This window comes from Canis lupus, chromosome 38 (assembly GCF_003254725.2).
Source record: "Canis lupus dingo isolate Sandy chromosome 38, ASM325472v2, whole genome shotgun sequence".
In the NCBI taxonomy this organism is placed as follows: Eukaryota; Metazoa; Chordata; class Mammalia; order Carnivora; family Canidae; genus Canis; species Canis lupus.
The window spans coordinates 22,051,207-22,181,702 of NC_064280.1; the positions used below are offsets into that span (position 1 = coordinate 22,051,207).

At 46.5% G+C, this 130,496-nt stretch overlaps 3 protein-coding genes and 1 long non-coding RNA gene across 11 annotated transcripts in view; 3 read left to right on the top strand and 1 right to left on the bottom strand.

The window, feature by feature from the left end:
• Nucleotides 1–8,549, top strand: part of F11R (F11 receptor) — a 23,988-nt gene extending 15,439 nt beyond the window's left edge. The window contains exons 2-10 of one of the 2 annotated variants that reach the window (XM_025420789.3): nucleotides 3,804–3,872; nucleotides 4,031–4,138; nucleotides 4,318–4,464; nucleotides 4,747–4,949; nucleotides 5,365–5,467; nucleotides 5,607–5,714; nucleotides 5,936–5,948; nucleotides 6,251–6,299; nucleotides 6,394–8,549. In XM_025420789.3, the coding sequence (XP_025276574.1) occupies nucleotides 3,804–3,872; nucleotides 4,031–4,138; nucleotides 4,318–4,464; nucleotides 4,747–4,949; nucleotides 5,365–5,467; nucleotides 5,607–5,714; nucleotides 5,936–5,948; nucleotides 6,251–6,299; nucleotides 6,394–6,429 (836 nt within the window). In that variant the 3' untranslated portion in view covers nucleotides 6,430–8,549. Of the gene's footprint in view, nucleotides 1–3,803; nucleotides 3,873–4,030; nucleotides 4,139–4,317; nucleotides 4,465–4,746; nucleotides 4,950–5,364; nucleotides 5,468–5,606; nucleotides 5,715–5,762; nucleotides 5,834–5,935; nucleotides 5,949–6,250; nucleotides 6,300–6,393 lie in introns of those variants that run through there. The other variant, XM_049106907.1, reaches the window with a different exon arrangement.
• A 38,975-nt stretch (nucleotides 8,550–47,524) lies between these two features.
• CD244 (CD244 molecule) lies at nucleotides 47,525–74,219 on the top strand. Its single transcript, XM_025420788.3, has 9 exons — nucleotides 47,525–47,959; nucleotides 63,542–63,871; nucleotides 63,959–64,231; nucleotides 65,582–65,689; nucleotides 66,131–66,198; nucleotides 68,318–68,377; nucleotides 70,075–70,137; nucleotides 71,503–71,556; nucleotides 72,913–74,219. The coding sequence occupies exons 1-9, from the start codon at nucleotides 47,899–47,901 to the stop codon at nucleotides 72,991–72,993; spliced, it is 1,098 nt and encodes a 365-aa protein (XP_025276573.1). The 5' UTR covers nucleotides 47,525–47,898; the 3' UTR covers nucleotides 72,994–74,219.
• A 241-nt stretch (nucleotides 74,220–74,460) lies between these two features.
• Nucleotides 74,461–106,224, bottom strand: LY9 (lymphocyte antigen 9). 6 transcript variants are annotated; one of them, XM_025420784.3, is made up of 11 exons: nucleotides 106,012–106,168; nucleotides 103,045–103,226; nucleotides 101,908–102,237; nucleotides 88,912–89,232; nucleotides 88,031–88,360; nucleotides 86,341–86,610; nucleotides 84,569–84,673; nucleotides 83,586–83,648; nucleotides 79,525–79,799; nucleotides 79,080–79,151; nucleotides 74,461–75,400 (listed from the first exon to the last, which is right to left on the bottom strand). In XM_025420784.3, exons 3-11 carry the CDS (start codon nucleotides 102,203–102,205, stop codon nucleotides 75,332–75,334), a joined length of 1,803 nt encoding a protein of 600 aa, XP_025276569.1. In that variant the 5' UTR covers nucleotides 102,206–102,237; nucleotides 103,045–103,226; nucleotides 106,012–106,168; the 3' UTR covers nucleotides 74,461–75,331. The 6 variants fall into 6 exon arrangements, with proteins under 6 accessions (XP_025276569.1, XP_025276567.1, XP_025276568.1 ...); XM_025420782.3 differs by lacking the exon at nucleotides 103,045–103,226 and having other exon boundaries at nucleotides 74,686–75,400; nucleotides 106,012–106,224; XM_025420783.3 differs by lacking the exon at nucleotides 103,045–103,226 and having other exon boundaries at nucleotides 74,686–75,400; nucleotides 88,912–89,187; nucleotides 106,012–106,222.
• A 6,349-nt stretch (nucleotides 106,225–112,573) lies between these two features.
• LOC112643004 (uncharacterized) lies at nucleotides 112,574–116,809 on the top strand. 2 transcript variants are annotated; one of them, XR_004812834.2, is made up of 4 exons: nucleotides 112,574–112,893; nucleotides 113,857–113,958; nucleotides 114,327–114,626; nucleotides 115,090–116,809. It is a non-coding gene; the product is annotated as an uncharacterized LOC112643004 (long non-coding RNA). The 2 variants fall into 2 exon arrangements; XR_007409167.1 differs by having other exon boundaries at nucleotides 114,541–114,626.
• Nucleotides 116,810–130,496: the final 13,687 nt, after the last annotated feature.

Genomic DNA, 130,496 nt, shown 5'->3' on the forward strand with positions numbered 1-130,496 from the left:
TTTAAGTTAAAAAAAAAAAAAAATATATATATATATATATATCTCTTTCTTCCTTTCTTTTCTTTCCTTTTCTTTTTTCTTTTCTTTCTTTCTTTCTTTCTTTCTTTCTTTCTTTCTTTCTTTCTTTCTTTCTTTCTTTCTTTCTTTCTTTCTTCCTTTCCTTTCCTTTCCTTTCCTTTCCTTTCCTTTCCTTTCCTTTCCTTTCCTTTCCTTTCCTTTCCTTTCCTTTCTTTTCTTTTCTTTCTTTTCTTTTCTTTCTTTCTTTTCATTCTCTATTCATTTATTCATGAGAGGCACACACATACACAGAGGCAGAGACACAGAGGGAGAAGCAGGCTCCCTGCAGGGAACCTAGTGTGGGACTCCATCCCAGGACCACGAGATCACGACCTGAGCCAAAGGCAGATGCTCAACCACTGAGCCACCCAGGCACCCCTATATTTTTTCTAAGTAATCTCTACACCCAATGTGGGGCTGGAACTTGAAACCTGAGATCAAGAATCGTGAGCTCTACTGACTGAGCCACCTGGGTGCCCCACTCCTTGAATGTTCTAGATTTGAACATTGAGAAGTCAAAAGAACTTGAGCTAAAGTCAGAAGTGATGCAGAAACAATCCCCAAATGCATATGCTGTGATTTCTTTTTTGGTGGCCTTATATTTCAGACACTAGTTGTTAGTTTAATTAGAAGCTCCTCTTTATTTGGGTCGTGTCACAGGTTGGGTCCTAAGGAAGCTGACTCTCAGAGGTCAGTTATTGTACCAAGACGTTTATTAGGGAGTGTTCTTGGGATCCACGCCTCAGGAAGGGCAGGGAAGGGGAAAGAAATAGGATTGGGCAGAGGGAGAAGCTGAGTTGCACTGTAGCCTCAGCTGTTCCCCAGGAAGCTTTGGGGCAGAATTAGCCTTTCTGTGTTGCCCCAGAATGGGGGGTTGGGGCCCCGGGGCTCCCTGGAGCTGCCCGGGTCCTCAGTGGATGCCAGCTGCCACTGTCCCTGCCCTGGTGGAGGGCGTACCCCGGGCCGGGCCATGTGCGGGCCCTCTGCAGAAGGCCTGTAGCTGAGGGCCTTCACCTGGCACAGGTCCCAGCAGATGGGTAACAGGACCTTCATTCCTAAGGGACATCTGGTTTGAGCATCACGCTGCACACCACAGGGAGCAAGTTGTAGAATTTGACGGCCCTAAAAATAATAGTTCCCAACATCATAGCAGAGAAAGGTGACCGGGGCCCAAATTGAAGCATTTCTTTATCAGCATTCCCATGTAAGAGTAACAGCTGAGTAAGAGACACCCATGTGCTCAGTTTTCGATGAAGTAAGAGCTGTTTGATTTCTTATCTGTTACTACGTTTGGTTATAAACTTGGCGTTAAAATATAATGCCAAATATATAGATACACCGTAATACTATTAGGAATGATTCACAGATAAATGGACCTGACCTTTAAAAGAATGACATTTATTACATAGTCTGCCCCCATTAAGTCATGGCTTTTCTGAGAAACAGTGTGACTTATTAAAAAGCCCTGGGTGGCTCAGTCAGTTAAGGGTCAGACTCTTTTGGTTTCTTGGTTTCAGCTCAGGTCATGATCTCAGGGTTGTGGGATTGAGCCCTGCATCAGGCTTCCAGCTGCTTGTCGGATTCTGCTTGTTCTTCTTCTTCTGCTGCTTCCCTCTGCCTCTCTCTTTCTCATACATAAATTTAGAAAATTAATACGTAAAATCTTAAAAAAAAAAAATAGGGATACCTGGGTGGCTCAGTGGCTGACCATCTGCCTTTGGTCCAGGGCGTGATCCTGGAGTCCTGGGATCGAGTCCCATATCAGGCTCCCTGCATGGAGCCTGCTTCTGCCTGTGTCTGCCTCTCTCTCTGTGTCTATCATGAATAAATAAATAAAATCTTTAAAAAATAATAATAATAAATAAAAATAATAAAATAAAATAAAGATAAAAAAGGAAAAAAGAGAGTGTGAGGGAACCTGTGTGCTAATCTGAGCTCTGCCATTTTGTAGCTATGAAAACACGGGCCAGCCCTGTAACTTTTTAGACATTTAATTTTCTCATATGTAAAGTGGGAGAAAGAATACGTATCTACATTAATTTACCACGTTGTGTCAAGTTGATACAAATAACTTTTTTTTTTTTTTTTTAAAGATTCATTTATTGGAGAGAAAGAGCACAGATGGGGAGGGGAGGGGTGAGAGAGAGAGAGAATCTGAAGCAGAGTCCCCACTGAGCGAGGAGCCTGGCTCGGGGTTCCATCTGTCAACCCACAAGGTCACAACCTGTCAGGTGCTTAACTGACCGAGCCATCCGGGCGCCCCTGTATCTTTAAACATTGAGGCCAAAACAAAAACAACAAAAACCGTCAAGGACTTTACAGAACATCTAGTTCAAACCTTGCGTGTTTCAAGTGAGAAAAGGGAGGCCTACAGGCCCCTGGGTGGCTCAGCGTCTGCCTTGGGCTCAGGGAGTCACCCCGGGGTCCAGGGATCGAGTCCCACATCAGGTTCCCTGCAGGGAGCCTGCTTCTCCCTGTGTCTCTGCCTCTCTGTGTCTCTCATGAATAAATAAATAAAATCTTAAAAAAAAAAAAAATAGAAAGAAAAGAAAAGAAAAGAAAAGGGAGGCCTAGCGGTCACATGACCGAGCCCAGCTCCGCGAGTTCTTACCTAAAGACGTGCTTGCGCTTAGCAGACGTGCTGGCGTTTGCCCAAGGAAGACGGGCCTCCTGGAAGCAGCGAGAAAGCTCGCTTGGTGGACTTGAGCTGGGAAAACATGAACGGGGGTGATGATGGTGCGAGTGCAGGTGGGGGCAGAGCCTGGCTCCCCGGGTCCCGGTCATCCTGGAGCGTGGGCCCCTCCTGCCAGCTCCCTTGCAGCTCCCCGGCGCCTCTGCACCCCAGCACCCACCGCCTCCCCGGCTCCTTCTCCGCAGGGGGAGGGGGGGCGTCCTCGGGAGGGGACCCAGCCCCATTGGGTCCTGACCCCATCTCGGACGGCTCTGATCTTAGGCATGAGCCTTTACTCCTCATGCGCTTGGTTCCTCGTGTAAAACTGGGATAATGACACTCGTCCTGCTGATCTGTCGCGCTTGTTTCAGGGATCAAACGACATAATGGACGTGAAAACACTTTAGAAAGCACAAAACGCCCTACAAATGTCAAGTGTTATTATTATCCTCGTTACTGCTCTTCCCCTGCCTCCCCTCCTGCCTCGTGGCCTCCAGCCTCCCTCTCTGGCCTCCAGCCTTGCTGGCTTCCTGCCAGGAGTGCTTGACAAGTGGTTGCAATTAATTACTTGTTGAGAAGCTTTCTCTGAACCATGAAATGTCATTTGGGGAGCTGTTCTTGGACTCGGAATCGGATTAGATTATTGGGAGTTGAAGAGGGAAACACTGAAAAGATGAAAGAACTACATTGGAAAGAAATGTTTTGTTGTCATTGATAATGGAAGTATTGGCCTGCAATGGTGACAAAAAGCATTTAAAGAAACTTTTTTTAAAAGATTTTATGTATTTATTCATGAGAGACAGAGAGAGGCAGAGACTCAGGCAGAGGGAGAAGCAGGCTCCTCGCAGGGAGCCCGATGCGGGACTCGATCCCAGGACCCCAGGGTCACGTCCTGAGCCAAAGGCGGGTGCTCAACCGCTGAGCCGCCTGGGCGTCCCCAGAAACTCTTCAGGACATCGGTGAGGGGGTGTGAGACCAGAGGAGCTCGGGTGTCCCGGGTCCCTTCACCGGGGAGAAGCCTTGGGCGCGGCCCAGCTCACGGGCAGCCCCCTTCTGATGGGCTCCTCCTCCTCAGGCTCCCTGGCGTTGGGCAGGGGTGCTGTGTACACTTCGGAACCTGAAGTCAGAGTCGCTGAGAACAAACGTGAGTCCGGGCGGCTGTGGAAGGGGGAGGCCGGGGCGGGTGGGAGCAGGTGCAGGCCCCCGGGGACTGCATCCAGCGCAGACTGAAGTTGGGGACCGATTTCCCCTTTCCCGTTTGCTGCTGCTCCTTCCTCCCGTTGACATTTGTGTCCTCTGCAGCCGCCAAGTTGTCCTGCTCCTACTCTGGCTTCTCCTCTCCCCGCGTGGAGTGGAAGTTTGCTCAGGGGGACATCACCAGCCTCGTTTGCTATAACAACAAGATCACGGGTGAGTTCCCCCCACTTCCTTCCTGACGGCCTCGGTGGTGGAGGGTTGATGGGCCTGGATTCCTGGGGAGAGGTGCCCCCTGGGGCCCAGGTCCCGGCGCCTCTCCTGCCACCACCGCCAGCTTCTCTGCACTCTCCAGCTCATCCAGCTCATCCAGCCCCTCCTTCCTTTCCTGCCAGCTTCCTATGAGGACCGAGTTACCTTCTCGCACAGTGGCATCACTTTCCACTCCGTGACCCGTAAGGACACGGGGATGTATACTTGTATGGTCTCTGATGAAGGTGGCAACACCTATGGGGAGGTCACCGTCAAGCTCATTGTGCTTGGTATGTGCCACCCTTTTTCTGTATGGTCTTGGAGTTCGTGGCGTCCCTAACCCCTTCCTGGCTCTGCAAAGCTTTGGAGCTCGTCGATGGCGAGAATGCCCCCGGGTGGGGGGAATTCAGAGTCACGGTGCCAGGAGGGAGGGGATGAATGAGCCCCTGGGGTGGGGGAAGCTGAGGGCATGGTAAGGAACGGAGGCCAGAGCTGATGGATGGGGGTGTCGGCAGTGTAGCCTCTAGGCAGCGCTCCTGACCTTGTGCTCGGCCCCTCCTGTCCCTTCACAGTACCTCCATCCAAGCCCACGGTCAACATCCCCTCCTCTGCCACCATCGGGAATCGGGCAGTGCTGACCTGCTCGGAGAAAGATGGCTCTCCCCCTTCTGAGTTCTACTGGTTCAAGGACGGGGTCCTGATGCCCACAGAGCCCAAGAGCAGCCGGGCCTTCAGCAACTCTTCCTATAGTCTGGATCACAAGACAGGGGAGCTGGTAGGGATGGGTAGCAGGGAAAGCTGCGGGGAGCACGGGTCTGTAGAGCCCTTGAAGGTCGGGGAAGGAGAACAGCAACAAGGTGAATTTGGCATTAGGGTCAGGAGACAAAAGATGGGTGCTTGGACCCTCACTAGGAGGAGCACGGCGCAATGTATAGAACTGTGGAATCAAGGAATGTTGTACATCTGGAAGCAGTGTGATCTTCTGTGTCAGCTACACTGCAATTAAAAACAAAAATGGGGGGGGGGCACCTGGCTGACTCAGTCAGTGGAGCGTGCGACCTGTGGTCTTGGGGTCATGAGTTCAAGCCCCACTGTCGGGGGTAGAGCTTACTTAAAAAAATGAAAATAGGTGCTTGGCTTCTTCTGGCACGAAGCCCATTTTCTTCCCTTCCGGGCTTTCTTCCCTCCAGGTCTTCGATCCTGTGTCAGCTTTTGATACTGGAGAATACATTTGTCAGGCACAGAATGGGTATGGGACACCCATGAGGTCAGAGGCGGTGCGCATGGAAGCTGGTGAGCAGGGGAGGATGTAGCAGGGGCTTGAGCTCAGCTGGGGTGAGGATCGGGGTCCGCTTGTCATCCTGGCTTTGGTGGTGGTGTCGGCAATGTGAGTGAGCATTCAGAGGACTGACCTCTTGTTTGTGTCTCATAGCGGAGTTGAATGTGGGGGGCATCGTGGCAGCTGTCCTTGTCACACTCATTCTCCTTGGATTCTTGATTTTGGGCATCTGGTTCGCCTATAGACGAGGCTACTTTGACAGTGAGTACTTGCCCTCAAAGGCTCTCCTTTTTATCGTCCCCGTTTCAGGGCACGGTTCTTGGGTGCCATCTGAGTACTGACCTGATAGTGAGCCCACATGTGCAGGGGTTACCTCCCGGGTGAGCACCCCTTACCTACTGCGTGCTACTCCCCCCCCATCCCTCTGCGCCCGGCCCTCTTCCCTCCTGCTCACACTCATGGTCCCGTTTCTTCTCTTTCAGGAGCAAAGAAAGGGTGAGTGAGGTGCTGTCCTGGGGATCTCCAAGGTGGAGGCCATGGATGCGTGTGGTTTGAAGCTGAGATGGGCCTGGGGGAAGGGGTCGGAGGCAGAGGCAACCCTGGCTGGGTGGGCATCTGGATTTCTACCTCTCCCTCTGCCCGGGGCCTTGCATTGGTCCTGCCTCCCTCGGCCCACACGTCCCTACTGAGGACTCTGTGCTTCTGTGAGGTTCCCCGTGTGGCCTCTTGAGCTGGCAGGCAGGGGTTAGGGACAGCACTGGGGCCCTGAGCATCCCCGTCTTCTCGCTTATCTGCAGGACCTCCAGTAAGAAGGTGATTTACAGCCAGCCCGCCGCTCGCAGCGAGGTAAGCAAGCCGCCTGGGCGCTGGGCCCTCCCTGGGGGGCTTATCAGCTGAAGGAGCGTGCAGAGGGTTGACCTGCGTGTTTTTATCTCCCCAGGGGGAGTTCAGGCAGACCTCGTCGTTCCTGGTGTGACCCTGGTCCGGCTCCTGTCCTGTCCCCTACGCTTGCCTTACTCTGGTGCTACCAGACTGTGGCCCGTGATGTCTGTACTTCCGCAGGATGCCTTATGCGTCATCTAGCCCCCACCTGGGTCCCCACTTTTATCTTAGTTAGGATGTGTTTTTTAAGATACTGTCAGCTGTGTGCCCCTTCCTCCTGCGTCCCTCCCCTCCTTTCGCCACTTATGTAAAGCTTTCAGTCCCCGTCCCTGTGAGGGATCCAGCAGGGGTCCCGAGTGGCACCCGCTGACTTCCTTCCAAGTAGGTGGGTGAGGACTGGGCCATGAGGCAGCAGGCCCTCTCCACCCCCTGTGTGTAGTGATCTCGAGCTCAGGCCCTCAGTCCTTTTCTCCTGTGCTGAGGCGGTACCAGCCATTCTAGAACGGAGCCAGGAGACCTGGAGACTGAGCAGGTGGTTCGGTGACAACCTCCAGTCCCTCCCACCTCTGCAGCCCACTTTCTTCTGTCTTCCCACGGGAAGTGCCACTGGGATCCTCCTGCACCGTCCTGAGCACAACCAGACTGATACCAACTGTGTCTGTAGGAAACAAAACAGAACAAAACACAAAGAAGACAAACAACAAACCCCAAACAGGAGCTTTCGCTACGGAGAGCACGTGAGCTTCCAAGGGCCACGGAGTAGAAGAGTTTTCAGGGAAGCTGGAGCGGATACTCAGGCCATCGGCCTTCCCTTGGCTGCAACACCTGGATGGACCCCTTGGAGATGCCTCTGCAGGACTGTGGGAACATGGGTAATAGGTCTTAGCTCTTTGCTCTTTGCTGAGCGTGTGTGTGCGTGTGTGCATGTGTGTGTGTGTGTCCAGGAAGACAAAATTACAGCCTGTCATGTGGTGTCTTAGCTCTGCCGAATTTGATCCAGTGTGTGGTGTTGGAGCTTCCGAGCTCCTTGGTGAGATTTCGTTGGCGTGTGTCTGTCTGTAGCTTGATGTTGCTGGAAACAAGAACTCGGTTTGTGAAAGCTTCTAGGTGGGGGAGGTGGGGGGAGCAAGGTGGAGAGGGGGATGAGGTGCCTTTGTACAAACAGAAGATGCCTGAAGCCCAGTTTCCCTGCAGCCTGGGCTTGGTCCTGGCTGCCCGGGCCACCCCAGCCTGGTTCCAGGCTTCAGGTGGTGCCTGAACCGCGGTCCCTCAGTCTAGAGCCCTCTGGTGGCAGGAGGATCCCACCCAGCGAGAGGAGGAAGTGGGTGCCCACCCTCCCGCCGCCGCCAACCGCCTGCATTAAGACTTCTCCAAGGCTGTGGGGAAACTGCTCCAGAGCCCGAGGCAGGAGGATGCCTCTAAGCCTTTGGAAAACTCCTTCTTCTCGTAGTACAGTGGTCACCGCTAGTTTAAGCGGGTGCGAGCAGGGTGAGGTGCTGTCGAAGGAGAAGATGCTCAGAGACCAGGTGGTGAGGCTGCCGGCACAGGAGGAAGCAAGGTGCACCTGCCTTTCATTGCCTTCCTCGCTCCACCTGGACCCTTTCTGCCTTTAAATTTCTGTCTCCCCATCTGCCACAGACCCCCGGTCTATTTATTAACCAGCAAGACGGCAAATAAGGCGTTTTCTAGGGTTGATTTTTGCTTCTTTCTGTGGAGGATGCTAAGCCCCACTTTGCCATGTTTTATTCCCTTTTCTGGAAAGCCCTAACAGGATTGAGTGGTCTATTAAGAATCCGGAAGAAAAACCCAAACCGACCAAACCATCAGTTAAGGGTCATGCTCCAATAAGAAAATAAATATTCCAGATGGAAATAAAATTTAATGAAACAATAAAAGTAGAAATTATGAAACGGTTCAGTAAGAATGAGATTTTTAAAAGTATGTTTCAGCTTTGGATCCTGCTTGGGAGATGGGGTGGGAGGGACGGAGAGAAAACCCCACAGGGAAGCAGAAGTGATTCAGCATTCCTTTGGCCAAGGTGAATGGTTCCTCACTCCCTCAGTCACTTGGGGCGAGGAGGAGTCCTTTATTACCAGCCTTGGAATTCACCTCTGCAGCTTCCCACAGCCCCTTGGAGTTGGAAAACACCTTGTCTGTTTTCATCTTGAAATGTCAAAACTCATTTTTGTAATAAATGTTTATTTTTCACATTGAGTTTGTTTAAATCCTGAGGGTCTATGTCAAAAGAATAGGGACTTCCAGAGTGTTGTGGATGTTCAAGATCTTCCTGATAGTCTTATTAAGAGATTTGAGGTATCCTTGGACAGAGCCTGGTGTTTCTTAGGCCTACTGTTGGCCTGTGCTTCGATGGGAATGACTCAAAAAGAAAAAAAAAGAAGAATGGGAATGACTCAAGTGGACGTTTTATACATCGAAGTGACAATTGGGTGAAGCAGTTCTAGGGAGATGGGGGTTGTGAGATACGAACCTGGTGTGATTGGGGATAAAATGATTGTCAAGGATGTGTTCTGTCTTGAAAGTTCTACAGATTGGGGTACCCGGCTGGCTCAGTTGGAGGAGCAAGCAGCTCTTAGTCGCAGGGTTGTGGGTTTGAGCCCCACATCGGGTGTAAAGATTACTTAAAATCATTTTTTAAAAGATTTTTTTAAAAAAGATTTTATTATTTATTCCTGAGAATACACAGAGAGGGAGAAGCAGGCTCCATGCAGGGAGCCCGACCTGGGACTCCATCCAGGGTCTCCAGGGTCACACCCTGGGATGAAGGCAGGTGCTAAACCGCTGAGCCACCTGGGCTGCCCGAAGTTTTTTTTTTTTAATTTATTCATGAGAGACAGAGGCAGAGGGAGAAGCAGGCTCCATGCAGGGACCCTGACGTGAGACTCGATCCCATGACTCCAAGATCACGCCCTGGGCTGAAGGCAGGCACCAAACTGCTGAGCCACCCAGGAATCCCCAGATTACTTAAAATCTTAAAAAACAAAACAAAACAAAACAGAAAACCACAGGTGCCTGGGGGGCTAAGTTGGTTAAGCCTCCGAACTCTTGATCTCGGCTCAGGTCTTGATCTCAGGGTTGTGAGTTCAAGCCCTGCGTTGGGCTCCATGCTGGGTGTGGAGCCTACCTAAAAAAATAAAAAAAGGCAGCCTCGGTGGCTCAGTGGTTTGGCGCGGCCTTCAGCCTGGGGTGTGGTCCTGGAGACCCAGGGTCGCGTCCCGCACTGGGCTCCTTGCAGGGAGCCTGCTTCTCCGTCTGCCTGTGTGTGTGTCTGCCTCTCTGTCTTTCATGAGTAAATAAATAAAATCTTTAAAACAAAACCAAAAACCCACAACAGAATGTACAGATGAAGGACAGGGGAGGGAAATAGGCTTGGTCCATTCCTTTTTTTTTATATATAAGATTTTATTTATTTATTGAAGGGACAAGTATATTTTATGGGGTAAAGGGACAATAAGGAGAATAAATGGAGAAAATACAATTTTAAGGAAAGAAGTTCTGATTCTGTAGCTCCTCTGATTTATTACCCTTTTTTTATTGGCCGTAAATTTTTTTTTTACGATTTTAATTATTCATGAGAGAGAGGCAGGGACACAGGCAGAGGGAGCAGCAGGCTCCATGCAGGGAGCCCCATTCAGACTCCATCCCAGGACCCCGGGGTCATGCCCTGGGCTGAAGGCAGACGCTCAACCACTGGGCCACCCAGGCGTCCCTGGCTGTAAAAATCTAATATGAAAGGAAAATTCTTTTTCGAGGGGTAACTTGTCGAATGATTATTATCATCCATTAATTTACTGAGTGCTATTAATTTCTCCAGTCCACGGATGGGGAAAAGAGGCACAAATGCTAAGTAACTTGTCGAAATTCACAACCAGTATTAGGCAAGTGGACGGTCTGGGATTCAAGAGAGCTGGGGAGAGAAGGTTCCTGAATGCAAGAGCAGCCAAAAAGAGGAGGAGCTGCAAACAAGTTCACTTTCTCTTTAAAGGTGTCTGTGTGGGTGTTTGGAGGGAGGACTTTGAAAGTAATGATGTCCACCTGGGTTTCCCCACCTTCTTAACTGAGACTGTCACTTGAGTGGGCCTGCCATCCCAACAGGATCTACAGGACAGAGTGGCCTATGAGTGCCACCTTCTGGAATGAAGGATAAAGCCACTGCATTTTTTGCCAGTGACAGGTGAAAACCAGAAGACATACGTATCATATTTGTGGATGGCAATGAGGAGGACAGTGCCCTCAGCTGGCAGACTGAGAATTCAAATACCTCAATAGAACAAACATGGTTACCAGAGGGGAGAGGCGTGGGCAGTATGGGTGAGGTAAGTGAAAGGGATCAAGAGTTCACTTACCCCCCACCCCCCAAAAAAAGTTCACTTACCCTGGGACACGGTGGTGGGGGGGGGGGTTTGCTCAGCAGCTGAGCGCCTGCCTTTGGCCCAGGGCGGGATCCTGGGATCCTGGGATCGAGTCCCACATCAGGCTCCGCGCAGAGAGCCTGCTTCTCCCTCTGCCTGGGTCTCATGAATAAATAAGTTAAAAAAAAAAAAAAGGGAATTGCTGAATCACTGTATTGTGCACCTGAAACTAATATAACACTGCATGTTAACTACACTGGAATTAAAACAAATCTCAGTAGGAATGATACACTCCATCTCATAGACCAAAATTCAATAGTTAGTAACACTGCCTTTAGGTCCAAAAAGTCAACGGATCATTATAAAGATGAGAAAGATGTAGAACATCTAAAACTCAAGAGGCGGTCTGCTGGTGGCATTAGACCCCCCGTATCAGGTTGTTTAGGTGCCACACTGTAAGGTCTTGGACTACAGACCAACTGGAACCTGTTCATAGAAGCCGTATGGATGGTAAAGAGACTTAACTAAAAGGGTCAATGCCAAGTTCAGAGTCAAAGTCTCCAGGAAGACAAAATTATAGCCTGCAGATATTTATGGGTTTCTGTATGAATGGCCTCAAGGAAGAAAATTAGGACCAATGGATGGATGTCCAAAGAGGACACAATTCAGAAAATGCCCTTCAGAGCTCTCGGGAGGGTGTTGTGTACTAGAAAGACGGCCGGCTTTGGAGGCACAGACCTTGTTTGACTCCAGCCTTTGACGTTGGCAAAGTTTTCTGTCAGTGTCTTGTCACCTAACAAATGGTGATAATACCTGCCCTATGAAGTGTTTAAAAGCAATGAGGCAAAAAACAACCCCAAAACCAAAAAAAACAAATGAGGCAAGATCTGGAAAGTGCTTTATGTCACCTCACATAAGACCTGTCCATGAGAAAAAAAAAAAGAGCAAGCTGTCCACGATTGCTTTCAAACTGGACATCTTAGGCCAGGGGTTGGCAAACTTACAGTAAATAACCAGGGAATAAATTTTTTATTTCTATTACAAAAGTTTATTTAATAAAAAGAAAATAGGGATCCCTGGGTGGCGCAGCGGTTTAGCGCCTGCCTTTGGCCCAGGGCGCAATCCTGGAGACCCGGGATCGAATCCCACGTCAGGCTCCCGGTGCATGGAGCCTGCTTCTCCTTCTGCCTGTGTCTCTGCGCCTCTCTCTCTCTCTCTGTGTGTGTAACTATCATAAATAAATAAAAATTTAAAAAAAAAATAAAAAGAAAAAGAAAATAGAAAATTATTTCTAAAATTATTTTAAATATTTAAATTATTTTAAAATAATTAAATTATTTCTATTTTTTCTAAAAATAGAAATTATTTCTATTACAAAAGTTTTTTTTTAATAAAAAGGTTCAATAAGATGTACGTGACCTAATTTTTATATTATTTTTTATTTATAAGATGCACTGTGGAGAGAAGACATGGAACCAGGGATTTCTCTGCTTTAAATTTTTTTTAAGATTTTTTTTTTATTTATGATAGTCACACAGAGAGAGAGAGAGAGAGAGAGGCAGAGACACAGGCAGAGGGAGAAGCAGGCTCCGTGCACGGGGAGCCCGACGTGGGATTCGATCCCGGGTCTTCAGGATCGCGCCCTGGGCCAAAGGCAGGCGCCAAACCGCTGCGCCACCCAGGGATCCCGATTTCTCTGCTTTATATTCTGGTTTTGTTGTTCATACTCTCTCAAAGGCTTCCACCAGGATGATACCTTTTCCTACTATTATCGCCAGGCCAGTGTTACTCTGTCGCCCGCTGGCCACCACTTGCGCTTGTCCATCACAAGATTCATAAAGAGGTCAAATCACAATATTCCTTAGACATAGCTGCTATCATTTAATTTCAAAAATAACTTCTTGGCCATGAATTTTTCCAACTCGGGGTGAGTGTCTACCCGGCAAGTTCAAAAATGCCTTCGAAGTGATTTTTTTATACTTTTAGACATACAGTCTCTAAACAACTTTACAGGCATAGCAAGAAAACATCCGTAGACCGTGAATGAACATGGCCATGTTCCATTAAAACTTCATTTATGGACACTGAAATGTGAATTTCACAATTTCCATATTCATGAAATAATGACCTTTTGATTTTTTTTCAATCATTTAGATATGTAAAACTATTCTTAGACCCGAGGCTGCACAAAAACGTGTGAAAGGCCAACAGTTGGTACTCATAGGTGAAGTTAAAAGAAAGCAGCTAACCTAATTGTTTTCTAATTAAGTTATTTTATTTTATTATTTTTTTGAAATGATTTTTGATTACTTAGGCATTTATATATTTGTGAGAGAGCAAGAGAGAGCATGAGCATGCACAAAGGAGCAGAGGGAAAGAGAATCCCAAGCTCCATCTCAGGACCCAGAGATCATGAGTTGAAGTCAAGAGGATCACACCCTGGGCCGAAGGCAGATGCTCAACCGCTGAGCCACCCAGGCATCCCCGATTTTTAAAAAATTAATTTAATTTCACCTTATTTTTCGTTGCTTGCTGTCTTAAATTGAATGCTGGCTCCCTGCCAATACTACCAAAATCACCTGTCAGCAAGGCGAAGCCTAGTGGATTGTCTGCTGTAGTTAGGGGGAGACTAACATTGAGAAAGTAGAGCCTGAGTGGGGGCGGGCAAAGGAGTCTACGGCTTAAACTAAGTGATTTTGTGGAGGCCTTTGTAGGATGATGATTTAGGAAAAGCAGGTAACAGGGTTTCCTAACTACTCCTTGTCTGATGAGCCATTTTACTCTAACGAGGCTTAGTTGGATGTCTAGGTACTTGCAACTTCATCTTCTGGGCAGAGTTTTCTGCAATAGTAAAGTCGGATAATGCAGACCTTCCTTGTAGACAAGCCACCTAATGTAGATGGTAAACGGTGTGGCTGTGATACAGTTCTTGAATCTAAGTGAGGTGTGGTGAGGTGAGGTCTGGAGCCAACAACCAAGAAAGAATTCTTTTTATTTCTTCATGAGAGACACAGACAGAGAGGCAGTGATATGGGAGAGCTGGGCTCTTGTCTCACGGAGTTAAAGAATGAATCTCAAAAAAAAAAAAAAAAAAAGAATGAATCTCACGGACACAGGAGAGTGAGCAAAGGTAAAGGAGTCTCTAGGTAAAGATACAGAGAGACCTCTCAGAAGTGAGAGGGGTCCCAGCAGGGTTGCCCCTGAGGGCATGTAGGGTTGGTCTTTTATTGGAAGCCTAATCAGGGAACCTAAATCCTTTTAACGTTATTTACTGACATCACCATTGAGTAAGTACTAGTGATAACAGCTTTAATGCCTTACTTCTTCTTTGGGGTCTGGTTATCCTTTGTTGGTCCCAGATGAGTTAAAAAGACACCCTCCCCACCCACACCCAGGGCAGGGTGGTCTGACCTGATCCTTTATCTCTCATTTCCTTACATCTCAGTATTTTTTTGGATTTTAGTGAGCCTGCTTCCATGGCCCCCTACCTAGCCCTGCCTAGCCCCATTTGTCCCTAACTCAGCAGAGACACAGGCAGAGGGAGATGCAGGTGAGAGCCTGATGTGGGATTGCATCCCAGGACCCTGGGATCACGCCCTGAACCAAAGGTAGACGCTCAACCACTGAGCCACCCAGGTGTCCCAAGAAAGAATTCTTTTTTTTTTTTTTTTAAGATTTTATTTATTTATTCATGAGAGACACACACAGAAGAGAGGCAGAGACACAGGCAGAGGGAGAAGCAGGCTCCATGCAGGGACCCCGACGTGGGACTCGATCCCGGGTCTTCAGGAGCACACCCCGGGCCGAGGGCGGTGCTAAACCGCTGAGCCACTGGGCTGCCGCCAAAAAAGAATTTTTTTTTAAAGAAAGATTTTATTTTATTTATGTATTCATGAGAGACACACAGAGAGAGAGGCAGAGACACAGGCAGAGGGAGAAGCAGGCTCCACGCAGGGAGCCTGATGTGAGACTTGATCCTGGGACTCCAGGACCACGCCCTGGGCCGAAGGCAGGCACTAAACCGCTGAGCCACCCAGGGATCCCCCAGGAAGAATTCTTGATGCAAACATGGTTCTGGTTTTATGAAAGCCCAGGGACAGGACCCGTAGGTAGAAAGAGCTGCTGCCCTGGGGTTGTCAGGGGTGACTGAGGACATACTTGGGAGTTGGGGGTAAGGAAAAAGGGAGGTTTTCAAAAGAACTGTTGTATGCTAAAGAGGGCCTACAAGATACTGGAGTCCTTGCCATTGTCACATTAAAGTTGTTTTTCCTGCTAGGAAAGCATTAAGACAGTTGAGAGTTTCCTTCTGGAAGTCAGGTTATTGATAAGAATGCTTTTTTCTTGTAAATCACTAAGACATTTTGTAAACTGAGGGAGCCTCCCAACTTGCTGGACTGTAATCTTTTTAAATTATCCGTTTGTTTTTTTCCTTCCTTTGTCTTTAGGGAAGTCAGGAGTGCCGAGGAAGGCCACACGTATCCCACCTGGGGATTGGTGGGGTAAGTTGCAGGGTGTTGTCCTGTGCTTTGTCCTCTGTTGGCCTTCTGCTCCTTCATCAGGTGTGGATGGGTTTAGTACTCAACTCAAAAAGTTTGTGGAGCGTGAGACGTGCTGCAGCCCGAAGGGAAGAGTTTAAGATGCAGGCTCATTAAGGAGGAAAGGGCTGGAAATTTAATAGGTAAGGAAAAGTAAGTGCCAGGGCAGATACCTGTGGCGAAAGGGTGCTTTTCCTGCAACTAGAGGCTAACAGCAGGTGGAGCTAGACCCTTCCAGCAAGGCGCTTCCAAAGGTGAAGCTAGATTACAGGTGGGCTTTGCCGGAGATAGCTAAGCAGGAGGGATTAAACCTAGTTCATCTCACCCATCAGAGTGACAAAAGTTCAAAATGTTTGTGTAGGGGAGGAAAAAGAATTTTCCTTTACCCTTCTCGGTTCTTGGCAGAGACCCTCCCCCCTCTTACTAGAAGACAGATTATTATTATTATTTTTAGAAGACAGATTAACAGGAGAAAAGTCTGATAACACGTCTACCTCCTGTATGCACGAGAACCCCAGGAGAACCGAGTAATTTCCCCAAAAGGTCTGAGCCATCATCTTAAATACAGCCGCTAGCTAAGGAGAAAGATGTTGGGGGTGGAGGAAAGTCAGTTCAGGGAGGTTTTCCGGTAAAGCACCGTTAACCAGGGTGAGGAGGTTATGCGGATTTAAGCTTTCCCTTCTCCATCATAAAGGTTGCTAGAGATTAGGTCACCTCCTCTTCCGAGTACAGTGAGGGTGACACCCTTACAAAAGGACATTTCCCTTACAAATGCTAATTTCTCTTACAAAGGGTCACTTGTACCCGGCGTTCAGAGCTTTTCCTGCAGACACTGTTTCCCTAAAACATCCAGCTCAAGATAATCCTCTTGCCAAAGAGGCATATTTTGGGTGACTTTCTGCTTCCCTTCACTTGATAATATGCTTGATCGGCAAGGCTGTGGGGGAACAAGTACTCCGATATTGTGGGTGGGAATACAAAACGGTATAACGCTGGTGGAGAGCAATTTTACAATATCTTAACAAAATGACAAGCATTTAACAGTTGACCTGGCAACCCCACGTCTAGGTATTGATCCTGAAGCGTGAGCTCTAACAACACAAAAATGCATGTACACAACGTTATTTGATTGCAGCATTATCTGTAATTGCAACATATTGGAAACTACCTCCAAAAGTTCAACTATATAAGCATTTGGTTTAATAAACTATGATATAGTCGCACAATGAAATACTATGCAGTTGTAAAAAAATAATGAAGATTTTTAGAAGGGAGCAACCTACACCACCCTAAAACAGGCCTCTGGCGTACTGATTATTTGAAAGTGGTTATTATTAAGAAATTGCAGGGGGCCGGGGGGGGGGGGGGGGAAGAAATTGCAGGCGGAGGAGAAGCTGTGAAAACTGAAAAGTGACCCTTTTGTAAGAGATATTTGCATTTTTAAGGGAAATCTCCATTTGTAAGGGTGTCTTCCTCACTGTACCCGGAAGAGGGGGGTGAGCTTCTCAATGGAGAAGGTGTTGGGGTAAATCTGCATAACAACCTTGCTCTGAATTATTCTGCTCCCACAGGCGACCTCCCATCTCTGAGTCCTCACTCCCAACACCTTTTGTCTTTAAGGCCCTGGCTTCAGCCATTTCAGGGAAATGGTTGTTCCTTTGTGTACAAGAGGTATACATGTCATTAAATTTCTGTTTGATTTTTTTCCTGTTAATTGGTCTTATGTCAATTTAATTTTAATTTAATTAATTTTTAAGATTAAAAAAACATTTTATTTATTTATTCATGAGAGACACACAGAGAGGCAGAGATAGGCAGAGGGAGAAGCAGGCTCCCTGCAGGGAGCCGGATGCGGGACTTGATCCAGGACCTCTGGATCACGACCCAAGCCAAAGGCAGACGCTCAACCACTGAGGCATCAGGTGCCCCTCAATTTAATTTTTAGAGCAGCCAAAGAACCTAGAAGAGAAAAAGTAAAAAATTTTCCTCCCCTACAATTTGTATTAACTGATTTGAAGTATTTTTCAGGATATATTTGCTACATGAAAAAAAGCAAGGCTACCTTGTTGGGAAGAAAAGGAGATTCAATAAGAACGCCTATTATATTATTTTTGCAGAAACATACAGGAAGGAAGATCAAATTTATGAGAATGGTTATCTCGGGATCCCTGGGTGGCGCACCGGTTTGGCGCCTGCCTTTGGCCCAGGGCGCGATCCTGGAGACCCGGGATCGAATCCCACGTCGGGCTCCCGGTGCACGGAGCCTGCTTCTCCCTCTGCCTGTGTCTCTGCCTCTCTCTCTCTCTCTCTCTCTCTCTCTCTGTGACTATCATAAATAAATAAAAATTAAAAAAAAAAGAATGGTTATCTCAAAATGAGATGTTAAGATTAGAGTGAAAGAGAGAAGATATGGAGTGGCACTTCTCTTGAGTGTCCTGTTTTGTCTAGTTTTGACTTTTGGAACTGTTAAATAACAAAAATATAACAGTAAATTTAAAAAATTAATTTTTTTGCCCAGCATGGAGCCTCTGACCTGGAGATCAAGACCTGAGCTCAAATCAAGAGTTGGATGATCAACTGAGTGAGCCACCTAAGTGACCCTCAACTGAGTAAATTTTAAAGAACTAATGGGCTTTATTAATCAATTCATGGGGGGTCCCTGGGTGGCTCAGCGGTTTGGTGCCTGCCTTTGGCCCAGGGCGTGATCCTGAAGTCTCGGGATCAAGTCCCACGTCAGGCTCCCTGCGTGGAGCCTGCTTCTCCCTCTCCCTGTGTCTCTGCCTCTCTTTCTCTCTGTGTCTCTCATGAATAAATAAATAAAATCTTTTTTTTTTTTTAAAGATTTATTTATTTATGATAGAGAGAGAGAGAGGGCAGAGACACAGACAGAGGGAGAAGCAGGCTCCATGCCAGGAGCCCGACGTGGGACTCGATCCCGGGACTCCAGGATTGTGCCCTGGGCCAAAGGCAGGCGCCAAACTGCTGAGCCACCCAGGGATCCCCAATAAATAAAATCTTAAAAAAAAAATCAATTCATGAATCAGGAAGCCTCCCATCTAGTAAGTAGAGGAGAGCTCCAAAAGGCTACAGAAAGGGAAAGGTTTTTAAAAGTTGGGGAAGGAATGGGGAAAAGGAAATTATTAACAAAGAATCTATTTTAGACAAGGTCGTCCTCCTAAGAGGAATGGTGAGGTCTATCACTAAAATTTCTAACGCTGACCAGGAAATTCCTTGTTAACTGGTTAAAGGTTAGATTTCTGGGGGGTTGAAATTACAGTCAGGGTAGGCAGTAAGTCTTGGTCTACTGACTTGGGACCTTAAGGTAAATGACACCATATGGGGCCTCTGGTTTTCTTTTTAACAGAACCATGTTAATGTTTTGCTCATAAAAAAATAAATCCGTGAGAAATAAATGGGAATTACATGGGAGTGCTTGCCAAGAGACTCCCATAATGGCGCAAAGGAGCTGGGCGTTGACCAAGCTTGATCTAGGATAGTTCTTGAAACAGTACTAAAGAGACAAATCGAACATAGATAGCATGACAAAGGGCTCAAGTCAAGGCTGCACATTTTGGAAGGAGGTATTTCTAGGGACTGTTGAATGTGCTGGGTGAAGAGTCAAACCTAAAAATCGCTCAGTGATTGATTAAAAGGAGAAGTCTCTAGAAGCAGAAAACTAGAAAGTAAGGAGTGTCAAATGGCAAAAATAAACACAATTTAGTAATGAATTCGATGCCCCTTGTGATGAAGTTTTGGAATATAGGTGAGGTCTGGAGCCGACGACCAAGAAAGAATTCATGAAACGTCTTATTAGAGACAGGACCTGTGGGCAGGAAGAGTGGTTGCCCCGGGCCTGTGAGGAGTGGCTCATTATATACCCAGCAAGCAAAAAGGGAGATTGCAAAAGCATTTTCATATGCTACAAGATACTGGAGGCCTTGCCATTGTCAAGTTAAAGATTGTTTTTCTTTTTAGCAAAGCCTTAACATTGAGACAGCTGGAAGCTTCCTGTAGTGTCACACATATCTCACCCTGGGTGGGGTGGTTTGTGGGATATCAGCTGTGCTCTGTCCTCAGCTAGTCCTGCTCCTTCATCATTTATTTCACTAGAAAGTAATCCATGGGTTGGTTGTGTCTCACAGTAGAGTCTGGTCAAGGAGAGAGTCTTTGTCACCTGGCACTGTGGGTAGTGCTGTGTCGAGGCCCCAGAACAAGCACGTGGTGGGTGGACAGTGACAGGACTCATGGCCCCCTTCATAACTTGCATTAGCCACCAGCCAAAAGCAAGCACTGCTTTGGGGGCCTTGGGAAGGAGTTCCACAAGTTGCCAGCCACCGGTGCGAAGAACAGCGCTTGGAGGGAGGCTCGGTAGGAAGCAATACACTTAGGACATAACAACAAACAGCTTGTGAGTTTTGCTACCCAAATTCTTGCTGTCAGTTAAGGAAAAAATTGTGAAGGGTTTTGAAATGGTGAATACTGAGCATCCCTCCCAGTGGAATACCAGGATTTGTCTAGACTAGAGGACCTCCCTTGGAGTTTATGGATTCTTTTTTTTTTTTTTTAAGATTTTATTTATTTATTCATGAGAGAGAGAGAGAGAGACAGACACATACACACACACACACACACACACACAGAGACAGAGACATAGAGGGAGAAGCAGGCTCCCGTAGCCTAATGTGGGACTTGATCCCACATCCCAGGATCACACCCTGGGCCAAAGGTGGATGCTCAACCGCTGAGCCACCTAGGTGTCCCGGAGTTTTTGGATTCTGTAGAGGGTTGTATTCTTCATTGTCTTTCAGTGTTTTGCGACTCTGTAGAGAAAGTAGTTAACCCAGAAGTCTGATGATGAAGCAGATGATCCATGTTCATAGAAATGCAAGTGATTCCTGTCTGGTACCCATCTGATTGGTTTCTCTGTAGAAAAGGGGTGACTGAAAAAAAAAGAAAAGAAAAGGGGTGACTTCCATAAATTACATTTTTGCTCTATAAGACTAATTAATGACTAGTTGTTAACATGTCCATTTTATATTTCTATGGGAGTCATGATTTTACCTTAAAAAATCTTTTCAGGGTGCCTGGGTGACTCAGTCGATTAAACCGCCGGCTCTTGATTTTTAGCTCAGGTCATGATCTCAGAGTCCTGGGGTTGAGCCCTGTGACCAGCTCCGGACTCATCGGGGAGTCTGTTTGAGATTCTTTCTCTCTCTGCCTGCCCTCTGTCCCTCTCTCAAATAAATAAATAAATAAATAAATAAATAAATAAATAAATAAATCTTAGAAAAGTAAAAAGCCTCTTTCAGGGCACTTGGCTGGCTCAGTCTAGGGAGCGTGCAACTCTTGGTTTGAGCCCCACGTTGAGTGTGTAGAGATTAGTTTAAAAAATGATAATTAAAAAATATAAAAATCTTTCAACTACCTAATATGTTCTGAGGGAGCTGGCTGTCAGCAGTAGGGGTGGATATAGGTTTGGTGGGCCTGAAGTTTACACAAGTTGGGGGGGGGGCGTTCTTTAAGAAAAATACAGCAGTAGGTAGAGGGCCTTGGAGCTTAAACTTTAAACATTACAGTGAACCTGCCTTTTACCATTGTTGAAAGATACTTTTTGGAGAAAAGGTAAAATCATGAATCTCCTTCAAATATAAAGGTCAAAGACTTTATTTTGCTCATAGGGGAGAATCAAGCAGGCATTATAACCGGCTCAAATGAGAATAGAGAAGGTATGGGGCAGCCCCGGGGGGGGGGGGGGGGGGGGGGCTCAGCCGTCTAGCGCCGCTTGGCCCAGGGTGTGACCCTGGGAGCGGCCCAGGGTGTGACCCCGGGGTCCCAGGATCGAGTCCCACGTCGGGCTCCCTGCGTTGAGCCTGCTTCTCCCTCTGCCTCTCTCTCTCTCTCTCTCTCTCTGTGTCTCTCATGCATAAATAAATAAAAATATTTTAAAAAGAATAGGGAAAGTAAATTTAATTATTTGTAAAACATTTTTAAAGTTTTTTTTTTTTTTTGAAATTTAAGTAACTTCCACACCTACCCTGGGGCTCGAACTCACCACCCGGGGGTCAGGAGTCCCACCGGGGCACGTAGTTCAGGAATGAAAGGCCAGAATCAGGGCAACCTAGGGGGCTGCAGACCCTGCCGCCTTGCCCCTCGGCTGGACCCGGGGTGCGCATCTTTGGGCCCTGGGGGGACGCAAGCCTGAGCCCCCCCAGTGCAGCTCCGACGGCGAGAGCCACACGGCGGGGTGCGCGGGGGTCCCCAACTCCCGCGCTGGACGCCTCGCCCCAAACCTGTTCCCGGGAACCCGCGCGTCCCGGAGGCCCCGGGGACGGATGAAACTGGGGGGCGGGTGCTGGCCGCGCCCCGCCCCGCGCACCTGTGATGAGGCAAAGGTGACATCTAGCGGCGCTCGGGGTCTCCCGTCCTCGGTGGTGGGGGGGGGGCTCCGGAGGGAGGGCGTGGGGAGCGCCCGGGCCGTTCGGCTGCCTGGCGCTGGGCCCCGGGGCGCATCGGGTCCCGCGCTCGCGGCACCTGCGCCGGGAGGGGCACCTGGGCGCTGGGCGCTGCGGAAAGGGCGCTCGGGGAGCCCAGCAGCTCCCTGGATCCTCCGGCGGCGCCGGGAAGCAGCCGGGAGCTCGGGGCGCAGGGCCTTCTGCAGGCGGGAGGGCGGTGCGGGCAGGTGCGGGCAGGTGCGGGCAGGTGCGGGGAAGAGTTGCTGAGATTAAGGCTTCATCCTCTTTGCATGTTCCTTGCAGCACAATTGTAAAGAGGGATTTTTCTTTCTAATGATTGTGATTTTTCTAAACATGATCCCTCCAGGAGCCTTAACCTTACCAACTTTTAAGCTTTCTTTCTTTATTTTTTTTTTTAATATTTTATTTATTTATTCGTGAGAGAGACACAGAGAGAGAGAGGCAGAGACGCAGGCAGAGGGAGAAGCAGGCTCCACGCAGGGAGCCCGATGCGGGACTCAATCCCGGAACTCCAGGATCACACCCTGGGCTGAAAGCAGATGCTCAACTGCTGAGCCACCCAGGCGTCCCCTACTTTTAAGCTTTTTATGTCTACAGACTTGCAGCAAATATTATTGCTGAATATTGTGGGATTACATTGTGGGTGTGTCGCCCCCTCCCCCTGCCCCCCCAGGCTCATCCAATCCATAAATTGAAGTTCTAACCCCCAGACCTGTGGAACATGACTATATTTGGAGATGGGTCCTGTAAAGAGGTAAACTAAGATAAATAAGTCATTAGGGTGGACCCTAACCCAGTGTGACTCGGGTTCTTAAAAGGAGGGGAGATCAGGACCTAGATGCAGAGCCAAGGCCGACCCAAGGGCTAGATGGGGCCCTTTGCAAGCCCTGGAGGGAGGCGTGGGTAGAAATCAAACTTGCCCACACCTTATGATCTTGGACTTCCGCCCCTGGCACTGTGAGAAAATAAGGTTCTGCTCAAGCTCCAGCGTCTGTGGTATTTTGTTAGGGCAGCTCTAGCAAACTAGTGCGCCTGTGTTTAAGGATGGTGCCCGTGGAACACCTTCTTCACTTCTACAGGAAAAATCCTCTGGCTGTATGCCATGTTTCCATTCATCCCTGACTCATAACTCAGTCTGATCTCACCCACACGCCGGTGTCTCGCTCCACTCCTGTGTTTTGGAGTCAGACCCTGCTCGGGCTCAGCCGTTTCTCTACAGCAAAGGCTGTTTGTGGTGGAAGTCTGCAGCTTGCGTTTCCACTAGGTCGGTCCCGCAGTTCCAGCGTGGGAGCTCCCCTTGAGGGATCATGCTTGTGTTAGGTGCCCCGAAACACCTGTTTTTCTTCAAATAGAAAACAGGAAATGATAAGCAGCCTGTAAACTGAGAGTCTATCTTGCATCTATTAGTTTATAGCAAAACACAAACAAAATTACACTCTTACAGCAGGGCACGGACACTTTGGGCAACGGGCATGTTAATGAACTGGTGGTGGTCATGTCCATGGTCACAACCTTTTTGAATGCATTCCTACAGCAGCACCTTTCAATGGCCATAAATTTGTTCACACCTTGAAGTTCAGTAATCCCTCTCATGGGAATCTGCCCTAAGGAAATAATTAAACAGAAGCAAAAGCTCATATACCTGTATATGTGAAAGATGTTCATTGTAGCATGCTTTGTAAGAATAAAAAATTGGAAAGCAACCAAATTCTCAACAATCAGTAAGTTGTTAAGTTAGAACACAAAAGCCAATGAAATATTATGCAGCTATTAAAAATGATAATTATGAAGAACATGTAAAAACACGAATAATGTTTATGATTTTTACACATATACCTTTTGAGAATGCAAAATAGGATCCCCTTTATAATTATATCTGTGTGAAAAAGGTTATAGTCAAAAATTGAGAGATGCTAAGAATGAATACAAAACTTTCTTAGGGTAGCAAAGTTGTGAATTGCTTTTTCTTTTAGACATTTTATTTGAAGTATTATAATTTTATTTTATGTTTTTATTTTTATTTTTTTTAATTTTTATTTATTTATGATAGTCACAGAGAGAGAGAGAGAGAGGCAGAGACATAGGCAGAGGGAGAAGCAGGCTCCATGCACCGGGAGCCCGACGTGGGATTCGATCCCGGGTCTCCAGGATTGCGCCCTGGGCCAAAGGCAGGCGCTAAACCGCTGCGCCACCCAGGGATGCCTATTTTATGTTTTTAAAAGATTTTATTTATTTATTCATGAGAGACACAGAGAGGCAGACACAGGCAGAAGTAGGCTCCCCGCAAGGAGCCCAATGTGGGAATGGATCCTGGATCCTGGATCCTGGATCCTGGGATTACACCCTAAGCCAAAGGCAGAATCTCAACTGCTGAGCCACCCAGGCGTCCCTGTTATAATTTTTAAAGAAGTGTTCTGATAATGTCGGACTGTGCTAGTGGGCTCGGTCAAAATATAATTTTGAAAACTTAAGACATGACTCATACAACTGTAAAGTAAACATGCGTCAGAGGTTTATTCAACTCAGTGAGGAAACTGGCCTGTAGTAGTAGGGCTGGTTCAAAAAGCATTTGCAGGGATCCCTGGGTGGCGCAGCGGTTTGGCGCACCTGCCTTTGGCCCAGGGCGTGATCCTGGAGACCCGGGATCAAGTCCCACGTCAGGCTCCCGGTGCATGGAGCCTGCTTCTCCCTCTGCCTATGTCTCTGCCTCTCTCTCTCTCTCTCTCTCTCTGTATGACTATCATAGATAAATAATAATAATAATAAATTAAAAAAAAAAGCATTTGCAGAGGGGCGCCCCGGGGGGCTCAGTCAGTGAGGTGTCCAACTCTTGATTTGGGCTCAGGTCATGATCTCAGGGTCGGGCATCAAGCCCTGACGTGGGCTCTGTGCTTAGAGTCTGCTTGAGATTCTCTTTCCCTCTGTGTCTCCTCCTTCCCCCCACATGCTCTTGCTCTTTCTAAATAAATATATAAATACATAGGATGTTTAAAAAAACAAAACCGAAGAGCATTTGCAGAAGAGAGATCGATAGAGTCAAGAAGGGCATGATGGAGTAAGTCAACTAAGTTATAGACAAACTGAACAATACACATTTGGGGTAGTCTTTAGTCATTTGTGTTTTTACTGGGTGAAAATTCAAAAGTTAACATGTGACTTAGAGTTTAGGCCCTAATTAATGGTGAAGAGCAAATCAAACAATGTGTGGACGTTACAGGGGCACTGTCCAACTGAAGCATAATGCAAACCACTTATATATTTAATATCTTATATTAACTCTATTAAAGGAAATAAAAAAGAAACATGTGAAATTAATACATTTGTGTGTGTAGCCAAAATATTGTCATTTCAACACATAGTCAATATAAAAAATTTATTTTCTTGCTAATGCTTCAAAATACAGTGTGTATTTAACACTCACAGCTCAGCTCAATTTGTGTGCTAAATATTTACCAGAAAATGTTGATCCGCATTAAGATTTCATAAAATTTATAGTTGAAGAAGTTGTTTCAAACATAGTTAAAAACATACTTAAGACTTCCCTAGTAAAAAAAAAAAAAAAAAAGACTTCCCTAGTAACTGAAAACTATTCAGTTTTAACTTTGTTTTTATTTTATTTATTTATTTTTATATATATTTAAAATATTTTATTTATTTATTCATGAGAGACTCACACACACACACACACACACACACACACACACACACACACACAGACATGGGCAGAGGGAGAAGCAGGCTCCACGCAGGGAACCCAATGTGGGACTCGATCCAGGGACTCCAGGATCATGTCCTGGGCCAAAGGCAGGCGCTAAACCACTGAGCCACCCAGATGTCCCTAATTTTGTTTGTTTTTATTTTTATTTTTATTTTTTTGTTTTTATTTTTAAGAAAATATTTAATTATTCTTAACCTCCACACCCAACGTGGGGCTCGAACTCATAACCCTAAGATCAAGAGTCATATGCTCTACCAACTAAGCCAGCCAGGCACCTCAAAAAGTAACCAGTTTTTAAATTTAAATTAATTAAAATTGCATAAAATTAAACATTTGCTTATGCTCAGTAGACATACTGTGGCTCATGGTTGCAGCAGTGGTCAGCCTAGAACTAGAGAATTAGATAATCCTTGGGTGAGCCCTCCTGGGCTGTGCTTTTGTGTGACATTGAGAGGACACCCAGTCCTCTTTTACCTTATTTCCAAATTTTGGATGATTTTTGTTAAGAGTTCTGAGGGTCTATCAATTATGTTGATTTTTTTTTTTAAGTGAACACTACCCCCAACATGGGGCTCGAACTCATGACCCCAAGATTAAGAGCTACAGGCTCCAGTGACTGCCAACCAGGTGTCCCATTACCTTGACTTTTAAATTTATTTTTATATTTTTAAGTAATCTCTACACCCAATGTGGGGCTCCAACCTACAGCCCTGAAATCAAGAGTCACACACTCTACTGAGCCAGCCAGCCAGCCCAATCTTGATTTTTAAAAAACAGCTTTATTGGGTTTAACAACCCACCCATTTAAAAGGTACAATTTAATGGTTTTTGGTATATTCACAGAGTCGTGTAACCATTGCCATAGTCAGTTTTAGAGCATTTTTATCACCCCCCAAACCATCACTATACCCACATACACCCCCACCCCGTCTCCCTCAGGCTGAGGCCACTGATCTTTTTTTTTTTTTTAATTTTATTTATTCATGAGAGACAGAGACAGAGAGAGAGAGAGAGAGAGAGAGAGAGAGGCAGAGACACAGGCAGAGGGAAGAGCAGGCTCCACGCAGGGAGCCCGACGTGGGATCGAGTCCCGGGTCTCCAGGATCACGCCCTGGGCCGAAGGCAGCAATAAAGCACTGAGCCACCAGGGCTGCCCCCTCCCTCCCTCCCTCCCTCTCTTCCTTCCTTCCTTCCTTCCTTCCTTCCTTCCTTCCTTCCTTCCTTCCTTCCTTCCTTCCTTCCTTCTTTTTCTTTTCTGCACACAGTATTTGTTAATTGTTTATTAACCAAGACAAACTATTCCATAACCCAATATTCAGGTTTCATTGTTCAGGAGCACAGGTCAGTGACAAACTTCCATGGAACTCAACCAAAGAAATTCTTCACATTCCAACATCACTTTGCACTCCGAGGGACACCAGCCTCTTCATCTCCTCACAATCTTTCATGGAGTCATAATTTCTGTAGAAACCTGCATTTGCCTTCTTTCTTGGCTCGGCCGCAGCAAACTCACAGCCAGTGCAGCCCGCAGAGATGCAGCCAGTGCTCCCGGCACCTGAACTCACAGGCCCTCGGCCGGATGGCCTCGCACCTGAGGTGTCCTCAAAGCGCCGGAAGTCCTAGTGGTTCTTCTCCTCAGCGCCACCTCGAACCCAACGTCCTTCCTAAATGACACTGGAAGGGACGGTGCCCCCAGCTAAGTTCTCAAGAGGACGCTGTGCTGGGTGCTCCCACCCTGAGGTCATGACCTGAGCCCAAATCGAGAGTCAACCGACGGGCTCCCCAGGCCTGTTGTCAGTCACTTCCTATTGCTTCGCCAGCTGAAGGGCCACTCTGGTAACAGACGGACATTTGGGTTGTTTCTCTGGATTCTGCGTGCTGACGGAGCAATGCCCATCACCAGCCGTCAGACAGGTGACTTATGTCCCGGCCTTCAGCTGGGAACTCCGGGGGATCTCCTTAGTCCTCCACACGCCCCCTCCACGTCGGAGGCTGGGTTCCAGGAGAACAAAAACAGAAGGTGCTGGCTTAAGGGCTGCACCTTTGTCATTTCTGCTCCATTCTCTTGGTCAAAGGGGGTCACAATGCCAGTCCAGATTTAGGGACAGGGGAAGTGAGCTGTGCTATTGATGGAAGGGGTGACCTCCATGTAGAGGGAGGGGAGGGTTCTGGGTGACTTTTTTTTTCTCAAAATTTTTATTTAAATTCTAGTTAGCATATAGTGTAATGCTGGTGTCAGGAGTAGAATTTAGGGATTCATCACTTACGTACCACACCCAGTGCTCATCGTAACAAGTGCCCTCCTGAATGCCCATCACCCATCTAGCCCAGCTCCCAGGGGGTGACATTTGTGGATTCTATCCACCAGAGCCACATTGGCCAGTCCTCTTGAAACAATGTGGGCCGCTGTGTTCTGTGAGATCTGAGCAAAAGTGACAGGTTTGCATCCAGCCTGAAGCAAAGAAAGGCCCGCATGCACCATCCTCCAGATGTATCCTCCCTTCCGCAACCAAGACCGCCCCATGGAAGACAATCACCTTGAGTCACTCACACCAGACCTGCAGCTGACTTTGCATTAGCAAATAATTAACCTCTGTTGTGTGAAGCCACGGGGCTTAGATGTTGTTTGTTAGGACAGTGTAACTGAGCCCATCCTTCTAAGATACATGGCTTATGTCCTTCCCTTGCCCCTAAATCCAATTCTTTTTTTTAAATTAGGCTTCATACCCATTGTGGGGGCCAAAGTGGGGCATGAACTAATGACCCTGAGATCAAAAGTCAGCCATGTAACCAACCGCCTGAGCCCCCCAGGTGCCCTGCCTACATCCAACTCTGATGCTGTTTCTACTTCTTGGACTTGGGCCTGCCTGCCCCTTTGTGCTATTGCTTCTGGCATCTCTGGTTAAACTTTTACCTAATATAGCCTGACCCCAGGACCTTACACCCCTTAGTGACTGTGTATCTGACAGATTGCACTTGGACAACACCACCTCCTCTCCTCCATTCCATTGGGTCATAGAAAACAGGGAGTGATAGCCTGGTGACCCAGATCCCTGTAGCGTGACTTTAGACTTGACTGAGTAGGTGAAGGGGAGCTGCTGACATTTGTAATGTGGAGAGTGATTTGGGGCTGGGGGAGCAGCATGTGAAGAATACTTTGTTGAAGAGACCAGGGTAAATGGCAGAAAGGTGAGGCTGAAGAGTGGTCAGTTAGGGAAACAATAGTGTAACTGTTCACGTTGAAGGTGGTAATAATTAAATTTGTATAATGTTTTATAGCTTTTATTTATGTAATTCCTTGTTAATTCTCATAATCCTGTAAAATGAACCCTGTTCTCTCTCTCTTTTAAAAGATTTTATTTATTTATTCATGAGAGACACAAAGGGAGAGAGAGGCAGAGACACAGGCAGAGGGAGAAGCAGGCTCTATGCAGGAGCCCGACGCGGGACTAGATCCCGGGACTCCAGGATCAGCCCTGGGCTGAAGGCGGTGCTAAACCACTGAGCCACCCAGGGATCCCCCTGTTCTCTTTTTACAGTTGGAATATCAAGGCTTGGAAAGGCTGATAATTTGCAGTTACTAAGAGGCAAAGCAAGTACTTTGATTTCATTAATTACTTCATTCATGGTTTAATTTAAAACCCTTTTTTTTTGGGACACCCGGGTGGCTCAGTGGTTGAGTGTCTGCCTTTGGCCCAGGGCATGATCCCAGAGCCCCAGGATCGAGTCCCATATCGGGGTCCCTGTGTGGAGCCTGCTTCTCTCTCTGCCTGTGTCTCTGCCTCTCTCTCTCTCTGTCTCTTGTGAATAAATAAATAAAATCTTTAAAAAAAACAAAAACCTTTTTTGAATCTTGCTGGGTCAGTGCTTCCAAACCTTTGCATCCTGGCCCACACAGAAAAGGATGATATTCCCCTGGCATCCCTGGAAGAGGTGCTCCTGGGTGTAGCCCATAGACAACACTCTCTGGTGGTGGGTGTTACGACTAAAGTCTTCTGCCAAGAAAATAATAAGTGAATTTAGGGAGTATACAGAGACAGCCATACAGATAATGATCCAATACAACTTTGTTTTTTATATTTATTTATTTATTAATTTAATTAATTTATTTAAAAAGATTTTATTTATTTATTCATGAGAGACACACACAGAGAGGCAGAGACACAGGCAGGGGGAGACCAGGCTCCATGTAGGGAGCCCCACGGGGGTCTCGATCTCAGGACCCCGGGGTCAGGCCCTGAGCTGAAGGGAGGTGCTCAACCGCTGGGGCCACCCGGGTGTCCCTGATCCAATATAATTTTGATTGAAGTAAAAATTTAAATGGTTGTAGAAACATGGCTTTGGCTTTTGCATCACTGTAAAAAATGTACAACCATCGCCAAAAGGATGAGAGGAAGAGAAAAGAGAGTCCTGCCAGCGACCTTGCGCAGCTCCTTTTCCCTTTGAGGACAAGGGCCAGATTCGGCTTCCTGCTGTTCCTCCCTGGGGTCACCAGAGGGTGCAGTGCAGACGGGTCGCTGCGCGGTTCTCTCGGCTAAGGGCGCAGGGGAGAGCCCGGGCGGCGGGTGCTGGGTGCCGTCCTCCAGCTGAGGGTGCAGGGGAGAGCACGGGCGGGGAGTGGCTGGCTGGGCGCTGTCCTCCAGCTGAGGGTACAAGGGAGAGCAGGGGCGGGGAGAGCTGGGTGCCGTCCTCCAGCTGAGGGTGCAGGGGGGAACAGGGGCGGGGAGTGGCTGGCTGGGCGCTATCCTCCAGCTGAGGGTGCAGGGGAGAGCAGGGGCGGGGAGAGCTGGGTGCCGTCCTCCAGCTGAGGGTGCAGGGAGAGCAGGGGCGGCGGGGGCTGGGTGCTGCAGCCCTGGGCCCGAGGGGCAGGCGCGGAGGGCACCGAAGCTGTGCCCCGCAGCCCAATGGATCAGCCGGCTCCCGTGGGGAGCGTCACGGGGAAGCCTCGGGGTGTGGGTGGCTCAGGCATGTGGGTGCCCGCGGCCTCGCTCTGCGCCGCTGCGTGGCTGTGCCGGGCCGGGTGAGGCGGCGGAACGGGTGCCCCCACCCCTGCACTCCTGCTCCCGCGGCCTCGGCCCCACGATTCCCAGAGGGGCTGGGTGCTCGGGCTCCCCAGTTCTCCCCACAGGCCTGCTGACCCGTTGGCAGGTTTGGCCGGCGGAGCAGAAGGGTCGCAGGGAGGGCGCTGACCTGGGGCTGGGGCGCCCGTCGTCGCCCCAAGTGTCCTCACGTCCAGCAGCCGGCTGGGCTGGTAGAGAAACAACAAGCTTTTAAAAAAATTAAAATTATTTTTTTAGATGCAAAATCTGCTTTTCTTCCTTTTTTTTTTTTAAAAGATTTTATTTATTTATTTATTTATTCATTTATTCATTCATTTATTTATTTATTTATTTATTTTAGAAAGAGAGTATGAACAGGGGAAGGGGCAGAGGGAGAAAGAGAGAATCTCAAGTAGGCCCCATGCGGAGCGAGGAGCCTGGGATCAGGACCTGAGCGGAAATCAAGAGTCGGTTGCTCTACCAGCTGAGCCCCCCAGGTGCTCCAGCTAGCTTTTTGTTGTATTTTATTTTATTTTATTTTATTTTATTTTAAAGATTTTATTTATTTATTCATGAGAGACACACACACACACAGAGAGAGAGAGAGGCAGAGACACAGGCAGAGGACGAAGCAGGCTCCATGCAGGGAGCCCGATGCGGGACTCCATCCTGGGACCCCAGGGTCAGGCCCTGGACTGAAGGCAGCGCTAAACCGCTGAGCCCCCCGGGCTGCCCTTTTTTTTTTTTTTAATTTTTATTTATTTATTTATGATAGTCACACAGTGAGAGAGAGAGAGGCAGAGACACAGGCAGAGGGAGAAGCAGGCTCCATGCACTGGGAGCCCGATGTGGGATTCAATCCTGGGTCTCCAGGATCGCGCCCTGGGCCAAAGGCAGGAGCTAAACCGCTGCGCCACCCAGGGATCCCCCCCTTTTTTTTTCTTTAAAGATTTTATTTATTTATTCATGAGAGACACAGAGAGAGAGAGAGACAGAGGCAGGGACCCAGGCAGAGGGAGAAGCAGGCTCCATGTGGGGAGCCCCAGTTTGGTTTAGGTTGGATAGTTGATTACTCACATGGACAGCAGAAGGGTCCGCAAAGGTGTCAGCATCTCCTCTGCCAAGTTCCCCAAGACAGCACAGGCAGGGGGGCTGGACGACAAGGTGGCACATTAGCCTCTGTGGCAGAGGAGCCGAGCTGTGTTCCAGCTACTCAGTTTTGTCACTTGTGGCAGAACCCTAAGAGGTAGGGGTGGGCAGCAAGGCAAAAAGGGTCCGACCTCCCTGGAACCTGGGAGGCCAACACAAATTTGGGATACCTGTTGTGACAGCCTCCCCAAAAAGGTGGGAGGTGGCTGCCCCATAGCAGCCCCCACAAGCTTTCCCAGCAGCACCCCCACAGGCTGACCCCACATACCTGAGCTCCTGCCCAGAGATAACCACTGCTGTACCTTTGTTATCATACAATTTGGAACTACAAGAGGTCTTCAGCACATTCAGAGGCATAGATTAAGTAGCAAAGATCCTCTGAGAGAATGTGCTGGTGACGAGCTGGAAAAAAATGTCATTTTCTGACCTGAATCCCTGTCCTCATTCGGGGTGCAAACTGTTATTTGTAATCAAGAAAAGAAATGTCTCCATTTGTCTTATGAAATTAAGTTCATATCCAGAAGTTTCTGTCTCCCTGAAACATCTTGGGAATTTGTCATTGTTCAAAACATCACAGTCAACTGGTTCAACTACTTGTTTATTTTTGTCTTTGAGTCAATTTTAGTATTGATCTTAAGCAAGTTCAGTTTTTGATCTTTTTTTTTTTTTTTTTTTTTTTTTTTTTTTTTTTTTTTTAAACTTTTATTTATTTATGATAGGCACACAGTGAGAGAGAGAGAGAGGCAGAGACACAGGCAGAGGGAGAAGCAGGCTCCATGCACCGGGAGCCCGACGTGGGATTCGATCCCGGGTCTCCAGGACCGCGCCCTGGGCCAAAGGCAGGCGCCAAACCGCTGCGCCACCCAGGGATCCCCTCAGTTTTTGATCTTAAGCAAGGAGAGAGCTGGAGCTGTTTTGAATGATCTGATCCTATTTCAAGTGTTGAGGTCAAGGTGTCTTTTGATGGATACCAGCTAATGAGGAGCCCGACTACACAGAGACTTACGGAGGCGAATGCCCTCTCTTCCAGAATCATAGCTGTGGCGACAGCACGCGGGCAGGGAGGCTGTCCCATAGGTCTTGGCTTGTCTCCATGGCCCAGCGTTATCCCACCTAAGGCAGTTCTATTTTCTCCTGATAAAAGAGGGAAGACCTGGCTAAGCCCTGTTTGAGGAGGGAGAATTCTTTTCTTCCACTGCCAGCAGCCAGGCTCCATTCACTTGTATTACAAAGTCAGCAATGAAGACTAGCCAGTGCCATTGTTAGTAACAGGCAGCCAGGTCTCAAAGGTGCATCACCGTGAGGCTGCACTTGTCCCCAGGACCTTGAGAATGGCTCCTCCTGGGAGGTGTGCGGTGTCTTGTGAAAAGACGTGGCACAAGTAATAGACTCATGTCAAACAAAATTGTTATTTTTCCTTAGAAACCTGATGGCCCCTTTATATGAGAGGTGAGTAAAATGACTGAGTCCTGCTGGTAGGCCTGTGTTGAGTTAGAGGCTGAGGCCATCTACATAGGACATAAGCGTAGAGTATCCAGGAAACGTAATGCCACCCAAGTGTTTTTTAAGGATTGGCAAAGATAAACATGGACAGTATCCAAAGATTCAGGAGACCTTGATGTTTAATGGCAAGTAAAAATGTTGGGCAGCCCGGGTGGCTCAATGGTTTAGCACCTGCCTTCAGCCCAGGGTGTGATTCTGGAGACCCGAGATCGAGTCCCACATTCCCTGCATGGAGCCTGCTTCAGCCTCTGCCTGTGTCTCTGCCTCTCTCAATCTGTGTCTCTCATAAATAAATAAAATCTTAAAAAAAATGTTGTCAGGGTGAATAGGATAGAAACAAAGGAGGAAGAACACCTAATACCTCCGGGGAAAGGTGCAGGATGGAATGGCCATTACACGGTGGTTAGATTGAGGAAAACTAGGAAAAAAGTCAGCGCCATTGCACTGACGGCTCAGAGATCTTGACCATAATGACAAGCACATTTGTTTTGCTATTTAACTAAAAGAATTGAGGATTGTCAAGAGCTTTTATTTTATTTTATTTTTTATTTTTAAAGATTTTATTTATTTGAGAGAGAGGGAAAGAGAGAGCATGAGCAGGAGAAGGAGCAGATGGAAAGGGAGAAGCAGAGTCCCGGATGAGCAGGGAAGCCCATCGTGGGGCTCCATTCCAGGACCCTGAGGTCATGACCTGAGCTGAAGATAGACATCTAACTGACCCAAGCCACCCAGGCATCCCTGTCAAGAGCTTGTAAATGGAATTCTAATTTCTTTCTTTTTTTTTTTTTTTTTTTTAGATTTTATTTATTTATTCATGAGAGACACACACAGAGGCAGAGACACAGGCAGAGGGAGAAGCAGGCTCCATGCAGGGAGCCTGACGTGGGACTCGATCCCAGGTCTTCAGGATCACGCCCCAGGCTGCAGGCGGTGCCAAACCGCTGTACCACCGGGGCTGCCCGGAATTCTAATTTCTTATAGCAGTTGTAGCAATGACATCACAACGTGGACACCTACCTCTGATTCTGGATGCAAGGGAAACTGAGGCATCTCAGGTATTAAAGCAATCCTACCGACCAGCAGCAATGGAATCACTCTTCCTCTTGGACATGTGAGCAGTTCAACTCCAAAACTCCACCCTGACAGCCTGTTTCCAGAACCATCTCTGATATTATCTGTCTTAGCCTGGGTCCTTTGCAAAGAAAAGTCTGTGGCAAAGATTAAGGTGCTAAAATAACTTGAGAGGAGCAAATTCTGGGAGGTGGGGATGAGGAAAGAAGGGAAGAGATGCGAGAAGTGATTAGAAACCACGTGATGTGTGATCACTCTGCCCACCTCTTTGCACCGATTGATTCTCTGAGAGGTGTGGAGGCTGAGAACTGAGAAGTAACTGTCCCATGTCCCATGGTGCACTCTCCAGCCTGGGAGAGAGTGGCTGCATATGAGGAACTGTGGGCAGAGAGAGGAAGGGGTGTGACAGAGGGAAGGGTCAGCAGATAAAGAAAGTGAAAAGCAAAAGAGGAAGGGAAGGGAGGCAAAGTTGAGGTGCTAAGGGGAAGGCTCATGGAGGGAGGAGAGAAAGATGGAGAAGTGACTGAAGAAAAGGGAATTATTCATATGTCCCTGAAACAAGCCATCCCACTGAGCTCAGCTCACATTGCAGATTCACCATCTCTCTTCCCCACTTTGGGCCTTTTATGCATTTTAGATCAAGTCCTCTGATCACCGAACTTCTATATGCACCAGAAAATGGGAATCAGGGAGAGAAGTTAGGGGGGTAACAGGAGAACCAGCAAGGAATGTCATAGCACTGGCAGTGAAGAGCTGAGGGAGTGAGGGAAAGGTTAAGTGGTATCAATGGTAGCCAACTTGCCTTTCCACTACACAATGGTGGCACGGCTGGACTGTGTGTGGTGACAAGTTGGAAATAGTTGGGATGTGGGGGAGGGTTGGTAAGAATGTAAAAGATGGAATAAAGTATTGCTTTTGATAGAGTATTGCTTTTTGTGGGCTTAGATTTATCACCAATGGCCTGTTCATGTCAAAATAATTCAAAATGTACTTGAGGCAAAAAACTTGATGGTATGTGTGTGCAGTAACAGAGAAATCATGAACAAAAAGAAATGATTGCTGTTTTGGGGCATCTGGTGGCTCAGTAGTGATCTCAGAGTCCTGGGATCCAGCCTGCACTCAGTAGGGAGTCTCTTGTCCCTCTTCCTTCTCCCCCTTTTCCTCCCCCCATTGTGCTCTCTCTCTTTCAAATACATAAAAATCTTAAAAAAAAAGAAAGAAAGAAAGAAATGAATGCTGTTTTAAGCCATTAAGTCTTAGAGTGGTTTGTTATGCAGCAATAGATGATGTAAATGTTTTCGGAGGTGGTTTGTGTTTAATAAGGATCTTTGTTGACAGCTATACGGATAAGGGATGGGAGTGGGCCAGTACTGGACACAGAAGAGGATTAGAAATGGAGGCCACCAGAGGGCCTTGTTCTAGGGCTCACCAACATCAATCCCATGTGCAGATGATTAATTTGAGGCGATCAGGGTAGTTCCACCATCCTGGCTAGTGGGTGGTTCAAGAGTGGGCATTTTTTAAGTGAGCTTTATATCTAGTTTGGTGCTTGTAACTCAGGACCCTGAGATCAAGTCACGTGCTCCACTGACTGAGGCAGCCAGGTGCCCCAAGAGTGGGCATTTGACCCATCTCTCGCCAATGAGACAGGTGGAAAAGTATACAGGGCTTTTGAAAAATGCTTCCCCTCTTCTAAAAAGGAGTGACAGAAAGAGAGGATCCCTCATCCCTCTGGAAATTGATTTGACATATAGATTGTTATGGGTTGAACTGTGTTCCCCCAAATTCATATGTCAGATCCCAAACCCTTGTATGTCAGAATGTGACTATATCTGGGGACAGGGTCTGCAAAGAAGAGATTGAGTTAGCGTGAGGCCATTTGAGTGGGTGCTAATCCAGTGTGACTGGTGTCCTTCTAAGAAGAGGGAATGTGGGCACACAGAGACATTAAGGATGTGTGCACAGAGGAAAGTCCATACGGGGCCATGGCGAGGAGGATGCCATCCGCAGGCCAAGGAGAGAGGCCCCGGGTGAAACCAGACCTGCTGATACTTTGATCTTGGACTCCCGGCTAGTAGGACTGCGACAAAATACATTTCTATTGTTTAAGCTCCCAATCTGGGCATTTTGTTAGGGTAGCTCTTGCGAAATGATCGGTAGGTGATGTTTGGAACTTGGCAGACGTCTTGCTCAGCCAGATGGTGAAGCCAGGGCAGAGAGAATGAAAGGGTCCTTGAAGATACCATGATGCTGGTGAGAGGATCATGTCTCTAGATTCCCGTGCCTCTAGATTGCCCATCTCATGAGGCCATTTGTTTACTTTTTGTTTAAGCCACTTTGAGATGGGATTTCTAAATTTTTTTTAAGTATAATTTTTTTATTTATTTATGATAGTCACAGAGAGAGAGAGAGAGAGAGAGAGAGAGAGAGAGAGAGGCAGAGACACAGGCAGAGGGAGAAGCAGGCTCCATGCACCAAGAGCCCGATGTGGGATTCAATCCTGGGTCTCCAGGATCGTGCCCTAGGCCAAAGGCAGGCGCCAAACCGCTGCGCCACCTAGGGATCCCTGAGATGGGATTTCTATTAGTCACAGCTGAAAGCATCCTAACTGATCCAGACCTGAGCCAAACAAGGGTGGGGAGCTGCTTTAAGAGGAAATAGGAGGGAAGATCAATGGGACACAGTGACAGTGACAGGTTGTGGCTGGATGATAGTGATCAGAGGGGTCATATCCCTAAGGTTAGATCTAACATTTTCCCGGACTGTTAGACACCATCAGCTGTCCATGTGGATTGTTCCAAAGCTGTACCACTAAGGAGGAAATGCAGAATGATATTAAAGATGTCAAAATATGAAAGAAATGTGTCTTAGAATCACACAAAAAAAGAAAGTACCAAAAAAGGCATAAATTTTCTTTGGAGCTTTTCTTCTTGAGTGCTCTTCTATTTTCATTTATCAATGTATCTTGAGTATTTTGTGTAAATCAGTACTTTGAGCCTACAAAGGTAAAAAATAATACATTAGGAAAAAAGAGACATTTTCCTAAGAATTGCTGTATTATTAGTGCTATAATAACATCGTATATTAGGTATGTGGTATCACTGGGAAGGGAGCACTCAATCCCCTTGCAGCTGAGGGAGGATGGTGGGGGGAGCCTAGAGGCGTTGGGGGTGGTTTGTACTAACTTATTCTTGAATGCAATCTCCTGCATGGTGCTCATCTGTAGTGGATTTTCACTAGCTTGTGGCAAAATGAGGAAATTAAGGACAAAGTAGGATCTTTTTATGAAGCTAAATTTAATTCAGCTGAAGGTTTATATTTATTCTGAGATGATCACGTTCCTATTTTGCTGTTAAAATTTCCTTTTTTATTTTATTTTATTTTAAAGATTTATTTATTTATTTATTCATGATAGACGCAGAGAGAGAGAGGCAGAGACACAGGAAGAGGGAGAAGCAGGCTCCATGCCGGGAGCCCAACGTGGGACTCGATCCTGGGACTCCAGGATCACACCCTGGGCCAAAGGCAGGCGCTAAACCACTGAGCCACCCAGGGATCCCAAAATTTCCTTTTTTAATAAGATGATAATGATGGTAGATATTTAATTTGACAAAATGTTTTTACTTTGTTGTTTTTAAAAAAGATTTGTATTTATTTATTTGAGTGAGTGAGAGAGAGAGAGAGAGAGAGCATAAGCACGGGGAGGGGCGGAGGGTGAGGGAGAGAGAATCCCAAGCCAACTCTGTGCTGAGCGTGGAGCCCGACATGGGCCTCTATCCCAGGATCCTGAGATCATGACCTGAGCTGAAATTAAGAGTCAGATGCTCCTCATAAGTTCATTTTCAATACTATTTATATATATCACTGTATTTTCTGCTCTCCTGTTTTTGAGCAATTGTTTTGTTCCCAGTTTTTTTTTTTTTTTTTTCCCTCAATGAAGAACAATGCTGCTAGGACCATGGCTGGGTGTGTCTCTAGGTACACATGTACTCAAGTTTCTTTTGAGTATGTGACTGGAAGTCAAATTGCTGGCTCATTAACATTTATGAATATTCAACTTTATAAGATAATATCACATTTTTTCCAAAAACTGTACCAATTTACACTTTCATCAGCAATATATAACTATTCCATCGATCCATATGCTCTTGAATATTTGGTATCATCAAGCTTCTTTATTTTTGCCAATTAAATGCTCTAAATTTGCATTTTCCATTCCTAGGGAGATTGAATATCTTTCCGTGTATTTATTGGCTATATGCGTCTCTTTCTCTGTGGAGTGCTTTTTTTTTTTTTCCTGTGGAATACTTATTCAAACATTTTGCAAAATTTTCTATTGGATCATCTTTTTCTTATCTTATTGATTAATAGAAATGCTTTATATATTAGTATTAATTGACACTAATACTTTGTTAGTTATATGTGTTGCAAATATATTCTCTCAATGTACATCTTTTATTTTTACTTGTTGATGGTATTTTTTGAGGAACAAGAACTCTAATGTTTTTTTTAAGATTTTATTTATTAAAAAAAAAGATTTTATGTATTACAAAAAAAAAAAAAAGATTTTATTTATTGGGCAGCCCCAGTGGCTCAGCGGTTTAACATCACCTTCAGCCCAGGGTGTGATCCTGGAGACCTGGGATCAAGTCCCATGTCGGGCTCCCTGCATGGAGCCTGCTTCTCCCTCTGCCTGTGTCCTGCCCCCCGCTCTCTCTGATGAATAAATAAATAAAATCTATGAGTAATGAAAACAAGTGTTGCTGTGTCTGACCTAGCATACACACAGCATATATGCTGACCAGTACACACTATGTATGTACAAAGAAGCATTTAAGATACATGGCAAGTGTGACTGTGCTAAAAAAATGCGTATGTGAAATTGACAACTGAACTGCAGCCAGGAGAAAAGGCAAAATTTCAAAGATTTGACAAATTAAGAGCAAAAAAGAACAGGGCAGGAGCAACCACTGCATTTAGAAAAGACAAATGGCTAGAAGCAAAAGATAAACTGTTATTTTTAAGACCTGAAGAAGGGGCTGGGAGTAAATTTCTAGGGTCCAAGACCCCTAAGTTGGCCTTCGATTTAGGCTGGGAAGAATTATTAAAAATAAAGCACAAGGTAACAGAAGTCTTTGCTAAGAACTTATAAACCTGAAAGCATGCTTTAAAAGCCTCCGTTGGAATGAAGCTGATCTATTTTCGACGTTTAGTGGCGTATCTAAGTGCCTGAGCTTGTGCTGGGTGGTACAGCAGGGACGGAAGACAGGAAAGAAGCGTCAGGGCAGAGAGTGGAGCAAGGGGAGGTGGAGCGTGTGATCCCAGGGCTCTGCTGTAGCAAGAAGCAAGCACCCAGGAGCCCTGGGGAGCGACACCAGAGACACCCTGGAGGGCAGGTGTGCCAGGGGGACTGAGAGAACTCTGCAAGGATAGTTAGGCCGGGGGTGTGGGGGGGTGTGGGGGTGTGTGGGGGTGGGTGGGGAGGGGCTGGGTCGGGGAATAAAAAGGGAAATGCTGAGGGGAACAGGAAATTCAATCAAGGCTCTTCATCTTTGCCGGAGTATTGGGTCGGTGTGTAGGCACGTTCAACCCATGTGGTTGGGAAAGTGCTGACACTAACACAAGTTAGACACGACAGACAATAACGTGAAGTAGAATAAAATCCCCCAGGATGAAGTTTGTCCATGTCAAACCAATTTTACTTTACTTATGGTCAGTTGTGAATGTTCCTTCCGTTAAAAGGATGAGGCAACCCAGCTGTGAGTTGCAGATTAATACTGACCCTGAGCACGAGCACTGGCTCTCAGACGGGCCGATGCAGCAGGACAAAGTCAGAGGGGACAGAGGCTTGCACGAATCACCTTATGGGTAAAGCTTCGATTTTGATGTCCTGTATTATAATTCACAAACTAGGTGGCAGGGCACCTGGGAGCCGTCTGGCTTGCTTTTTCTTCTTCACAAAGCACTTGATATATGAATACATCAAATATAAAAATCTCAGCATATAATTTGATACTAATCCGATTCTGATTTATACTATATATCAAAACATACTAATGTAGGAGACAAATTTATATTTAGTCATCTCTCAGCTGTATAAAGCAATTCATGGATACATTTCTCCCTCAATTTGTGAAAATGTCTTCATTCTTTTTTTTTTCTTTTACATAGGAACTCCTTTTAAAGATTTTATCTTTATTTATTTTTTATTTTTAAGATTTGATTTCTGAGTAATCTCCATATTCAGCTTGGGGCGTGAACTCACAACCCTATGATCAAGAGTCGCACTCTCCACGGACTGAGGCAGCCAGATGCTCCTGTAGAAATATCTTGTTCCAGGGCAGAGAAGCAGAGGTTGAGCCCCATTTCCTACAGCAGATGGCTGGTGGCGGGGACTTAGCCTCCAGTTCTCTGATCGTTTGAGCTATTTCTCCATCCTGAAGCCAGACTAGCAGGTTCCTGAGATGAGCCCTGATGTGGATTGGACTCTGGCTCCTGAGTCCTTGACTCAGATGGGGCTCCACCAGGTTATTTGCTGTCCTGTGTGTTGCTTTTACCAGGCTCGTTCTTCTTGGTGGGAATATCACCTGCCTCTAATTTAACCTGGACCTGAAAGTCATCACACCCAACAAATAAACAAGAGCTGGCTGATTTTCTTCTGGCAAGTGAAGGCCCAAGAAGATAAACATACATAGAAGGAGAAGCAATGTTCTAGCCTTTCTGAGAAGGACCGTTAGAAAAAGGCCCAGAATAGTGGCTGCGCTTGTTAAGAAGCCAGTCATGATTTCAGAAGCACAGACAGTGTGCACGTAGTTGGGAGATAAAGACAACGAGTTCTCATTTAGTGACTATTGCTTTTTTTTTTTTTTTTTAATGCAGTTTCAAATGAGAATGTTTCCTGTTTTCCTGGAGACCTAGAGTAGGACTTCCCCTTTCACTGGCTGGTCACTGGTGGTCCTTGGACACACTTTCCAATCCCTTCTTTGCAGCCAGGCCCCTTGACATGCTCCCGGATGGCCCAGCATCCAGGGAAGGAAGTCCGCAGAGGGCTCAGACGAGTGCTGATCAAAGATGAAGTTTTTTCATTACTCATTGTTTATGGAGCCTCAGGCGTTGATTCGTGGCCGGTCGGTCACCCCCTAGACCTGGAGCACCTAAGAGTTGACCTGGAGTGTTTACTGCTGTGTCTCCTTTGCTTTTTTTCTTTTTTTAAAGAGGGTTGGGGAGGACGCCTGGGTGGCTCAGCGGTTGAGCACCTGCCTTCAGCCCAGGGCGTGATCCTGGAGTCCTGGGATCGAGTCCCACATGGGGCTCCCTGCGTGGAGCCTGCTTCTCCCTCTGCCTGGGTCTCTGCCTCTCTCTCTCTCTTGAATAAATAAATAAAATCTTAAAAAAAAAAATAAAGAGGGTTGGGGAGGGGCCGAGGGAGAGGGTGAGTGAGAGAGAGAATCTCAAGCTGACTCTATCGCCAGCACGGAGCCCAGTGTGGGGCTTGATCTCACCACTCTGGGATCATGACCTGATCCAAAACCAAGAGTTGACTGAGCCACCTAGGTGCCCTACTGCTCTGTCTCCTCGATGCCCACGGGATAGTTTCATTTTGGATCTCAGCTTGGCATCTGTTCTGATTTACGGATCTGGGTCCTCAGGAAACAAGCCTGGAGCTGCATCCAGCTCAGCCGCTCTCACTGGCTCGGAGATTCATGCTTGCATTTCACCCACAGATTCCAAGGAGTTTTCTCTAGTTCTGGTGGAGATTCTCAGCAAGGCTGGAAGCCGTGACTTCTCGCAGGGGGGTCATTACTCCTGATGGTGAGCACCGCAGGCCCACTGCACTTGGGAAGCCCTGCCAGAAGCCTGGAAGATAATGCATGGCTCCCTTCAGGCCTCCTGCTCTCATTTTCCCTTCCTCTCCCCTGCTTCTCTCAGCAGAAATATTCTTATTTCTGTTCTTATTTTCAAGCAGTTCCCTTGATGTGGTCAGTTTGCATGACTAAGGATTCAGCACTCCGGCGATGAACTCAGTCTGGGGTTCAAATCCCAGCTCTAGGGCAGCCGAGGTGGCTCAGTGGTTTGGCGCCGCCTTCGGCCCAGGGTGTGATCCTGGAGACCCGGGATCGAGTTCTGTGTCGGGCTCCCTGCATGGAGCCTGCTTCTCCCTCTGCCTGTGTCTCTCCCTCTCTCTCTCTCTCTCATGAATAAATAAATAAAATCTTTAAAAAAACAAAACAAGAACAAGTCCCAGCTCTACCCAAAACTTGGTTTTCTCATCTGAAAAATGGGGATATTGCTGGTACTTACCTTTCAGGGTTGTTGTGAGGATTAAAGGAAATAATTAACATGGAGCGTCCGGTAGATAATGAGGACCCAGTTTTTGTCACGTGTGGTTCATATCTTTTCCTCCTACAGCCTCTACATATGCTAGATCTTTCTCTGAACCATGGAAGTGCCTTGCTCTCTGCCCCATATCTAGTGCAGACCCAGGCTCCAAGCTCCCTGGAGTCACCAGCCTTCCTCTAGCCTTCTTTCTTCCCTTACCACCTTTTAGCTGATGTATTCCTTTCTCTCTGGTTTCCATTCCAGCAGGCTCAAGCCTATTTATCTATCTATTGATTGACCTATCTATTTTTAAAAAGATTTTATTTATTTATTTGAGAGAGAGTGAGAACAAGAGAAATCACAGAGGCAGAGGGAGAAGCAGACTCCCCACTGAGCGTGGAGACCAACGCGGGGCTCGATCCCCGAGACTCTGAGATCACCATCTGAACCGAAGGCAGACACTTTGCTGACTGAGTCACTCAGGTGCCCTGGGCTCATTTTTTTTTTTCTTACACCGCAGCCCTCAAACTTTTATACTCTTCCTTGGCCTCATCCTCCTCTACCGCTGCACCCCACAGGTAGCGACTGTAATACTTTTGGTGATTGAGACCACACCACTACTTACATCCTTCAGAGTTCTAAGAGTAACAGCTGGGAGGCCAGCTGCCTCAGGGAAAGTGGGGAATGTGGGACTCCAAAACTCTGACAGGCCAAGCAAAGATCAATGTCCTGAGTGGATTAGCATATTTCACTTTTTCTAAAGAACCAGAAAAAGCAGACTGTGTAGTGAGATGAGCCCTGGACTGGGAACACTGGATAATACTGTGTCAACAGGTAGGGATATTTTAAAATTTAATGGAATCTTAAAATAAAAAAATTATTATTAAAAAATAAAAAGGGGTTATTATTTCTAAAAACAGTTGCAGTTGGGATCCCCGGGTAGCTCAGTGGTTTAGTGCCGCCTTCAGTCCAGGGCGTGATCCTGGAGTCCCAGGATTGAGTCCCATGTCGGGCTCCCCACAGGGATCCTGCTTCTCCCTCTGCCTGTGTCTCTGCCTCTCTCTGTGTGTCTCTCATGAATAAATAAATAAAATCTTTTTTTTTTTTTTAATCAAGGTTACTGTCAGGATTATTTTCCCTCAGGTACATTTCTCTGGATTTACAACTGTTCAGAGAACCTAAATGCACACACTTAGTTCGTCTGCCTAAACAGAATTATATTATGCAGATTGTTTTGTGAATGTCTCAGAGTGCTTTTAAATGTGAACATCATATATATGTACACATATATATTCATATATATGTCTTACTCTTTTTATTTTATTTTTTAAAAGAGAAATATTTATTTATTTATTTATTTATTTATTTATTTATTTAGGAGAGAGTGAGTGAGAGAGCACAAGTGATGGGGGGAGGGATAGAGGGAGAGAATCTCCAGTAGACTCCCTGCCGAGCATGGAGCCTGACATGAGCCTTGATCTCATGACCCTGAGATCATGACCCAAGCTGAAATCAAGAGTTGGACACCTAACTGACTGAGCCACCCAGGTACCCCATTTTACTCTTTTAAAGGCTTCTTAATATACTATAGTATAGAATTCATACACCTTTTTTTTTTTTTCCCAACTATTACCTCCTGGTGAACATTTTGGCTATTTCCAGTTTCTTACTTAACAGTGGTGTAAGGAAGAACCTTATCTATCTTTGGGCATTTGTGAAAGTATTTTTGTAGTGTTAGAGTATTTCTGTTGGATAAATTCAAAGGGGGGGGGTATTGCTGGGTCAAAGGGCATGAGTATTTCGCATGTTACTAATTATTATTAAAGTGCCTTCTAGTGAATTATCAGAACTGAAGGTAGTCATAGGGACTCCAAACTTATAATTAGTCTTACAAATGGGTGGTCTTGGGGACTTGGGAACTTTGCAGTTGGGCTGTACTAGAATAACCTTGACTCAATGAAATATGATGTAAGTATGGTTTGAGAAAAGAAAGGATGAAAGGGTGAGGTTTGATGAACCTTTAATTCCTGGAATGGCCCCTGACTTTTCAATGTCTCAAACTTACAGAAACCTAGAGAATATGCATGGGAAGTGGAGCTATGGGAGTTTCTGAGTTTATGTGGATTTTGTCGGGTCTTGGGTGTTCATGAAAAAGTGGCTGAATTGCACAGAAGCGCCCTCTCTATAAGGACGCTGCAAGGCAAGATATAAACTCCACATAGGCAGGACTATCATGGCTTAGCTCACAGTATTTCTCAGGAGGAACAGAATGCTTTCTTGAGGGAAGTCATTCATTCTTTTGGCACTCAACACTCTGTAACCAACTATTAAGAAGCAGATACAAGGTCAGACTTGGGAAACACTAACTAGAGAGAGCACAGACTTCATGATGAAGTGCTCAGGGCCAGGCAGGGTAGTGTGTAGACAAATAGCAGTTATCATGTGGTCGAGTACGTTAGAGACTAACTGAAGTCAAGAGGTTTGCTGCTTAAGGTGCATGAAATTAAAGACAATACAAGGAAATGTTGAAAGTAAAGACCTTTTTTCTTTTTAAAGATTTCACTTATTTATTTGAGAAAGAGAGAGAGAGAGCATAAGCAGTGGAGAGAGAGAAGCAGGCTGCCCAACAAGCAGAGAGCTTGATGCGGGGCTCCATCGCAGGACCCTGAGATCATGACCGGAGCCAAAGGCAGACACGTAACAGACTGAGCCACCCAGGGGCCCCAGCAAAGAACTTTTCATTACTGGTTATAGGTAAGGAAGAAGGGAGATAGCTCACAAAGTGCTGCCTCCCGTGGGGTTAGTGCAGGAGTGTATTAGGAGTGTATTAGGAGACGGGAGCGGGGAGCTTACATAGGAGCTTCAGTTCCGTTGCACATGCCTAGGATGTCAACATTCTAGTGCATACATCGTATGTCCAAAAAGTGTCAGAAAACTACCTGTAGGAGGAGATCTTAGTATTATAATGAGCTAAAGGTAATTTCAGGACAACTCAGGGGGGCTTCTGCAAAGGTCCTCAGCTCCAGTCCAGCTCACACTGACTCACCTAAGGGGCTATCAGGCAAGACACACCCAGCAAGTGCTGTCAGATGAAACAACTAGTTGGGCATCTCTTTGGCTAGAACCGTTGGTTCTGCAAAATAAAACACAGTCCTTTCCTGATTTTGTCCCTTCCCCTCCACCCTTTTGTAGATAGCATTCCGCTGTCTTATTTGAGTAACTTCCCGTTGCATTTTAGCTAACAAGACCACAAGACATAATACTATGTCTGCTCCCAATTCAGTTTCCAGGGGATGGTAGGTCATCCATGCAACTGGTGGAGAAAGGATGGAGCTGGTGTTGGGGTCAGGCTCAGTGAAGCCGATTCGTAAATGTTGTTGGTTAGTTGCTTTGAACAGCTGGACTTTGTCCTCCATCTTTCATGGCAGGAAATTTACCCTTCCTTGTTGCATCATGTCTTGAGCACTACTTCTCAAGATCAAGGGCATGGCCAGATTGTCTCTGAGGAAGCTCTGTAGGGTGAGGGCTGCCCTTTGGGAGGGAGACAAAGAAGAGCAGAGCTGATAACCATTGATCCAGCGGAAAAAAGCCATGCAGGGCTACATTAAGAAAAAATAAAATGAAAAATAAAAAAGAAAAAAAAAACGAGGGGTGCCTGGGTGGCCCAGTTGGCCAAGCATTAGACTCTTGATTTTGGCTCAGGTCATGTTCTCAGGGTCATGAGAGCTGGGCTCCCTACTCAGCAGGGAGTCTGCTGGAGATTCTCTCTCTCTCTCTCCTTCGGTCCCTATCCCCATTTGCTCTCTATCTCTCTCTCTCTCAATAAATAAATACATCTTAAAAAAAAAAAGAAAAAGAAAATGGAACTTACCTATGTTCAGAGTTTTTTTCATGCATACTCTTAGCTATAGTTATTGATTTGATCCTGAAAACTACCTTGTGAGGAACATGAGCCAAGGATTGATTTCACAGGTCCGAAGGTCACTTGGCCGGGATCACACAGGTTGTTCTTTAAATTTTTTAAAAATTTTTATTATTTTTAATTTAATTTAATTTTTTAAAAAAATATTTATTTATTTATTTATTTATTTATTTATTTATTTATTCATTTATTTATTTATGAGAGACACACAGAGAGAGAGGCAGAAACACAGGCAGAGGGAGAAGCAGGCTCCCTGTGGGGATCCCGATGTGGGGCTCGATCCTGGGACTCCAGGATCATGCTCTGGGCTGAAGGCAGATGCTCTACCCCTGAGCCACCCAGGTGTCCCCGCACAAGTTGTTAAACTGCTGAACTGTCACTCAAGGCTCCAAATCTGTGCTCTGTCCAGAGTACCCTGCTTCCTTCATGGTACTTGAGGCTCTAGCCTGCCGCTCCCGAGTCCAGCTTCAGACAGAGTGATAGGAAATGGATCAAAGGATGGAAATAGAGAAGAAGGGCTGACCTGAGGGAACTGAAAGTATTTGCTGCCAAGGGAAAAGCAGAAGAAAAAAAAAAGTCATGGGGCCCCGAGGTATAGCCTCAAAGCAAACGCTTTCTGGGGAAGGTGGGATGCCATGGCCTCTCCCCTCCATGGGGTCATAAGAAGGATCACAGCGGCCTGGTCTTCATGGAGGGTAGCATTGAAGGGTGGGCTGGGGAGGACAGCGAAGATGAGCTTGGTTGCTGTCTCAGTGAGACAAGGCAAGGGAAGGAAGAGAGAACTATTATGGAAAAGTAGAAAAAGAGGAAAGGAGGGGATATAGAAGCACAGATAGGAAAGGAGCCAAAGCAAATCTATATAAAGACATTTCAGTTTGCATGTGGTTAAATCTAGCTATCAACTTGCTGAGCATCCCCCAGTCTTAGATCTTTCTGGTGTCCCCCGCTGCTTTGACACTTCACCCACTTGTTCAGGGCTCCACTTCTCAGCCCACATGTCCCCAACCCCCTCCTCCCACCTTCACGGTGCTCGCTGGAATGGGATAGTCTGGGATAGGGCTGTTTGGCCCCCCTGCCCATTGGCAGCCTTCTCCTTGTTGCCGGTAGGATGGGGAGACCTGGGGCATTTCTTGGTCGTCTGTCCCTTGAACCAGGCAGCCTGCCCGGGGCCGAGCAATGGACAGGATTTCGAAGCTGGTTTTGTGAGTCACTGTGAACTCAGCACCCGCCCACTTGAGGCCCAGTTTGAGTACTGAGCTCGTGCGAGCTGTAGGACCAGGTCCAGGTACTGGGGCTTTCTCCGTGGTCTTGTTCGCTCTCAGCCGTTGAGAACAGCCTTGAGTTGAGGAAATTGTGGCCGGACAAAGAGCGAGGCAGTTCTGCTCCCCGTCGCCTGGCTGGCGGCTGCTAAGCCTGTGCACCTGCAGCGCGTCTGGCGGGAGAGGAGCGCCCGGTCCTCTGGGGATGTTGGGGCAGGCTCTCACCCTCACCCTCCTCCTGCTCCTCCAGGGGCATCGGGGCCAAGGTAAGGGGCCCCGGCCCAGCATGGGGGGGTGGCAAGGACTTGGGCCATGGAGATCAGAAGCCGGAGCCCCTGGATTGGGCTGCTTACTGGTGGGCTGGCACTGGGCCACTGGGGCCTCGACGGCTGGGGGGGGCAGGTCAGACGGCGGGTTGGAGGCCCCCCGAGGGCATCTGGCTGAGCGTCCGCCACCCGGGCAGCTGGGGCCCGGGCACTGCTTTCCACCGGCTCCGGGGGCCCTGTGGGCGCTGGGGAGACGCCGGCCCCTCTGCTGGCTGTAGGAAGGACGAAGGGAACAGCCTCAACTTGGTACCGCGACCAGAAGAGAGAAGTGGCCCCTGGGCTCGGGTTTCTCTAAGGAAGTTGGTGGTTCTGGAATCGGAGATTGACAGATGGTCGCTGAGGCAGGGAGACAGCGAGGACGAGGCGAGGGTGATGCCGACTGTCCGCATAGCCCCGTCTCTCCTCCATCAGCGACCTCCAGGAGCCCAGAGGCTACAAGAACCTGAAAATTATTAGGGAAATGCTGGCTTGGAGCAGGAGGCGGGGAAGGGGGAATAGGGAGACAATGGCAGGAAGCTCCAGAGCACATGGAAAACTCCGCAGGGACCAGCTCAGCTGGGGGCTGCTCCCCCTTCCTCCAGCCCCGGCGTCGAGGGGGCTCTGAGATGGGAGGCTGCACTCTAGGTCGGCGGCGAGGGGTGAGTGGAGGGCACCCTCAGTGCAAGGGGAGGAAAGGGGGGCACAGGGTGGGGTGTGTCCAGGGCCCGGTACAAACCCGAGGTAGACCCACCGTGGGCAGTCCTGTGTCCTCCAAGACAATCTAGGCTCCAGAGCACTGAGGGGGACCGGCATTTGTAACAAAAGCATTTTTTAAAAAAAATATCTTATTTACTCATGAGAGACACAGACAGAGAGGCAGAGACACAGGCAGAGGGAGAAGCAGGCTCCGTGCAGGGAGCCCGACGTGGGACTCGATCCCAGGTCCCTAGGATCACGGGCTGGGCTGAAGGTGCCGCTAAACTGCCGAGCCACCCAGGCTGCCCAACAAAAGCATTTTTTTTTTAAGGCTTTATTTATTGGGGCAGCCTGGGTGGCTCGGCGGTTTAGCACCTGCCTTTGGCCCAGGGTGTGATCCTGGAGTCCCAGGATCGAGTCCCACGTCGGGCTCCCTGCATGGAACCTGCTTCTCCCTCTGCCTGTGTCTCTGCCTCTCTGTGTGTCTCTCATGAATAAATAAATAAGTAATATATATTTTTTTTAAATAAAGATTTTATTTATTCATTCATGAGACACAGAGAGAGAGGCAGAGACATGCAGAGGGAGGAGCAGGCTCCCTATGGGGAGCCTGGTGTAGGACTCGATCCCAGGACCCCGTGATCACGACCTGAGCTGAAGGCAGATGCTCAACCACTGAGCCACCCAGGTGCTCCTAATTTTTAAACATTGATTGATTGATTTATAGTAGGCTCCACATGCAACAAGGAGCCCAACATGGGGCTTGAACTTGTGACTCTAAGATTAAGAACTGAGCTAGGAGTCAGATGCTTAACCAACTGAGCCATCCAGGCAACCCTAAATTTTTATTTTTATTTTTCTTTTTTAAAATTTTTAACCCTAAATTTTTAAAATAAAAAGTTTAAAATAATAATTTCAGAGTTCCAGAGAAGTTGCAAGTATAGCACAAAAGAATTCTTATATTTTCTTTGCCTGGATTCATCAGTTGTTAACATTTTATCACATTTGCTTTATTTCTCTTTGTCCTCATATAGGTGTGTGGGTATAAATGTATAAGAAGTATGTTAGCTAACAAAATTTAAATTAAAAAACATAGAAAAAAAGTATAATAATATTAATTTTTGCCGAACCATTTGAGAGTGAGTTGCGGACATCGTGTCCCTTTACTCTTAAATTTTAAAGCCTGAATCTTCTAAGAACATGGGCTTTCCCATATAATAAAATATCATATCAGCACAATTATCAAATTTAGTAAATTTAACATTGATACAATTAGGGCACCTGGGTGGTTCAGTTGGTTAAACATCTGCCTTCGGCTCAGGTCATGATCCCAGGGTCCTGGGTTCGAGTTCTGCATCAGGCTCCCTGCTCTGGGGGGAGCCTGCTTCTCCTCTCTCTCTATCTGCCACTCCCTCTATGTGTGCTCTCTCTCTCTCTGTCAAATAAATAAATAAAATCTTAAAAAAATAACATTGATACGATTAAATACACGGTCTGTATTTAAATATTACCGATTGTCCCAGTAATGTGCTCTATGGCACTCCCCTCCCCAATGCAGAATCCGATCAGGATCATGTATTACTTTCAGTTGTTATGCCTTTTTTTGCTATGTCTTTTATTTTCCTATTAGAAAAAAATTTTTTTAAAGTAGGCTTTCCCATCCACCGTGGAGCTTGAACTCACAACCTCAAAATCAAGAGTCACATGCTCTACTGACCGACCCAGCCAGCCATCCTTTTTGTTGTTATTATGTTTTTTAAAACTACTTCCCAGCCTTTCTTTATCTTTTATGACTTTGACATTTTTTGGAGTACAAGTCAGTTGTTTTGTGGAAGGCTTTTCAATCTGGGTTTGTGTAAGGTTTCCTCGTGTGAGCTGGGCTATGCTTTTTGGGATGCTGTATCTATTTCAGGGCATCCCATCAGGGCATATGACAGCAGTGAAATCTTGTTTTTTTAAACTTGGCTTACTGAAGAATTTAATATACATAATGTATTTGTAAGAAGCTCCTATCACTCTAGAGCTTTGCAGAGCCTTTTCAAAAGGCTTCTGCATGTTGCGTAAAAGCCACACATTTCACAGTGGTCTATGTGATCTGGCCTCCCTGAGCCCTCCTCCCCTTCCTCTCTCCTTTCTTGCATGTCCTGAGTTCAGCATCTCTGACCTGCTGCTCCCGGAGAGCACTGCACTCTATGGTTTGCACCCAGTTTTCTCTACCTGGAATGCCACCTCCCTGCTGGCCACCTGGCCTGCTCCCTCAGCCCCTCATGATTCTGCTCAAATACCACCTTCTTGGTGATGACTTCCACTAAAAATGTCAACCTCGTTATCCTGTAATGCCTTATCCCCCTTCGCTTATTTTTCTCTGTAGTCCTCATCTCCATTGTACATGCTCTATTGTTTCCACCTTTGATTTCTTTTCTGTCTCCCAGGCTCCTCTTTACCTCACTAGAATGTAAGCTCCTCAAGACCAGGGCTTTTGTCTGTTTTGTTCATTGCTGTATCTTCAGCCTCTGGAACAGTATCTTGCACAATTAAAATTCACTAAATACTTATTGAATGAATGGAAGGGTGGATACTTTAATCCATAGAAGAAAGTGAGAGTTTGTCTAATGGCGAGTTTCATTGGTGAGAGAAGCTTGTTCTAGATTTTATTTATTTATTTATTTATTTATTTATTTATTTATTTATTTATATTGTATTTATTTATTCATGAGAGACACAGAGAGAGATAGAGGCAGAGACAGGCAGAGGGAGAAGCAGGCTCCATGCAGGGAGCCTGACGTGGGACTCGATCCTGGGTCTCCAGGATCACACTCTGAGCTGAAGGCGGTGCTAAACCACCGAGCCACCTGGACTGCCCTATTTATTTATTTATTCATTTATTTATTTATTTATTTTTTATTTTTATTATTTATTTTTATTTATTTATGATAGTCACAGAGAGAGAGAGAGAGAGAGGCAGAGACACAGGCAGAGGGAGAAGCAGGCCCCATGCACCGGGAGCCCGATGTGGGACTCGATCCCGGGTCTCCAGGATCGTGCCCTGGGCCAAAGGCAAGCGCTAAACCACTGCGCCACCCAGGGATCCTATTTATTTATTTATTTATTTTTTTAAAGCTTTAATTTATTCATTTGACAGAGAGAGAGAGAGAGAGAGAGAAAGAAAGAGAGAGCACAGCAGGGGGTGAGAAGGCAGAGGGAGAGGGAGAGGGAGAAGCAAGCTCATTGCTCAGCAGGGAGCCCAATGCAGGGCTGGATCCCAGGACCCTGGGATCATTACCTGAGCTGAAGGCAGACACTTAATGGACTGAGCATCCAGGTGCCCTGAAGCTGTTCTAGATTTTATTTTTTAATAAGATTTTATTTATTTATTCATGAGAGACACATAGAAAGAGAGGAGAGACACAGGCAGAGGGGGAAGCAGGCTCCACGCAGGGAGCCTGATGTGGGACTCGATCCCAGGACTCCAGGATCACGCCTTGGGCTGAAGGCGGCACTTAATCGCTGAGCCACCCAGGCATCCTCTGTTCTAGATTTTAAGCCACGTACTCCCTCTGTGGCATTGAAGAAGCTAACTAACCTCTTATTTTTTAGATTTTTCATTCATAAAGTGAAGTCAACAGTGGTGCATGCTCCATAGGAATGTGTGAGCATAGGTGAGGTGTGGTATTATAACATGCTTAGAAAGTTCTTACACTAAGTCCCTCCAAATGATTGCTCATGTTGCTCAGTTCTTTGGAGGTAGGGTCTATGTTTCACTTAGTTTTGTGATCAGAGGCAAGAAGAGTGACTAATTTGTGGGCTAGTCACTTGAGTTGAAAGTGAGTTAGAAAATCCTGCATGAGTTGATGTTTTAAATGGAGACTCTTTTCTGAGGGTTTTCTCATTGTTCCAACTGGGATCTTTGGGAGAATGCAATATTTTTAACTTAAAAGAACACATATTCAAGACACTTAATCCTATTATTACATTGTATAATGTAGAATATTCAAATTGTTTTCACAGGGACATCTCCCTCTTGATTCCCAGTCCTTCCCTGATGCACACCTTTGGGCCAGGCCCTGGGCTAGGTATTGAGAATTCGATGGTGAATCAATACATGGGCCCCTCCTTCACAGAGCTGATATCTACTACAGGACTCAATACATAATTACAGCTACACTGTGCCCACACAGTAGGTACTTGAAATGCTAACTGAGTGAATAAAATGAATTATTTTTAGGCATTCTTAGAAACAGATTGGGGTGATTTTGAAGTCAGATGTATTGGGGAACAGGGACCTTCAAATGGCTGCCCAGGGGTGGGTCTGGGCTCTAAATTCAGGTTTGAGTGTGCATTTTGAGTGAACCCCAAAGGACACACTGGAGACTGTGTACACCCAGGAGCAGTAGACAGCATAAATGGGCAGGGCAGCATCTCATGGATTAGCTCTAAGGCATGCTTGCTGGCTGTTCTTACAGATTGTGTTGAAATTTTCACGTCTCAGGAAGGAGTCTCTGATTCCATCTGCTCTGGCGGGGACCCAGGCAAATCCTAAGAAGACTGTAGTTGTTTTTGTTCATCTCTTCCTCACTGCATCTCCCCTGAAACAAAGTGAATGATGAAGTCACTGGGCACAGGGAACGGACTGGGACTCAGAGAACTCAGGGCTGCAGCACCCTCCTGGAGGGAACTGGTTCCATAGAAGTGACTCTGGGCATTGCTGGACCATTGTCTTCATAAACAGACATCTAAAAGTTTAATTTACTTTTTGTTATTTTAATCTTATTTATTTATTTTTAATTATTTATTTTACTTTTATTTATTTATTTATTTTTAAAATAAATTTTTATTTATTTATGATAGTCACACACACACACAGAGAGAGGCAGAGACACAGGCAGAGGGAGAAGCAGGCTCCATGCACCGGGAGCCTGACGTGGGATTCGATCCCGGGTCTTCAGGATCGCGCCCTGGGGCAAAGGCAGGCGCCAAACCGCTGTGCCACCCAGGGATCCCCTATTTATTTATTTTTAAAGATTTTATTTATTTATTTATTTATTTATTTGACACACAGAAAGAGAGGCAGAGACATAGGCGGAGGGAGAAGCAGGCTCCTCACGGGGAGCCCCATGTGGGACTTGATCCCTGGACCAGGGATCATGCCCTGAGCTGAAGGCAGATGCTCAACCACTGAGCTATCCAGGCGTCCCAAATTTTGTTATTTTTAGAGAGAGGGAGAGAGCATAAGCAGGGAAGGGTAGACGGAGAAGGAGAGAGAGGATCTTAAGCAGACTCCACGCTGGGCCTGAAGCCCGTTGGGGGGGCTTGATCTCACAACCCTGAGATCATGACCTAAGTCAAAATCAAGAGTCGGATGCTTCGCTCACTGAGCCACCCCGGCGCCCCAACAGACATTTTTATTAAAGTGTGATGCCTGGGTGGCTGAGTGGTTGAGCGGCTACCTTCAGCTTAGGGCATGATCCCAGGTCCTCGGATCAAGTCCCATATCAGGCTCCTTGTGAGGAGCCTGCTTCTCCATCTGCTTATGTCTCTGCCTCTCTCTGTGTGTCCCTCATGAATAAATAAATAAATAAATAAATAAATAAATAAATAAATAAATCTTTAAAAAAAGTGTGATACATGCAGAGAAAAGCATGCAAAATTAGAAACACACATCTCTATGTGTTACTGTTAAATGGACATGTTTGTGTGTCTACCACACATTCTCTCCATGCATTAGCTTTTCCTTCTTTCAAAAATGCTACCACTATTCTGACTTCTGCCATCACAGGTTAGTTTGGCCTGTATGTAAAGGGTATGTGCCCTGTGTTTGGCTTCTTTTGCTCAACATCTGATGAAATTTATGTTACTACTTACACATGGTCGTTTCATGGCACTTCAGTGTAGGACTGTACAGAGGTTTATTTATCAATTCTGCTATTGATGAATCTTTGGGTTGCCCCCCCTCATTATAATAATGCTGCTAGTAGCCTGTTGTACATGTTTTTCTTTTATGAATGTCTGTTGGGTTTATCGCTAGGTGTAGAATCATGGGGTTTGTGTGACTTGCAGCAGATGCTGGCCAACTGCTTGCCAAAGTGATTGAACCAACCGGTATATGAGAGCCTCATGATGCTTCAGGGCTGCTGACTTTCCTTTTGAGGCCCTGAAAATGGGAAGTGAAGGTGCAGGAGTGTGGAGTCTGGAAGGCTAAGGCCAAAACCAAGGGAGCCGCATCTCTGCAGCCTCCCTGATATTCTGCACAAAATTCCTGCAGTAGACTAATTTCTAGGAGTTAGCTGAGACACATTCTTGAGTTTAATTAATTAATTAATTAATTAACTTCATTAAGCCTTTACTATGTTCCAAGAACTATGTAAGATTCTGTTGATGAAGCAGAGATGAAACATGTTGATTGTATCCTTAAGAAGCCTTATTTTATTTTTTAAAAGATTTTATTTATTTATTCATGAGAGATACAGAGAGAGGCAGAGACACAGGCAGAGAGAGAAGCAGGCTCCATGCAGGGAGCTCGATGTGGGACTCGATCCCAGGACTCCGGGATCATGCTCTGAGCCAAAGGCAGGCACTCAACCGCTGGGCCACCTGGGTGTCCTTTCTTAAGAATCTTTATTTTATTTTATTTTATTTTTTTTAAAAGATTTTATTTATTTATTCATAGAAACACAGAGAGAGAGAGAGAGAGAGGCAGAGGCACATGCAGAGGGAGAAGCAGGCTCCATGCTGGGAGCCTGATGTGGGACTCGATCCAGGGTCCCCAGGATCAAACCCCAGGCTGCAGGCGGCGCTAAACCGCTGCACCACCGGGGCTGCCCCCTTAAGAATCTTTAAAACAGTTAGAGGAAAATTAGTATGTGAAGCAATAATTATAAAGGAAGTATCACTGACAGGCAAGATCCATTTAGAGCACAAAGGGAGCTGTGAAAATGGAGATTCCTTCTAGGGGGAGGTGGGATGCTTCTAGGGGGATGCAGAATTGCTCAGGAGAGGGGGTGAGGTAGAAAGATAATGTGAGTAGAGGGAACAGTGGAACGGATGTAGGGAAACCATAGGTTTTGGATGGGAAATGAAAAGCAAGTCCACCTGTTAGCTTGGAGAAAGAGCATAAAGAAGCTGGTTCAGCTAACTGCTACAAGGAGTTGGGAGGGCCATGGGCTGAGTAAGGTCAATAGAGGATAAGGGGTTGCACTGTCTGAGGAGAGGAGTCAATATGGCCAGCGAAACCCCCCAAGTGTGGGGTTAAGTGGAGAAGAAGAGGAGAGATGAAATGGGATGTGGGCCCTGGAGGGTGCTTTATTGGCTTTATGCTTTTGCTTTGACTGAGGCGGGCCCTGCCCCAGCACTTTTGGGATCTCACTGGGTTCTGCTCACATAGTCCCCAGCGGGTGCTCCCTCTATTGCCTTCACCTTACGCCTAGTGGCACAACCCCAAGCTGAGAAAACCTCAACATCCTTTTGTTGGCTGGTGGAAGTATGCTGCTCTGAGACTCTCCTCCGCCTCCTCCCAGGCACTCAGGCCTCACCCCTCCTCCACCAGCAGCGTGGGTCAGAGTCAACAGAGCTGACTGTGGACCCTGCACAGCTTTGGAGGCTGCAGCTCCTGCACCTGAGCTCAGGCTGAGTGGGACTCCCTGCTGGTCAGATCTTCTTGACAGGCGCCCCCCCCCACCCGTGCTGTCTGCTCTCCCTCTGCAGAGTTACTGTTTTATCCCATTTGTTCTTAACCACCGGAAGAGGGGCCCCAAAGCTGCTGAACAGTAGCAACAGCAGCGGTGGCAGCCCCAGGGCCTCCCCTGACCACCGGAATCTGCTGTGGCTCTCCCCTCCGAACAAGCCAGGACTCTTTGTCAGAGCCTCTCCTACCTCTCACACAGGCTGAGGTAACTTGTATGAAAGTTATTTTCATACCAGTGTTTCTTGTCTCTCCATTTGGTGTATAAGCCCTTTGGGACGGGACTGAGTCCCAGCACCCGGTACATAGTACCTTGCCTGCTTGCTCTTCCACTGTTCCTTCCCTACAACATCTGCCCCCATCCCCTCCCAGCCCTGCCCCACTCTGATCTTTCTCCCCACACCAGGCTGGTGAGGGCTGCGGGAGGAAATTCAGCACCAAAGAGCAACGACCAGTTCAGAGCCTCCATTCTCAGCCAGGCCCTCGGTGTCCTGGGATTCCTTGCTTTTGGCCCTCAGCTCTTCCCATTTCCCAGAGAGATGATTCCAGACCTTCACCATCTTGTTGAGGGCCAGTTCCATGGTCACAGGCTCCATCAACTTATACCCACCTTCTGCAGGAAAGCAGACACCTGGGTTGGATTCCCACCAACCATTCCCCAACATCAGAAACACCAGTGAGGGGTTCCCCAATGTCAACGACCTCATTTGCTCCCATAAGCAACCCCATTAACCTCTGCTTGGCTCATCCTTTCCTGCATGCTCTGGACATCACTACTTCATCCACGAGGCCAGCCCGGGACTTTTCTGTCCCTGATGATGACTCTGACTTTTCTTCAAACTGCTCCTTTTCTGCTGGCTTGCCACTCTTAGTTCACTTCCCTTGCATTTAAAAAACTGTATCGCACTACCTAGTGTTTCCCCTCTTGCCTTCCTTTCCTGTATGACTCCTTTACCACTCACGCGGAACACTTCACTCTGACACCTCTGGCCACCAACAGTGTGTGGGGTTTCTGAAAGCAGTTCTCTGTGACACCAGCTATAATTGTCCTAGTGTCCTATAATTCAACTCAATTCTGACTCTGTGTGTCCAGAGATAGCATCAGATCTCACAAGTTCAGGATTCAGTCCCGCAAGACTGTGTGGCTCCCTGCTTCAGATGCCAGTCACAAGCCCTGGTTGTCATCTGTGCTTCTGACCAACTGGTTATAGGTCAAAAGTTCCAGTGACCACCCCTTCTTCTGGTTCCATTAATTTGTGGAAGCAGCTCACAGAACTCAGGGAGATATTTATGTTTACCAGCTTATTAAGGGATGTGATAAAGGGTACAGATGAAGAGATACATAGGGCAAGGTCTGGGAGTGAGGGTCCTAAATACAAGAGCTTCTGTCCCATGAAATTGGGGTGTGTCGTTCTAGTGGGATGGGTTCACCTACCTGGAAATCCCCAAAACCTATGGTATTGGGATTTTATGGAGGATTCCTCAAGAGTATCCCATGATCCCATAAGCATGATTGGTTAATAACTCTAGCCCTGTCTCCCCTCTGGAAGTTAGGGAGTGGTGCTAATTTGAATTACTACCAACTCTTTCTTCTCCACTTTATGTTGGCACAAATGACGTTTTTATACAATGTGTGCCTATTAGCGTGGATTTATAATTGCTGTTTTAAGCTCTTTTTTCCCCCATATCATAAAAAAGAGTTACAAACCAAAAAGTAATAATGCTGGCTGTGGTAGTTACCTATATAATTCCCTTCAGCACTGTTCTTTATTTCTTCACGTGACTTTGGGTTACTGCCTGGTGCCTTCATCTCTTTAGTCCTGCTTTATAGGGTAGGATAGGCCTGCTTTATAGACCTGTTAGCAACAACTCCCAGCTTTTATTTGTCTGGGAATGTCTTCATTTTTTTTTTTGTGAGATAATTTTGTTGGACATAGAATTCTTGGTTGGTGGCCTCCACAAACTTTCAGCGCTTTACATACATCATCTCACTGCCTTCTAGCCTTATGGTTTCTGAAGAGAAATTGGTTGTTAATCTTACTGGGGATTCCTTGTGCATGACAAGTTGCTTTTCTCTTGTTGCTTTCAAGATTCTCTGTCTTTGATTTTTGACATTTTAGACTATATCTTGGTATTGATCTCTTGTGTCTAACTTATTTGGAATTCATTGAGTTTCTTGGATATGTATATTCATGTATTATTGAATTTGGGAAGTTCTGGGGCATTATTTCTTCAGATATTCTTTCTGCCCCTTTGTCTCTTTCCTTTCTTTCTTGGGCTCCCATTATGCGCATGTTGGTATATTTGCTGGCATCCCGCAGGTCTCTTAGGCTCCTTATTTTTCTTCATTCTTTTCTCTTTCTATTCCTCAACTTGAATAATCTTTTAAAAAATTTTATTTATTTATTAATTCATGAAAGACACAGAGAGAGAGAGGCAGAAGGAGGAGCAGGCTCCATGTTGGGAGCCCGATGTGGGACTCTATCCCAGGTCTCCAGGATCTTGCCCTGGGCCAAAGGCAGGCACTAAACCACTGAGCCACCCAGGGATCCCCCTCAACTTGAATAATTTTAATTGATGTAGTTGTGTTGTTAAATTTCGGACAGCTGATATGAAGTTTTTGACTAGGGGTGCCAGGGTGGCTCAGTTGGTTAAGGGTCTGACTCTTGATATCAGCTCAGGTCTTGATCTCAGGGTTGTGAGTTCAAGTCCTGTGTTGGGCTCCATGGTGGATATGGAGACTACTTAAAAAAAAAAATAGGGAAGCCTGGATGGCTCAGTGGTTTGAGCTTCTGCCTTCAGCTCAAGGCATGATCTCAGGTTCAGGGACCGAGTCCCACATTGGGCTCCCTGTGAGGAGTCTGCTTCTCCCTCTGTCTGTGTCTCTGCCTGTCTCTCTCTGTGTATCTCTCATGAATAAATAAATTTAAAAAGTTTTTGCCTATTAAGTCCAATGTTTACGATTCTTCATGGGCAGTTTCTGTTACTTTCTTTTCCTCCCTTGTAAATAGGCTGCACTTTCTTGTTTCTTTATATATTTTACTCTATTTTGTTTGTACATCTTTTGCTTAGGATTTTTGCACCTATGGTTCTGAGTGAAAGAGCCTTTAATTTTCTTCTCTTGTGACAACCTTGCAGATTTTGGTGTCTACCTAATAACTATGTTAACCTAATAAAACAAGTTCAGAAGTATTATCTACTTCTATCTCTGAAAGCTTTTGTATAAGATTGGAGTTACTTCTTTCTAAATATTTTGTAGAGTTAACCAGTGATGTTTACTTTGAGAGAAAGTTTTTCAATATAGATTCAATTTACTTAATAGAAAATTTCTATTTAATCTCAATTTTAAAATTTATTGATGGAAAGCAGTTTATACGCTCTTATATGCTTGTATCTTAAAATCTTAGTATCTGTAGGATCTGTGGTGATATCTTTAAAAAATTCTGATATTGCTTATTTGTATCTTTTCACATTTCTTTTCATCAATCTATGCATTAACCATACTTCATTTTTTTTATAAAATAAAAAATGGCTTGTTGATCCTCTGTTGTATAATATTTTCCATCTCTGTGTCCTTTCTCTCTCTTTTTAAAAAAAGATTTTATTTATTTATTTGAGAGACAGAAAGAGCATGAATGGGGGGGAGGGGCAGAGGCAGAGAGAGAAGCAGACTCTCCGCTGAGCGTGGAGCCTGAGGTGGGGCTCAATCCCAGGACCCTGAGATCAGAAATTGGGCCAAAGTCAGATGCTTAACTGACTGAGCCACCCAGGCGCCCCTGGCATAATGTCATTTTTGCTGCCCTGTATTAGAAGGCCAGCCCAGTTACAGGAGATGGGGAAGTGAGCCCCATCTCTCGATGATGAGTGGAGCTACAAAGCCACATTGCAAGGGGCATGGCCATTTTTACATTCTATCATATTGATTTTCTGCTGAAATTCTCAAACTTTAAATTTTAATTCCTTGAAACATTAAATAGAATTATACAGTTATCTAGATGCCCTTTAAGCCTATTTCTATTATTTTTTCTTTTTGAGTTTTGTACATGTCTCCTCTCCTTAGGCTTGTTTGTTTTTTATTTCATTTTGGACATTATGTATGAAAATCTTAGGAATAATTTTTTAGAAGATTATTTACTTATTTGAGAGAGAGGGAGAGAGAGTGCACACAAGTGGGGTGGGGGGAGGAACAGAGGGAGAAGCAGCCCTCCTGCTGAGCAGGGAGTCCAATGTGAGGTTTTATACCAGGACCCCGAGATCATGACCTGAGTCGGCAGACAGTTAACTGAGCCACTCGGGCACCCCTCAACATTTTAGAAATAATTTAATGCTTGCGTTGATGTTATTTTCCTCCAGGAATAATTTATATTTGCCTCTAGTAGGCAGCCAAGTTAGAAATACTAGAAATTCTAGATTACTCTAATCCAATTAAGAGTTGGGATGATTCAAAACTAAGCTTCAGTTCCTGTGAGAGTTGGTCTATTTCTTGCTTGCTCTTACCCTCAGTGTGTAGCCCTTTATGATACCAACCCCAAATCTGATGGATTTAGGTATACCCACTTCTTTTCTTTTTAAAGATTTTATTCATTCATTTATTTATTTGAAGGGGAGGAGGGGCAGGAGAGGGAGAGAATCTCAAGCAGACTCCTTGGTGAGCACAGAGCCTGACTCTGGGCTCCATCTCACAACTCTGAGATCATGACCTCAGCAGAAATTAAGAGTGCATCGCTTAACTGGCATATACCCACTTCTTTACACAAGATCCCTGAACTTTGTGTCCTTTTAGTTTCTTGAGTTTATTGCAAACCTCCAGGGAAGAGGAGTCAAAAATGCTGGTCTCACCTCTCTGAATTTCCTTCTTCCAGATCTTGGCCTCATAGTATTTCACTGCTTTATTAGCTCCCTGATGCCTTTAGCAACATGCTTTTATATTTTGCCAATTATTTTTTTTTTTTTTGGTTATTCTCCATGGGAGGGTTGGTTAGCATGTCTTAATGTGGTCTTCATTATCATAATTAGAAGTCATTAAATGATTGTTTTTTAAAATGATTGTTTTTAAAATCTTTTAAAAGATTTTATTTATTTGGGAGAGAGAGTAGAGTGAGAGAGAGAGAGAGCACGAATGGGGGTGAGGGGCAGAGGGAGAGAGAGAAGCTGACTCCCCGCTGAGCAGGGAGCCCCATGCGGGGCTCTATCCCAGGACCCTGAAAATCATGGCCTGAGTTGAAGGCAGACCCTTAACCGCTTGAGCCACCCAGGCACCCCTTTAGATGATTATCTATCTCAACTATTAAGTATATATTGTGGAGTAAAAGTGTTTTCTGCTTTTGGATCACAAATTCTCTGGAGTAGGGAACCATGTCTTGTACACAAAGAGGCCACAACTCTTCAGGGCCCTGGTTACACTGGGGATTGTAACCAGTGGGGATTGTTTTCAGGATCTTTGTGTAATGCTTGATTGTGCCTGTTGACCTATTTTCATATATATAGAACTATGGGAGACAAAGACACAGTCTCTGTTTCTGGTTTAGCAAAGGGCAGAGCCAGTTCAAATCATGGAAATATGAATAGGAACCCCATGTGTTTTGTTTTGTTTTAGAATTTATTTATTTATTTGAGAGAGAGAAAGAGAGAGAGAGAGAGAGAGAGGAGACAAGCAGGGGGAGCAGCAGAGGGAGAGGGAGAAGCAGACTCTCCACTGAGCAGGGAGACCGACATGGGGGCTCTATCTCAGGACCCTGGGATCATGACCTGAGCCTAAGGCAGACATTCAACCGACTGAGCTTCCCAGATGCTCTTGTTTGTTTTTTCAAAGATTTTTTTTCTAAGTAATCTCTACACCCGTGTAAGACTTGAACGTACGACCCCAAGATCAAGACTTGCGTGCTCTACTGACTAGCCAGCCAGGTGCCCTGGAACCCTATGTGTTTTATTCTTCAGAGTCAAGATTAAAGAAACACAGTCTATCAACCAAATAATTCTCTTAATTATTTACTCTGGCTTCTGAGGAAATGCCAGGATGAAGGTGTGGTTGGGAGTGAGCGCGTTTATAATGTATGTGAAGATCTAAAAATCCTTCTCTCCATTGCTATCCTCTTAACGTCCTGTCCTCGATTTTAACAGATCTGTTTGTATAACAATCCCCATCTCCCATTCTTCTTCTAAATTCTTTCTGATGCTCCCTGGCAAAACTTTGTATTTCCTGCATCCACTATTGCTTGCTAAAAATGGCCGCTGAAACCTCCATTTTTCTTTACTGACTGGGCTTTCCTCGGTAAGCAATAACTAGCAGCTCTATATCACACCCTTATTTTTTTTAGCACACATCTTGATCTCTAGAGAGGACAAATGCGGGATATATCAAGGCCATGTAGTTTTATTTTTCTCTATTCTTAAGGGAGCAATCCCTGTGGAGACTTTCTAGTGACTCAAAAGCTGGCAAACGTTAATGACTAATGATCACAGTTTGATGTGCTAAGTGCTACAAGAGAGGATTACGAATCCAGTTCTGTGGGAGGACAGAAGAAGGAGCTATGAATTCAGGTTAGAAGGTTCGTTGGCCATTCAGAATTTCCAGCAGTCACCACAGGCTGCTAGTGGTCATCTCAGCACTGCGGGGAGGGAGGAATGTCGGATACCACGTTCAAACCATTGTGGTTAAGAAGTCGTCCTCTACAGCTAAACTGGCCGGATTTCTCTTTCTTTCTTTCATCTTTCTCACTGTGTAACTGGGCTAGTTAGTTTCAAGTTCTTTCTACTCACTTTTTTTTTTTTCCACCTGTAAAATGGGGATAAAACTCTCTTAGGGTCATTTTTTTTTTTTGTTTTTTTTTGTTTTTGTTTTTTTTTCCTTAGGGTCATTGTTAAAATACGTAGTTAAACATGGTTAAAACCTAGAAAGTGTTTAAAACCTGCTGCCCCACAGTAAGAGGTCAGGAGATTTTTAGCTATTATTACTGGCTGGTGGGCTCCTTCAGATGAGGGACACAGAGTTTGGGGAGAGAGGAGACAGGAAAGCGAAGTACACCTTCAGGTTCTCTTAGGCTCTGATCTCCCCAAACATAGACCCACCCTCTTGGCTCAAGGGAAGCCACATCCAACTGCCTGCAGTGCTCTGGGCGGATACCCTTCCTGCCACCTCCAGCCTGGGTTCTCTTTTCTGGAATCCTTAGGTTCTGCTGAACGTGTGGTTGGACTCTCAGGACAGCAACTCTTCTTACAGCCCCTCGGGGTGCCGACAAAGCACATAAACTCTGCTCAATGGAAGGTGAAGTGGTACTTAGCTTCGGAATTTTCCGTGATACTGACTTGGAAGAATGGGTCTGATGTCAAATACGTACCGCAGACTAGTAATCATTTCGACAGTAAACTCAGTTTTACAACCGAGAACTTAGCGCTTCTCATCAAGGCAGTTCGGCTGAACCACAGTGGCTGCTACAACCTGGAGGTGACTGATGAGAATGGGAAGGTGGATAATCACTACTTCCAGGTTTCTATATTTGGTGAGTCCCTAGGACAGCTCAGCCTGCCCCCTGCCTCCTGTAGGGCTCTTACTCCAGCACCTTTCTGATCAGAATCTCTGCTTCCAGATCATATAGAGATGCCCCAAATACTGAAGGAGTGGAGGGTCCTGGAAGGAGATACATGTCAACTGTTTCTGTCCTGCTCGGTCTCGAGCAGTGGTAACGTGAGCTATGCTTGGTATAGAGGGAGTGAGCTGATCCAGACAGAAATGAATCTCACCAGATCAGAAGAGCAGGTTGTCAATGACTCATACATATATACCTGCAACGTCAGCAATCCAGTCAGCTCGGCAAACCACACCCTCAGACTCACCCAGGGCTGTCCGACTGCCAGCAAGCGTAAGTGGGACACTGGACTAATAGGGTTGAAGGTGTTGGACCCCATAATCAGGCTCAGGAGATACTTGGGTATAAGATCTCTTGGCTGCCTCCTCAAGGGCCTTGCCGCCCCTCCCTGGGGTGGTTCTGGTCTCTGGGCACAAGGTTCCCATAAACCAGGCCTGTCTTAGTCTGGGAAGAATTTTATCCCCATCAAGAATCTCCTAGGAGATGCGAGTCTTTCTTCATGGAGGGAAGGCTTAGTTATTTGGTGGGTGGGTCACAGCCCTGCCATGGCTACTGACCATCATCACTTCCTTCCTCTGAGAGACTGCTGGAGACCTGCTTCCTCCTCCTAGAGGGACAACTCCCCCAAGCCACGTAGTTCCCCAAGGGGTAACTATGGTGTACAACAGTGCCCTGGGTCGTGGGAACATCAGGATGATCACAGGGGTTTCTGGAAGACTTCTTGATTTATTGCTTATGCTCATCCTAAGACTTATCTCGAGTTAAGTTTGCACCAATTTTTATGAGATAAATACTTAACGTGTCAGCATAGGCATTACAGGGAAAAACCTACTTGCTGTCCCTGTCTTTAAGGAACTTACAGTTAAATAGGGGTGACAAAACCAGACATTCCTGGGCAAAAGAGAACCAAGCTGAAGCGATTTGGAGGGACAAGGATCGCTGGCTTTTGGGTCATGTCAGCTATGGTTTCGTTATTCACTAGCTCTGCCATCTCAGGCACATTCCTTACCCTCTCTGGGCCTCAATTTTTCTCTTGGGTAAAATGGGAGTGATAATAGGTACCTCCCAGGATTGCTGGTAAGATTAGATGAGGTTCTGTTTGTGAAGAGCCTCAGCTAGCACTCGGAACACGTAATTCCTTTCCCTTCTCCCTGGTCCGTGGGCTCCTACGACCACATGTGTGACACAGATATTAAATGTAGAAGTTCAAATGAGGAAGAGCAGAGGAGTGGCAGGAAGGGGAAAGTGGGGGCTTGCCTGGCACAGAGTGGGGTGCAATAGGTTTTGGTGAGTTAAAAGGATAGACAGTTGTCACATTTGCTGTGCCAGATGCTTTACATATATTAGGTCATACAATCAACCCCCTTGTGCAGATAACATCATCTCCTTTTAGAAGTGAGAAAACGGAGGCTCAGAGAGGTTAAGGAAGTTGCCCAAGGGCACAGAGCCAGGCCTGCCAGATATTAAGATCCGTGCTCTTAGCATCACTCAGGGGAGGTCACTCAACCACAGAGAGAGCTGGCCTGATGAATTCGTGGGGCGTGAGAGGGGAGTGCAGGTTTGCACAGGTGCGAAGCAGGGAGGCGGGCTGACAGCTCGGGCCTTGTGCTTTCCGGTCCCTAGAAGACAACTTCGTGTACTTTCTGGTGATCGTCGGCATTTGTCTACTCATACTGTTCCTGGTCACCCTCACCTGCTTCTGTGTGTGGAGGAGGAAGAAGCGGCAGTCAGGTAAGTGGAGGGTCCCCAGGAGGTGCTGCTGCTGACCTGACGCCCCCGGGGCCGTGCGCCTGAGAGCACAGCACCTGCTTTGCCTCTGGAGCGTTGGGACATGGCTGTGCATATTCGGGGACCCGCAGCAGCAGATGCTGGGCCCTGGCTCCCACGTCACACCTTCGGGGCCCTCGGGATGTCCACAGCCTCACGGGCCGGTTTAGCTGCAGGTGCTGGGTTGTGGGGGACCTGCCCGCCCGGTGCAGTAAGTGTGTCGGGTGGTTGCTGCTCCCACGCCCTGTGGGTACCCTGGGGAGAGCGCTAATCTGCCTCCTTTCTAGAACCTTCCTCAAGGTCTCGGCCACCTGGGACGGAGGTGGGACTGGAGGAAGCAGAAGCCTGGATGGGATACCCTCTGGAAGTCTCTCCAGCTCTGTCTTTGCTGCTTTCCTCCCACAGCGGCCTGCCGGGGAGAGCCTCTGACGGTTTATGAAGATGTCAACCACGTGCAGATGGGGAGGAATCAAGTAGGCCGGGGGCTGGGGTCGGTCTCCTAGCCTGGGGGTGCTTCTCGGGCGGCGGGCAGGAACCGGGGGACACCGGGTACCACGCAGGTGGCTTCTCAAAGGGCTCCCCAGCCCCGGCCTGCCCTCCCTATGGCCTCCTGGCTCCGGCGGTGGAGGAGCAGCAGCAAGCGGGAAATTGCTGAGAAGGCGGGAGCCCAGCACCCCCACGGGGCGGCGGGGGCGGGGGGGGGAGGGGGTTGCTGCTCCCGCTCCCTGCGCAGCCCTCGGGGCACCGTCCCTGCCAGGCTCACCGGCGCACTAGGCCCCCAGTCCGGCTCCCTTGTATCTGGCCACGGCCTCTCATGTCCTTGCAGGTCCAGGTTCACCTTTAGGGGTCCCTTGCTGGTCGCCCTGGCTGCAGCAGACGGCCGCCTGAGCGGCATGGGGGTGCTGGGGCTCTGGGGGTCCGCGGGGTGCTCCCCCCAGGCCGGGGTCCCCCGGGGTGCTCGAGGCAGCAGGCGGGTCAGCACAAGGCTCCGGCCTCTGCGAGGCCAACTCTGCTGGGGGTGGGGGGTGGCTGCAGGGGTGGCTGCGGGGGGGGGGGGGCGGGCTGCAGGGGGGCGGCTGCAGGGGCCTGCAGGGGTGGCTGCGAGGGGGCTGCTGGGAGGGTGCGGGGGGGGGCTGCAGGGGGCTGCATGGGGGGCTGCGGGGTGGGGGCTGCAGGGTGGGGGCTGCGGGGTGGGGGCTGCAGAGTGCCCCCTGCTGCTCTGGCTGAGCAGGGCAGGAAGTGGTCCAGGCGTGGGGGGTGCAGAGCCTAGCTGAACGTGGAGTGGGGGGCGTGGGCCCACGGGCCCCTTCCCACCTCCATTCTGGGTGCTCACCTGAGGAGGTGAGGCAGGAAGTCACAGGGGCGAGATTTGCCACCTTATCACGTGGGAGGCCTGGTGGAGCGGACAAGCTGCTTCCTCGGGTCTGGTCTCAGGGGGAACCCGGCTGGGGTGGGGTGGGGTGGTGGGGGGGTGGGGTGTGGACTACGGGGGTGACAGGCGAAGGAGACCCTTTCTCCATCACTACCCGATGCGGACAGACTCCTGAGAGCAAGTGCATCCACCTGCAGCGGCGGAAGCCCGAATGCTCCGGATGACTTGCCTCTCCTCCCACACAGGGAGGACGGTTTTAGGTTCAGGAAGTGAAGACTAGTGGAGGGAGCCAGAGTACAAGGACTCGGGGATGCAGGCCTGTCTCTGCCTCTGACTCCAGCTCCTCCTGCGCGGCCTCATCCCTTGCGGGCTCCTCCCTACCGGCTCCGGGGTTGCGTCTGAAGGCTTAGATCTCGAGTTCATGTGTTCTTACCGGGGGCTCAGTTCTGACCTCTCTGGAGACACTTCACTCAGGTCTGGGCAGAGAAGCAAAGCAGGAAAATCCTGTTTTTTTTTTTTTTCCCCAGATGTCTATGACTTTCTAGCCTCTAAGGATAGTGAGGTTTTCTCTGCTCCTCTAGCTCCTTCCCTGTCTAATGGACCCTGCTGGCTTCCTCTTGTCCCCTTCGGAGCCCCACCTGGCAATGTGCACTCAGGGCTCCTGTGGTCAGGAGGGGCCAGGACCGGGATGGTCTCCCTGCCTTTGGCTCCAGGTCCAGGGGTTGTTGTGGGGCAGCAGGCCTGAGGCCCAGGGCAAACTGGCCCCCAAGGCCGGGCCTAGAGAAGGGGCTTTAAAACAATGAAAGCTTCTGAATTTCAAGGCCCGAGGTAAGGCTCAGATCACAGCCCTACTCAGAGCTCGGCCCATTATCAGTGATTAATGAGGCCAATTTGGCTGCGAAGTCAGCAGAGGCAAGTTTCTAAATTACCAAAGTAAAGCAAGTGATAGGATTCCCCTTGGACGGGTCACTCAGTGCATCTCTTCACACCTGGGTGGTTCCTTGGGTGGGACACCAACTACTCCAGGTGGGACACTAACTACTGCAGGTGGGTCATTCCTCCTATGGTCTCTCCCCAGCCTGTGGCAACTAATGACCACCTCCCTTCCAGCTTCCCGGAGCCCCTCTGGTTTGCTCTCTCTCTCCCCACCCCATCCAAATCTGGACAGACGCGGCCCTCCGCTCACGTTACCACGTGGCCCTTTACTATTTCTTGTGCAGGAGCAGAACCAGAATCCGCCCGGGGAAGGGAGCACCATCTACTCTGTGATCCAGTCCCAGGTACCACTCCGTGTCTCGGATCCATCCCATACCTGCCTCCAGGGCTCCCTGAGGCCTTCCGGAAGCTCACACTCCTGAATAGCAGGACTCTGGGGCTCTTAGAGTCTAGAGGACAGCTTGGCCTCAGCTGCATTAAATTGAAAAGATCTGTGTGGCTCTGGAGTCTCTTGGCAGAGCTGAACAGGGCTGGGAAGTCTGACGTAGATAGGCCTTCTCTCTCCCTCCGTGCGTGGCAGCAGGTGTGGCCCAGGTAGTTGGGAGGAGGAGGAAACTTGGCAGGGGACTCAGCTTCTGTTTTTCCCTCCCTGCCACTTCCAATACTTGGGGCCCTTATAGGTTGTCTTTGTTTTTTTGATCTCTGCTCCTCATTATACCTGTTTTCAGGAAAGAGGGTATCTGGGTTGTTCTCTTTTATTTTTCATGACTTAACAATAACATTTATTAGGTACTTACTATGTCTGTTTTCCTAACGAATCTCACATAACAGCCTCACGAAGTAGGTCCAGCACAACCTCCATTTCTCAGATGAGGAGCCAGACACAGGTTAACTAATGTGCTCCAGGCCGCAGAGCCGGGGAGTGGCAAAGCTGAGCTAGAGGGCTTCTGGGCCTCCGCCCCACCTGCCCCCTTCCTCTTTCACTTTCAGGGATTATAGAAATTCACCATAAACTGGAGAAGCATCCTCTAATTTTGACAGCTAAAATAACATTATCGCTAACCCAGACTGGGGCATCTCTCTCGAGGGGAACGCTGCCTCTTGGTGGCCAGTGATGAACAATTTCTGATAAATATAACTTATTTCTTAAAGAATTCAGTCCGGACGCAGTAAACTCTTCAACGTGGTGGCTAAACTGCCCGGCAAAGAAAATTCCTGGGGAAATGGTGATAGGTTTCAGGGAATGATCTAGAGAAGGAGGAAGAGGAGAGGGGGAAGGGAGGGCAATGAAGGGAAGAGGAGCTGAGGAAGAAGGAGCAGAGGAGGGAGGGAGGTGCTCAACCCTCACAGCCACTCAGGAATTCCCAAGTTGGGGACTGACTCCTTCTGCTCCCCGTGATATTGAGATTTACTGATAGTGGGGTCAAAGCTCAAGAGCCTTAGGGAGAGAGCAGGAGTGGCTGATATCTGCCAGTTTTCTAGCTTTAGCCACATTGCATCCCAACAGGAGGAATCTGAATAAATGCAGGGAAGAGCTCATCTCAGCCTGAGATGCTGAGTGATAAGGAGCCTCCTCCTCTGGACCTTCTTAGAAGGAGGGTGGTTACCTGCCTTTGAGGACACCTGGCTCAGGTGCAGAGAAGGAAGGCATGTTGCCAACAGGATGTACTAAGGTGTTGAGGAAACACCTCTGGCGAGTCTGGGGTTTCAATTCTGCTTCTACTGTGACTACACCATCTGACTTGGGTTATTTATCCTTTCGGAGCCTCATCTGTGGAGTGGGGCCAAGGATGATCATTCCTCTCGTCGGTGTGTTATCAAGGTTAGAGGAGAATGCGTGTACAGACTAGGTGACATCTTAGCGGACAGGGCCGGACTGGCATTCAGGTGTCTGACCTCCTGAGTCCAGGGTTCCTGTGGCTAATACTTCGGGCTTCTCTTTGGGCAGGGCTGGGGGGAGGGGTGGAAGAAATGGCCTCTGAGGGCCCTAGGATGCTGCTGGGTCTATGTTCCTGAAATACTTTATTTCTCTTCTCTTTAGTCTTCTGCTCCTACATCACAAGAAAACAATACGTTGTATGCATTGGTACAGCCTTCCCGGAAGGTGAGTCTCCTCCTCCAGGGCATGCTGCGAATGCAAATGTGGATTTTGCACGTGCACGGGAGGGCCACATTTGCAGAGTGCGTGGGCAACTTCCGTGAGTTGCCTTCCGTTGTGTATATCTAAGCAGTTTGGGTTAAATGGCTCTATTTAAATGAGGAAGAAATGCCTTTCTGATTGCGTTTGGAGAAAAAGAACAGCTCTGAGACTAAGCCAGCAGTGGATTAAAGGAGTCTCTAGGAGTTTCTGTGGGACAAGAACAATCAGAGATAGAAAAGTGGTGCTTTGTGCAGAGAGGCTAAGCTGTCCTTAGCAGGCCAACTGAGGTGACGGCAAGAGATACTAGAGGGGTTTCCAAGGTGGGGGAATATAGCCCAGAGCCAGAGGAGTAGCCCAGACCTAGAGAGACACAATGTTGACTTTCAGGGAACCAGAGAAATGTTCTGACCAGTCATCTGCTGGTGGGGGCCTTGGGGCTGAGGCAACCCATCACTGTCCCCTCAAATCCTGCTCTGAGCTGAGCTCACAGGTCTTTTGTGTACCTGGTGCTCATTAGTCATCTTTTCCCCTTGGGTGGGAGAGGGATTGGAAGAATGGTATTACCAAGGCTGGAGTCATAGTATGAAGACCTAGACTTAACATGGTAGTATGAGAAGTTAGGAATATGCCAAACTGTGGAAGTGTTGAGTACATGCAGGTCAGGGTCAAATGTGGGAGAGATTTAAGACAGATTTTTCAGACTTTTTATTCACCCTCCTTTCAATAAGTTATTCAATCGCTCAAGATTCTGCCATGAGAGACATTTATAATTAAGTTACCTGCTGCAATACGTGGCCATAGGGATGGTCACAGGCTTGGTGTTGTTTAGGAGATTCTACATTCTACTGAAAGTGCTTCTGAATTCCAATGTTCCTAGGGTTTCACCGTGGTCAGGGTATGTGGTAGGGTCAGTTCTTATGTGTGTCCAGAACTGCTTACACTAGGGGTGTGTGTGTATGCTCTGTGTTGATGAGATGCATGGTCTGAGCAGTATTTGTATCAGGCCTGTCTGAAGGCGTGTGTGTGAGTATGCTTGTGTGTGTGCTGGGAATGTGTGCATGTGCGGATCTGAGGGGCACGTGGATATGGGAGAGTAACCTCTGACTTTGGTTCAGAAGGTTCATGTCACACACAAGTATGTCTTGTGTCTTCTCTGGAGGTCATAAACTCCATTACTTACTCTTGGGGCAGGAGATTCTATTCTATTCTATTCTAAAATATCCAGAGATTTTTTTGGACCTTGTGTCTCTTCGGGGGCCTCTCACATCAGTTAGGAGTGGGATATTTCCCAACTTGAAGTTAAGCACTCTTTACTGTCTGAATTTGCAGTCTGAATCTAAGAAGAACCAGAGCTCTTCCTTCAGTCATACTATCTATGAAGAGGTAAGATTCTGGAGCTGCCTTCTTTTTTTTTTTAAAGATAATATATTTATTTATTCATTAGAAAGAGAGAGAGAGAGAGAGCGCGTGCATGAGCAGAAAAACAACAAAATAAATTGTTTTATTTTGGAATAAAAGGAAGCAGGCTCCCTGCTGAGCATGGAGCCCAATGTGAGGCTCAATCCCAGGACCCTGATGAGATCATGACCTGAGCCAAAGGCAGGTTCTTAACTGACTGAGCCACCCAGGCATCTCCGAGGGATCTTCTTACCCACATTTTCATTTTAGAGATAAAGAAACTGAGGTCCAACGAAAGCAAGGGTCTAATTCAAGGTCATATCATGTATTAGGGTTGGACTCTTAATGGGGAACTTGAGTTTTATTTTTTAAATGTATTTTTGTTGTTTTATTATCTCCATTTTAAAGATTTTTATTTATTTATTTGTTATTTAAATTCTATTAATGAACATATAATGTATTGTTAGTTTCAGAGGTAGAGGTCAGTGATTCATTAGTCTTACATTATACCCAGTGGGGAGCTTGTGTTTTAAATTAGGGCTGTCCTCCAGCTAGTCTCCAGTTGTGGGCTGTACACTGGACATCTGTCCCTTCCAAGGGTGTATGGGGCAAGGGTGAAGAGAAGGGAGGGTAAGTAGAGCTAAATGATTTTCTGAAGTTAGCAAGTAATTGGGAACCATTCTAGGGCATAGGTAATCTTGAGCTGCTGCTGGGATAGACACTATAGAGTGACCATTGAGCCTGGTAGGTGAATATATTCCCATCAGGCCATTTAAGTAATGGAAAATAGGGACTCAACAGTTATTAGGGGCGTATTATGTATTTGGCAGCCTGCTAGTGGCTTCATGCGAATTATCTCATTTAATTCTCATAGAGTGCCATGAGGTAGGTATAATACTTCCCACTTTTACCAGAGAAATTAGGGCATGGAGGGCACTCCCACCCACTAGCCTCATGATACACCAGAGTTTCCAAGGCCCAATAAAGAGGCTGCCAGTGGTCACAAGGGACAGGGTGGATGGGTGCTGCTGGGATTCCTGGCACTTCAGCTGTAGCCTCACATTAAAGCCAACCAGACAGACTACGGTTGTAGAGGACACCACGTGGGCCAACGCAATCTAGGCAGGGTCATGTTAAAAAAAAAAACACTAGAATTGGAGCCAGAAGACCTGGCTTCAAGCTCCTCCTTTACTTCCTACTAGTCATTGACCCTGTTATTTATTTAACTACTCCAAGCTTCATTTTCTTTATCTGTAAAATAGGGATAATAATTCATACCTCCCAAGGTTGCTATGAAGATCTCCAAGTGGGAGGTTCTGAAGTTCTCCTTTTCTTTCACAGGTTGGAAAGAGACAACTCAACGCCCAGAACCCTGCTCGGTTGAGCCGCAAGGAGCTGGAGAACTTTCGCATATATTCCTAATTGCTGCAGCTGTTCCCTCTCTCACATCCCAGCATTGCTTGGGGGAATCAGCGCAATGGATGATACCACAGGAGTCTACAGAATGGGGCGCAGTCCAGAGAGGATACGGGAGTTTGTTTATAGTCTGTATCTTGTTTTGAAAGTGATTTCTAATAAGAGCAGGACAGTTAAATAATATCTCTCAACTTACAGACTGGACAAGAACGGGTAGACAGGTTGGGTAGTTCTTAAAAGACCGCAAAGCAAATCCAAAGCCGCACAGCAAGTTTATCAAGTGCTATGCAAATGCAGGGTGCTGTTATTATTAGCATCAAGATCCCTTCCCCTGGTTTTCTAACGTGTTACTCATCTTTCCTCCTCTCTAATCTGGAATGACCATATTTCTAGACCCTCCCCTTGCCCAGGCCCATCTTCCAAAGAGGGAGGAAAGATAATGGTGACTCAGAGCAAGAGAAACAGCTCCCCTCTGTGAGGATGGACTAACTAGCTACAAGCTGCTGGCAGTTCTCCATGGAGGAGGCTGGGGTTTTACTCAAATATAGGGGAAAAACTTCCCCCCACATATTAAACCTTTACCTCTGGCCACTTGGTCACAGCGGAGAGTGGGCAGGAGTGAGAGTAGATGGCGCAAAGCAAGCTGACCTCTGAATGGAAAAATCACCCCGAGCCCATGCCGTCCTGATAATGGGACAGTGAGACCAGCTTTGTCTCCGGTATGAGGTTTGATTTACAAGAACTCATCGTTAGAAATCTATTTTAGCTTCTTCGCAAATTCTTCACAATTAGAAACCATATTCTATTTAAGTTCTAAGCCCTGATGAGTGCTCCCCATGGCATATGCTGGAGGAAGGGCTCAGCTGGCTGAGCAGCTGGGAACTAGACAGTCTGCTGGGCTCCCCTGAGTCCTCAGGCCAGACTTCTGCAAGGCTGTGGTGACCGGGGCTGAGACTCTGGCTGGGCCCAGGAAGGCGATGAGTGTGAACTGGAAGAGGTCCTACTCAGAGACCCCGAGCAGTGGCTATTGCATGGAGCCTGCTTCTTCAATTGCCCCACTCTGTATTTAACATAGGAGTTTAATATAAAACTAATATAAAATGGTTATTCAAAGGCAATTGAAATTTCTTTTCTGAGTTAAATTTATGTGCCCCTTCCATATTCTTTACTTTACCTCTCTGTAGTAACCGAAGGGCACTTGTGCCCATCAATAAACCCATGTCTTTAACCTACTGGAGAGAGGTCTGGACTCCTTGTAAACCATCAGTGTCTCCCAGTCTTCTTCACACTGGAGCAGATGATTCCAGATCCCCAGATCCCAGGCCATTCAGTCTCATGGCAGATAGTCACAGCTTGCACTTGCTCATGCCCTGCCTGGTCCCTCTCCCCTGGGGGCTGCTTGGCTATCTCCTGGAGACAAGTGAGGACAGACCACATGAGGAGAGAAGTTCTTTGGGGGTAAATAAGGGAAGCTTATATGGAAGAGGCATTTTAAGCATTTAAAAATACATCAAAAGAGTGATACACATATATGGTTAAAAGCAGAAATGCAGACTACAAAAAAGTATGCAGTAAAAACAACAACCCAGTACAGTCCCTGGAGGCAGCCACTAATACATATTTTGTATTTCCTTTCGGAAATTTTGTATAACTATATAAATATATATATGTATATATATGTATATATATATATGTGTATATATATTCACATTTCTTCTTTATTCAACTGGTAGCATGTGATACACACTGCCCTGGAGTTTGTTCTTTCCATTCTTAGAGCTCATTCCATATTAGCAGGTACTCATCTTTCCTGTCTTTACAAAAGCAGCAGGGCTTGCTGTCGCATGGGTACACTATCATGCATTTAGCCGGATTCCTACTAAATGGACTGTTAGGTTATTTCTGTCCTCTTATTTTAAAAGGTATTGCAGTGGACATGATTTTACATAGATCTTTGTGTCCGTGAGTGAGAATGTCTGTTCGATTCGTTTTAGCAGATGTTTAGAAGATGGTGTGAAGGTCTAGGATCCTTGCAACAACACTGGACCAGTCTTGGCAGAGCTCTGAGTGGTGTGTATCTGAATTGGGAAACTGTATGAGCACTCTTGGAGACAGATGGAGCGGGGACGTCTTGAAGGCCGGGGACTCCAAGATGGAACCTGTGTCTGATTTATTAATGGGCTCAGGAAGTCATAGGGGTAGCAGGAAGGGGGTGGGTCAGATCCAGGCATTGTAGAGACACTGAAGGCAATTCTGAAGTGTTTCTGTCTCTAGGAACTCCAGGCCCCATACTGTCCAGCAGCCTCTCCAACTACAGGGGTAGAAGCAGCAGTTGCTTTTCTTTTCAGGTGAAATTTTCATAGGTAGGGATTTCAGGAGATTCAGGATCATTCTGTTGTGGTGGTGGCACCACCTGTGAGCCAAGAGACATAAGAATATGGTTAATAAAGGCTGGGAGGCTCTAGCATCTGGTGAGAGAGGAAGGTCAGCCTGGGCTAAGACTGGTCCACGCTGTAGGAGTCAGGTCGTATGGACTGATCTAGGGGTGGGACAATCCATCAAGCTGATGGCAGGCATTTACGGAGAATCTCCTTTTTTTTTTTTTAATAAAGATTTTATTTATTTATTCATGAGAAACACAGAAAGAGAGGCAGAGACACAGGCAGAGGGAGGAGAGGCAGGCTCCATGCAGGGAGCCCAATGCGAGACTCGATCCTGGGAATCCGGGATCAGGCCCTGAGCCAAAGGCAGATGCTCAACCGTTGAGCAACCTGAGCATCCCAGTGGAGAATCTCCTAATGGGAGGTTGGCTAGGCTCTCTGTAAGGAAGATAGAGAGAGGTTTAGTATAGCAAGTCAAGGGATTACAAAACTGACAATAAAAGGGCTTGCTCTTAAAGCCTTTTATATTACATATAGATCATAAATATATATAAATAAAAAATATATTATATTTATTTATTTGAAAGAGAGCACAAGCAGGGGGAGAGGCAGAGGGGAAACCAGGCTCCCCATCGAGCTGGGAGCTGAATGCGGGGCTCGATCCCAGGACTCCAGAATCATAACCTGAGCCAAAGGCAGAGACTTAACAGACTGGGCCACCCAGACGTGGAGACAAACATCTATATAAAGATATTTCAGGTGGTAGAAGTTATGTATCCAAGTGATGCATCCAGGCCCAGACCCTTAGGCCCTCGTGTTCCCAGGGTCCTGAGGATTCGCTGTTCAGGGAAGGCCCTGAGGAGCAGCTGAGATGTGAGCTGACGCAGGGAGGAGAGGAGACAGAGTGTCAGTAGTAGCTTGGGAATAGCATAAACCTTTGAGATGTCGTGTGTCAGAAAATAATAGCTAAAGTGGGTGTGTGGATTTCCTGAGCAAGTGGGCAATGATGGCCTTACGGGATCCAGAATCAGGATTCGTGGTCCTGAAAATTCTGAAGGCAAGGGATACATACTGTCAAGACCTTTGGCTGGGGAAACGCACTGATTTCCACCTAGACTGTGAGTGAGGGTGGTTGCAGGGATCTGGAGTTCCTGGGGTGGTGTGGGAGCCGTGCAGGACTAACCAGACCAGAGGTGACTCGAGGCCATTCTGAAACTCGGATGTCCGTGACTCTACGATTGACCAGTATTGGCCCAAACACAAAGAGCCAGGTCAGAGTAGAAAACAGCTTTGGGAATATAGTGAAAAGCGTAGATGTGGTGTCAAGGCCTCAGGTGAAGTACCTTACAGGCTAAGCAGAGGCCACATTCCACAGGACAGGACATGAGGTAGATGATGGTTGAGCTGAGCTGCATATCTGTACAAACATTTCCTGAGCAAATTCTATCCATCTTTTACGGTCCAATCCAAATTATTATTTTTTTTATGAAGCCTTTCCTGTCTACTTCAGTGCAGTGTGCACTGATGTCCCCCTACTTCCAATGTCTGGAAAACCTTTGGGAACGCACACCTAACAAGTAGTATGTAGTATGTGTTTTTATTTCCCTCCCAGGTGATTGAATTGGTTCCACTTTTCCTCCACTGAAAGCCAGATAAGGTAACAGGCCTTCGAGGTTGAGGATGGTGCCTTAAACATATATCTGAATCCCCAAAGCACTCAGCCTTGTTCTGGGCAAACAAAAGGTGTTCAATAAATATCTATTGATTGATTCATTAGTCACAGGGAAGCAGTAGAAATGAACAACTTCGAGAGGTTTTCTTTTTTAAGATCTTGTTTGGGGGCGCCAGGGTGGCTCACTCAGTTGGGCATCTGACTTTTGATTCTGGCTCACGTTAGGATCTTAGGGTCGTGAGATCAAGCCCTGTGTCCAGCTCCACACTCAGAAGGGCGTCTGCTTGAGATTCGCCCTCTCGCTCTGTCCCTCTCCACCTCTAAAATAAGTAAATAAATATTTAAAAAAAATCTTGTTTGAACACCTTAAAACAAGGATGAAAAACAAAGAGGGAATTCTGGGGGAGATTTGAAAATAAAAGTATATATGAGCCCATGTTTTCAGGGAAGTGAAAGAGAACAGGCAGCTAGATTCAGATCAAGGTTAATTATTTAAGATTATTCAGGATTGGGGACGCCTGGGTAGCTCAGCGGTTGACGGTTGAGCATCTGCCTTCAGCTCAGGGCAAGATCCTGGGTCTGGGATCGAGTCCTTCATCGGGGTCCCTGCGTGGAGCCTGCTTCTCCCTCTGCCTGTGTCTCTGCAGAGACATACTCTCTCTCTGTCTCTCATGAATAAATAAATAAAATCTTAAAAAAAAAGATTATTCAGGATTGTTTTAAAAGTCTTTGTGGTATTTATTTTTATTTATTTATTGAAGATTTCATTTATTTATTCATGAGAGACACAGACACAGGCAGAGGGAGAAGCAGGCTACATGCAGGGAGCCCGATGTGGAACTCGATCCCAGGACCCCGGGATCACACCCTGGGCCCAAGGCAGATGCTCAACCACTGAGCCACCCAGGTGCCTTCCTTGTGGTTTTTAATACCGAAAGCCCAACTACTATTTGTGTGACCTTTGGCAAAATTAGCTTCTGCGAATCTTAGCTTCTTTGGCTGGAAAATGTGGGTGACAACACATTTATAGAGGTGTCCTAAGGATCCCATGAGAATATGTTTGTTAATGTTTTATGAACGAGATGTAAAAGTTATTTTTATTATTTAATAGTAAATTCTACCATTAAGGGATCTTTTAACACCAAAATAAAACCAATGTGTTGTAGTTAATAGCACATTTTCAAAAAAATCTTGACATTGGACTATTGGCTAATTTCTTTCTTTCTTCTTTCTTTCTTTCTTTCTTTCTTTCTTTCTTTCTTTCTTATATCTTTCTTTTTTTTAAAGATTTTATTCATTTATTCATGACAGACAGAGAGAGAGAGAGAGAGAGGCAGAGACACAGGCAGAGGGAGAAGCAGGCAGAGGGAGAAGCAGGCTCCATGCAGGAGTCTGACGTGGGACTTGATCCCGGGTCTCCAGGATCACACCCCAGGCTGAAGGCGGTACTAAACCGCTGGACCACCGGGGCTGCCCTATTAGCTAATTTCTAATTGTTTTGGGAAATTACCATTTTGGTGGATTAAGATTAGGTTTAGAAGTAGATTTAGAAATACACATAAATCATACAGTATTTGTGTTTACAGCTTCTCATTCTGGTCAGTGTTAAGAATAACCAATATAAAACATTATTAAATTAATTCGAAATGTCCAGCCTTTGACCAAACAGATGTGAATCAGAAATATTTGTTCAAGCGTCTCTGTTGGGACGCCTGCGTGGCTCAGCAGTTGAGCGTCTGCCTTTGGCTCACAGCGTGACCCTGGGGTCTCGGGATCGAGTTCCTCATAGGGCTCCCCACAGGGAGCCTGCTTCTCCCTCTGCCTGTGTCTCTGCCTCTCTCTCTGTGTCTCTCATGAATAAATAAATAAAATCTTAAAAAAAAAAAGCATCTCTGTTGACCATGGAGTATGTCAAGGGGGTGCATACTGGATAGAACTTACGCTACTTTGCCATGGGGGTGTAGGACTTTCAATTAAAATGGTCTGCACAATAATTCCTTGTTTTAGGAGCCTTGGGATACAGAGAAAATTGTTCTCACCCTTTGAGGTGTCTGTATAGAGCTGTAGATTGTGGCTGAATTCTCTTTCTGCTGAGGAACCGAGGTCTTTCCCTGTAACAGACCAACATCAGACTACCCATAATCACCATATGAGAGATTTCTGGAGTTTACCCTTCAGCCCTTAAGGAGAGGGGACACTGTACCAGGTTCAGGTCTTAGACGATGGTGGCTGCCTTAGTGCAATGGGGACAGTGCTTCTGTTTGCTGAACACCTCCCTTATTAGTGGCCCAAGATTTGGAGCTGAGGACGAGCTCCTTCACTTCAAGGGACCCCAAGGTTTGGTAAACACGGATAGAGCCACAGTTATCTGCCCATGTGCTGCTGGTCCTGGCCCCCAGTCTGGAGGCACTAGTCATCCAGGATATTGGATGGTTCTAGAAGTGGAGGAGGAGGAGGGAACGTATACTAATCAAAAAAGCTCACCCGAGAGTTGAGGAATACTTGCGTATACACCGTGCTGTTTTGGGCCACAGACGCAGGCACCATGCGTTCCGGAGTGACGAGATCATACTCTGCTTGCCCCTCAGATGCTGAGTCAAATTCAGTGTCCTCCTGGTTGACCAAGGCATACTTTTGGTGTCTTCCAGCCTTGGGTGTGTCAGTCCTTTCCTGGTCCTCCTCACTTGTTTCACTGCCGTCGGAGGTGGACCTAGTCTGTTGCTTGGCAGGCTGAGGGAGCGTGTCCAACTCCTGATACCCTTGGGAGAGCATATTGCACAATGTGCGGCCAGTGGTGAGTTTCAAACGCATTGTGCAGGCTGGGTAAAAAGTGTGGCAGCCCCCACCTCTTTCTTGTTTTGTGCAAGGATCCAAGCTGCACTGACTTCTACCCCAGGTGAAGCCTAAGGAACTGGAGGAGAGGTTGTTCTGTCTCCCCACAGGGGATTCTATTCCACTCTTTCCTCCTTTTTTAAAAAGATTTTATTTATTTATTCATGAGAGAGAGAGAGAGAGGCAGAGACACAGGCCGAGGGAGAAGCAGGCTCCCTGTGGGGAGCCAGGTGTGGGACTTGATCCCAGAACCCCGGGATCACAACCTGAGCCAAAGGCAGATGCTCAACCCCTGAGCCACCCAGGTGCCCCCCCTTCCTCCTTTGAAGCATTCACTCATTTTCACTTGGTAAACATGCATGGAGTATGGCACGGGATGAACCCAGCAACTCTATGTGAGCCCAACTGGCTCTGTTGGATAAGCCATCCTAAGTGCCGTGATGTGTACTCTGGGAAAGCACAAACGTCATTAGACCTGCTCTTGAAGGAGGATGCTGTCCTGCTGGGGGTCAGATCCATACAGAAATCAATGAATGCAAGCCCAGCTCTGGTAAGGGTGCATGAAAAGAGTGAGGAAAATGTGAGGACACGGGCTCTGGTTAGGAAGCAGAGAAGAACTGATGAAGGTGGTGGGATAGAGATGGGCCTTGATGGAGGGGCAAGATTTTGATGAGGGACGGATTATTCTTGGTTGAAGAAGCACCACGATTAAGGGCAGGTGTGAAACCCTCTCTTTTGGGAAAAGATGGCATTCAAGATATTTAACAACTGCAATGGCTGGGTGTAGGACAATCAGAAGTGAGTGTCGGTTTTGAACAACTGGTTGGCACACTAGGTGCATGTCTACCTGCCTACACTCTATTTCTGAGTGTAGAAATAATGGTTCACATTTACAAGTGCCTAGTATGTGTCAGACACCATTCTAAACACTTTTCATTAATAAGCTTTTTCAATCTGGATGAAACCCTGTAAAACAAAAACTATATTTTTTGCAGATGAGGAAACTGTAGCACATAAGGTTTAAATATTTGCCCGAGTAAGTGGTAGGGTCAGGATTTGAATGCTCGGGAAACTTCGCACTGATTTTTTTTTCCCCTGATGTTCTTAACTACTCCTCCTAATAGCTCCCTACGGGCTTTGTGTAGGAAAAAAGTAGGTAAAGGGTGGTCTGACTAAATCCTGAGTGATAATATAACAGTAATTACCACCTATTGAGTGCACACTGTTGTCGCTGACCCACTCAGTACTCACAGCAACCCTAAGAAGTGGGTGCACTTATTTTGCAAGGTAGGGAAACTGATGCGTCGAGACTGAATTGCCCAAGATCACTAATGAGCAGAATCAGGATTCGAACACAAGACTGTCTGATCTCAGAACACATACACCCGGCCCTTAGGTTTTATTGCTTTTTGAGTAACAGACAAAGTCCACAAGGAGCTATTGGTGGTTTTAGAGCAGTCAGAGTTGAGCTTTGCAAAGTGATGAGCAGAAGGGATAGAAAAGAGAAACTCTGGAGAAGGAATGGCCAGTTAGAAACTATTATACTATTTTAGGGAGGAAGTAACAAGGAATGAGAGTGTCTGGTAATGAGGACTGGTTAAATAAATTAAGGCACATCTGTAGGATGGAATAAATGGGAGTCAGTCTTACATATATTAATATTACTAGGATATTCTGTTAAGGTAAAAAAGCAAGGTTCAGAAAAATGCTATAGATCGCTCCCATATGTGTAATTAAAAGAACGTCACCTACACACACACAAACACACACACATTACACATTCACAAATATATCTAATGCCTATCAATGCATTAAAGACCCCAAAAGGATTTAGAAACACATTTTTTTTGTTTTTTTTTTTTTAGAAACACATTTTTTAAAAAAAGATCTTATTTATTCATGAGACACACACACACACACACACACACACACACACACACACAGAGACAGGCAGAGGGAGAAGCAGGCTCCATGCAGGGAGCCTGACGGGGGACTCAATCCCAGGACCCCGGGATCAGGCCCTGGACTGAAGGCGGCACTAAACCGCTGAGCCACCCGGGCTGCCCTGAAAGGAGACTTAATTGTATACCATGTGAATATATGACTTTTCAATTAAAAAAAAAACTATTCAATAAACAAAAATTTTGTGACACAATGAACCTCGGTAGTGAAAGAAGATCTAGAGAAGAGGAGACTATGGGACGCCTGGGTGGCTCAGCGGGTCAGCATTGCCTTTGGCTCAGGTCATGGTCCTGGAGACCTGGGATCGAGTCCCATGTGGGGTTCCCTGTAGGGAGCCTGCTTCTCCCTCTGCCTGTGTCTCTGCCTCTCTGTTTCTCATGAATAAATAAATAAAATCTTAGAAAAAATAAATAGAGAAGAGGAGACTAGGAGGTTAAGGAGGCAGACCTTCGGAGCCGAGGAAAGGCACCGGGAGGGAGGAAGAGCAGGGGTGACAGTGGTGTCTCAGCACTTCTTTACCCCTCCTTCTGTGCCCAGGGCACCAAGGAGCAAGAGTGTGGGCTGGGGGAGGCCAGGGTCTGCCCTGCCAGCTGTGAGGAGGGAGCTGGTGGGAAGCTCCCCACTTAGCCTCATTCTCACTTTTTGATTCCTTTCTCCTGGCTACACTTTCCCATCGGAAAAGCCTACACTGTTGGATTAGTTGAGCTGCTGGCCTCCCACCCAGGCCCTCCTCCTGTTCCATCTCCTTGGGGTATCTCCTCCGTGAGAGGTTACATGGGTGTTTTTAAAGCAGAGTCTGTCCGAATGGGTGGAATTTGGGGATTCCTTAGAACTTCAGAGCTTAGAGTTCAGGGTGGCAACTGAGGACATTGAGTGATGGGAAGGGGAGGTGGTTAAGATGCAGGCAGCTCCGCTCACCACTCCAACACCCATCAAGATAGCTCCACTTCTATACACTTTGTGCTATTGGGGTGTTGCACAGTATTTTGTTTGAAGAAAGCATTCCTTAGGTTTTTCAAAAATTGGAAAATCAGGGCACCCTGGTGGCTCAGGGGTTGAGTGTGTCTGCCTTTGGCAAAGGTCATGACCCCGGGGTCCTGGGATCGAGTCCCACATCAGGCTCCCTACAGCCAGCCTCCTTCTCCCTCTGCCTGTGTCTCTGCCTTTCTCTCTGTGTCTCTCATGAATAAATAAGCAAAACCTTAAAAAAAAAAAAAAAAAAAACTGGAAAATCACTCCCTCAGTGATGTTCTTGGGTAAAAGACGTCCTAGATAGTCTCATGGGTCTTAATTCTAATTAGGTTTTAGTTTTGTTCCTGCCACAGATTTTACCATTCTATCTGGCCTTTATTTCTCCCTTCTCAGAGTAAGGCAACTATCTCCGTCTTCATCAGAGGCCACATTCAAGGGATCATGATCAGTACTGGGGGAACCCTAAAGACCCCAGAGGACAGCTGCCTCCCTGGCTCTGGTTACCATCTTTCCAGGGTTCATCCTGGTTGTGGTTTCTGTTCCCCAAACCACGTTCCTTCTCTAAACCACATTGATAATCAAACTTTAACAGGCATGTGATTTACCTTGAGATGCAGACTAGAGCTCATTATGTGGGGAGGTGCCCACGATTTGCATTTCTAACAAGCTCCTGGGGGATGCTCCGGTTGCTGGTTGGTAGACCACACTGAACAAATAGCCAGGCTTTGGAGCTTCCATCTGGCCCAGAGACCCCACAGCCTGTGTCACTGTGATTTTACCTGGTTCCTCCACTGGGGTTTCAGCTTGGCTGGGGCAGGAGGTTGGGGCTGAACCTGACAAACCTAAGAAGAGAAGGTTTATCAATAGGGCTGTGAGGAGAGAGGCGGCGGATTCTGAGTGTCAAACAGACAAAGCCAAGGAAAAGGCTTTAGGGAGGAGGTGAACCCTGGAGTGAGTAGGTGCGCACAGGAAAGGGTGAACAGAATCCTAAGGTCATCTTCAGCTGAGGAGCCTCCTGTCGGCCGTCTGCACCCCCGTGGTAGCCACCCATCAGATTGGTTTGCTGGCTTGCAGCGATTGTTCAGGGATCCCATGCGGCCTTACCAATATCTACTTCCTGGGAACTATTTCAATTCCACTGAGATATGAAATTCTGAGGGAGCTGCCAATCATAATAGCTAACCCTTTTGGGTTAGACAGTGATTGGGCCAATCAATGGTCACATGACCCAAGACTGTGCCAATCAGAAATCTTTCGGGTTGCAGTTGGAGGGATGCATCTTTTTTCTCTTCCTGGTGGCTTACCTATTAGTAGGTGGGAGTCTGCAGCTACCAAAGGCTGTGTTGTGGCACACGCCACCCCCACCCCTGCCCCTCAGCTCAAAGCGGAAAGTAAGGGTGAGAGATGGAGAGCTCTGGTGATTTTTGAGTCTCTGGTAACCTTTGTTTTTAAGGCCAGCTCCTTCCCTGTCTTCCCCACGGATTGATTATGTGAGTTCCAAAATAATAAATCACACCTCGGGCACCTTTTAAAAGTAGTTTGAAAAAAAAAAAAAAGAAAAAAAAAGTTGTTTGAGTTGGGTTTCAATGATTTGTACCTAAATTTAGAGTCCCAACTAACAGCCCTCCCCTCATCACTCTGAGAAGAAATGAGGTTTTGGGAAAGAAGGGGTAGGAGGGGATCGTGACAGGGCAGACAAGCCTTCAAAGGTCATAGGAATATGGTCTAATGCTGGCAGGTGTCCATGATCTCAGAAACCCACACGGTCTTTTTCGCTTCCAAATGCACCAGGTGGTCACAAAGCACAGAACGATGACAGCCATCACCGTGAAGATCACAATGTAAAACTTCATGCTTCTCTTAGGCCCTTTGAAGAGAAAAAGAAGGATGTATTAATATAAATAATAACAAGGAGATTGGAACAATGGACCAAGCATTATGGCCATCCTACCTGGCTCGTAAAAATCTTGTGCTATTGCAGAAAATATTCCTTTTCATTCATTCATTCTACCACTATTTATCGAGCAGGCATTGTTCTGGGATGGAAGCTATAACAGTATTTAAGGCAGACACTGTTCCTAGGTAGAGAGATCTACGCCTTACCCAGCGTCACAGAGTTTTAAATACCTGAACAGGATTTGAATGCAGGCTGCCTGTCCTGACACATCCTTCTCCATCACACTCCACTGCTTCTCTCTCTAAACGGTGTAAGGGTAGCTCTAGGCTCAAGATAGAGCCAAGATTTCCACTTAACAGGGCTCTAAATCCATCCTCCAGCCTGATCTAGCATTGTCACAGCCTAGGCAAGCCTTCCTTTTTTTCTACTTCCTTCTAGAGCAGAGAGAGCACAGAACTCAGGGTTCTAATCATACTTTTGCTGTGTGACCTTGGGCACATCCCTTACCCTTTCTGAGTCTCAGTCTTTATGTAATGGAGAATAGTAACAGTATCTGCTACGTAGGATTATTGTGAAGTTAATTGGGCTAAAATGACCTAGAATAGTGCCTGGCATCTAGTAAGAGACACTAGGACTTCCTTAGAAAGGAACTAGAAGTTTCCACTCACAGTCTGTGTTTCTTTGTGGTCTGCATTCCTTCACCTATCAATTTATTTTCCTTTCCTTTTCTTTTTTTTTTAAATAAAGATTTTATTTGTTTATTTGAGAGAGAGAGAGAGAGAGAAAGAGAGAGAGCACAAGCAGAGGGATCAGCAGGCAGGAGAGGGAGAAGCAGGCTTCTTGCCGAGGAGGGAGCCTGATGCAGGACTCAGTCCCAGGACCCCGGGATCATGACCTGAGCCAAAGGCAGAAGCTTAACCAACTGAGCCACCTGGGTGCCCTTCACCTATCAATTTCTATCAACTCATCTCCACTAACCTCTGACACTGTACTGTCCAAGTGTGGTAGCCACAGGCCGTGGTATGAGCCCTTGGAATGTGGCTGGTATGACTGGAGAATTAAATTGCTTATTTAATTTAATTTTTAAAAAATCGAAATTGAAATATGGCATTCAATTTCTTCTTGAAAAATCGATAAGTAGGTTTGGAACAGCTTGGATATGTAAAATGTACCTTTTCAACTGTAACTTTTATGAAATCTGAATACAGATCAAGTACTTTCCACCTGAATTGGGATGAGCTATTGGTGTAAAAGACATGCTGGATTTGAAAAACTTAGTAGAACATGAAATATAAATTATTTCAAGTATAATTGTATTGAATACAATCTAAAATGGTGATATTTTGGATTTGGTGGGTTAAGTAGAATACATTTATTAAAGTTAGTTTTACTTGTTTCTTTTCGCTTTACCGAATGTGGCTGTTAGAAAATACAAATTACATGTGTGATTCCTATTCTATTTCTATTGGAATGCGCTGCTCTAAAGTACCCTCACCAAAAAAATAAAAAATAAAAAAAAATAAAGTTCCCTAGCCCATACTCCCTCACTGTATTCCTAAAAAGCTGCTCAGAATGCAAATACTTGGATCCAAGCATCCAAGGCCCTGAGGTCTGGCTGAGCAGAGGTAAAGGATGACCTGGACAGATGTTGCCGGAAAGAAACTGCTGGGAGCTGCTGCTGACAGGGTTGCTGGCGATGCACGTGAAGTTGGGATGATTTTCACCACTTGTCCAAAAGACATTGAGGTGAGGTCCTCTTTGGGACTCGATAGTTCCTTTTGGTAGGGGAGTCCATCTGTATGTGACGTTGTGTCCACTGTCCTCCACTGAACATGTCAGACTGACCCTGCAGATGTCATTCTCAGCAAGCTCAAGGCTCCAGGTAATCTTTGGCTTCTTCAACCTCCCTGTGTAAGGAGAAAGACAGACCTAATGCAGAGTCAGGCCTGCCCGCTGGGCAGTCACCACATCTTCACTCATTTAGAATATTCTCATGAAGTTGTGAGCTGGCACTGCCTTAAGGCTGGGAAAGTGCCTCCAGGAGCCACAGGCATTCTGAGCGCACCTGGCCTTTCCCTTGGTAGCCAGGAAATCTCAGACATATCATTTCACCTCTTTGGTCCTTTGATGCCTAGATGCTAAAAGAAGGAATTAAAGAAGAGTGGAAAAAGAAAGATACCGCATCATCCTACACAATCCCTGTGTAGAACTAGCGGCACAGGTAAGCACAATGTTCCATGTGCTTTGAAGATTCTTCAAGGCTTCCATGTGGAGGCTCCATCATCTAAGTTTTTTACTCAAGAGATAAAGTGTAAAGAGGTGAGAGCAACAATGGCACAGAGTTAGTGCTCAATGAATGTTAGCAGCTTTGTTTTTTAAAAGATTTTATTTATATGTGATAGAGAGTGTGTGTGTGTGTGAGACAGAGCATGAGCAGGGCTGACGAGCAGGAAGCCTGACATGAGGCTTGCTCCCAGATTTCTGGGGTCATGACTTGAGCCGGAGGCAGATGCTCAATCTACTGAGCTACCTAGGGGCCCCAATTTAGTAATTTAAAAGAAATATGATTTGCACCAGTTGTACCCACTTTATTATTATTATTATTATTATTTAATCTTCTTGCCTCTTAAAAAATATTTGAGTCACAATGTGCTATAAATGTGGACTAGCTGACCTCCAGCATATTTTAACAGGGCCATGGATGGTGACTCTTCACAGATGCTTAGACACCAACAAACCCAAGCGGGGGATGTGATGACCATGTCTGGATGGTACAGGTGAAGGAGCTGGCAAATGTAAACCCAACTGTAAAGTCAAGAACCTGAGAGGCTCAAGCCTGAAGAGGAAGACTGCAAGTTCTGTCCCTCATGCTTGGGAGAGCTAAGCAGCCTTCCTGCGTGGAGGTCATGGGGTCTTTGGACACTAAAAGCTTTCTCCTGAGTCTTCTCTGATTTCACTCCAGCCAGCTGTGCCCTTATTCATACGTGATAATATTCTTTAAAAAAAATTTTTTTTACATGATAATATTCTATAAAAATACAGGTTGAAGAGTTCCCAGACCCATTTGACAAGCAATACAGGAGAACGGGGCAAGTACTGAAGGTCAGATGGTGCAGACCTAACTGAAAGCCCAGCAGAAGGGGGACCTTGGCAGGTAGATGTTGCCCTATTGTTGACCCGTCTGGACTCGATAGCTATCCTAGTGATCTGAGGCACTTTGGTACGAAGAGAGGTTCGGGGGTGGGGGAAGGAAGCAGGAAAAGCAGCAAAGAGGAGAAACATCTCAGGGAAGGAATTTAATGGTGAGCACTCAGCTCAGAAACTCACCATAGACAAGCAGGGTGATGTGTTTTGTTTTGATGACTCTGGAGGCCTCTGAGCACACATAGGCAGAGTAGTGCCCTGCGTTCTCCATCTTTACCTGGTCAATCTTCAGGGAGAAGTCTTGGCTAGAGTTCTTGTTTGGATCCTTGAACTTAATGGGTGGATCGGCTGTTGCCATTTCTTTCTGTTCTTTGCTGATAATAGATGTGTTAAGCATCCAAATGACGTTCTCTATGTGGTGACTGGCCGAGAATGTTAGGGGCAGGGTGACCGACTCCCCCAGGACTCCCACCACCGTCTCCCCCATTGGTTCTCCTTTGGAGGCTCCTGGAGCTGCAGTCAGAGATGAGACATTGTGGCTTCAGTCATTGGCTCTCTTCCCTGAAGCCTCAGCCTGTCTGAAGGAGGTTGAAGCCTAATAGGCTCTCTTGCCCGCACCCCTTCTCCCTTCCTCTGATGAGCATCCCCTCTGAGCTCTTGTCATGGACAGATATGCACCTGGCTCTGCCTTCTGCATACTCAGGCCTTTCTTGCCCTCCCTGGCCTTCTGAGGAGACCTCAGGGGACACTTCCACCCAAACAAAGAACAAACTGGACCTCTTCATCCATATTCTCTTCCCTTCCCTTGCTCTACCCTTAGAGCTTCACAGTTCCCTGGGAGTTCCCAAGAGCCTTGACAGTCTCTCTCAGGCCCCGGAGGGTAGAGAATAAAGGGTCTCCAAGCCTGTCTTCCTCCTGTGGGATATAAAGTTCCCGGAGGGTAGAGAATAAAAGGTCTCCAAGCCTGACTCCACCTGTGTCCTGCCCAAACCCTGGTGGTTTAGACTCCATATCTGCTCAGACCTTTTCTGGAATCCCCTGGAGGACATACATGGAGCCCATACCTGTACAGAACTGCTGGACGCGGACAGGGCTGGAAGTATTCTGGCTGACTGGGTTCCTGGCCGTGCAGGTGTATGGCAGGTCTGGGTGACACAGCGTCCATTGGATGGTGAGAGTAGAGCCCTCATGGGATTCAGAAGCATTGGCATCCCTCCCGGTCCAGCTGTACAGAACACTTGTCCTTGCCTTCTCCACAAAGCAAATCAAGGTAATGTTACAGGAGCCACTATCAGATTTGTTCACAGACTTTATGATGACTTGAGGCTCCTGCACCTGCTCTGTAGGGACAACAGCAATGAGGAGATTGCTCAGATCCCTCCCTTCTGCAACAGGAAAGAATAAGGTGATGATGATAGAAGACCTAGGGACAGAAGGAAGAAGCCAGAATCGTGTTCTAGGGAAGTTTTCTCTTCATTTTCCACCGCATACTAGACCTCAGTGCCTCTCTCTTATGCTTCTGCAAAACCTGAATGGGTGTTATCTCCACGAGTCAACATGACAATAGTCTAGTTACTCCTCTGTTCCCCATCAGTATATGAATTACTTAAGGACAGGACCAAGGCCTGTGCCTGAACATTTAACACCTTACTGGCTCATGAAAGTCACTCTGCAATGTTTGGTAAATAAATGGACAAATGAGTCAGCCCCAAACACTGCGGAGCAGGGAGCTCTGCCTCTAGAATTTGAGTTGCTTTTGCCTTTTGGTCTAAATTTATGACCATTGTGCTTCCAGACCTTCTTCCTGGTCCTTTCTTTCCCTTTTGTTCCATTTTTTCCTCTATTCACAGTGTGTAGGTGTTTAAGTTTGATTTTTTGGGGAACTGGTAATACATAAAATTGAAAAGATACAAAAAGGTGTACATAATTTAAACAGCAAGCTTTCTTGTCCCCAACCACCCATTTCCTCTCTCTAGGAATTACTATTATGAATTTCTTGTTGATATTTCTAGAAATATTCTAGGTATAGATACATACATGGCAGCATACTATATATACAGTCCTGAATCCTTTAAAAAAAATAATAAAAATTAGATTTTTTGGGGAAAATGGCAGAGAAGGACCTTAAGCACACCTTGCCTCATGGATACAACTAGGTAACACCACACCAATGTAAATAGCCCAGAAAATGACCTGAAGATTGGCAGAACAAATTCTCCACAGCTAAATGTATAGAAGAGGTCACATCAAAGAGGGTGGGAAGGGCAGAGATGCAGTTGGAAATTGACAGACCCACAGGACTATCCGTGGGAGGAAGGGATGGTGTGGGTACAGAGCAGGGACAGAAACAGATTCTCACACGGGGAGGACAAATCCCTGTAACATTTGCTTTTGAAAATCAGAGGCACCTGATTTCATGAGTTCTTACAATCAGCTGGGCTTCACATCTGGAACTTTTTTTTTTTTAATTTTTTTTTTTTAATTTATTTATGATAGTCACAGAGAGAGAGAGAGAGAGGCAGAGACACAGGCAGAGGGAGAAGCAGGCTCCATGCACCGGGAGCCCGATGTGGGATTCGATCCCGGGTCTCCAGGATCGCGCCCTGGGCCAAAGACAGGCGCCAAACCGCTGCGCCACCCAGGGATCCCCTCACATCTGGAACTTTAAAAATCAGCTGGCTCAGCTCTGGGAAGAAGAGAAGAAATAGTCCCTGCCCTTAAAGAGGCAGCACAACAAACAGCCCCGCAGAAACAGCATAGAAGCAGCAGTTTGAACAACACCTGGAATACATGGGAGAGAGATTTGTTTACTAATCTCAGAGCATGTGCTGGAGGGGCAGAGATCGTTGGGAGATTTCTCCAAGAACAAAGGAGCTGGTGGGTATCATATCCCTCCCCCGCCACTCAGCCTAGACATACGGACACCTGTGGGAACCAGTGCAGTGCCAACACTCAATACCTAACTTGCTAACAGCACACTCGCCCCCGCATTCTCCTGTAGACATGCCTCTTCCCATGCCTCCATTCCAGGTCCCCTCCCACAGCAGACCTACGCAAACCTTGCTAACACCAGATACCTCTCCCCAACCTCCACTTCTGCAGATTTCCCCCCCTCCAACCCAGCTTGCTTGGGTCCCATTTGCTACAGGTCCCTCCCTGCAGCCAACTGGTGCAGACCTTGATGACACTGCTCAGCTTGCCCCTGAGTTCTCCTGTGGTTTTGCCCCTCCAATGTGATCTTGACCAAAGCCCATCCAAAGTGGTGCCACAAGCCTGGCAGTGTGTAAGCAGCACCATTCCAAAGTGACTCCTGACCCAGGGAGAAGGGAAGGTAACCACACACACACACACATACACACACACACATGAGTTCAACTGTGGCCCCACCAATGGGCTAGGGGCAAACATCTGGTCTGAGTGCAGGCCATGCCCACCAAAGAAAAGCTTCCCAGGGAACCAAACAAGGAAAGCACCCTGTGGTTCACTGCTATTGCATCTCTGGCAAATGCCTAGTCTGACTCAACTCAAGCCCAGGCAGCCCCAGATTGGCCCACTAACAACAACATGAGGATCAAACCCTGCCCACAACAAGCAAGGACAATCATTGCAGATGACTGGACTGAAGACAAAAGAGGTCAGTCACAACAGCAATGCATACACAGCACATATAGTAGACACCCCTGAAGCTCCAAGTTCTGGTAATGGGACAATGCACTTCAGGGCACTCCTGGACCTCTTCTACATAAGGCCACTACTTTCAATAGCAGGAGGCACAACTGACTTTCCTACCACATATAAGCAGACACAGAGAATTAGATAAAAGAAGGAGACAGAAGAATATGTCCCAAATGAAAGAATAGGACAAACTCATGGCAATAGAGATAAAAGAAATGGAGATAAGTAATATGCCCGGAGAATTTATTTTATTAAAACATTTTTGTTTATTTATTTGAGAGAGAGATAGAGAGAGAGAGAGAGAGAGAAAGAGAGAAAATGAGCATGAATGGGGGCAGGGGAGAGGCAGAGGGAGAAACAGACTCCCTGCTGAGCAGGGAGCTTAACACAGGGCTTGATCCCAGGACCCCGAGATCATGACTTGAGCTGAAGGCAGATGCTTAACCAACTGAGCCATCTAGGTGCCTCTGGTGGAGAATTTAAAGTAATGGTCATAAAGACATTCACTGGACTTGAGAAGAGTGGAGGACCTCAGTGAGACCTTTAAGAAAGAGATAAAAAACATTAAAAAAAAAAAAAAAACCAAGCAGAGAAGACGAACTCAGTAACTGAAATTAAAAATACTCAGATGGAGGGACACCTGTGTGGCATAGTCAGTTAATTGTCTAACTCTTGGTTTCAGCTTAGGTCATGACCTCAGGGTCATGAGACCAGGCCTGGCTTTGGGCTCCATGCTCAGTGCAGAGACTGCTTGAGAGTCTCTTCCTCTCCCTCTGACCCTCTCACTCATGCTTTCTTTCTTTCTTTCTTTCTTTCTTTCTTTCTTTCTTTCTTTCTTTCTTCTTTCTTTCTAAAATAAATAAACAAATCTTAAAAAAAATACATGGATGGAATATAAAATAGACTAGAGGAATCAGGAGAATGAATAAGTGACCTGGAGGACAGAATAATGGAAAGCAATCAAGCTGAACAAGAGAGAAGAAAAAAGTAATAAAAGTTGAAAGTAGACTTAGAGAATTCAATGACACCATCAGGTGTAATAACATTCACATTATAGGGATTACAGAAGGAGAAGAGAGATAAAGGGAGCAAAAAATTCATTTGAATAAATAATAATTGAAGACTTACTAAATCTGAGGAAGGAAATAGAAATCCAGATCCAGGAGGCACAGAAAGCCCTCAAAAGTCAAACCAAGGAGGTCTACACTAAAACACGTAGTAATTAAAATGGCAAAAAATAGTGATAAAGAGAGAATTTTAAAAACAGCAAGAGGGGCAGCCCTGGTGGCTCAGCAGTTTAGCGCCGTCTGCAGCCCAGGGTGTGATCCTGGAGACCCTGGATAGAGTCCCACGTCAGGCTCTCTGCATGGATCCTGCTTCTCCCTCTGCCTGTGTCTCTGCCTCTCTCTCTCTCTCTCTGTCTCTATGAATAAATAAATAAAATATTTAAAAAAAAACAGCAAGAGAAAACAGTTACATACAAGGGAGATCCCATAAGGCTATGAGCTAATTTTTCAGGCTAGAAGGGAGTGTCATGGTATATTCAAAGTGCTGAAAGGAAAAAACCTGCAACCTAGAATATTCTATCCAGCAAGGCTATCATTTAGAATAGAGGGAAGGACAAGAGTTTCTCAGATAAAAGTTAAAGGAATTCATGATTACTAAGCCAGCCCCACAAGAAATGTTAAAGGGGACTCTTTGAGTGGAAAGGAAAGATCATAAGTAGGAGTAAGAAAAGTAGGAAGCCCAAAAGCAGTAAAAATAAGTTTGTCTATATAAATCAGTCAAAGGATTCACAAAATAAAAGTATGTAAAGTATGACACTATATACCTAAACTGTGGGAGGGAAAGGAGTAAAAAAGTGGGTTCAAATTTAAGTGACCATCAACTCAATATAGCCTGCTATATGAAGAAGATGTTATATACAAACCTAATGGTAACCACAAATGAAAAACTAGTAATAGATACGCAAAAAACAAACAGAAAAGAATCTAACACTAAGGAAAGCCAACAAACCATGATAGACAAGAGTAAGAAAAGAAACAGAGAACTACAAAAACAACAATATAACAAGTAGCAAAATGTCAGTAAGTACATTGCAATAATTATTTTGAATGTAAATGGACTGAAAGCTCCAATCAAAAGACAAAGGGTGATAGAATGGATCTTGCTTTTTTGCAAGACCTACACCAATAAAAAATAAATTTATCAAAAAAAAAAAAAAAAAGCAAGATCTATCTATGTGCGCCTACAAGAGACTAAGGCCTAAAGACACATGTAGATTGAAAGTGAAGGGATGGAAAAGCATTTATCATGCTAGTGGAAAGGAAAAGAAAGCTGGGGAAGCAATGCTTATATCAGACAAAATAAACCCTAAAACACATGTAACAAGAGACAAAGAAGGACACTATATAATCATAAAGGGAACAATCCAACAATAGGATATGACAATTGTTATTTATGTAGCCAACATGGGAGTACCCAAATACATAGAGCAGCTAATAAAAAAACATAAAGGAAGTTATTGATAGTAATACAACAATAGTAGGGGAGTTTAACACTCCACTTACATCAATGGTAGATCATCCAAAAAGAAAAGCAACAAGGAAACTGTGGCTTTGAATGACACACTGGACCAGATAGATTCAGAACATTCCATCTTAAAACAGCAGAGTACACATTATTTTCAAGTGTACATAGAACATTCTTCAGAATAGATCACATACTAGGCCACCAAACAAGTCTCAACAAGTTCAAAAAGGTCAAAGTCATATTGTACATCTTTTCTGACCACAACACTATGAAACTAGGAATAAATTACAAGAAAAATTTGGAAAGAACAGAAGTACATAGAAGTTAAATAACATGCTACTAAACAATGAATGGATCAGCCAAGAAGTCAAAGAGAGAATAAAAAAATACATGGAGACAAATGAAAATGAAAACACAACAGTCTAAAATATTTGGGATGAAGGAGAAGATGTTGTAAGAAGGAAGTTTATAGCAGTATAGACCTACCTCAAGAAGCAAGAAATCTCAAATAAACAACCTAACTTTATATGTAAAAGAGCTAGGAAAAGAACAACAACAGCAACAAAAACCCAAAGCCAGTAAGAGAAAGCAAATAATTGATATTACAGCAAAAATAAATGAAATAGGAACTTAAAAAAATAGAACAGATCAATGAAATCAGGAGCTGATTCTTTGAAAAGATCAAGAAAATTAATAAACCTTAGCCAGTCTCCAGGGGTGGGAGAGGGGAGGTAGGAGGAGGAGGAGGAGGAGGGAGAGAAAACTCAAATAAATAAAATCAGAAATGAAAGAGGAGAAATAACAACTGACACCACAGAAATATAAAGGATTATAAAAGAATGTTATGAAAAAATATATGCCAACAGTTGGACAATCTAGAAGAAATGGGCAAATTCCTAGAAACATATAACCTCCCAAAACTGAATCAGGAAGAAATAGAAAATTTGAACAGTCTGATTACCAACAATGAAGTAGAGTCAATAATATGAAAACTTCTCCAAAATAAAAGTCCAGGACCAGACAGCTTCACAGATCAATTCTACCAAACATTTATTTTATTTTATTGTATTTTTTTAAATTTTTATTTATTTATGATAGTCACACAGAGAGAGAGAGAGAGGCAGAGACACAGGGAGAGGGAGAAGCAGGCTCCATGCACCGGGAGCCCGATGTGGGATTCCATCCCGGGTCTCCAGGATCGCGCCCTGGGCCAAAGGTAGGCGCTAAACCGCTGCGCCACCCAGGGATCCCTCTACCAAACATTTAAAGAATAAAAGCCATTTGATAATTCCAGTAGGTACAGAAAAGCATTTGACAAACTACAGCATCCATTCATGATAAAAATCCTTAGCAAAGTAAGTTTAGAGGGACTATACCTCAACATAATAAAGGCCATATAGAAAAAACCCACAGCTAACATTTTACTCAATAGGGAAAAACTGAGAGCTTTCCCTCTAAGGTTAGATAAACATCCTTATCCACTCTCACCACTTTTATTCAACATAGTTCTGGGTGTCCTAGCCACAGCAATCAGACAACAAAAAGAGGGCGCCTGGGTGGCTCAGTCAGTTAAGTGTCTGCCTATGGCACATGTCATGATCCCAGGGTCCTGGGCTCAAGCCCTGCTTCAGGCTCTCTGCTCAGCAGGGAGCCTGCTTCTCCCTCTCCCTCTGCCTACTGCTCCCTCTGCTTGTGCTCTCTGTCAAGTAATAAACAAACAAACAAACAAACAAATAAATAAATAGATTTAAAAAAAAGACAACAAAAAGGGATAAAAGGCATCCAAATTGGTAACAAAGAAGTAAAACTTTCACTATTTATGAATATTATGTATAGAAAACCCTAAGGATTCTACCAAGAAAACTACTACAACTGATAATGAATTCAGTAAAGTTGCAGGATTCAAAATCAACATACAGAAAACCATTGTACTTCTATACACTAATAATGGGGCAGCAGAGAGAAATTAAGAAAATAATCTCTTTTGCAATTGCACCAAAAATAATAAAATACTCAGCAACAAACTTAACCAACGAGGTGAAAGACTTGTACTCTGAAAACTATAAAACACTGATGAAAGAAATTGAATATGGCACAAAGAAATGGAAAGATATTCTACGCTCATGGATTGGAAGAGCAAATATTATTAAAATGTCCATATAATCCAAAGCAATCTATCTACAGGTGTAGTACAATCCCTATCAAAATACCAACTAGAAAAAACAATCTAGTTGTTTTTTCACAGAACTAGAAAAAACAATCCCAAAATTTGTATGGAGCCACACAAGAACTGAATAGTCAAAACAATCTTGAAAAAGAAGAACAAAACTGGAGGTATCCTGATTCCAGATTTCAAGATATATGACAAAGCTATAGAAATCAAAGCAGTATGGTCCTGGCACAAAAATGGACAAATAGATCAATGGAACAGAATTGTTCCCAGGAATAAACCCATGATTATATGGTGATTGATCTTTGACAAAGGAGACAAAAATATGCAATAGGAAAAAGACAGTCTCTTCAACAAATAGTGTTAAGAAAACTGGAAGGGGACATGCAAAAGAAACTGAACCACTTTCTTACACTACACACAAAAACAAATTAGGATTAAGGACCTAAATGTGAGACTAGAAACCATAAAAATCCTAGAAAAGAGCAAAGACAGTGATTTCTGTAACATTGGCCACAGCAACATTTTTATAGATATGTCTCCAGAGGCAAGGAAAACAAAAGCAAAAATAAACTACTGGGACTACATCAAAATAAAAAACCTGCACATCAAAAGTAACAATCAATAAAACTAAAAAACAACCTATTGAATGGGAGACGATATTTGCAAATGACATATTGGATAAAGGGTTAGTGCCCAAATTATATAAAGAACTTACACAACTCAACACCCCAAAAACAAATAACCCAATTAAAAAATGGGCGGAAGACATGAACAGATATTTCTCCAAAGAAGATATCCAGATGGCCGACAGACGCATGAAAAGATGCTCATAATCACTCATCATCAGGAAATGCAAATCAAAACCACAATGAGATATCATCTCATACCTGTCAGATGGTTAAAATAAAAACACAAGAAACAAGTATTAGCAAGGCTGTGGAGAAAAAGGAACCCTCATGCACTGCTGGTGGGAAAGCAAACTGGTATAGCCACTGTGGAAAACAGTACGGTTCCTCAAAAAAATTAAAAAATAGAATGAATATATGATCCCGTAATTCCAGTACTGGGTATTTACCCAAAGAATATGAAAACACTAATTTGAAAAGATATACGCACCCTTGTGTTTATAACAGCATTATTTACAATAGCCAAATTATGAAAGCAGCCCAAGTGTCTATCAATAGATGAATGGATAAAGAAGATATGGTATCTAATACATGTATATTCATTCATACATATATGAATATTAGGCAGATATAAAAACGAATGAAACCTTGTCATCTGTAACAACATGGATGTGGTTCTAGAGAGTATGATGCTAAGTGAAATAAGTTAGTCAGAGAAAGACATACCATATGATTTCACTCTTATGTGGAATTTAAGAAATAAAATGAACAAAGAATAAAAAAGCCAAACCAAAAAACAGAATTTTTTTTTTTTTTTCAAAAAACAGATTCTTAACTACAGAGCACACACTGATGGTTGCCTGAGGGTGGGTAGGGGATGGGTGAACTAAGTGAAGGGGATTAAGAGTACACTCATTATGACGAGCACCGGGTGCTGTATGAAAGTACTGAATCACCATATTGCACACCTGAAATTAATAGAACATTGTATGTTAACTACGCTGGAATTTAAAAAAGTTAACAGTATTTCTTGGAAATTGTTGTATGTCAGTACACACTGAGTTCATTCACTTTACTTCTATTCACTGCATAGAATTCCATTTTTTTTAACACATGCAGAGCACTCGACAAATCAATAAAAGAAGGTCAAACTACTTGATAGAAAGATGGTGCCATAGGCTGAATGGTGTCTTCCCCAAGTTCATATCTTGAAGCCCTAACTTCTAGCACCCCAGGATATGATTTTATTTGGATATAGGACTGTATTTGGAGACAGGAGTTGTTTTTTTTTTTAAGCACATATCTTTTATTTTTTAAAAGATTTTATTTATTTATTGATGAGAGACAGAGACAGAGAGAGAGAGAGAGAGAGGCAGAGACACAGGCAAAGGACTCGATCCCAGGACCCCGGGATCACGACCTGAGCAGAGGGCAGATGCTCAACCATTGAGCCACTGAGGTGCCCCAGAAATATGGATTTTAAAAGTGATTCTGGTGAGGCCTCAGAAAGAAAAGAGGAGAGCCTTAGAGAAAGCTTCTACTATCCTAGAGTTATATATGTATTATCATGAACAGAATATTGGTAGAAATATGAACATTACAGGTGTTTCTGGTGAGGAATCAGGTGAAACTAAGGATGTGTTATTGAAAACTGGAGAAAGTGTGACACTTGTGCTCGAGTGGTGAAGAACTTAGGCAAATTGTGCTTTAGTGTTTTGTAGAAAGTAGAACATTTAAGTGGTAAACGAGTATTTGGCCAAGGAGATTTCTAAGCAAAGCATTGAGGGCACCGTGTGGTTTTTCCTTTCTGCTTGTAGTAAAATTTTGGAGAAGAGGCACACACTGCAGAAGGAAGTGCTGAGCAAGACAGAACCACCAGAACTTGAAAATTCGGGAAATCCTCAGGCTATCCGTATTACAGAAACTAAGAAAGCGTGTCTGGGGAGAACACTAAGGATGTGGCGAGGCAACATTTGCTAGAGAGATTACAACGTGACTCATGGGTTAAGTCAGCCATCCCAGCAGAAATGCCGCCAGCGTGGACCAGAGGAACAGAGATGGGACAAAAAGAGGAAAGGCTGTCAGACTTGTGGGATTCTCCAGGATGGACCAATAGAGCTATTCAGCTGAGATCATGCCTTCTCCTTCAAGAAATGGGAAGAAGAGCCCTCAAGAACAGTTCGGAGTTTGACAGGGCTGCCACGGCCTTTGCCACCATGGGCTCAGAGGGGACAGACCCAGGGGAGTTGGTGGGGTGATGTCCTCCTGGGCAGGGTTCCTGCCCTGGGCCAAGGAGGTGGGGCTGCCACCCCAAGGGGGCCGAGAGGATAGAGCATAGAGCCAAGGACTGTTCTTGAAAACTAAAGTTTAATGGAACTTGACCTGCTAGGTTTCAGACTTGCCCTAGCAAGGCCCATGACTCCTTTCTTCTTTTCCATTGCTCCCTTTTGGAATATGAATGTCTATCCTATGCCTGTCCTGTCATTATAAATTGTCATTGAAAATAGATAACTTGTCGGGTTTCAAAGGTTCACAGCTGAGGAGGAATCTTGCCACAGGATGAATTATACCTCAGGTCTCACCCATAAAATCTTTAGGGGATGGTTAGATAAGACTTTGGACTCCACTAAGATGGCGGAATGGCTTAGCACTAATGGGATGGCACTAAGATGTGGGGATGTTGAGATGGAGTGAAAGTATTTTGCATGTGAGAAGGAAATAAGTTTTGGGGGGTCAGAGGGCAGACTATTATGTCTCATCATGTCCACTCAAAATGCCTATGTTGAAGTCCTAATCCCTGGTACCTCAGGATGTGACTGTATTTGGAGACAGAGCCTTTATTTATTTATTTTTTAAAGATTGTATTTATTTATTCATGAGAGACACAGACAGAGGGAGAAGCAGGGTCCTTGCAAGGAGCCTGATGTGGGACTCGATCCCGGAACCCAGGGATCATGACCTGAGCCAAAGGCAGAGGATCAACCACTGAGCCACCCAGGGGCTCCTGCAGACAGAACCTTTAAAGAGATAATTAAGTTAAAATGGAGTCATTCATTAGGAACCAAGAAACAGACTCTTAAGCATAGAGAACCCACTGATGATCACCAGCAGGATAGTGGGTGGAATGATGGGAGAAATAGGTGATGGGGATTAGGATTACACATATCATGATGAGCACTGAGTCATCTACAGAAGTGTTGAGTCACTATATTGTACCCCTGAAACTAATATAACACTGTATGTTAACTAACCAGAATTAAAAAAAAAACTTAAAAAGAAGAATGACTTATATGGATTGTATATTAACCAGTAAACTATTTATTTATTCATTCATTCATTCATTTATAAAAACTATTTAAAAGAGCACTTTTAAACTTCTCATTTTTTTTAAACGATTTTAATTTTTATTTATTTATGATAGTCATACACACAGAGAGAGAGAGAGGCAGAGACACAGGCAGAGGGAGAAGCAGGCTCCATGCACCGGGAGCCCAACGTGGGATTCGATCCCGGGTCTCCAGGATCGTGCCCTGGGCCAAAGGCAGGCGCCAAACCACTGCGCCACCCAAGGATCCCCTAAACTTCTCATTTCTTTTTAAAATTCTCTTCTACAAAAGTTTATCCCCAAGTATAAAGACTTTTTAAGTATCCTTAAAAAAATGGGGTTGTTAGGGTGGACCTAATCCAGCATGACGGGAGATTAGAACACAGACAGGACAAACAGAGGGATGACCATATGAGGACATATCAAAACGCTGGTGGGGCACCTGGGTGGCTCAGTGGTTGAGCATCTGCCTTTGGCTTAGGGCATGACCCCGGGGTCATGGGATCCCTACAGGGAGCCTGTTTCTCCCTCTGCTTGTGTCTCTGCCTCTCTCTCTGTGTCTCTCACGAATAAATACCCCCTCCCCCCCTTAAAGGTGACTATCTGCAAACCTAGGAGCAAGAAAAAAAACAACCTGCTGACACCTTGATCTCGGAGTTCTACCCTCCAGAACTGAGAAAATAAGTTTCCGTTGTTTAAACCACCCGGTCTGTGGTATTTTGTTACGGCAACCCTAGCAAGCTAGTATAGGTGGGTAAAGGGTACTAACAGAGTTGTAGAAAAGATAGTACAAATGCTTCCTAAACATATTTTGGTTGTGTTTTCACTCTGCAGCTATATTCATAGAACTGGGTGTAAAGGACCAACATGGTAGTCCTATTTGTCCCAGAGGGGTAAACACCTGGGGTGGGGGGGAAATCTGCTTCTAAAAATTGGGGCACCTGAGTGGCTCAGTCGGTTAAGCAACTGTCTTCAGCTCAGGTCATGATCCTGGGGTCTTGGGATGGAGCCCAAAGTCAGGCTCCCTCCTCAGAAGGGAGCCTGCTTCTCCCTTTCCCAGCCTCTCCCCTGTTTTTTTTTTTTTTTTAATTTTTATTTATTTATTTATGATAGTCACAGAGAGAGAGAGAGGCAGAGACACAGGCAGAGGGAGAAGCAGGCTCCATGCACCGGGAGCCCGATGTGGGATTCGATCCCGAGTCTCCAGGATCGCGCCCTGGGCCAAAGGCAGGTGCCAAACCGCTGCGCCACCCAGGGATCCCTCTCTCCCCTGTTTATGCTCACTCACTCTCTCCCTCAAATAAATAAATAAAGTTTTTTAAAAAAGTAAATAAAAGATCAGGGATGCCTGGATGGCCCAGCCGATTGAGCATCTGCCTTTGGCTCAGGTCATGATCTCAGAGTCCTGGGATCAAGCATGTCTAGCTCTGTGCTTAATGGGGAGTCTGCTTCCCCCTCTCCTTCTATGCCTCCCCCCACTCGTGATCTCTCTCTCTCTCTGTCAAATAAATAAATAAATCTTTAAAAAAATGAGGGGTGCCTGGGTGGGTCAGTTGGTTCAGCACCTGGCTCGTGATTTCAGCTCAGGTCATGATGTAGGGTCATAAGATTGAGCCCCAAGTGGAGTCTGCTTCAGATTCTCTCTCTCCCCCTGCCCACTCCCATCTCAAAATAAATTTTAAAATTCTTCAATAAATGATAAAAACCCACAGAAGTCTCTGGAACTCACCATAGAGATGCAGGAAAAACTCCTTGTCAGTGGTGACTTTAGCATTCTTATAATTTATCTGGGCTTTGTAGGGTCCTGCATCTTCCAAAGTCAGATTGTTGAGAGATAAGGAGTAACTGTTGAAGCTGATGTTTAGTCGGTCCTGGTAGCTTTTGTCCATAATGATAATATCTTTTTGTGCATTTGCAAAAGCAAGAGCTTTTTGGGGACGACTCCAGGTGACGTGCTCCAACTCTTTGTCTATTGAAATGTTCAGGATGAAAGTCACCGAACCCTCTAGAATCCCTGGCACCTCCATTTGGGCTGAGTCCTTTCCAGAGGCTCCTGGCCCTGCAGAGACAGAAGAGGGACTTGGTGGAGGTGCTGGACTCCTCAAGGCAGCCTTCATTCACTCATTCAATAAAGACGCACTAGTAAGAAATGTCAGATGTGGAGAAATGAAATGAAATTCCTGCCCTCCTCCCTCTAGGCTTGTTGCCTAAACAGAATCATTCATTCATTCCCTCACTTAAGAAACACTCTGTCCCACAAACGCATGTACAATAATCAGTAAAACAGACTTTCTAGATTTCTGTCCCAGAAAGGGAATTAGCTTTGTGACTTTGGGTGAATTTTTGCATTTCTCTGAGAATCAGTTTACTCATCCATAAGACAGAAACGTTCACACCTATACTATCTTTCCTTAGGGATATAGTAGAGACGGAATAAAAACAGAGTGCTGTAAATCATAAAGAACAAAAAAAGTTAAAGAGGAGTGTCTTTTAAAAAATAAGATAGGTTGATGTATGGCTAGCAGGGTGGGTAGATGGACAGGGGCATGAGAAGGCAAGCGAAACGACACTAATGGTAGAACTGGGGTGCAAAGCACATGAGTGTTCAGTGCAAAATTCTTTCAAGTGTTCTCTGTGTTCAAGAATTTTCATAATGAAATGTTGGCAACAAAAAGAACACTTCTCATCTCTGTCTCACCCTTCTTTTACTTCATTGTTCAGGGGATCTCAGACTGGCTTTGCCTTGGCCAGGGAAATCTGGTCTGTCCTTAGGAACAAGGTTCGGGGTTGGGAATAGTTAAGTAGCATTGATTCTGCTCCTGATTTCATCTTGGGAAAGACCAAGATCCCCGATAAACATTGTTACCACAGCTTCCACAGGCCCGGCATCTGTCCAAGGCAGCTCATTTCCTTGTAGGGGCCCTGGGAGTGTCTGCTGGGTGACCCCAGTCTGGATTCCCAGATTCAAGGGCTTCTGAGGCTCTGGAGAGTCCTCTGAAAATTCCAGATCAAATCAGATGGGTTCAGGACCCAGATTACTCCAGGGATCTGGGTGGGAAAAATATATAGAAAATGTTAGAGAGACAGGAAAAGCAAAGTACAGCCTAGAGGGGTGGAAAGAGGCTGAGGTGTGCTCCGAAGGCCCAGAGGGTATAGGGTTCTGCAGACACATAGAAGAGACACCAGATTGGTGCAGATTGGTGCAGGGCTAGGGGGCGGGAAGGTGGTTCTCTACCGGTATCGGTCAAGCACTTGGACTTCGTAGAGAGGTGGCTAGGGAGGACCAAGCTCGGGACCTAGGAAAAGCTAGGCTAGGTCAGTTGAGGTGGATTCTGAGGGGAGTCCGAAGGCACAAGCTGGGTTGGTGCAATGCTCGTTTGAAGTTACCTGAAAGAGAGCTCTTCCCTTCTGGAAGACACTGCTTATGATTGCTACGGCATGTTAACACTGTAGAAATCACCTCATTCGATCCTCAAAATTATCTGAAAATTAGCCCCTTTCTACAGACAAGGAGCTAACATTTCGAAAGTTTTCGCCACTTGCCCGAGATTACAGAGTTGGTCAGCTGCAGAGCCCAGATTCCATTAACAAGATGCCCCAGAATGTGGTGGCCCAGAGCGCTGCCCACCCCCATCCTAGGAGGCCAGAAGGTCCTGAGTCGTGGCTGGGCACGTGTGACTGCACCCGTTTCTCCTCACATCAAAGGTAAGCAAAGGCTCACAGACTTGATAGGAGTGGGATGTGGTTCCTATAGGTCCAATCCTGTTACTGTCACGGGGAACAACGCTATAGGACTCTCAGTACAGTGACAGGAGTCCCAGTATTGGCCATCTTATTTTGAACTATGCCATTTGGCAAATAATAAAAGGGTATTTATTCAATGATCTCAATAACCGAATTTGGCTTCCCCACCTTTAATAGTTTCCAAATCATGCACTTAGTAATTATTATAACAATCCGTTTCCACCAACTATGTGCCAAGCGCTTGCTTACATATATCATTTTTAATCATTTTTAATCTCGAAGAGAGTCTTGCATGATACGTCTTACTAATCACCTTCTACATTTAAGAAACAGAGGCTCACACGGCTAGGAAATAATGGAGCAAAGATCTGATTTCAAATGTTTCCAATACTAGGCCCACCACTTTGGAGCATGGACTATTCTGAGCTGAGGGCGATCAAGACCCTGTGGGCTCAAGAGATACTTTTGCCCCTCCCTTAACCACACAGAAGAATCTAAATTCGGGGTCTTTCCCAGATAAGGGTTATTAGCAGAGATAAATTTTATCTGAGTGACCCATCTGTATGGTGGGGCAAATATCTAATTACCAACATTTGCTCTTCTCCACCCTATAAACTACATTCCTTTGCTCTGAAGTCCCAGACCCCTGCCCCCTTCTCCTTAGTTTGGGATGACATATATACCACATTTTGCCCCAACAGTCTTTGGAATTTCCATGTCTGTGTGGTTTCCCATGTGCTATTAAATTTGATTGTGTTGGGGATCCCTGGGTGGCTCAGCGGTTGAGCGCCTGCCTTTGACCCAGGGTGTGATCCTGGAGTTCCGGGATCAAGTCCCACATCGGGCTCCCTGCATTGAGCCTGCTTCTCCCTCTGCCTGTGTCTCTGCCTCTCTCTCTGTGTGTCTCTCATGAATAATAAAAAAAAATTTTTGATTGTGTTCTGTTAATTTGTTTCATGTCAATTTGATTCTTATTCTGGCTAGAAGGACCTTGAAAGGGACAGGAATTCTTGCTCCCCTAAAAGGGGATGGGATATTCTTTCTCCTTGACATACTAAAGTGGAAAGATTTTTCACCCTTCTGCCTCCTAAGTTCCTGAAACCATTCCTTGGAGACACAAGACATCAAAGAAACTCCCTGCTAGACCAAAACAGTGAAGCTTGAGGATACCCCAACCAGTGGAGCTAGTCAGAGGGAAGTGCCTTTTTGACTTGAAATTTGCTTGTTGGTCAGCTGAGGCTTGGGTGACAGTAGATTGGGTAACTTCAGGTTTATCCAACGCAACCAAGTAGCACCCCAAGAGCTGGGTGTAGATATAAACAGCTGTGATAATTGTGATGTTTTTGTGGGAACAAAGTTAAGATGGAAAATGAAAAGAGGTCATACTGGAACCCAGGCCTGGAGTCTAGGCCCTGCCCCATATATCATCTGGGAGTCCTTCTAGAACTCCCCTCACTGCCCACCTCTCCAACTCCCACTGTTCTCAGGCCCCTATGCTACCTGTGCTAACCTCCAAGGTCCTGGGGGAAACAGGAGTCCAGAGGGACAGTAGATGTCACAGTACCAGATAGCTGAGACCCTCCCTGGGGTACTGGGTCAGCTCTGCCCATTGGCCATCGGCCATGCTGCTGAGAGATGTTTCTCAAAAACTTGTAGGACTTGGGCCTTGATGGAGAGGTAGGATGAGGGGAGAAAAGGACATTCAGAGAGAAGCCACTTAGCCCAGGGCCATGAGACCATCTCCAGATCCCGCAGGGAAGCCTGAAGTTTGGAATGTGTGATAAACATGGCAGGACGTAGAAAGAAGCTCCAACAGTTCTATGTGTCCCTGGGAAAGAGGGGGTGGCCTGTCATCAGGATTCCCCTCTATCTCTCTGTGGATTTTATCCACATTATCCAGAGAACAAATTCATCACTCAGCATTTCTTAGTAGGAAAGTGTGAGGGTGAGAGGAACTAGTCTGGGGATAAAGGTGAAACATCTGGGAATAAAGTGAAACCCAAGGGGAATTACCACGGGAGAGGAGTTTCCTGATCTTACCAATAAGAACGTGACCAGCCCAGAGATGGTGGCCGTAGCGGGGACTTACCCAAGAACAGGAAGAGGAGAGAGTTCCACAGAAAAGAAGAGAATGCATGAGGCTGGCTCTTCCATGGTTTACTGGAGAAGGGCCGTGGAGCCCCGCCACCCGGATGTCTCTTTGGGCCCGCCATGATGATGTGCTCTCAGCTCTCGGGCTGAAAGAGGAAGCTCTTACCACAGCACCCCTGTGTGTGTCAGTGTGTGAGCGTGTGAGCATGCGTGCGTGCGTGCGTGTGCGTGTGTGTGTGTGATGGGGAGGGTTGTTTGCATCTGGCACCACAGACTCCTCCCCTTGCTCAGGCTGGTGTAGGGGTCCCAAGATCAAGAGTCGCATGCTGGGCGCCCGGGTGCCTCAGTGGCTGAGCCTCTGCCTTTGGCTCAGGGTGTGACCCCGGGGTCCTGGGATCGAGTCCCACATCAGGGCCCCTTGCATGGAGCCTGCTTCTCCCTCTGCCTGTGTCTCTGTCTCTGTCTCTCTCTCTCTCTCTGTGTCTCTCATGAATCGATAAATAAAATCTTAAAAAAGAATCTTAAAAAATAAAAAAATCTTAAACAAAAAGAGTGCCATGCTTTACTGACTGAGCCAAACAGGCGTCCCTGTAGTCACCTGTAGTCACCTGTTCTTGAGAGTGGGATGGGTGCAGTGGCTTGATTCTACTGAGTAGAATGTGGCAGCAGGTGTGGCTAAGGTGTCACTTCTGAGATTAGGTTGCGCAAGATCGTGTCTTCCATCTTGGTGTGTGTGCGCGTCTCTCTCTGTTTCTCTCTCTCCTAACCCCGCTCCCTTTGCTGGGACCCAGTATTGTGTTGTGAGCTAAAGGCTTCAAGACAAGGAGCCAGGGAGCCTGCCAGCAAAAACCCACCAAGGAACTGATGTCTGCCAACACTTGATGAGGACTTGAGGCTGCCAAGAGCCGTGGGGGCGAGGCTGGCAGCGGCTACCCTGACGTGACGAGGACTTTGTGAGAGACCAGCTGTGCCGTGCCTGGATTGCTGATCCACAGAAACTGTGAGATAACAAATGCTTATTTTAAGCTCTCAGATTCTGTAATCTGTTGCATAGTAATCGATAACAAATATCATGGTCCGATGACGTCACTCTTTTGCTTAAGCCCTGACATGAAGCCACTTTGCGTTGGCTTCACGTCATGTACAACTGAGAGGCTTTTAACTGATCTGAAGGAAGCACCAGCAAAGCTGCTCTGAGGATGGATGTTGCCAGGGGCAGCTGTGCACTCGGCAGGTTGGAGGACAGCATTATTCCCTTCACCTTGCTGTGGGAAACTGACTTTTTTCTTTCTTTTTTTTTTTAATAGATTCCATACCCAGTGTGGAGGCCAACGCAGGGCTGGAACTCATGACCCTGAGATCAAGACCTGAGCTGAGATCAAGTGTCACATGCTTAACCAACTGAGCCACCCAGGTGCCCCTGGAAGCGGACTCTTTAAATAGATGATGTTTAGTGGTTAGTTCAACTGTGACTTGTTGGTGTCGTAAGACTCAGATCATATGATTGTTTAGGCCGTAGCCTGAGAGGACTTGGAAAGAACTTATAGGAAAGCCAAACGGGTGGTTTCAGGTGACACTCAGTGACTACTTGTCAGGTGTTAGACCCTCCCCTAACTCCTGACACTCATGGGCTCATTTAATCCACACAACAGCTCTATGCGATAAGTATTTTTATCATCTTCATTTTATAGATGAGGAACCCAGGGCACAAAGAGGCTAAGTAGCTTACTTTGAGTTTTATAGTTAGAATTTGAGCCCAGGAAGTCTGGATGGGAGGGGGAGAGGGGACGATGAGGGTGGCAGGCATCCTCCACTAGAGGGCATCTTCAGGTCACGGCGGCACCGTGCAAGCCTGAGGGTGAGGCTCTTCTGAAATTTTGTGCCTTAGGCCCCTTTCTTGCCTCACGCTAGTCCTGGCCTGTGACTAGAGCATGGTTGTCTAGAGAGAATCACAGGACACATGACCAGGAGAGGTTTCCGCAGCCCAGATAAAGGGTCTTATAACCCAGGTGCCGTGGACTCAATATTTGTGTCCCCTCTGTTCTCTCAATTCATATGTTGACGTTTTATCTCCAAGGGGATAGTGTTAGGAGGCAGGGCCTCTGGGAGGTGATTCGGTCACGAGCATAGAGCCCTCATGAATGGAATTAGTGTCCTTTTTTTTTTTTTAAATTTTTATTTATTTATGATAGTCACAGAGAGAGAGAGAGAGGCAGAGACACAGGCAGAGGGAGAAGCAGGCTCCATGCACCGGGAACCCGACGTGGGATTCGATCCGGGGTCTCCAGAATCGCACCCTGGGCCAAAGGCAGGCGCCAAACCGCTGCGCCACCCAGGGATCCCTGGAATTAGTGTCCTTATGAAAGCAACCCTAGAGTGCTCCCTTGCCCCTCCTGCTATGTGAAAGGAGAGTGAGCAGATACCGTCTATGAAGCAGCTGGTGGGGTCTCCCCAGACACTGAATCGGCTCCATCCCTTGACTGCCCAGCCCCTGTCAGAACTGTCAGAAGTAAAGTTCTGCTGTTTATAAGCCACCCAGTCTCTGGCATTGCTGTTAGGGCACCACGAACTCACCAAGACATCAGCTAAAGGCAAAGAACTTCTAGCAGGTATTTTTAAGCAGGGGTGCAGTGTTATTCAAGGACCTGTTTGGAAGCTTACTCCAGCAGCAGGAGGGAGAGGATGGAAGGGATGGGGCTGTGGTGAGGGGTCAGGTAGGAGGCTGTCAGGGAGCCCAGGTAAGAGCATGAGAGCAGTCACACTCTGAGTGGGAGGAGAGGACAAAAGTGGCAGGTGGGTCAAAGATACTGATGATAATACAAATTTTCACCAACATTTATTGAGCAATGACTATGAGTGATGCTTTGTGCTTCACATATTTTCTTTTACTCCTCAAACCAATCCTGCTTGGTTGGTACTCTTACTATCCTCCTAAGAGACAAAGCAACTAAAGATGACTGTCACCAGAATAACCCTCTCGGTAGTGGTGAACACAGGTGGACACAATCTTGTGATACATAGAATCCAATTGAAGTGTGAGCATTTAAGTACAGTAAAAACCTAAAGGAATATGAATTTTGATATAATGCAGTTGGCAAGTGTGTCCTGTACTCACCCTGTCCCTGTCTTCACACAGCAAGGACTAATATTCTCATTGAGTCATGGATACAAAGGCATTTTATGCTGGGAATCAGGGAGGAGGCAAGCTGAGTTTGGCATCTCCAGTTTCTCTGTGTCTTTGGGCCAGGTCAGCAACTGGCAGGGGCCAATGACTGGAAAATTTCTGGAATCCCTGCTACTGTCCCAGAAGTCCAGCCATGCACAGGCACCAGAATCATCCATCAACTGGGCATCACCCCCAGGGAGCATCAAATCCCAGCCTGAGCTGTAATTTGGATCCTGCAGCCACTGTCCCACGTTCCACTGCATTGATCCACCACCAGTTCCTAACCAGCCCTTCGTTAACTTTGCAAGTAAAATGACCCTGCGTTTTATACAACTGTATTTTTTTTGACATCACTTTTAATATTATGTGGGTTTTTTCAAAAGATTTTATTTATTTATTCATGAGAGGCAGAGAGAGGAGCAGGCTCCATGCAGGGAGCCCGACGTGGGACTCAATCCAGGGTCTCCAGGGTCATGCCCTGGGCTGAAGACGACGGTAAACCGCTGAGCCGCCGGGGCTGCCCTATTATGTGAGTTTTTGACGTGTTTATAACTCCCGTAGATTAGAATATGAAAAGAATACAGAATCTCAACAAGTTTAAAGCTTTTTACACTTAAATGGAGAGATAGTTAAATATCTCAAGAGCTAAAAGAAATGCAACAACAAGTCCAGTGCTATAGTTACAGCAAAGGGAAGAATTAGACGATATCACAGTGTGCAAGTTGAATCGAGGGACACAGGCTATGAGACTAGCCTTCTTTTAAAAAGATTTATTTATTTATTTGAAAGAAGGAGAGAGCACATGCGTGCACATGAACGAGTGAGTAGAAGGAAGGGCAGAGGGAGAGAATCTTGAAGCAGACTCCCATCTCAGAGCGGAGCCCAGTGCGGGGCTCCATCCTGCAACCATGAGATCAGGACCTGAGTCAAAACCAAGAGTTGGACACTTAACCGACTGAGCCACCCCGGCACCTGAGACCAGGCTTTTAGAGGACATCAACAAAGCAGATAAAGGCACCTGGGTAGGTACCATGAGTAGATGTCTCAGTGATGTTTCTGGTCAGTAAGCAACCTTAGTTGGTGGAGCAGGTGCCCCAGAAAATAGCTGGAATCCAGATGACATAACCGTGTCCTTTATGAATCTTTCAGTCCTGGATAGATAAGGAACTCAGGGTAGGCATGTTCAGGGTATCAGTTAGTAGTTTTTGTTTACATATATGTGTTATTTGAGACATCAGGCTTACTTTAAAAAAATTTTTTTTTTGACATCAGGCTTACTAATGTGATAGTTAACTTTGTGGTTCTGATTTGAACTATGCGTTTGAACAACTGATTTACATTTGTGATTTTATTTTTTTTAATTAATACATTTTTTGTTGAAGCATGCTTGGCACACAATGTTACATGAGTTTCGGGTGTACGACATCGTGATTGGACAGGTCTATACGTTATGCTGTGCTCACCGCATGTGCAGCGGCCGTCTGTCACAACACAGCACTATGACAGTTGAATTGAAGTCTGTATGAAGTATTGAATATTTGAAGAAAACTTATGAATTGCCATACTAATAAGCTCAATGTACTAAATTTACAAGCCTTCTTGTATTTGGGGAGTCTTATTTATTGATTCAAATACTTTGTCTAAGGTGGGTGGGCGGGATGGGGGTAATAGGTGATGGGGATGAAGGTGTGCACGTGTCGTGATGAGCGCCAAGAGATGCATGGAAGTGTTGAATGACTATACTGTGCACCCGAAACTAACACAACCCCGTATGTTGACTCTCCTGGAATAAAAATAGTAATACTAAAAATATATTTATATCTTATGTCTTAAAAAAAGAAAAGCAGAAGAACTCTATCGTAAGGTCTGTTTTCAACTCTGAAAAAAACAAAAGTCTTTTAAAAGGAAACGAAATGCATTATGTTCAATAGTGAGATTTAAAGTCCTTAAAGAAATCCATTTATAAATTTGTAAAGTGTCAAATATTATCAATAGCCTCCCAAAAGGAGGTTAAGGGCTGCCTCATTTGTAAATGGAATATGACTTACAAGCTGAACTGCCCTTGAGACTGGTCAAAGTTTAAAATTTTTTTTTGGTAAATTTAATATGAATTCTTAAAAGCAATAAAGCCTATGGATAATTTTTTTATACACAAAAACCATTTTCAAGGAAATAAATGATAATGGGGAAGTCTTCTTGGGAAGTAGTTTGCTAAGATCATAGGTAAGCAGCAGAGGCATGTTTCAAATCAGAAAGCTTCATATCCACCCCACTGTACCCACACGCAAGGCTAAAGCATCCTACTTTGTTTTTCCATCAACATGATTTTCTTTCCTACTAGCCTGTGAGGACCATGGTTGTAGAGACTTCCTATCATCTTCTCTCAGGCCCCTTGGCACAGTGCCTTTGTGGCACCCAGCAGGAGCTGGTATGTATGAGGAATAAATGAGTGAGGAGAACTCAGTGAGAATGGTATCCAGAAGTCCAGGAGAGGAGAGAATTTCAAGTAGGGAGGGTCCCAGTGTCAAACTTAATTGGCGCTCCTATAGGATAAGGACCAGAGTCTATAAGCTATGACCAAGGGGAGGTCATTGGTGACCTTTTTCAAAGCAACATGTGGATTCTTTTCAACAAGTCTTGTTGGGGCACCTGACCTCCATTCACTGAAGGCCAGGGAGATACTTGTCAAAGTCTGAGAAGTAAGGGGCCTGACGGGAGACACTAGTCACAATGACATCCTCATGGACATGTCAACTGTCTGCAGAGCCTAGCAGAGCCACGGGGACTATTTGGTGTAGAGAGGTGGGGAAGGGAGCATCACACCTGTGTCTCCTCTCCTCTTTCCCTCCCTCTACCCATGGATCAGGACTTTCACACAACTCCTTCAGTCATATCACCAAAAGCACAAATTACAAAATAATATCTGACCTCGTCGCTCGTGGTTGGAGGTAGAGGTGGTCCTAAAGGTCTTATTTCCTGGATTTTTCCTACCCTGTTTCTGTGCTAAAGAAGCTACAGCCAGCAGCCTGTGCTTTCCTCCTTTCTGTCTTTGGGTCGTTCTGGGCTCGCTCTTCTCTGCCTGTTGACTCAATGCCTGCTATGCACTTAGCAATCATGTAGGAGCTAAGCCCCTACTACGTGCTGACACTGAGCTAGTCAGTGGGAATTGAAAGATGAGAAAGAAAGGCTAAGGTGAGGTGGGTGAGGCAGGTGGCAGAGATTAGGGCGATCCAGTAAGCAGATTTGCTGGAGTCAATTTACAGGGCTGAGAAAACCCAAGGCATTTTGGGAGAAGAGTCTAGAAATAGTCTGCTGTGACTGGAGTTCAAGATCAGAGAAGTGGTGACGTGGCATGAGGTCAAGGTTGACGAGAAGCAAGAGAACAGGAAAAACTTCGTCTACCAGAGCTGTGAGCCTGGACTTTACCTTGCAGGAGTGGGGGACTTCTGAAGGGTTTATAGCATGGCTGTGACATTATCAACTTTGACTTGGAAATAGCTCCCCTGGTCTTTTTCTCACGTGTCCCCTCATCTCTACCTCTTGTGACTCCGAAGCTACATGTGATTATTGTGGTGAACTCTAAAAGGAGGAAGTGTTTGTGGGCTGACATTTACATGTCCACGTTGGCCGGCTGTCTTGAGGCAGGCCAGTCTGCTGGGGCTACCGTGGGTCTCTCTCTACCAGGGTCCTTGCTCCTGCTTGGTCTTCTCATGGGTAAGTCTCTTCCCGCCACTACCTCCCGGGCACCCCTCCCTGCCTGCAGCACTCTAGCCATGGGTGGTTTTCCCTGAAGATGCTGCCTCCCTGGGAGCCAGGCTCCATGTGTGTACGCATGTCTGCGTGCATGTGTGTGCGTGCGCGCGCGCGCGTGTGTGTGTGTGTGTGGTGCATGTGCTACCATCTCAGACTGGGCAGGCCCAGACTGTGTCCTTGTCACTCTCACATTTCTTCTGCTAATGAGTCACAGGGAACCTGGGTTTCTCCACACCGGCTGATGGTGGCGGCATGAGATCGGGGACTTGTTCCGTCTTCATCTTGCCATTTCAAGCATGATCCTCTTTTGGATCTTTGCCCCTCCTCCCTCTTCCACCAGCCCCCCCGGGAGTCAGCCTTCATCAGGAATTGAACTTGCTGTGTCCCATAAACGACTTCAGTAGGAGATCTCAAAGCTGGCACTTAGCAGCTGTTTCTGTCCTTCTAGATTGTTGCTGCTTGCTTTTGTCGCTGAGGACCTGAGTGGTGGCAAGAGACAGGCATGGGAACCAGAGGTCAGGGGAAGGAAGCTTCTGAGAAATCTGCAGGAGGGGCCAGGCTTTGATCTTTGTCTTGAGTTTCAAGCTTTTGCTTTCATTCTCCTTCAGGGAAAAATCAGCATGTGTGGTTTGAAGGCCACCTGCCTCAGGATTGTCCCCACAGGCTTTTGGGGAGTCAGGCTTTGGGGAGTCCCCTAGGCCTACTGATGAATCCCTTGCTGCATTTAAAACTTGGTGGTGAAGGGAAGCAAAAATTCTTATCTACCCTCAAGGCCTCCTACCTGAACTTATGTGAGATAGATAACAGAAGAGAGAGAAAAAAGAAAAAAAAAAACCTCAAAGTTTTATGACCTGAGCATGGAGGCCCAATAATGAAATTGAGACCTAAAGAAATGACAGAGGAGGCCATTTCTGTACTTTCTAGACAGAGAGACCATACATCTGTGAGGAATTGACAGGACAAAGAAAACGTCCCGTCGGGAGCTTCAACTAGTGAGGAATTTTAAGCAGAGTTTGGGCTGCAGGGGTAAGTAAGTTAAAAAATAACAATAAAAAATAAACAAGGGTTGTTTGTCAGCCTTCTCAGCTCTAAATTTCTCATCTCTGGTGATCAGGAGACTCTTTACCTCCTGGTCCAAGTCTGCCTTCTACATGGGAGATCCGTGTCCTGCTTTCAGGGGACAGAGGAGGGCCTGGGTGTCCTTGCACTAACTGGCTTTTAAGTAACTTATTTAAATAATCAATATGCCCAAGTGGCCCACCTTGGGGTAGCCTGCCCTTGGCCCCAATCACAGTTTACAAAGAACCTTTACATAAATTACAAAAAGAACCCTTGATCTCCACATCAGACTTCTGATATAGAGAAGGCAGACAGGATCACACACACTTTTACAGATGGTGAACCGAGGCTTGGGGAGAGTAGGTGACGTTTTCTGGCACAAGTCTGGTAATCTGCAAATGGAAGCCAGCACGGCCCAGCGGTGGGAACATAGTAGCACCATGGAAATTTAGAGAACGGTGTCCTCGGCCAAGGCAGCAGAACTGGCATGGAGATTCCTGCACGGCCCTCCTCAAGGCTCCTCACCTCTCCTTTCCTGTCCCCGCACAGAGCAAGCTCTCTCTGTGGCATCCAGGCCAGCCCCTTGGTGGTCCCTGCCCCTGGGAGCATCTCCCAGGCAAATGGCAAAATAACGGGTAAGACAGGCCCTGCCTCAAAAAATGTTCATGGTTCTTCAGTTCAGTTCTGGAAACATCTACTAGGGCTCTCGTGTGCCAGGTCTTGTGCTGTGTGTGTGTGTGTGTGTGTGTGTGTGTGTGTGGTGGGACGGAGGGTCAGCAGGACTCAGGGAGGAATTATGTATCGTGAAAGCCCATTGCTGGCAGTACAGTGTCATTGGCAGAGCACCAGCTTTGGGGTCAGGTGAACTTGGATCTTCATGTGGACTCGGCTGCTACCTAGCTGGTGACTTTGGACAAGTTTCTTAAGCTCTTTGTGTCTCATGATCTTTATCTTTTAAGTGGGAAGAATATCTGTCTTACAAGTTTATTGGGAAGTTAGATAAAATAACGTGTTTACCCTGCTCGGCATGGTGTCTGGCATTTGGGATTCATGTCCTGATCTGATGATCCCTCTGTGTCTCCCCTCACCTGAATCCAGAAACAGAATTTGGACCCAGAATCTCCACGCATGTTCACTGCAATTAACCCTGAGGCTAAACCACCAGCCTTCCTTTCTCACTCAGATATTAATTTCCTTCCATCTTCTCTCCTTGGGGAGCTTGGGAACTTGGGTGAAGACATGCACACAGCTATCTGTAGCAGACAGGATGATGTAAATGCTTAAAAATAGACTAAAAATGGATGAAAGACCTAAACATGAGACAAGAATCCATCAAAATCCTAGAGAACACAGGCAGTGTTCTCTGTGACCTCGGTCACAGCAATTTTTTGCTAGACACATCTCCAAAGGCAAGGGGAACTAAGGTAAAAGTGAACTTTTGGGACCTCATCAAGATAAAAAGCTCTTGCACAGCGCAGGAAACAGTTGACAAAACCAAAAGACAACCTAGAGAATGAGAGAAGATATTTGCAAACATCTTATCAGATAAAGGGCTCACTCAAGGGACGCCTGGGTGGCTCAGTGATTGAGCGGCTGCCTTCGGCTCAGGGCGTGATCCTGGAGTCCCGGGATCGAGTCCCGTGTCGGGCTCCCTGCATGGAGCCTGCTTCTCCCTCTGCCTGTGTCTCTGCCTCTGTCTCTCTGTGTCTCTTGTCAATAAATAAATAAAATCTTCCAAAAAAAAAAAAAAAAGGGCTCACTCAAAAAACAAAAAATCCAATGAAGAAATGGGTAGAAGACATGAACAGCCATTTCTCAGAAGAAGACATGCAATTAGCCAACAAACACATGAAAAAATGCTCAACATCAGTCAGCATCAGAGAAGTATGAATCAAAACCACAATAAGATATCATGTCATACCTGGCAGAGTGGCTAAAATTAGACAGTCAGGAAATGACAGATGTTGGTGAGGATGCGGAGAAAGGGCAACCCTCTCACGCTGCTGGTGAGGATGCAAGCTGGTGCAGCCGCTCTGGAAACCAGTATGGTGGTTCCTCAAAAAGTTGAAAACAGAGCTGCCCTACAACCCAGCAATTGCACTACTAGGAATTTACCCCAAAGATGCAAATATAGTGACCCGAAGGGGCACCTGCACCCTGGTGTTCATAGCAGCAGTGTCCACAGCAGCCAAGCTATGGAAAGAGCCCAGATGTCCATCGACAGATGAATGGATAAAGAAGACGTGGTATATATATCTATATATATATAGTGGAATATTACTCAGCCGTCAAAAAAGAAATATTGCCATTTGCAACGATGTGGATGAAACTAGAGGGTATTATGCTAATCGAAATAAGTCAATTGGAGAAAAACAATTCTCATATGATCTCACTCATATGTGGGATTTAAGAAAGATCAAAGGGAAGAGAGGAAAAAATAAAACAAGATGAAATCTGAGAGGGAGGCAAACCATAAGAGACTCTTAATCATAGGAAAGAAACTGAGGGTTGCTGGAGGAGATGGGGGTGGGAGGATGGGGTAACTGGGTGATGGGTGTTAAGGAGGGCACGTGATGTAGTGAGTACTGGGTATTACATAAGACCTGATGAATCACTGACCTCTACCTCTGAAACTAGTAATATATATTACTTAATTGAATTTAAATAAATAAAAAGGGCAGCCCCGGTGGCTCAGCGGCTTAGCGCCGCCTTCAGCCCAGGGCGTGATCCTGGGGACCCGGGATCGAGTCCCACGTCGGGCTCCCTGCATGGAGCCTGCTTCTCCCTCTGCCTGTGTCTCTGCCTTTTTCTCTCTGTGTCTATGAATAAATAAATAAAATCTTTAAAATAAATAAATAAATAAATAAATAAATAAATAAATAAATGCCAACAAAAGCACAGGCTGAAGGAAACCAGGGATCGGTGTGGCTGGACCGAAGTATGGAGCCCAGCATGGGAACAAAACTTGAATGAATCAGGCCTGATGAGTTACCAAACTTGAGGGTGCGAGGATGAGCCAAGGTCTTCAGTCGGGGTGGGGGCCTCCACTCGAATTTCAGGCCCTGGGCCCAGTGTGGGGCGAGGAGGGTGTAGCTGGTGCCAACACCTGCTGCCTTGATATACTTCCCTTTGGCTACATGATTCTACAGGTGGAGCCAAGGTAGCTCCACAGAAGTGGACACTGGGCTGTCGAGTGGATTCTGTGGTATGTGCCCAAGACACGGGCCTGCCTCTGTGTGGGTCCTACTTGGGGTGCCCACTCCCACAGGACAGCAACCCCTCTCCCACCCCTTGTCCCCACAGCTACAGTCATAGGACCTCTCGGGTCAACTTTTGACAAAGAGACACCACCTGGCCTGGGAACGGTCGCGTCCTGAACCAGGACCCCCATTCTTCCTTGAGCCGCGCAGCCTTGTTTTTCTGAACCACCGTGCGGCACACCTGGGTCAGTTTCAGACTTTCTGTTTCCCGGGACAGTTGTCAGTGTTGCAAAAATACTCCAACCGTCACACTACTGAGCGATGGTTTCTCACATTTCTCTGCAAGGGTGCTGGAGTTTTGGTGAGGGGGCAAACAAGGTGCTGTCACTAACTTATTCCAGTGACATCAAGAATCTTTAATAACACCAATCCTGAGGTATTTACTTGCATTGTCTCATTTAACCCCCCAAAAATCCTGGAAGATGGCACTCCCTGTTACACAGGTGAGAACACCAGGGCTCAGGGAGCGTAGTAACCTCCCAAGATCACACAGCTAGGACCTAGCAGGGGTTTGAGCTCGGGCAGCGTGACTAGTGCCCTGGTGTTTCCGCTCTTCTCCGCAGTAGCCTGGTGCTGAATGACGGTCCCCTGACCACTCTTTGCCTTGCACTAGCCTTCCTTCTAGAAAGAAGTTCCCAGAACACTGGCTGGGCCTCAGAACGGGCTCCTGTCCAGCAGCGTCTGAACAAGCCATTCTGGGGGACGCTACAAGGCACTTTCTGCTGTGGTGGGGCCGGGCTAGGTGAGCTCTGCTCCTGTTGCCTGGATCAGCAAGAGGGTGGCCCAAGTAACAGTAGAGATCGTCCCCCTCGGCACCTCCCAAGAATTTTCCTTCTTCCTCCTTCTCTGCAGCACCTGCAATCCTAGCACAGCATCTATTAATTATTTTTATTATATGTGCATTTGTTAATGTAAACGCTGAAGGAGACCACTTTGGTGTGAAGGGAAGGCACGGCCTTGTGCTCTTGTCCTACCACCGACTAGCTCTGTTGTCTCGAGCAAGCCACCTAATTTCTTTGGGTCCCGGTTTTCTCACCTATAAAATGGGAATAATAATCACTTACCACCCTCTCAGGCCTGCCGTGAGCCTCTGGCTTAGTCGGGCTGCCCCTGAAGCTTCTGATCTGTGTCTCTGCAGGGCCAGGGGTTTCCAGAGAGGACCCAGACCCTGTGATGGTAACTGGGACCCTAGGCGGGTCTGTCACCCTGCCCCTGCAGCTACAGCCAGGACAGCCTGTGGAGAGCATCTCCTGGATGTCCCGTTCAGTCTCCATGGCAATAGCCATCATAACCTTGGCAGAAGCAGGAGGGCCAGACACCTTTTATCAGGCAGAAACCCGGTACCAGTGTCATGTGAGTGTGGTAAGCCCAGGCCACAGCTTGCAGAGCAGCGACCTGAGCTGGAAGGACGCCCTACCGAGCCCACATTAACCCGAGGAACTCACACATCACCCACACCCGAGAGTACAGTCTGCGAGTCTATGCTGAGTGTCCTCTGGACGGTAACAGGTATGAGGGTGGTGCTCATCTCTTTGAGTAACATTTACACTTTTGTTTCTGATTACAAGGTTGATAGGTGCGCACTGTAAAACAACAGGACCTCTGGGTCTGTGGTGGGCAGAGAATGGGGCCTCGGCCCCGAGAACCCAGTCCTGCCACAGCCTACTTGAGTGGCCTAGAGCTTCCTCGGTGCTAAAGTAGGAGCGCTACTGTGGTGAGAATAAGGCGAGACAGTCTGGACAGACACACGGGAAGGCTGTGATCATTCTGCTTAAAGATCTTTAAAAATTGTTTCAGGAGGGAAAACTGCAAGAGAAATGTCAGAGGTGGGTGTCTGTCACCCCAGCAGCAAGGGAGGGCCGGCTGATTCAGCCTGTAGAGACACAGTCAGCCGGGTTCAGATCCAAGCACCTCATTACTCATGTAGATAGTGAAAGAGCACCCCAGGTCCTTCACACCAGAACTAATGACAAGGGGGCCGGTTGACCACAGATGCAGGTGCCAGAAGGCCCTGTCACCACAGAAACAAGCTGGGACTGCAGTCAAGGGTGGTAGAGGCTGCAGCTCTGTGCCAAGCTGCTGCAGCAGGAACCCCCTTCCTCATTAGGAGCTATCTAACCCATGAGTGCTTCCCAGGGGAGCCAGGGGGGCCGGTGGAGATGTTTTCGGGGTTTTGAGGGCCACCATCCTCTCGTGTCCTGGGAGGATCCCAGGGCATTTTGCCAAGACACAGATTAACTGGTCCCTGTCTTTGCCTGAGGGACGCGGGCAAGGTTGCCAGGGCGCCACTGCAGATCTGCTCCTCTACACTGGGAAGCAAAAAGGCCCACTTCTGAGTGAGGATGACCCAGGGGAAGCTAACTGATGAAGAGAAAGCAGAGAAGCTTTTCAGGGTTGAGTCATGTTCTAGGAAATATTCCTATTTGAGGAGGCCCCCCCTTTTTTTAAGTGTGGGAAGATGGACCTGCTCCCTGGTCAGATCCACATGGTCAGGGAGGAAGCATCTCCGCCATAAATCAGGCCTGGCCTGGCCATGGACTGTCCTCACACAGGGCGAGGGCACTCGGGGCTTCTGGGGCCTCGGTGGGACTGTGTCCTAGGGTGTTCTGGGGCTGGTGGGACAGCCCCTTTCACTGCGCTCCAGTGGAGCGGCCCCAGCGGGGACAGCAGGCCAGCTCTTTGTCCTTCACAGGGAGTTCCCCCAAGACACTGGAGCCTCATACAGTCCTGTGGCAGAAGAGGGGCTTTTAGTTCTGGGCTGCTGAGACTGAGCCACAGAGAGAAAAAGCAACAGGTAGAAAGTGGCAGAACCAGGAATAGAACTCGGGCCGCTTGATGTCACATCCTGTGCTTCTGGTTTGTCAGGGCAGTTGGGTGCTTGAACTAGGAGGATGCTGCGGACAAGAGGGCCTGCAGGAGACTGGGGGCGGGGAGGACTTGGGTCCCAGAAGACCACACTGGGGGAGGCAGTGGAAAGTACCCAGGCCGCCTTCTCCCCGGGGCACATCGTGGCCTGTGGTCCCATTTTGCCCAGTTGAGCTGCAGTCAGGTGGGCCCCAGGACTGAGGCGGAGTAACAGAGCAGCCTTCTCCCACACCCTGGCCTGGCTGTCCATTGTCTGCAGCCACACTTCCTGCCACCACCCCCCACCCTCTACCCCAGACCCCCTGGCTCTGGCCTGGGGACACAGGTGGGCAAGTAATGGAAATTATGGCAACATGGATACTGTAAGGAAGTATCTGAGCTCCTGGTCTTGGTGGAAGAAGGAATGGGGTGCAGTTTGAAGGGATATACGGGTGTGGGAGAAACCCCGAAGGCCCAGGGCCACATCTCCTGGGGGCCTTGCTCGGGGTCCACAAGCTCAGTGTGTACTGCGGCGACCCCACGGGGAAGAGATGCAACTACAGCACAGTTCTGTGCTAGTGGGACCCAGGCTTCGGGGTCAGGTCCACTGGATTTGGGTCCTGGAATGGTCATTTAACAGCTGAGACTCGGGCAAGTTCCTTGAAGCTCTCCAAGCCTGTTAGATGGAGCAGGAACAAAACGTCCGGCCTCTGCTTCATAGGGTTGTTCTGGGAATCAAATGACGCCGAGTGGCACGGCCCTTGCAGAGCCCAAGGCTCCCGATAGATGTGGGCAGATTCTCTGTTCCTCCTGATGTGGACTCAGGATGACGCGGTGTCTTGATGTCAATGCCTTGTGCCTTCTGCCCTGTGACGGGAGGGCCCAGGGCAGTTCTGCAGTGTCCTCGGTTGGTCCCTCTTCGTACCCGCAGAGCAGCTGGCCCGGCCCCACGTCACACTGAGCTCCAGGATCGGTGAGAATGGACACTGTCTTCACTCTGACGTGTGTGGCGGAAAGCAGAGGGGGCTCTGTGCGCTATAGCTGGTACCTCTGGGCCCCCGGACTGTGGGGTCCCATGGCGGGGCTGTCCTCAGTGTCTCCTTGAGGCCCGCGGCCAGTGCTCTGACCTCTACCTGTGTGGTCAGGATCCCATGAGCACCAGCAGCTGTCTCCCGTGTCCAGGTACCTGGGAGCCGAGCCCGCACCCTGCACTGCAGCTCCGACGGGTTGGGGGGGGCGCGGGGTGTGTGTGACAGAGTCCCGGTCCTCCCAGGCCCCGGGGAGAGGGGCCAACAGCCCTGAGAGAGGAGAGCTGGGTGGGCCCGTGTGGGCAGGGGGTGGGGGGTGAAGGCCCAGGGGAGCAGGTGTCCAGGCTGGCGGGGTTTCCGTGGGAGGAGCTGCGTGGGGCCTGGTGGCCTGTGCTGAAGCTGTGGTCTGTCTGTCTGTCTGTCTGCAGGGCCAGGAGTCCTGGGGGGCACACGGTGGGGCTCACGGTGACCGGCACCCTCGGGGAGTTGGCCCTTCTGGCCCTGGAGGTCCCGGTCGGGCATGAAGTGGCAAAGGTTACCTGGAGCTCTGGCGGGCTCGTCGCCGGTTTGCGACCAGGGCCAGGAGGCCAACCGATCCTGGCCGCTGGGCCGCAGGGACGCCACGGGGGGCAACTGAGTGTCCCCAGCGCGGCTCCTCTCTCAGGGGGCCTGGGCCCACAGCCCTGGGCTTCCACAGAGCCCGGGTCACCCCGCGTAGTGCTCCGAGCACGTCCCCAAGGGTTTCACCCTGCGTGTCCGTGAGAGGGGCTGGGGGTCACGTTTGGGCGGTGACCTTTCCCCTCTCCCCTCTTTGGCCAGACCAGAGCTTCTCAGAGCTCCGGGCTTCCTTTCTCGCCCAGAGAAGCTGCAGGAGCCCAGTCTCGCCGGGAGCTTGCGTGGGGAGGCCACGGCCGCGCATCACCTGGTCCGGCCCCTGCCACGGCCGAGAGGATGTGAGCTGGGACCCCTGGGCCGGGGGAACCACTCCCCGGTCTCCCGCAGCCCGGGGCGCAGCTGAGCTCCAGCCCGGGCCTCCCCTCGGGTAACCCTGCCCGCTGCGGGCTCCCTGGCCGCCTGGGTCCCGGGGCCCAGCGAGCCCGCCCGCCTCCCTCCGGGATGGGCTGGGAAGGAAGGGAGCGGGTCACCCGCGGCCGGAGGGTCTCGTGGGCGGAGAATGGGCGCCCTGGGTGCCCGGCTTCGGGCTGCTCGCTGGGCTACGCGCTCAGCTTGTTCCTGGGGCTCCCCGAGGGGAGTGCCCCCGGCCGTCTCGGTCTGCAGAGCCACCGAGGGGGCCCCGACACCCTCGGCCCTGTCCTCAGTGAACCTGCGGCTGTCGAGGGCGATCCCAGGCGGTGCCCCTCTGGCAGCAGGGGCCTGGTTTCCACAGGCCGCGGCCTCGCTCTTCTCGGCCGGCTTCTGAATGTCTCTCCGATCCCCGTGTCCGCTGCTTACCAGCCACTTGCTCTTCTACCCTTTGTGGCTGGTGTGCCCCAGCGACATCCTGGATGCTAAGTTCAGGGGCCACCCCTCACCTGTGCTGTCCACAGCCCGCCCTCCTCGGGGCCCTGCGCTGCTGGCTCCCGGGGGTCTTCTCTTGCATCACAGTCCTTAGGGGTCCCGCCCAGGCCTCTCTTGCCCGGGCAGAAAGCTGGGTGCCATTCAGAACCCTTGTCTGCTGCCACCTGCTGGGGTTCACGCCTCCCGGTTACCCCACTGTCTCCTCTCTGGGTCATGCTGCTGATCATGCTGCTAGGGGGTGGGGTCTGAAAGAAAGAAATGCTCTGGTTACTTTTCTGCTTAAAACCTCATGGTGAAAAAAACAAAAACAAAAAACCTCATGGTGTCTGCCCACTATCAAAGGTATAAACATTTTATCCCCTCTTCATTCATTTAAGCAACTCATGTTTACAGAGTATTTATTATTATTACTGTTATTCTAAGCGGAATACAGTTACCATACAATGTTGTTTTAGCTCCAGGGGTATCGCAGTGACTCAACATCTATATGTATCAGGAAATGCTCACCCCAGTGTGTGCGGTCACCATGCAGTTATTACAATCTCACTGGCTGTGTTTCCTATGCTGTACTTTCTATCTCCACGACTTATTTATCTCATTCCTTGAACGAGCATTTTATAAACTTACAGAGTATTTTTTTTTTACTTTTCTTTTCTTTTTTTTCTTTGAGAGAGAGAGAGAGAGAGAGAGAGAGTGAACCTGTGTGCAAGCTGGGGGTGGAGGCAGCAGAGAGGGAGAAACAGTCTTTTTCTTTTTTTTTTAAATTTTATTTATTTATTCATGAGAGACACAGAGAGAGGCAGAGACACAGGCAGAGGGAGAAGCAAGCTCCCTGCAGGGAGCCCGATGTGGGACTCGATCCTGGGACCCTGGGGTCATGCGCTGAGAAGGCAGACGCTCAACCACTGAGCCACCCAGGCGTCCCAGGAGAGACAGTCTTAAGCAGGCTCCATGATCAGTGGAGCCCGACATAGGGCTTGATCCCATGACCCTGAGATCATGACCTGAGCTGAAATCAAGAGGTGGACACTTAACTGATTGAACCACCCAGGCACCCCTTACAGAGTATTATTTTTTTTTAAAGATTTTATTCGGGGCGTCTGGGTAATTCAGCCAGTTAAGCCTCTGCCTTCAGCTCAGTTCATGATCCCAGGGTCCTGGGATTGAGACCCGCATCGGGCTCCTGCTCAGTGGGGAGCCTGCTTCTCCATCTCCCTCTGTTGCTCCCCCTGCTTATGCTCTTTCTCTCTTTTTGTCAAATAAATAAGATCTTCAAAAAATATTTTATTTATTTACTTGAGAGAGAGAGAGAGAAATAGCACAGGTGGGAGAGAGGGAGGAGAGAGAAGCAGATTCTCCACTGAGCAGGAAGCCTGATGCAGGGCTCATTCCTGGGACCCCGGGATCATGGCCTGGGCCAAAGGCAGAGGCCCATCCGAATGAGCCACCCAGGTGCCCTGCCCGGAATATTTTTATGGTGCCCTGTGTCGTTCTAGGCATTGAGGATAGAGTGAAGAAGTCTGGATAAGTTGCCATTCCTCAGAGAACTCAGTCACAATGGTCAAAATTCACAGCTAATCCTACTAAATGATTTGGGGGGGAGAGGTACTGAGCACGTTGTATTGGGCCTTCATCTGTGTCTGTCTTCTCCATTGAATGAGACCAAAGTGCATTTTAGAATTATCTGCATCTCCAGTACACAGCATGGAATAGGCATGAAAAATATGAGTCTGACAGTTATTTAGAGGGCAGCCTGTGCTGGATGTAATGGGGCACAAGGAAACATGGTAATTAGCTGTGGACACTAACATTCTCCCTGCCTTCCATGGGGCCTAGAGGGCAGCTCCCCCCCACCCCTCAGCTTTGGCTGCCTTAAGGGTCCTCCAGCCCACTCACAATTCTGAATTCTCTTCTTGGAAAGCCCTTCCCCTGCCTGCCTGTCTTCCATTTCTTCTCTTCGCTTCTTTTTACCCTAACCTGTGGTCATTGTCGAATCCAGCCTCTTTCCTACCATGCTCCTCGAAGAAAGAATTTCTTCTCTTTTTGATCCTGGGAGCTCTGCAGATCTAATAGATTGACCTTGACAAGTGGTGAAGCCAAGAGGAGGAATGTGAGAAGAGGTGGCCCTGTGAGACACAGAGATAAAGAAGTCTGAACCCGGGGTACCACCTGCCAGGCTCTCCTGGTGGGAGAGGGACATCAATCCCTATTAAGACATAAAACCTATTTCATTTGCAAAGTGAGTTCAAAATCGCCAAGAGACTGCTACATATCTTCTGTTTAAGATAATCTGTTTATGTTTTGTTTAATCTTGCTTTTAAGTGTTCAGAAAAAGAGGGCTTATTCATTTATTCACTTGAAACCTAAGGTTGGTCAGGTGGTCAAGTATTGTGAATATATGTGTTCACCTTCGGCTAACATTGAAGTAAATGGGCTAAGAGGGCCTAGGTTGAACTTAAATTTCATCTCCCTGAAGCAACCTTTTGGCCACCTTCTTCATGCGAATCTTTCCTTTTATTCATAGTCGCTGTGCCCAGCTCAATTTTGTCAAATTGTCACAATTTGTAAATATATATTTATTTGTTTGTTTTTGTTTTTGTTTTTGTTTTTCTTACCATCTGTCTCCCCAACAAGGCATTTAGCTCCACAAGGACAAGATCTGTATCTGTTTAATTCACAACGTAAATTCAGAATGGCAATACAGTGTTTGGCTTATGATAGACATTTCAATATATTTTTTTTAATGAACAAATACTAATGGATGAGAGTTGAGAACACTTTTTCTTAATATTCAAGGACTATCAGATTTCATAATAATTTGGGACCTGAAATAAATAAAATCTTAAAAAAAAAAAAAAAAAAAAAGGGCAGCCCGGGTGGCTCAGCGGTTAAATGTCTGCCTTCAGCCCAGGGCATGATCCTGGAGACCCTGGATCGAGTCCCACGTCGGGCCCCCTGCATGGAGCCTGCTTCTCCCTCTGCCTGTGTCTCTTCTACTCTCTCTCTCTCTCTGCATCTCTATGAATAAATAAATAAAATCTTTAAAAATAATAATAATAATTTGGGACCTATACTTGTGTGTGTGTGTGTTCTTTCTGCTTTTTTTTTTTTTTTTTTTAGATTTTATTTATTTGTGTGAGAGAGACAGAGATAGCAGCACAGAGCAGAAGTGGGGAGGAGAAGGAGAAGCAGGCTCCCGTTGAGTAGGGAGCCTGATGTGGGGCTCGATCCCAGGACCCCAAGATCGTGACCTGAGTCAAAGGCAGATGCTTAACCAACTGAGCCACCCAGATGTCTCTCTTTCTAAATGGAATTCTTATCCTGAAATTTCCGTTGTCAGGCCATCTTCAGGCAGACAATTTGGCATTCAGGTTACGCTGAACTGAAAACAGTCAAGGCCCACAAGACTTAGGAAGAAGATTTGACAGCACCACCCCCCTCCCCCCAAGAATTTAGACAGACCTGCTCCAGGAAAAAAAGCATCACCATAGATCACTACAGTATAGTATGAACTAGGGGTGGCAGAGGGAGAAACTTAGCAAAGTCTGTTAACTCATCTCTATGTCCCCTTGTTTCTGTATGGCCCAGCAGACATTCATTTTTACCATTTAATCTTTTTTTAATTTTTAAAAGATTTTATTTATTTATTCATGAGAGACACACAGAGAAAGAGAGAGAGAGAGAGAGAGAGAGAAAGAGGCAGAGACACAGGCAGAAGGAGAAGCAGGCTCCATGCAGGGAGCCTGACATGGGATTCCATCCTGGGTCTCAATCCTGGGTCTCCAGGATCACGCCCTGGGCTGAAGGCGGCACTAAACCGCTGAGCCACTCGGGCTGCCCCCATTTAATCTTTTTTATCTTCCTGTGAATGGACTTCCTTCCTTTTGAAGTCCCAGACCCCTACCCTCTTCTCCTTATTTCAAGATGACGTATATACCCCGACTGTCTTTGGAATTTCCATGTATATGTGGATTTAATTTGTACAAAATTAAATCTAATTTTCTCCTGTTAATCTATCTTGTGTCAGTTTGATTCTTATTCCAACTAGAAGGACCTTGAATAGCTGAGGAAAATCTTCATTCCTAACATCTTCAAGTTGCATCTTGCATCTAAGTAGTTTTCTTGACCCCCTGTAATTGGTTTCTCCTACTGCAGTCGCTGAAATTTTAGAAGCACAACTCCTCGGGTCCAGACACACAGACTTTCTCCCTTTCAGGTTTTCTCACCATGTCTAAGGTCTTCTCACAGACTCTGCCCTCTGACCAAGCTCTCTTTTCCTGTAAGGAGCTCCTACTCACCTGTGGGTCTCAGCTCAATCATCACTGTGTGGGAGAAGCCTTCCCTGATCCTGGCAACAGCCTCCATTTCAGGTTACCCTCACATCATGCATCTTTTTTTTTTTTTTTTTTTTTTTTTTAAATACAAGTCATCGCTGCTACAGTGGTATTTGGAGAATAATTTAATTGTTGGCCTCTAAAAAGGACATTCTTTTCTTTCCCTACTGCACCAACTAAAGGAAAGTGTCGGTTCTTCTCAAAGCAAACACATTTGACACTAAATGTGTGGCTTTCTCCCACACCATTCAATTCTCCAACACCAGCTAGATGTCCTACAATTCAATGAAATTTTGACACTATTTACCTAGAGTTAGTGTCAGATCCCACAAGTGAAGGGCTCAGTCCCAAAAGGCTGCTCCCACTTCAGAGGCCAATTATAAGTTGGGGCCTGCCATATTTCTTACCGACCCACTATAGCCTAAGGCCTCCCACGACTCCCTCCTGGGGGTCGATAATTTACTGGGATGGCTCACAGAACTAAGGAAAAACAGTTTACTTTCTATATTACTGGCTTATTAAAAAAGGAAACATCTCAGGAATAGCCAAATGGAAGAGATAGGGCAAAGTCTATAAGAAGGGATGTGGAGCTTCTATGCCCCTCTCTAGGTGTACCACCCTCCCAGCACTTCCATGTGTTCACCAACCTGGGAGGCTTCTGAACTCCTCTGGTTGGGGTCTTTTTCTGGAGGCATCATTATGTGGGCATGACTGATTAATTATTGGACATTGGTGACAGAACTTTATCTCCAGCCCCTCTTCCATCTCTGGATGTTGGGGCTAGGAGCTAGGGAACTTGGGGGAAATTCCAATCCTCTAAACATTTTGTTGGTTCTCCTGGCAACCAGCCTGTATCCTGAGGCTATCCGGGAGCCTCCAGCCACCAGTCACCTCATTAGCATGCAAGAAGACACTTGCCTCCTTGAAGGTTCCTCGGATTTTAGGAACTGTGTGGAAGGAAACTGGCAGGAGGATAATAATATAGATTATTATCTATATATTATCTCTCGCTATCACAGCTTCTCTCATTAGAATCCAGCACCTCAATGACAGATCCCTCTGTTTGGTCACTGCTCTATTTTCTGTGGTCAGCACCGTGTCTGGGACTTAGTGGTTCTCATTAAGTGTTGCTGAATGAGTGAGTAACGAACGCGTGCATCGGTGAGGGAATACCTGCCTCTCATCGTACAGATACCTTCCTTTCTCCCCCACCAGGGTTTCTGTATTTATGAGCTTTATTGGAAGCTCATAAGCCCCAAACCACACTGCTTTGGGTGCTGCGTTTGTTAGATCTTGACAAAGAGGTGGCTTCCTGCCCTTCCTTCCTTTAACTGCTTGTTGAGCTCATGAAGTGAGCGCTTTCTCTGCACCTGGATTTGGGAAAGGTCTTACTGAGGGTCCAGACTCCAGATTAATTGATATTCCTGGGCTTGATTTTGTCACTAGTATAAAAAGAGGGAGAAGAGAGCTGATTCTAATTATTTCGCCCTTTGAACTGGCTTAAAGGAGAAGGTGTGGGGCACAGATGCATTCTAAACCCTGGTAGTCATTAGTCTCCCCTCCCAACCTTTGCTCACTCTGAAGCTCCCCCAACCTCAAACCACCCACTCTGACGCAGAATAATCTTTTCCTTTGATCATGGCATTCTAGGGGCTTCTCTGTTCTTATCACCTCATTCTCAACCAGAGGAGGCACTTTCCATCTTCCTCCGCTGCATGTCCCCGCCCACCCCTGATGGTCTCAGAATGGGGGTCTCAGAATTTCCCCTCAACTCCTCACCGTGGGTCACACCTCTACCCTCACTGAACATTTATTTAAAATTTCTTCCACTCCATTATGTAATACATCCTTTCTCATTAAAGAACTTTTGGAAAATTAAGACAAGCAGAAGAAAACCAAGCCACCGAAGATATCACCTGCCCCACCAAAACTAGTATTAATATTTTGATGTGTTTTTCTTCTAAGTTTTTTTTCCTCGCATTGTGTTTTTTAAAATGTAATCATACAGCACATTAAATTTTACTTTCTACTTTTCTTCACCTGTGATATTGTAGGGGAGGGAAAATAACCTTCCCTATACCTTTCTAGATTCTGCGGCTGAGACCCTTCACCTCCCATAACAAACATTAACAACAACAACAACCAAAAAAACCCCCAAACAAATAGAAGTTTAATAACATGTATACCTCCTGTATACCTAGGAGATGCCCAGGAAACTGAGTAAAACTCCTCCAAATGACCCAAGCCACCATCTTAAATATCATTTTCAGCTACAGGTAAAAGAAGGATGTTTTGAGGGGGAAGCCATTTATAGGAAGTTGTCAGGAAAAGTACAGTAATAGGTGTAGTTGTCGTGTACATTTAAGTTGGTGCCTCCTCCACTGATAAGATTATTTTGTGATTCAGTCATTCTTTTTCTGGTATTAGAGGGAGACACCTGTACACATGGAGATTTTCTTTGTAAATGTAATTGTCCTTTAAAAAAGGGACAAAAGATCTCTTACATCTATTGTTTCTTCAAAATAATCAGCTGAAAATAAGTCTTATGCTCAAGAGGCATATTTTGGGGTGACACACTCAACTGCTCTTGTAAGTCATTAGATTTTCTAGCTTTATAACCCATAATTCCTAAATTCTGTATTCACATCACTTTCCCTGTGGTTAGAGTCTTAGGTGGTTTCCAGAATATCACTATAACAAATGGCAAAATAATGCATATTTTTGTGTGTAAATCTCACAGTATCTTTTTGAGACGAAATGATTCTCAATCCCATTCTTGCCCAGGAAGCACTATTTTAAGTTTTTTCAAAACGGAGGAAAATAAATTCCCATTTTCTCCCTCTCTTCCTGCCCCCTTTGTTGTAAGCCAGTGTTAAGTTTCTAGGTTCAAGAAGGACCAGTTCTGTCCAAGGTGACATATAACCTATGTCCAAACAAACTTGGATAACTTTTGTGTACCTGCAAATGGCCTGCTCGATCGGGAACCCAGGAATATTTCCAGTCAACCAACCTCCAAATGACAAGCCAACCTGGGACCGTCTCACTCTGAATGAGGCTGATTTGTGGCTCTAGCCAATGAGATATTTTCCATTTTTCTCTTCTTCATTCTTTAACTTATGAAGGCTCCTGGCCTTTGGCCCCATTTTGCAGGTCTCCAAATGGCCACTGCCCACTTCATAAAGTGCTCAATAAAGATTGTTTGTATTCCTACTTTTTGTTAATCATTTTTTGACACCATTGAAGGAGAGCAGAATATTCTATCCCAAAATATACCACCCACATTTTGGCAGGTGGATTATTTTGAAGTGAAGTCAATCAAGAAGATCCAACAGACTCAGGAAAAGATTTTTGCCTCTCCCTTAAGTACCAATTAAATTTAGAAAGGGGCCTGTACCAGAAAGAAAGCCACTACTAGAGGTAATGTTTTCATCTGGGAGACTTATCTGCGTGGCAGGGCAAACCCTGTATACAAAACATTTGCTCTGGGCAGCCTAGGGGGCTCAGTGGTTTAGCACCTGCCT

Bases quoted from the DNA above. Each gene is read 5' to 3' on its own strand.
- CD244 (XM_025420788.3), top strand. From the start codon at position 47,899: ATGTTGGGGCAGGCTCTCACCCTCACCCTCCTCCTGCTCCTCCAGGGG. The intron at 70,138-71,502 runs GTGAGTCTCCTC...CTGAATTTGCAG, and splicing joins TGGTACAGCCTTCCCGGAAG to TCTGAATCTAAGAAGAACCA. The intron at 71,557-72,912 runs GTAAGATTCTGG...TTTCTTTCACAG, and splicing joins GTCATACTATCTATGAAGAG to GTTGGAAAGAGACAACTCAA.
- LY9 (XM_025420782.3), bottom strand. From the start codon at position 106,135: ATGGCGGGCCCAAAGAGACATCCGGGTGGCGGGGCTCCACGGCCCTTC. The intron at 86,611-88,030 runs GTGAGTTTCTGA...CTCCTTACACAG, and splicing joins CATCACCCTGCTTGTCTATG to GGAGGTTGAAGAAGCCAAAG. The intron at 79,152-79,524 runs GTGAGCTTTTTT...GGTCTGTTACAG, and splicing joins AAGTATTCCTCAACTCTCGG to GGAAAGACCTCGGTTCCTCA.